The sequence below is a fragment of the Spea bombifrons genome, chromosome 3 (assembly GCF_027358695.1).
Source record: "Spea bombifrons isolate aSpeBom1 chromosome 3, aSpeBom1.2.pri, whole genome shotgun sequence".
In the NCBI taxonomy this organism is placed as follows: Eukaryota; Metazoa; Chordata; class Amphibia; order Anura; family Pelobatidae; genus Spea; species Spea bombifrons.
The window spans coordinates 37,054,829-37,164,992 of record NC_071089.1 but is presented as its reverse complement, the minus strand read 5'-3'; the positions used below and the strand labels follow the sequence as shown (position 1 = coordinate 37,164,992).

Genomic DNA, 110,164 nt, shown 5'->3' with positions numbered 1-110,164 from the left:
TACTGTAAGAAGCTCTGCATGTTGGCATTATATAAATAAAATATAATTATTATATTTTAACTCAAAAACATTTGCGTTAAGGGCATGTGTGTTAGAAGTTGAATTTAAATTGTAGGGATAATGGACTCCTTCATCCTATATGTAGTGAGCATTCCTGCCCTCCCAAAGCACAAAAAATGGGGCAGGGTGAGCATCTTTGACCCATTATTATGTTTACCCCAACATTTATGGAATGGGGTGTGGGCCAGGTAAAAGGGCTATATATGAGAGCAGTACTGCGTTTGTGACCTGGGCACTCAAACGTTCAATAGATTGATGCAATTGTGTTGACTTCAGCCTATATATTGCAATGCAATGTAACTGTGACATTTGCAAAACTATTTCTAGCCACATAAAATATGCATTTAAATCAATTTTAACGGTTGTTGTCTTTGGTATATGTGTCATTGGTAAAATGACATTTCATGTATTTTTAACAAAGTTGTCCTTAGAACACATGCAACAAAAATATTTCTCTACAGCAGGTATCTTAATCTCTAGTCAGTCTAAACCAGAATATGCAAATCTTGGCATCTGGGCTGACAATGGAGGCCACGCTGCCAGGAGGAAAGCTGAAGACAGGATGGAAAATTCTTTGTGCATGGCTCACAGAAGAGAAAAGTTGGTGGACAACTTGTCAGTATAAAAGAAACTAATCTGTTCTTGTTCGAATGTCATAAAAGTCAAGTGACTATGGTTAGGGACTCTAAAGGGTGATTTAATCAATTCAAAACTATAACTAATTGGGTGTGGTGTAAAGACATTTGACATGGAAAAGTAAATACAAATACACAGAAATATTTTTCTTAGGTTACGCCATACAGTCTATTCTTCAAGAATAAATTAGATCCATGTTGCACCTAATATGTAAAAAAAAGATTAATTAATATTACCGTGATGATCACAATGATTATTCAGGGATTTAGATCCAATGCAGTCACCAGTAAATTGGCACCAGTAATTATTGCCAAATTTCTATTTAGCAGCAGGGCAGTAAATATTTACCGTAAGGTCAATAATAATGGTGTTGAAGCCATGATCTTTTTTTAATAAATGGATGGCAAACCTACTTGAAGTAGTGTTCTGTCCAATGGCAATTGCATCGTGAGCTGCCACACGGAAAGGATCTCATCAAGAATCAAAGAAAATGTGACCGCAATGGACAGTACATTCACATTGATCATAGCTGAATTCAAGTGCGATCAATTTAATAGACAAATCCTTCCAACAATTAATAGTCTGCTATTCTCACTGCCAACTGAGAGCCATTTGCTGGCATCTAAATGTTATAAATATTCTATGATTAGCAGTAACTGATGCCACTTTACAAATGTTCACATACACAGCTGATGGAGATCACCCTCCAGTTATCTGTTATTTAAATGATATATACACATATTATAATTCTGTATAAGGTAGATCTAGTTTCAGAAGATGAAAAGGAGTGAATTTGTCATATCTAGGACAGTCACAATCAATTGTGGGGCACAAGATAAGAAGCAACCAATCTGACAATCAGGTACTGTAGATAGAGAATTATGATTACTGCACTTGTAGGCATGCATTATAGTTACCATGGCAACATGTTCTCGCTCTTATAATCATTTGCCACTGTATCTCCCCACACACTGGTTTATGTGTATATGGCTCTTAAAACGTAACAATAACTACATGCATTTACTTCCGTCTATTGGTATAATAATTTTACATTCCTACTGTTACTCTCAGTATGACGATCTGTACATTTGAATACTATGTGCCCCTAAATCCATTTTAGAGGTGATTAGGTTCATATCCTATGAAATGAACTAAAAACTCTTTAATGATAGAACATGTCATGACACTGTAAAATCGCTTTATTTTATATTTGTCACTTGGTTTGCATTTCACGTAAAATGTACTATTAACATCAATTACTATTTTTGTAGGCATTGTAGTTGACCTTAAGCTTCTGAAAAGCAGAGCTTTAGTCACAATACTTGGTAATAGGTAATAAAGGGATATCTGTAGGCACAACCGGTGTTTTACTAGAAACATGTTAAAAATGTATTTAACTTGAATATTTTATCACTGACATAAATGTGTTATAATGACATTTTTCAGTGGGGTCAGAAAATAGGCATATTACACAAAACACAGAGTTATATGTAAGTTTTGCTCTTATCATAGATAAATAGTTGATAGATAAATAGAAAGATATGATTAAAGCCCCCCCCACACCCCAAACCCCTGGGTGAGGTCAGTACTCATCTTAAGTTACTTAATTGCAGACTACAACACAATGAATGAAGTGTGGACAGGACTAATGCTGAGCCACATCAGTGTCCACTTATTGGAAATCCAGCATTGCCAATAAGATACTGACAATTATGGGCCCCCTTCACAGATAATTCCCTGATGATTTCTCATGACACCAAACCACATGAATCATGCCTTCTGGCAGGTATCCATTTTATTCATCAGTGATATCAGAGAGATTACAGCGATGAGGGAGTGATTTTGGACCCAATGCTGCAATGAGTCCATCATACTGAATTTTCTGGCTTTGTTTAAATAAATACCCAGTTGTGGAGCGTCATTAACCATGGCAACTGCAGAGGCAGAAGGGGGTAGAATGCTGGAACCAGAAAAGGGACAGACAGACGATCTAGGAAGGGTGAAAACATTTTAGTGACAGGGACAACTCCTCTGTCCTACTGAAGTGGTGTAAAGAGGAAATGTCAGCTCTTAATTTAAGCTAATTTAATAAAAATGATTAAGATATTATTAAAGACACCATAATGAATCGTATAAGTAAATCATTGTTACTTTTCAAATGAAACAGAGGCCCCAGTTAGAGGCATTGACAGGTTTTTCATAGAGCCAGCCATGTTGGAGATCCCCTTCCATCTTTCTGATTGCAGAGATCTGTGCAGCTCTTGGTCAGATTTCAGAGAGGACATATGAGACTCCAGATCCTCTATCCGTGAAGAAATGTGAAGCAGCTCAGCATCCTTGCTCATGATCTGCAACGAAAACATACTGTGCTGTATTTAAATTTTCACATCTAGATATGTATATACTGCGATGTTACTTGAATGAACAGCAGTGAAGATATGCTTCTGCCAGAGATGTCTCATTAGATTTTGAAATTATTACATTTTCAAGATGTTTTTTAATTAACTTAACATGATTACACAGTACAATATCTAGCAGACAGCCTACAGGCTCAAAGCACTAAATTGTTACTCACTAGTCAGGAATCAACTCCCAGGGCACGCAGTAGTCACGTATCCTGACAAGGAACACTATTTCACCAATATCTGCTTGTCTAAGGTGATCAAAAAAACTAGTTCTTATCAAAGTAATTGGACAGCACAGTTCAGTTAAGCTAAACTAGTCATAAAAATGGGTCCAGATCCCCTTGATAAAAACTGAAATCATATAAGACAAATAAAACCTTTAAGTATACAATTAAAATCTAACATTAAAAAGCCAACATATTTCTACCAATATTATCTGTTCTGTATTTGTGAGTTGTAATTAAATATATCCGTCTTGTACTATGCGGTGAATCATCAAATTGTGAAATTAAAAAATATTCTAACATTTCAAAAGGGGGTTTTGAAAATAACCCTTGGAATTCTGCCACCTTCTTTTGTAGTGGATTATGACAATTAAAAAAGCAATTTAAATGTATTTTTGTGTTAATGCCCCCTTTTTGTTATGCAGGAGGCCTTCCTTGTAGTTTTTAATATAATAATTAATATTAGGAATTATGAAAACAAAACAAAAATATATATATATATATTGACTATATAAACTGCACCATTCCGTATTGCATTGCATATTTTTTAACTGGCAATGAAAGGGTTTGTGATACTGTGTATGTCCGCTCCTCTGTGCCTATGCTGATTGTTAGGTCGCATTTTTAACAAGTGCGTTGAATTTATACCATGTATTATTTTAACATGCGCTCATTTTTCACTTACTCCATTGATTCGCTTTCATTGCAGGATTTTTTAGTTGTCTAGATGCTACTCTTGATTGATCTCTGAAGATAATTCTTTGATTTTAGATAGGCTATTGAATTGCAATCCATGTGTAATTCACCTTCATTAAAAGGTTTGGATGGGCCATTAAAGGCCCTTTCGTCTTATAAATGTCACTCTGTTGAAGTGTCTCTGAGAACCCTCGATATAAAAATTTGTGAATGGAATTTTTATCTCCAAGATTTCAGAGGGAATGGAATCTTCCCAATGTCCCTTACTGTCAAGCAACAACAAAACATTACGATTTGCAGATAACTGCCAAAGCCAGAACTTTTACTGACAAATGATTCTCGCTGGTATTACCATTCATGTTGCAATAAATTAAAGGTATTGGTTATAAAATTCACAGGAAATGGCTAGAACAATAAAGCAGGTCACATTAGCAAATGATTCCAGAGTACTGTTTACTACCACTACATCTACATTACTTACTGTATTTCTTCTTCAAGGTATTGATAGTAATTATTTTATATGACATAATCATACCTGGGAACTTCAGGGCTCCGGCTATCCGGAGCCTTCCCTTGTGGGACGCGGCCAGGACTGCACACTGATGTCAGCGGGCGGTGGGCGGTCCCGCTGACGTTAATGGGAGTTCCCGTGACATCGGGGGAGTTCCAGCTGACGTCAGGGGCCTTCCCGTTGACAGCAGCAGGAAACACCCCCATTTAAAGGAAAAGTGGGCGGGTAACGGGGCGTGTCAAGACCCCGCTCCCGCAACCTGGAGGATTCGGGTCTTGAACCGGAGGAGCAGCGCTCACCTGGCAATCTCCAGGTCAAGCCCGGAGAGTTCCGAGGTATGGACATAATGCTGCAGCATCCTCTACCCCAATTGTACTCCTTCTCAAATGATAAACTTTGCATTTATATGTTGCATCGTTTGACCTTCCAAACTCTTTTTTTCCAGGATATATATATATACAGTAGCAAGAAAAAGAAAAATGAACCCTTTGGAATTACATGGTTTTCTGCATTAATCGTTCATAAAATGTGTCATCTGATCTACGTCTAAGTCACAAGTATAGACAAACACACAAACAATCATAATATTTCATGTCTGAACACACACATTAAACACTTACAGTGCTGGTGCTAAAAATAAATGAACCCTTGTATTTAATAACAGGTCAAGCGTTTCTGGTAGCTGCGGATCAGACCTGCACAACTTTCAGGAATTTTAGACCATTCTTCCTTACATGACTGCTTAAGCTCAGACATATTCTTTGGATGTCTGGTGTTAGTGGTACTCTTGAGGTCATTCCACAGCATCTCCAATGGGTTAAGGTCTGGGCTCTGACTGGGCCACACCAAAAATCACATTCTTTTTCTAAGCCATTCTGTAGCAGATTTACTTCAATGTTTAGGGTCATTGTCCTACTGAGCTTCAGCTGGCGGACAGCCACCCTGACATTATCCTGTACAATATCTTGATAAACGGCAAAGCAGTCCCAAGTCATGACGCTCCATGATGTTCACTGTACTTCACCGTTGGGGTGATGTTTTTATGTTGGTATTCGGTGACCTTTTTTACACCATACGTAGTGCTGTGTGTTCTTCCCGATCAATTCAACATTAGTTTCGTCAGTAGTGTTGTGTCAAGGTGCCCTTTGGCAGTATTGCACAATCTCTGATTCTGAACCATATATGTCTTCTTGTACTTTTGTGTATGATTCACCAAATGCTTTACACTGTATTTTGCAATAAATAGAGAATTGATTAAAAAAAAGGTGCTCTTTGGCAAACTTTAGGCGTTCATCATTGTTTTTTTTTTTGGAGAGCAGTGGCTTCCTCTGTGGTGTCCAGCTTTGGACTCCATGCCTGTTCATTGTTTTGCATATGACTCATGAACAGAGAGTTACAATGATTCCTTCAAGCCTTTAGCTGATATTCAAGATATTTTGTGAGTCATGGTTCACATCAGCAGATGCTTCTTGTGAATAGCAAACTCTTAATGTTTGAGTGTTTTTTTGTGTCAAGGTAGCTCTAAAACACACCTCCAATTGTGTTTCATTGATTAGACTCCATGATTGCCAACTCCTGACTTCAATTAGCTTTTGTTCAAGTCATTAGCCTACTGGTTCACGTATGTGGGGTATAAAACTATTACCCATAACACGTGTTTAATTTTCTACAACCAGGGCCATCTTTAGCATGGGGCAAAAGGGGTAGCTACCCTGGGCCCAGTCATTCCAGGGGGGGCATAGCACCTTTCCTTTGAGCCTGCAAGTACTACAGTCACAGGGGTCGGAACTGCGACCTGGCCCGCCACTGTAGGGGGCCCAGGTGACCCTTAAGACTACTTCTGCAGAGGCCCTCAGCTTACCTCTGTGTTGCTTGCACACTGTGCCACAGAGAAATTTGCAGGTGAGGTAAGGGGGTGCATGAGGGAGTATGAATGAGCATGTGTGAATAAGTATATATTTATATATCTATAAGTGTGTCATAGCATGGATGTGGATGTGTAAGTGGGGGGCAAATATTTTGGAGGCAGAGATGCCACCAGCAGGCTGTTTGGGGGAAAGATGACATAAGCAGGCTGTTTGGGGCCTTAGATGGCACATACAGACTGCTTGAGGGCAAATATAGCACTTACAGGCTGTTTGGGGCACTGGCAAGCTGTTTTGGGACAACAATGGCACAGGCACGCTGCTTGAGGACAAAGATGACAGAGACATGCTGTTTGGGGAAAAATATGGCAAATCATATGCATCCGAGTTGGATTCTGGGCCAGTCCTATGCGTGCAATTTGGTTGCCAGGGCTAGGGTTTGGGGGGGTGTGACCTGTGATCTATGTCTGCAATTTAGGGTTTCCATGCATTATTCATTTGAGCTATACCTTAAATGCTGAGTTTGCCTGTGATTTTTCAATTCATCTATACCTGCAATGCTATGTTTTCTTGTGTTATTTATTTACTCTATACCTGCAAAATACAGGGTTTGTATGTCTTATTCAGTTGATCTATACCTGAAATGCTGTGTTTCCATGTGTTTTTATTTAATCTATATCTGAACTACATGAGGGAGGAAGAGAGAGGTGTAAAACAGTAAAGGAGGCTTCTCCTGATCAGCAGAGTCAGTGTGGCAAGTTCTTTTGGTTTTTTTTTGTGTGCTTATTTTGTTGTTGTTGGGATAGAGGGCTCTGTATACAACCCACATTCTGCAGCACAGCATTTTACCTCTGCTGATCAATAACATGTGAAAATGTATATGTGTCCTGGGGAAAAATGTCCACTATCGTCACCCTAATTACATCATTATAAAAACAGCAAAGATTTAGTGCATCTCTGCTACATCATTGTTCCTATAGCTAATAAAGATTTAATAATGGCAGTGCATAATAGAGATTGCACATTAAAATAATCTAACACATTCTAATTGTCCTTTGATTCCTTTGATTCCTTCTATTAATAGACACACAATTATTAGTTTTTAAATAGCTTTTAAATAGCTTGTAAATAGCTTTTAAACTATTTATTTATTTATAGTTGAGCCAAATACAGCATGAAATTGGGCATTTTGAATAACATTGGCAAATTGAGCATTGTGAATCCTAACAAAAGAAAAACTTAGATAAAGATGAAGTTAATTTGAAAGTCACAAAATTATAAGCAAGAAGACAGTTTCCTTTAAAGGGTAAATTGGACATTTATGCAGATATAGGTAAATACTAATACTAGGGGATGAACTAATAAAGGGATCTTATGCCCTCATAGCTTTTTGCATTGTTAAATTCATTTGTTAACACTAGCAATGACACTGGAATTTTTCCTATCAGTACAGTTGTTTTGAAAATATTTCAGTTAAAAGCACAGGAATAAAAGTTCATGTGATTGGGTTATTTTTACCACAAAAACAAAAATGGCTACTTCAATTAAGATAATTTAACTTTCCTCTTTCCATTGAGTAACTGAATGGTGAATGATTATGGTTATTGGTGTAGGACGTAGCCCTGCTTCTTTAAGATGTGTCTGTTCCTTCAAAGGAACAAAAAGAACCAGAATTTTTACCATCCCTGGCTCTGTAGCATAAGCCTAATATCAGGGTTACTGAAAAATTAAAGCATAGAAATCTCACTGCCTTCCAAAGATTACATAAACTAATTAATGTCAGTTTTATATTCTTGGCACAGATACTGTTTTCTCCAAAAGACAAATTTCTCAAATTGTGAACATTGTGTCTGACAAACAAGTAAGGTTAGATAACAAGTAAGTAGATATTGTAATATGTCTCACCAATAAGATCAAAAACATATGATGATTTATCCATATATCATATTAACATGGGGATGGGTGCTCCAAATGCTAGAGGAGCAGTAAAAAGAAAAGTGACCGCTAACAAGACAAAAAAAACATTTAGTAAAATACTTAATTCCCAGCTTGGTATGCTACATATAACACATGTTGATGAAGTGAAATTGAAAATTGTTGACAATGACAAGATGGCAGGAGACCAAGGGAACACGGTTTGGCAACCAACAACAGTTTTTCCTCTCAGAATTCTGCCCAAAAAGCAAATCTTTTATTTATCCCTGTCTAATAATTTTGAATGTCAACCCTGTTCTTAAAAATGTTCCTTACATTTTGTCTCATTTAGACACAAGATGAGGTCATTGATAGGTTGAAAGATGGTTTCAACAGAAGTTGTGTTGCTTCAAGTGTTTAGGGCTTCTAAGACATTATACATTATAATACATTATAGATCTTATTATATTCCTTTGCTAGGGATGGGTAATTCACCCATCCCTAGCAAAGGAATATAATAAGATCCCCACCCAGAGGTGGGGTAGACCAGACCCTTGGCCCAGATTGCTGTGCAGTGCACAAGATAAACTAGACTCTAGCAATACCTTCTGGGCAGACATTTATGGAGACCTAAAGGCTCAGGCCTACTCAGGCTCACACTTCCCTAAAGAACACTCTATTCAGGTTTTTCTAGGTTAAACATCACCCAAAACATCTTGTTTCTCTTCTTCATCATGTAATTACCATATGAAAATAGCAGATATAAAGGTAATGGCTTTGGTAATAGATTGAACTTATTCTATTTGAGATATATCCATACAATTAAATTAGCTTGTCACAGAAGATACTTCATAGACTTAGAAGGGTATTTCCTTTGTTAGTCAAGTAATTTATCCAAATTGTTGCTTAGCATATTGCAAAACGACAGAGAGCAAATACAGTTTTGATATATTAAGTTTAACTTGCATACTGATGACATGCTGTAAGTCTGCCATCAAGTGGTGGTAGATGTTTTTCCAGAAATGGCTAAAATTTACAATTTTATGGCTAAATATTTTGACTATTGTGCTGTTAGGACCAGCTGTTACATTGTTATGATACATGAGTGATTGTATTGTTGTATGGACCATTAAAAAGGAGACCTGTAATCCATGATGCTTTTGTTAAAAAGTGGTAAGAATGGATTATTCATATTTCCTAACATAACAGCCTCCGAGAACCCCCAACCAGGGCAGTAAAGTGACAATGATGCCATTGTCAAAATACCCACTACTTGCAAAATGTGAGAAGAAAATGCTTGTTTCCACTTAGTGCCCCTGAAATTATACTTTTGTGTAATATACAGTATATAGCTGGAAATATGAGTCTATATAAAACTAAGTAGGTTTTGTTGGGTAATGTAATCAACAGCTATTAGACCCATGGTATGAAATGTATGGCTCCTGTGAAGAATATCACCCATGTTTGCTATTATTTTGGTTGACCGATTACCTGATTTTGCAAATTAGTTACGTGGTCAACCAGTAAATGCTTGTCTCTACGGAGCTCCGTGTTGATTTGTTGTTCTTTGGCCAATACAGCTTGCAGCTCATCGATACAACTTCTGATAGTAGCTGTATTCAGATCCTGAAGCTTGTTTCCACTCTGCAAATGGCCAATCTACAGACAAGAAAAGTGATTTTTTGATCATGCAAGTGTACATAGAATACTCGTGCAGTATCACCCTTGCTGAAATTCTCAAACTAATGCCACAAAATAAATGTTTTGCAAATATCAGAGATCATAGGATGTTTCAGCTTTTGTAAATGTGTTACAAAAGGAAAAAAGAGAGCTCTGCCTACACCTTCTCCAACATGCATTTATTTCTAGGTTTGTCATCTACCAAACATCGCTGATGTAACCAACTGGCTTATGTCAGGGAAAGATGTTCAATAGCACATTCTGCGCTGGCAGAATACCCTCCAAATGCATTTGCCATTTCCCCCAGCTATTTTCTATGCAGGAGATGTAGCTGGCCAAAAAAGGCAACACAAGGATCAGGATATCATGTACTAAATGCCGATTTACAATTTGATTCTATGATGCATTCAGAATGTTAATAAAGGAATGCATTCTTTTATTTTAGGTAGAGCTCTTTTGTATAATATTTAAATATCCCCCTTGTCACTGATTCATTGAGCAGCAACTCACCAGGGAGTCTGGTCACCTGTGCAATCTGCCCTAGTTTTGTGGCAGATGGGCTACCAACCACAAGTACCTGCCTCTCTTGACCAGAATATGCAGCTGATAAAAAATAACTTGCATGGGTTATAGGTTTAAATATGTTGCATACTCTTCAAGTTTAACTCTTGACATTATCATTTAATATAACACCGATGGATTTAGTGATTATGAAAATGAATGGGAGGACTGCTACATGAATATGTGAGAACCAAAGGTCCTGATTTTCACTAAGACAGTGATGTCTCCTGAAACTGTAGCTTGTCAAATAATCAGCATAGGTTTCTTCTGCATAATTAAAAATATTAGCACAAGGAATTTTTTCATTTTAATGTAATTTTCCTCCTCCCCCTAGTTGCATGAAACCAGGAAGGATACCTACGTAGGCTTCCCACACATGCTCTGTGTTGTTGCTGCCAATCATATGTATGGTAACTGCACATAAATGTTCAGCTAGAATATACTGCATGTGATTAGCCGCTACAACGCCCATTGATTTTAAGCACTACTAAGCATGTGTTCTGGGTGATAAAGCGCAAGCGTATGATGCTTGCTTAAATGTTTTTGCCTACTTACATTTCCTGCTCTTAGAAGAGGCAGCTAGGGTGAGGAGAAAAAGTAGGGAATAGCTAATGAATGCATGGACAGATTTACATGCAGCAAAATGCTAATGGACTCACATAAAAATTAGGGTGACTGTCCCTTTAAAGTATATCGCCATATCTTTACACAAACCTTTTCCACCAGTCTCATTTTCTCTGGACATATTTAGTTCTATACCATTATGCACAATCGCCCATTCCGCATTTACCTGTTTCATCAAGTCCTTGAAACGGATCTTCTCGAGCTCCAGGAGTTCTTGTTGCTGTTTGACCTGTTTGTTCAAATGTTCATCTCGGTCCTTAACACTGAGAAGCTGGGCAAAGCTAGAAGAATCAAGTGGATAATTGTCTTCTTTAAGCGCCCTCTGCTGGAAAATACAAAGAAGAACTGTGAATTCCCAAAATTCACAGTGAAAAACTTAACAAATCACACTTACTTTCAACAGAGTCCTAAATAAAGTGTGTATCTTTTTGTTTCAAATCAATATCTACATAAAAAAAGATAAAAATTTCTTTGCAATATGTGATTCATGCAACAACAACCTTTATAGCAAAGTCTTTGGCAACACATCAAATCAATGCATTTATCATAAAAATGCTCTAAAAGGGGATTTATGCTTATACATGCATTTCTAAATTTCCTTATGTAGCCCCATTTAAGAGTCCTTTAGAGGGAGCTATTCAATGAGCCTATGAATTCATAGTTCTTTATTTCTACTTTTCAGGTGGAGCTTTTAAACAGTAAACCTTTATTCGGCCCAGTTTAATGCTGTATATAAACTAATCTCATTAGTATACCCTTCACAGTATGATATTCATGCTTCTAGTTTTAGCGTAGTGTGATTACCAAGTCATGCCTTATTTTAGTAATCAGTCTGACTTCCTAGCAAAATCTGGAACAAATTCACACTGCCTGTACTTGAGACTCACTTGGCTACCACCAAGTTGAGTAACTAAAATGAAGGGTGCATTACTGACTAAACACGAGTTAGCCTTACACATGACCTGGAAAATTGTCTACATGGATATCTGGGTGCACCCAAGTTTAATTACTTAATCAAGTATCTGCAACAGGTGACCAAGGCCAGATAATAAACATATCTTACTATCTCCAACTGTTTGTTTAGCTCCAAAATCCTGGTGTGCAATGCATTATTTTCACTGGTCAATGACACACAATCGGCCATGATCTTGCTTCTCAGAACACGATCCTGCTCAGATTGAAGGTCCGTTTCCCGTAACTGTTGATGGAGAAAACTAATTTCGTTTCTGCAAGTGGATATAAATAAGACCTGGTAGTTATTTAATACTAATTTCTCAAAGTACATTATTTGTGTACATTCCAATTAACAAAGCTGTTTTGCTTTTTATAACAATTATAGTATTATTACCATCCATTATGTATGTAGTTCCAACAGATTCTGCAGTGCATTAATGAGAAAAAAAAGCTTACAGTCTCAAGGGGAAATGGGCAACAGAGGAGTCCCTAGTGGTGTGAAACCAGATCATTGGGACGCAAGAAAAGTGCTGGAAAATCCACATGTTTCTCACAGCTGTACGGAGCCTATGATCACCTGACCACTTTCTTTTATGGACAGGATTCTCTAAAAAACTAAAATTAACAGATGATGCATTTTTTCATTGGATAATGCAAATTGGTGGCTATTTTATGCCATTAAAAATCAGTTAAGATCACAAATACCTATATTTACCTGAGATCAAGTGCGATGTGATCTTGTACGGCTGCAGTGTGTTTATGAAGTTTCTCCTCCATTTCCTGCTTGGCTGAATTCACCTTCAGAAGATCCATTCTCTTATCTGACAACTGGCTTTCTATTGACTTCTGTTGTTCCAATCTCTGCTTTATCTGAAAACCAACTTAACATGTAACTGAAACGAACTAAACAAAACCTTTATTATTATTATTTTACCATACCACCTGTCTCTGTATATATTTTTATTTAGAGAGCATTCTGTGTCAAGCAGCAAATGACCACTGTTGCTACAGACTTAGTAAATCTACATAGTAAATCTACTTTCTTGAGTAGTAAGTTTCTGATACATTGTTTCTATAGGTATTGTGCAATAGCATTTTACGCATTAATGCTGTAGAGCCAGTGGGAAGGTCCTATAAGGCAAACTAGACGCTATTGTTGAGCATCAAGTGAGCATCTCTCTTTCTCTCCCTCTCTCTGAGGGAGATCTCTGATCTTTATGTTTAGAAGAAAAAGCAGGTTGGGAAATGTGTCATCAAGGGCCACTACCAATTGTATTCAACAGATGGCTTACTAGGATCTAGCTAACTACATATACACAATAGTATACCTGTGATTGCAGAGAGTATATTTTCTGCTCACTGCTAGTTAAAGAGACAAGTTCTCTCTCAAGCTCCTGTTTGCTCTTCAAAATCTCCATTTCCCTTTGAGATACTTGCAGATCTGCTAAGTCCTTCATTTTCTTAAGATTCACAATCTCCTCTACCAACGTTTGCTTCTCTTTAGAATGGGCCTCTGCAGAGAAAAAACCTTAATGTACGTAGAAAACCAAAACGTAACAAACATATCAGAAGCCGCCTTAGCTCCCAGGAAAGCAGTTACAGACTAGAGGCAAACCTTCTGTAGTTTGGATTTCCCCTCTGAGATTATCACGATCTCTTTGCAACATAAGTAAGTTTGCATCTGTTCTTTTAACTTCCAGTTGGAGACCACTATACTGAGAACGGAGGCCCTGGATAAAATGAAACATGGATGTTTGTGAGGACCCTGTAATCTGTAATAAAACATTACTTCTATATACACACACTCAATGACAACAATGTACCTGAAAATATTTAGTGCGTTAAATGTTTTTACAAAAGAACAATGACAGGGTACTGAGAGGGTGCTAGATAAGTGGAAAATGCTTCAAGCTGAAGTAAAAAGGGCAGTAAAATTCTGTCTAGATGAGCTGAAGTATAGATCCTAATTTAACTTTTCAAAAACAAACTCTTTACCTTGTGTATCAAATCTTGAATAATTATCTTACTGTCCACAGATCTCACCTCCTTGTTTCTCAATCCTTTACAAGACATATCGGTTTTACCAGATTTGTGGAAATAATTAATAGAGAGAAAATACTTGCTAATTCTATTGCTATTACACCATAATAATGATTATAATGATTTAATATTAGACATCAATTTACCTGCAGCTTCTTCAATATATGATCTGCTTCAGAGTTTAGTCTGGGTTGAAGACTTTTGGCCTTCTTAGTTTGTTCGCGAGTAAACCCATGATGTTAAGGAGCATGATGTTGTGAAAGAACAAATGCTATAAACTAGTTGCAGTTTGACAATAATTTGATGGAAAAAGTGTGGCGATATATATATATTGCACAGATAGTTGGTAAAAAGCCTAAAGGCAAATAATTTCTTGCACTTCGTGTTTCTGACAATTGTGCACTGCATAGTATTCATATAGGTGGGATGTGTAGAGACACCAAGAAATAGAGTTGTATCATATCAGTCATTGATCTCATCTTTCCAAAAATACTCTACAGGGAAACCACTCCACCTTGAGTTTAGCATCTGATCCACTCTAGATCTTTTTGTCTTCTTTTGGCTAATTCCCTTTATTAGAAGGTACAGCCATGAGCAGATCTTCTGAGATTACCTTCTGTGACAGAATGACCTGTCATACAGGGCCCGAAGGTAGTCAGAGATGGCTCCAGCCTGGCTGTCAAACCAAGATAGCACAGGTAGGAACTCCATTGTTTAATTAATCCCATCAATAGGATTGCTGCCAGGGGAATTAAAGATTGGGTTGTATACATGTACCTGTTAATTTATGTTAATGCAGTTCTGTGGATATATGAGTCTATGTTTTACAACAATAAACTGTTCATTCCTGCTGTACTCAATTCAAGGTAGTTGTATCTACTTATTGGGTACACATAGCAGGGTTCCAAGGTGTGCATGCTAACTGGTGCTGGAAGTTATTTCGGGGACAAAAGGAGCATACCACTGGGAGTTACTACAGCTCTCTTGGTGTACCCGTTACACCTTCTTCTCACAATATCCATCAATCTTAACCATAAACTGAAGACTCCTCTGTGTGACACCCTCTAATACCCACCAAACATTTAAGAAAGCTACAAAGGCTTTCCCGCAGGCTTGTCATGATCAATATCAATATCAACTCTACTTCTCCAAAATCAATTTTTTTCTTGTGTCTCCAGTGATAATGTCTGTGCACCAGACATTGTGTGGCTCTTTTTCTGTAAAATGGTTGTAGGATCCTAATCTACTCAGTCTCACAGTTTTTTCTCTAAACTTCTGTTCTGGATTTTTTTAGTGAAAACATTTCAGTTGCAATGACGTATATATATACCTTTAAGATGTCATGCTTAAAGACTAAAAAAGAATAGGCTACCTCTCATGCTACATTGCAGTCAGGTACATGTTGCCTTTGTACGAAAGTAAGGTATAGCTGTAAACGTTGGTACCTATACCGCTGTCTAGCCACACAATCATCCATTAGGACCTATTTGCAGACACTTCCATATCGTAAATATGGATGAGGACAGATGGAAATAAAAAAAGTGTACACAAAGATGATAATGAGAGGTAGTAGAAACCCATATATATATATATATATATATATATATATATATATCTAATTAACAAAAACATAGAATGTAGGTAGATCTGTCAAGATGTGAGAACTATTACAATAAAACATCAGATGGACAGACATTTCCTTAGTATAGACTACAGAGTCAGAGTCTATAGAGTCAGCAGTAACCATTTAATTATGAAAATGCAGAAATGTAATGTCCAGAGTATAACCATTCACACCCACATTCTAGAGTCCCAACCACATGCCGATTTCTCTTACAGGTGCTACAAAACATACGCCTCTAAATCCCCTTACAATTACAGGAAAAGGATATAGGAAACTGGCCTCCAGTTCGAGGAAGTAGATTTGCTGTTGTAGATTCTTGATATATTCTACCTCCACTGTGGATATGGTGGATTCCATGTCCTCTTCCTAAAGCAAACAATTATTATAAGGGGCATCCTGTTTGTTTTGTAACACAACAACTATCGCCTTATCCACTGAGACTCAATATGAGAAACAGCAGCCAAATCAGCAATCTAGGTAGTTTCTTATTAATATATATATATATCAAAATGAGTAAAACAATTTACCTAAATTCATTAATTCTTAATATGTACTGCCTCGGTTTTTGAAAAGTCTTATCGTCTTAAACATTAGACATTCCTTCAGTAGATCATCTCAGAACATTTCATCTTCTACTTGAGGGTCACACATTTTGTTTATTGAACTTACTACTTTTATTGGAAAAAAAACATCAAGCAAAAATGTTGTATGTAGTTGGTGCACATGAGCCTCACATACAAAACAAAAATACAGAATTTCATTATATACAGCTTATTATAATACTCCCTGTTTATATACATTATAATGTTCCAGGCGGCGATAGTCAATACCTACTGTTGCTACCTACGTGGTTTTAATGGAAAGCCTTAAAACATAAGTGTGACCGTGCTACACAGTATTTCTTTCAAAATAGGGGGAACCCAATCTCTAGCCATGGAGTTAAATAAAAAATATTTTGTACCAATACAATTTTTTTTTAATTCAACCCCCAAGTAAAGCACCCCCAATCCCAAATTTTAAACAAATGCTTTTTCTATATTGATATAAGACAGAATGCATACACTTCCTGAGAGACTGCAGCAAACGGGCTGCAATTGAGGAGAAGTAGAATGTTCTTTGTGGATACTTCCGGGAATCAACATCATTTATAAACACAAAATATACAACATACTTTATTAACTGTCATTAGTATTTATTATCGCTTGAATAGCACCAACACGTTCTGCAGAACAGTACTACCAAGGAAATACCCTTCAGCACAAATGGCATTTCTTAAACATTCTTAATAGAGGTTTCTTTTATGAAATACTGACATATTCTAGAATATATTTAATATTTCTATAGGTATCAGGCTATATAAGGTATCAAAACATTATACTGTACTAGAGTGCTTTGGTAATGCTAATGCGTATATATATATATATATATATATATATATACTTACAAATAAATGTATGACTATATGCTGGGGTGTGGTATAAACTATATGTAGGCAGCAACTTGACAGTCTGATCCTCTTCCCTCCTCAGTGTAAAAATAAAATTTCCTTGTTAGGACGCTATCTGGTTGCCCTTGGTTGCAGTTACTTCCTGCAACCAAGGGCAACCAGATAGCGTCCTAAGCCCTCTGAGGCTTCTGCGGCCATACAGATTGCTGGCACTGCCGTTACTCGTTTTTTGGATTGATTTTAACAAAAAACAAAATGAATGAAATATTTTTAGAGCATAGCAAGGTCTACTGTGTGTTTTATGTTATCTTAAAATATATCAAGTACATTTTTATATATTAAGTAAAGCACATTTCAAAATGTGAAAGAGGGAAACTTTTTTTTTTTTTATAAATATCACGGAATCAATACAAGCAATTGTACTTTACAATGTCGCACTCGCATTGCCACTTAAAACACGCTTCATTTTTGTCAGCACAGTCATGCATATTAAAAATAACCAACACATTGAATTGAATTCCCATAAGGCTCAGCCAGACTTCCATGATGCTTCCTCAGTGTCATGGGAAGTGCAGCAACCATAAAGCTGCAGATGCTAGCTGTGAACTAAAATTCCCTATGATTCTCAGCCAGCCAGGTGTCCACCATAATGGTGGCTGAGCATCATTGGAAGAGTAGTCCACAGCAGCAGCAGAGATTTTTATTTAAAAAGGCTAATGTTAGCCTCCCTCCCAGGACTCATACACACTGCCTTTACACACAACTGCCCATAAACACACACAGAGCCGGCCTTAGGTGTTCTGGCGCCCTGTGCGGACTACTCCTCTGGCGCCCCCCCATCCCAAAAAAAGAAAGGAATAAAAACTTGTAACAAAACCCCAATCACTATATACTACACCAAACATTGATGTGGTGTAGGCCTACCACTTCATTGTCTGGCTTAGTGGTAGGGATGCACCGAAACGAATTCTGGACTGAAACCGAAAGTGCAGCATTTACCTGGCCAAAACCGAATATGACCTCCCCCACACCATAAAGAAATCTAACACTTTTATTTAAAGTAAGTAACACACCAAAATATTACAAAACAATTAAATAACAATATTATATATATATATATATATATATATATATATATATATATATATATATATATATATATATATATAATTAATTAACAGCAATCACATTCCTATCATGCCCAGGCATACCCAGATTCCAGGATGTACTCGCAGACTTGGCATGATAGGAGTATGATTGCCCTATCTACCCCTTCTCACTCCCTTCTGCCCTATCTACCCCTTCTCACTCCCTTCTCCCTATCTACCCCCTTTCCCCTGCCTCACTCCCTTCTCCCTATCTACCCCCTCCTAACTATCTACCCTTTCCCTCTTTGAAGTTCACTTACCTTTCAGGAGTCCTGCGGTGGGGGTGCAAGGCCTCTGCCTCCCAGCTCTGCCATTGTATGGAACAGTATAGAGTGATGGGAGTTATGATGTACTTTTAGAGCATAATTAGATCATGAAAAAGACATAGGAAATGGTACAGCATAACACCCATCACTCTCACACACTTACCAATCCACACATATACTAATCCACACATACAACAATCCACACGTATACCAATCCACATGTATACCAATCCACACACATACCAATCCACACGTATACCAATCCACACGTATACCAATCCACACGTATACCAATCCACACACATACCAATCCACACATATACACTAATCCACACATATATACCAATCCACACATATACACTAATCCACACATACTAATCCACACATACTAACCCACACATATTAATCCACACATACCAATCAACACGTACACTAATCCACACATATACCAATCCACACATATACAAATCCACACATATATACCAATCCACACACATATATACCAATCCACACACATATATACCAATCCACACATATATACCAATCCACACATATACACCAATCCACACATACTAATCCACACATACCAATCCACTCTCACTCTCACTGAATGCTTTCCTACCTTTCCTCTTTTCTCCTTACAGCTTCTTTTCCTCCTCTATGCTCCTCTTCTTCAGTTCTTCTGTCCTCTCTGTCTTCTTCCGGGTCAGAGGGCACGGACAGCGGTGGGCGCGGCTTCAGTGCTGCGCGTCGGGATCTGACAACAAACCCCGGCGCACAGCAGCTGTTGCCGCGCGGATCACAAGGGAGCGATATCGGAGGTCTTTAACAGACCTCCGGCTCCCTTGAGCGATTTTAAGCCGGGTTCAAGGGAGATCCTTGAACCGGCTTAAAATCACTCAAGGGAGCCGGAGGTCTGATAAAGACCTCCGATACCGCTCCCTTGCGAGCCTGCTCCTCCAGCGGCGGACATTACTGTCCGTCTCTGGAGGGGTGCCGGGTGCTCCCCTGATGAGCGGCACCCGGTGCGGACCGCCCCCCCCCCGCTAGGTACGCTACTGGCGGCAGCGGCGGACCCCCCGGCGGCGCCCCCTGGAGTGTGGCGCCCTGTGCGGTCGCACAGGTCGCACACCCCAAAGGCCGGCCCTGAACACGCATATACACACACCTGCCCATAAACACACATATACACACATATATACACACATATATATACAAGTACACTGCCCTTAAAGAAAAATATAGACACATACACTGCCCTTACACACACACACATACATACATGTCCACTGCCCTTTGATTTTGGAATCAAAACCTTTTTGATGTTTAGATTAAAAAGTTCCATTTTATTCAGTGGAACAAAATCACCTTATTCTTCACGATATTCTTGTAAGAAACGTTTATTTCTTTATTAATTCATGTAAACTATTTTTTCATATATAATAAAAGCTTTGATTGAGAAATGTTTGTTTTCTTTTATTTGCCAACCTGCCCCCCCCCACTTATGCACATCTGCCCCCAGGCTTGCCACTCTGCCCCCAGAAATGCGTTATACCCCCCCTATATGCCACTCTGCCCCATGATCAGTGTTCCCTCTAAGCTGTGCGCTTGTGCGCGCGCACATAACTTTTCGAGGGAGCACACACGTCCTAAAATTGTGCACACGGTGACGCTGGTACTCCTCCAGAGACGGACAGTAATGTCCGCCACTGGAGGAGCAAGCTCGGTTGGGGAGATCAAAAATCTCACCCCAACCGACTTAAAATCAATCAAGGGAGCGGGAGGTCTGCTAATGCAGACCTCTGATCCTGCTCCCTTGCGATGCGCACGGCAACTGATGCTGTGCGTCGGGATTTGATGACAGATCCTGGCGCACAGCACTGAAGCCACGCCCACCGTCTTTACTGCACCGGAAGGACAGGACACAGAAGAAGAAGAGGCAAGAGGAGAAGGAAAACATTAAGTGAGAGTGGATTAGTAAGTGTGTGAGAGTGATGGGTGTTATGCTGTAGTTTATGCTGAATGTTTGTGAATGAGTGTGTGTGTGATAGCATGGATGTGTAAGTGGGGGGGTAGCATGGCATAGGGAGGCTGTAATCACATTAGTATGATGCCCAGGTTCCAGCATGTACTAGCTGCCTGGGCATGATAGGAGTGTGATTGCTGTTAGCAATTTATATATATATATATATATATATATATATATTATTGTGGTTGTTTTTTTTGTCCAATTTTGGTGTGTTATTTTTAATAAAGTGGGTTGTTTTTTTTCAAAGGGGGGGTCATTTTCAGTTTCAGTCAAGTGAATGCTGAATTTTCAGTCCAGAATTTTCATTTCGGTGCATCCCTATATACTAAGCCAGACACTGAAGCGGTAGGTCTACACCACATCAATGTTTGGCTTAATATATAGTGATAGGAGTTATGCTACATTATTGGCAATGTCTGGCTCAATGTATAGTGATAGGTGTTATGCTGTACCACCATCAATGTTTGCCTCAGTATATAATGATAGCAGTTATGCTGCAACGCCGTCAATGTGTGCCTCAGTATATAGTGATAGGTGTTATGCTGTACCCCAGTCAATGTGTGCCTCAGTATATAGTGATAGGTGTTATGCTGTACCCCTGTCAATGGTTGCCTAACGACAGAAGCTATGCAGTTTTTCCCAATAAGAAAAATAATTATGTATATAGATATATATATATATATACACATACATATATATATTGATCCTTTATGCAGCCCGGAGCCCCCGCTCGTGATTCGCTCATAATTAACTTTTGCAGTGAGAATTTCACCTTTAAAATAGACCATGGACTCAAAAGGGTTGGAAATATATAGCTCCACCCCCCCTTGCAAGTGTTGTTTCTGCGCACACCACCCAAGAAAAATTAGAGGGAACATTGCCCATGATATGCCTTTTAACCCCCTATATGCCACTCTGCCACCAGAAATGCCTTATCCCATAATGCCATAATGTATTTTCTTTTTCTATATCAACAACTGTATACCATGCATGTAAAATTATTTTTAAGCTTGGTCCTCTGGACATACTTGAAAAGGAGAGAAATCTCAATGAATTCCTCCTGCTAAAATGCTTCTAAATATCTGTATAACCGCAACAACAAGTAAATTACTCATCCCAACTTCCAGAATGGGATCAAGACCAGGGCCGGCCTTAGGGGTGTGCGACCTGTGCGACCGCACAGGGCGCCACGGTTGCAGGGGCGCCTGACCGGGACTTAGATTAAAGCATCGTTTTTTTTTTTTTAAACTTTATTTAACATCAATGATGTTAAATAAAGTTTAAAAAAAAAACAAAAAAAAAACCGATGCTTTAATCTAAGTCCCGCTCAGGGGCGCCGAGCGGTTGCTCGTGAAGTTCTCGGCAACCGCTCGGCGCCCCTTACTCTCCGTGACTCCGTCGCGGTGCCAGCATCTCATGTTGAGCGCCGGACTATACCGGCGCTCAACATGAAATGCCGGCAGAGCGAGAAGACGGATGCCTCCCGCTCTTACCGCAGGACTCCGGCAACAAGGTAAGTGGGGGGGGGGGGTAGTTTGAAGGGGCAGGGGGGGTAGTTTGAAGGGGCAGGGGGGGGGTAGTTTGAAGGGGCAGGGGGGGGTAGTTTGAAGGGGCAGGGGGGGGTAGTTTGAAGGGGCAGGGGGGGTAGTTTGAAGGGGCAGGGGGGGTAGTTTGAAGGGGCGGGGGGGGTAGTTTGAAGGGGCAGGGGGGGTAGTTTGAAGGGGCAGGGGGGGTAGTTTGAAGGGGCAGAGGGGGGGGTAGTTTGAATTGGCAGAGGGGGGGGTAGTTTGAAGGGGCAGAGGGGGGGGTAGTTTGAAGGGGCAGAGGGGAGGGGTAGTTTGAGGGGGGGTAGTTTAAAGGGGCAGAGAGGGCGGGTAGTTTGAAGGGGCAGAGAGGGGGGTAGTGAGGGGGGGCACCAGAGGAGTAGTCCGCACAGGGCGCCACAACGCCTAAGGCCGGCTCTGATCAAGACTCTGGAGAAGTAACCAGTTGTGCATGTCAAAGTCAGGCAGGCATAAGTGCATATGCCCATAGGAACCAGATGTAATAGTGCAGTTACTGCTGCATTTATGTGCACACATTATATGCTTACCTGGGAACTCTCTAGGTTTGACCTGGAGATCTCTGGGTGAAGCACCGCTTCCCCGGCTTCAATACCCAATTCCTCCGGGTCGCGGGATCAGTGTCTTGACACGCCCCGCTCCCCACCCATTTTCCCTTTTGATGGGACTGACGTCGGTGGGGGGGGTCCCGCTGATACATCAGCCGGACCTCCCCACAGATGTCAGTGGGCAGTCCTGGCTGCATTCCGCAAGGGAAGGCTCCGGGTAGCCGAATGAAGAAGTTCCCAGGTATGATTATATGTTGATTCAAAGTTCCTATTGCTTAAGATAGATAGTCCTATAACATTGATTATTGTGGACAGCTGGACCAAAATGACCTTGAACAAAAAAGAAAACAAAAAAACATTTAACCATGTACCCTTAAGGCCATGTCTTTAAGCATACCTATCAGTCACCATCGTCTGATCCCACATGCTTGAAGGCTCGAGGTATTGTGTGTTCAGAGATGATAGACATCAAGTTGGCTTACCTGCCATCAAATTCCATGCTTCTATGATGCTCTGCAAACAATTTAGTTGAGTACATATGCCCTTTCTTAAAGCTTGAATCTAGCCATTCTCTTCTGATTGCACTCACTAACATCATTATATTGTTACAGTTCCACTGTTATACTTAATATCATCGTTATGACTTACTGCCTTATCACAGATAAGGCCTCAGTGTATAATATGACGACCTCCTGGACGTATATGTGTATATAATGTGGCCCACCTAGTCTACCGGAGCCAGTATTCCATCTTTATTTTCTTGTGAGATCAGAAATCTGACATTCACAACTATCCCTAGTAGAGTAATCCTTTCCTCTTTAGATCCATTGTTGATGTATGTTCCCAATTCACCCCCAATGATTTATCTCCTAACAGGCTTAAAAAGTTTTGTTGCGCAGCTTTCAACTGTAGAGTACACTACAGGGTTATTTTTTCATTGAATTGTACATTCATCCAGTATTGCATATGAGAGTTTGGCCCTCACATGGATTCTGAAAAAAGTACCGTATATACCATATATATTTTTGTCCTCTTAAGTGCAGTTTTAGACCTGCATAACCAATAAACAATAGCTCATCTATTTCTTAGTGATATTTCCTATCAGATATTCTATATAAATAAAAAAGATAATAATATTAGCGTTTCGGAATTCGATAAAGTGTGTCTTCCCAATACCATCAATTTAAAGGGTTTTGTTTAAAATATCATTCCTGTTCAGACTGATTCGTGATCTTACTATTAACAACCAATCCGTCAAGTTCCTTCTGTTTAGTTTGTTTCCATGGTGATAGCTGCCAAATTTTCTCAGCAAATGCAAAACTGGAGGATTCTGAACTGTACATTGACCATATCAGGTATTCATTGTAATCATACTATGGAATTTTCCTGGAGCTTACCTTCTTAATAGGTAACAAAAAGGTAGGGCTATGGAACCGGGGTATGGCTAACTGTAAACAGAAGTGAGGCAAGCCCCAATTGAACTTGGGAGTGGGCAGAACATGGTCACACATGGGTTGACAATGGGTGCGATCAAACAACGAAAATATTGAGGACACTCACCTGGAGCCTCAGAAAAGCAAGAAAAAAAGAAATTAAAACCAGATCTCACACAACAGTATAAAAAAGAAGTTTATTTTTCAAGGTTACCCTGTCAGTTTTCATAGTCATACAAGTCACTTTATTCTGTTTAGCACTTAAACACAAATCTTAATTGTATAATACAATGGCATGTCCATTTTAATCTAAAACAAACTAGTATTGTAACTAATTACTGTAAATTGCAAAAATAAACAGAGAAATAAAAATGAACTTGTTGGGCACTGTCAAAAAACTAACAAGGGAAACAACTGATTTGGATAAGGCACTAAAAGTATATTTAAAGAAGTACGCAATGATATTTTGTATGCATACACCTAAGGCATACACATACCTTGACAAAGCATCTAATGGAAGTTTAACCAATGTTCATCTTCAGCTAGAAGCCAAGTTTCAGTTATGTGCAATTGAAAATGTTTTATTAAAGTGCAGCTTGTATATTAACGTAATTAAATAAGTTATGTTACAATGACCATGTGTGATGCCAAACATAAATAGCATTATATAACAATATAGAAAATATATGCTATACAGTCTGATTCCTGAACAATAACCAAGAAAACAATATGTCAATTGTACCAAATTGGACATTAAGGGAGATGATGACCATACCTGAAAACCCCTTGATATACCCCTGATGCTTCATTGATCATAGCCGATTGCAAGGCCTCTTGTCAGACTTAGGATCACAAGAAAGACAGAGGTTTAACCCCATTCACTTCCACCTTAATAGCATAACTAGCCATGACCTCTCTGACATGGCTCCATATCATTATACTACAAATATGGAAATGTTGGGGGATACCTTCAGGCCAGCATACCTGGGTACAGCCATGGCACAGTATCTTTATTGGCATAAAAAGAGCTGAATGAGTAACTAGAAAGATAAAACATTGAAGGGCATTGTGGTATAGTAAATAAAAAAGAATAATAAAGATTTAATAAACATGCATATTCCAGAGGGTCAAACTATACAGAGTATAGAGTACTCTATAGAGTATGGCCATGTTGTGGTGATTCTTTTTTTTTTCAACGGAATGGCAACTGACAACTACGAATGTGGTAGTTAGCTTAACAAAACAACAATGCTTGCAACAGGACGTTGTTGACAAACACGTATATATTACCTTTATAGACAAAAAAGAAACAGACACTTATCTGTAGAGATCAAATTTACATTTGACACCAGTAATATCAGAATCGGAGTCAATATATATATCTGGTTCTATGTTATTATGCAGTGAACTACTTGTGATATGTTTTAACAAAGATTTTCTTGTTGCATTCAGCTATAAGGTAACTTGTAACATGAATTTTGGGTTTTCTACTTGACACATTGGCACTAACTTTTATTACAAATGTCATTCGGTAAAATATTCTTTTTTTACCGGGGGTGCGGGGTTTAAGCATACAAACTTATTGATTTTTATGTTAAACATGTACAAACCATTTTAAGACAATTTTTATTTACACTTGACATCATCCTGACATTTATAAAATGTGCCCAATTACATGATCTCAATCATCCGCTGATATATTGTACAAGGAATATATGGCTTCCAATTTGTATTGTAACTGAAAAAAATGATGCATTACAATAACCTGAAGTCCTTAAAGGCAACAATTAATAATATACATACATTTCTCACATTTTGGCAAAATTAAATGGCAACTTTTACTCTGGAAGCTGTAGATTTCCTCCCCGGGAAGAAATAGTATTATGGGTGTAAATAATTTGTTACGTCACCGTATGACTGTAGTCATGAGGTTACTGCATTCAATATCCTATGAATAAAGTGTCTCTGCTATTGAAACGGTTAATATCAGTTAAGGAACATCAAACTACATAATGAGAGCTTACAAAAACAATATCTCAGATCATCCTCTATCTAAACCATTCCAAGTATTAAATAAAATGCTAAATAGCACGTACAGATATATACAGCTCTAATCTATAGACAAAATAAACAAAAAGTCATAGCTAGTTGTTTAATGATATGTTGTGGCAGAGTAAAGGTAAATTCATTCAACCAAAAGACAGATGCCTGAGTGCAGGACTTTAAATTCAATCAATTAAAACAACCCAACTTTAATTTATATTGGAAAACACGTTATATCCCCCCACGCTGTTACAATGCCCACCGTAAAAATTAAGCTCAACATTAATCTAATGGACTAACATTGATTTGGGCATTAATACAGTATATCTATTGGACCAGCTTTACCAACGATCAATAACGGAGGCCAATACTTCTTGTTATTTTCACCTGCCAAGTCCACTAGACTTTTCTATTTTCAAGGACACAAATTATTCTTTATATACCAAAAGTTCAGCCCCTGCTCAAATTCTTCGTTATATGTAAATTAAGATAAAATATGATCTTTGAGGTTTTAAAAGGCTTGTAAGAGTACTTAAACATTAGAACCTGGAAGACATGTATCTTACATGCTGATGTCTTAATTGATCATGTGTTTTGCCTAGTGAGTTTTTATTTTTTACTGATGTATTTTGCCCAAAAAGGATCTAGGTATAGTTCAAGCCTAAGGTGTTTAATTAACTATGAGTTTGTGGACAAGTTGACATTCAGCTATTCTGAGGGGCCAGCCCAAGTGAGCTTTGCTTACAAGAAGGGATGAGTAAGTCCTACATGACCTGTAGTTTAATTTTGCATATTTCCTGAACGTTTCAACTATTTAACTATTATGCTGTGTAAACTATGCCTTCTGGCTTTAAACATTCTCTAGGTTGGTCTTTCATAACGCAAAGTCAGTGAGTTGACATGTTTCAGTCTCCCAGTTTACAAAATAAACACCTAAAACCTTACTGGACAAAACATGTCATGAAGCCAACTTTGCATTGATGTTTGTGGTGGTTTTTTAGAACCTCAACATAGGTTGCTTAATGTCATTGTTTATTTTCACTGTCCTTTATTGTAATAGCACCATGGAATCTGTTGGTGCTGCATAAATAAATGTAATGTAGCCGGATGTATGTTCTAAATATTGCGGTGCGAATGCATCTAGTAGAATACAAATCGCAATGGACTTCTGGAAAATGGCAGTCATGCTGGTTTTATGCCCAGGTCAGCCCCAACGTGTAGTAAAGTGAGGTATTTCGGTCTAAGACAATTGGACCTAGGCCTAGAGCGGCAGGTCTGAGGGAGCAGTAGGCCACTGATACTTTAACAGAGACAGATTGCCTTACATTGAGCCACTGCCCAATTGGTTGGTTGGGGAGATCTCTTGTAACTTGTTCATTTAGACTACAGAGCTTCCACAGAATCTTTTTCACTAATGCTGAGCAACCTTCTGAGGTGGAGAGCCAGAATGGATATAACAATGTGCCAGCAACACAGAGAATGGGCAATGAGAGAAATTAAATTAAACATTAAAACAACCCAGCTTTAATTTAGATTTGAAAATACTTTATGAACACCCAGAAAGGATATAAAAGAATAAAAAAAGAGTCCCTGCTTAGGTTAGGCCATGGGGGTTTTGGGGATGCTAACTTGGGACCTTTTTAGGTTGTGTGGTTTCCTGTGATACAACTGAATTGTTAGAAGGCTCTTCAATTTCAAGGGAACCTGCCCTTGTCCTGTGTGAAATGAAGCACTCGAGGAAATGTCATTTTGCGTTTGTACCTTTGAGAACAATGCTATGGACCTGACATGGAAGCAGTTCGTGTTTTTTTTTTTTTTAGTGTCACAACAGAGGGTACCTGGGCTAGAACATTAAGATAACCCTGCCTCACCTCCTTTATTTTTTGTAATATTAGTATAACACAAAGGACATTGTGTTGTAAGCAGAAACTAAAAGGAAGACACATTAAAACAATATGAAAATATACTTAAAAAGGCAAATGCTATCCTCCTGTGATCTGGTCAAATATGGTTACTAACCAAAGCCAGGCTAGATAAGACCGTTGGTTGGAATAACATGGTGTGGTAAATGAAACAGACGGCCACAGGTTTAATAATTGGTAGAGCTCTGTATGAACATATGCAAAATTAAATCCCTGCCTGAGCAATCTATTATCAGTGCAAAACTTATGTTTCAATCTCTCATCACTGGCCTTACTGCCATATGTACAGCAGTCGTGGCAGTAGTGGACATTGAGCACAGAATTCTTTGTGGCTGCTGAACAGTTTGTACTGTTACATCCCACTTGGACTGGACACCTGTTTCTTGGCTAAAATGAATTTGCCAAACATAATCTTAATAAATAAAAAAGTATTTTGTGCCATAGGCATTGCCTAGGCTAGTCTTATAACCACAGGTGTACGAAAAAAATGGCTGTCCAATCTTCAAGTTCTGATCAGGTTTCTTATTTTGATTGTCTAAGAATCCGCAGCCTAAACTTACATTGACACATCTATTAAGGGAATGGTAATTAAATCAAAGGTCCGAAATAAAAACATTATACAAATTAAAAAAGCAGCAATTCTGGGCATGTCCATCCAGGAGTGCACCAGGAATAGGTGGCATTGTGGTCTGTCATAGGGAGCTGTATGGAGCATTGAAGGTCTTTCGGAATTCCAGCTTCAACAAAATAATGTTTTCTGCTGCACAGTTTAGTATAGCCCCTGGGACTGTTTCAAGCTTCACAGGGTCCCCTAATCTTACCATGACATACCATTGGACCGCGTCCTTTTTCGTCGCTTTTTACAAAGGACATAGACAGGCAATACAAATATTCCTAAGGACAAAAAAATAAATATGTTAGAAACACATACTTTATACTGTAATGACAATGGCTGTCAAGTTTATTGGCGGAGAGGGGAGTCTACAGTGCCATCATGTATGAGATATGTGGTTGCCATCATGAGACCACTTTGCCAACTACGTATCACAGAATATTACTCAATTGTTCATCATACTCTACATATACAGTGTCAAGACAAAAATTCTGCATTACTTGTTTGACCCCTTCTATTAGAATTACTTGTTCATAAAATGTGATCTGATCTACACAAGCATAGACAAACACAATGTGTTTCAGCTAATAACACACAAACAATGATTGAACACACCCATTAAACATACACAGCGCTGGTGGAACAAGTAAGCAAACTTTTGGCTTTAATAACTGGTCAAACTTCCATTAAGCAATAACCTCAAACAAGTGCTTCTGGTAGCTGCAGATCATACATGCACAACCTTCTAGAGGAAGTGTAGACCATTCTTTCTTACAGAACTGCTTAAGCTCAGCCATATTCTTAGGTTGTCTGGTGTGAACAGGTCATTCCACAGCATCTGTAATGGTGTAAGGTCTGCATTCTGACTGGGCCGCTCCAAAAGGCTGATTTTCTTTTTTTAACCCATTCTGTAGTAGATTTACTTCTCGATTTAGAGTCACTGTCCTGCTGCATCATCCAACTTCAACTTTTTACTGAGCTTCAGCTGGTGGACAGTCATCTTGACATTATCCTGTGTGACACCTTGATAAATTGGTATTGATGTTCCTTTTGACAATGGCATGCTGTCCAGGCCCTGAGGCAGCAAAGTAGCCTCAAATCATGACGCTCTGTACTTCACTGATGGGATGGGTTTTCATGTTGGTATGCATTTCCCTTTTTATGCCATACGTAGTGCTTCATATTCTTCCCGAACCTTCATTAGTCCACAAAACCTTTTCCCAGTAGCAAGATGGTCTTTTTGGCAAATGTCAATGTTTTAAAGCAGTTGCATCCTTCGTGGTGTCCTGCCATGGACTCCATGCCTGTTCAATGCTTTGAGTGTGGTAGACTAACGTACAGAGTTTCAGTTCCAGTGTTTTCTTCAAACCTTGAGCTGTTACTCTAGGGTTCTTTTTCACTGCATTAAGTATTCTGTGTGTGCCCTTGGAATCATCTTTGCTGGAGGCCCACTTCTAGAGATAGTAGCCACAGTACTAAATAGTCTCCATTCATAAACAATTTGTCTAATAGTGGACTGATAAATCTTTACGATTACTTCGTAACTCTTTTTAGCTTTTCTGTCAGCAGATGCTTCTTGAGAACAGCAAACTCAAAATGATTGAGTGTTCTTTTTTGTTGAAGTGATTAGCCTAGGGGTTAACATACATTTTGCAATCCACACTGTGAATGGTGAATATGGACAAGAATACAATAATTTGTGTGTTACTAGTTAAAACAGAATGTGTTTGTTCATTATAGTAACTTAGTTGAAGATCATATCATGTTTTAAAGGCAATTTCATACATAAATGCTGGTAATTCCAAAGGGCTCACTTACTTTTCTTGACACTATATTTATTGTTTTACTTTGTCACTAGTTTTTTTCTGATTTTAAGTTTCTCTATTTACACAGCCTTTGGTCATTCCTTCTGCCTCCTGGTAAATCCTTTATCGTCATCAGTACACCACACAAGTTGATTCTAATGTTCTTACCGATTACAACTGCAATGGCTCCAAGTACCAAACCTAGAACTATTAGCAGGGGTGCAATGAGTAGTTTACCAGCTGAAAAACAGAAGTAAAGAAACCGTGTCAGATTCCATTGTGATGTTTAGTAAAAATTTAATTTGAAAAACACTCAGTACATCATACTTATTGTAATTTGACAAAATTAGTGCAGCCTGTTTGGATCTCTTTTTACATAACGGTCAACGCAATAATGAGGAAGGGAAACGGGGAAAATAAAATCTTTGAGCATCAACCGTGGGAGGGCTGCCAAGTGGGGCAGAGTAGCAAATTGTCCTCTGGGCTTTTGTTTTTCTCTTCTATATGTATTTATGCAGTCCCACTGGAGTAAATTGTTTTGGACAGGACTGGATAGGCTATATTGAGTGAATTGTCTGCCAAAGGCATTTTGGGCTACTTTATTGCTAGGTACCTTTTGTTAGTTTTTGCCCCCTTAGGCTGAATATTGCCCTCCCCAGGTATTAACTACATCTTACACAGTATGATTGATTAAAATAAATGTTTGCACCTGACTCCCTCTTTGCGACGGACAGGTCACAGAACTAGACATGTGCTGTAACATTGAAAAGAAGTGCTTACCCAGCATGCACTGTACTTCCTGTTTATGAATAGCAGCTCATTTTGAGTCTTTGTAATATGTAGAGACATGCCAACATATGGCAAAATCATGTGCATTAAAAAATAAATTTTTAATGGTTCTATAGTTTTAAACAATTTAGTTTAAAACTATAGAACCATTAAAAAAAGTTTTTTTAATGCACATGGACAGTTTGTCTGGTCTATTTTTTAAAAAAAATAATTATTTCCAACATGAGTAGTTAGATGTAGTGGTGTCAGTTATAGCATACATCCTCTTTGTGTTGGTAATGTGGAGCCTGCCACATTTTGTGTTTCTTCCCACAAAATTGTCTTGCTTTAAGAAGCAGCAAGTGACTTATCAACAGAGATTGGAGCAAGTTAGTAAAAAAAAAGCTTGGCGAAAGCAGTACATTCTTGGGAGCCATGGCTTGCAGACTCTCATGCCTGCTTTTTTTAAATGCCAATAGGTCAGTCAAACATTAATCAAAGTAACCATGCAGGTTTCCTGCCTTGCATGCTACACACTCACCACAAACAGAGCCTCGCACTAATCTCCTTACGTGCGGTCTCTCTGGGAGGTAGCGGTATTTGCATCCAAATATACTGAGGTTTGATGTGTGATCACCAAAGAAGCGTAGCTGGCGGTATCTCTCTCCACAGCGGTAGCAGAAATTAGTGTTACATTGAGAACAGGTCATGTGATCGCATCCTTCTGTTCTCTGAATGTGGACCTGGAAATCAAGAAACCCACAGAGTGTTAAGCAATAACAATGAAAAAAAGAAATTGAATTTAATGATAATTACAGGATGATTGATCTGTGCGGCCGTGTGAAATCAGCCACTGAAAGACAAGAGCTTAATGAAGGTAGGTCAGAGGTGCTATTGGGTTTGCCAGACCTGATTTGCAGAACCAAAACAAAAAATAAAATAACCCAAAACTATTTCCAACAGCATCAAATGAAGCTTAAGCGTAATAATTCATCATCATTCTATAGTGTAATATGCTATATCACAGATGTACCAGTAGAGGGAGATCAAGCTTCTTCTCAACATATAACGCACGGTTTCTTGCGAACATAAACACCATGATTATTGATAGACACACATTGCTGAGCATATCCGCGCCAGTTCTAACAGCTTCCAAGTGGAGCACAGACGTTGATAGTTTGACTCAATAACCTGTCAAGCACACATTACAGTGCAGTGTGCCAGAAATTTTATGCCAAAACCTCTCCACTTTCATACCAGACATACTAATAGGAAACAGAGCATCCATAAAACAAAACAAGATCTTCAGGTTGGCATGGATGCAGTTATGCCTTATCTGCAGTCCATTGCTATGAGAAATTGTATTTATATGAAGATGGCCAATAAAAACGAAATACAAAATGTGAGCAGCTAAATAATGATTCCAGATCTAGACTACTTCTTTTTTAATAAAGGCCTCTTCAATCAAATTAAAGGGTTAACTTTAAGTAAAAAGCCACTGATACAAATGTAAGGCCTTCCAGTGCTGCTATCTAAATACATCACATGGGTCAGAATACATCTAAGCCGACTTAAAGAGGAACCCCCACCACTTTTTATTACTAATATGACATTAAAATGAGTCTTCAAAAATATTGCGTTGCTTTCATTTATAAAATAGATCAAGTTTTTGTATAATTTTCTCAGATGGTTGCATATGTATTTGTATTGCATTTGTATGCGTTTTAGCTCTGTTATCAATGACTGCTTTGCGGTAAACAAAAGAATAACTCAGTCTTAATCACCCAAACAGACACTCTAACCAATAAAGGTCTACGGATTTCTTTGGAAAGGATTTTATTGGACAAGCAGGCCTCTTTTAGCATTGTCATGAATAGTCAGCTCAGTGTTGTGTTTGCGAAGGTAGAGCCACCCATAGTATCACATGCCTACAATGACAAACTCTAAGCATGCAGAGAAAGGACGTTTATTGGAACAAGATTAAATTGAACCAGTTTTTCTTCATTACTGTATGCAGCAGTGTTTAAATAATGTTTTTCCCCCATAACGTTTTGTGCAGGGTCGGTAGCCCGAGATACATTTTTTTATACATACACATAAAGCACCCACTCACATGCTAGCCCTTGTATACAGGCTGTTACAGTGTAAAAAGGATATGTAGGTAATAGGTACCTTATTAAAAGTTTCAAAAAAGTGCAATTTAAATATTGAAGCAAGTATTTTATATGCATTAGCAGTCTTTTTGTCATATCTATACTTTACCTTTTCCTACTGTGGTTCTTTTTACGTTGAAATTAATCATTTAAAGAGATGGCGCTGAGGTTGTTGACCAAATCAGTGTTGACTGTAGAAACAAACGATATGAGATATCTGCATGTTCTACTCTAACTGCTTACAAACACTGTCAATAGTACCGTATTTGCTTGATTATAAGACGACCCTGATTATAAGACGACCCCCCAAAATCTGATTATTAACTAAGGAAAAAAAGAAAAAGCCTGAATATAAGACGACCCCAAAGGAAAAAAGTTTTACCAGTAAATGTTAATTCATGTAAACTATTTTTTTTAATAAAAGCTATGATTGAGAAAAATATTTTTTTTGTTTTTATTTCTTGTATTTTCCAACCTGTCCCCCAGTTACGCACATCTGCCCCCAGGCTTGCTACTCCAATATGGGACTGTGGCCCATGATATGCCTTTTAACCCTCTATATGCCACTGTGCCCCATGGTATGCCTTTTGACCCCCTATGTGCCACTCTGCCTCCAGAAATGCCTTATACCCCTATATCCCATTCTGGCATTTAGGGGGTTAAAATGGATATTATGGGGCAGAGTGGCATATAGGGAGGTATAAGGCATTTCAGGAGGCAGAGTGGCATTAAGGGAGTTAAAAGGCATTGTATAGAGCACTCTGCCTCCAGAAATGCCTTATACCCCTATATGCCACTCTGGCATTTAGGGGGTTAAAAGGCATATTATGGGGCAGAGTGGCATATAGGGAGGTATAAGGCATTTCAGGAGGCAGAATGCTCTATTAAATGCCCCCTTAACGCCACTCCAGAAATGCCCTATGCCTCCATTTAACACACACACACCCTATACCCCCATTTAACACACACACACACTCTCTCCCTCCCCCCTCTCTCACCCCCCTTCCCCCTCTCAGCCCTCTCTTACCGGTGCGTCCAGCCGGGGCAGCGGGTTGACGTTGCCTTCCGCTGCAGCCGGAAGGAGGTGGAGTTGGCAGCGGGGGTTTGTATGCGTCCGTTGCGTATACTTTCCCCGGCTGTCAGAGATCAGAGTTCCCCGCATATTTACCTTTTGCATTTGTTCTGAAAAAACCTCGTCTTATAATCGAGCAAATACGGTATTCTCTGGTTGAATAAAATGCATATTTGCACATCACAATAGGTTTCTCAGAACGTGAAAGATAATATATTAATATAAACTCATAATAATAATTCAGCTTCTTTTATTACCTAAATTTCTTTGGAAACCTTAGAATGTATACAGGGTAATGAACCTACTTTTAAGCGACAGCTTTCATCGCCTCTGTGCTATATACAGTTTACAGGCTTTATAAAACAAACAATATTGTTGTAATGTAACCTTGTATCTCTTCTACAATGCTGGGTATTCTATCCTGCTGTCCAACTGCTCATCTCACCCACTGTGATAATCCTACATCTAATCTGGATTACAAATCTGAAGGTGACAGGGAAATGTTCATGACACAAAATCAAACATTCCATGTATACTGTAGTATTATATGCTCTTCAGCCAAGGAGGATTACTGGTCAGATTTGCAATCACTTCTAAAAAGTGAGATTATTTGGAGTACCAAACTGATTAAAAAACGTAGGCCCTACTTTACATTCTAGTGCCCACGGAATTGACAGAAAATAGAATTCAATGTTTTTTAAAACAAATAAATCTTACTTCATATATAGAAGACAGAACCCAAACCTGCATGTGCCAATACTCAGACTCCACAACCCAGCGCTGAAATGTTTATTATAACATAGCAACACTTAACCAAAGCTGATCAGAACCGCACAAGACTGGCTACTGGCCAGTGAGTGGTCTGGCTTCAGGCAAGGTAGGATAGTAAACATATTTACCTTTTTTCCTTATCTCAAGCTGTTGTGTAAGAAAGCAATGCCCTGGCAGTTGCCCATCAAGTCCTACAACATACACCCACCACATGATGCAGTAAAGAGAAAACAAACTTACTCGGATTCATGCCAACAAATTCCCTTTCTAGATGTCCTTGTGATTTCTATTTAAATGGCCATCAGTGTAAAGCAGCGTCCATTAGAAGCCTATGCCTAACATTACTCTGTTAAGCATCAAAGAGCTTTACTTTTTTATGAGATGGTTGCACTCAAATATACACTGGTTAGAAAACAGGTTTTGGCTGTAATGAGATGTCAATTATTAATGTATTAACATCTAATTGAGATTCCTGTACATGCAGTTCCAAACCAATAATTTCAGACAATACGGAATCCAGAAAGATGTTCACCTTTACCCGGTCGCACAACTACAATAAGTGGCTTGACAATAAATATGCCATAAAAAGAGAAACAGTAACTGTCTATCCTTTTCAAGTTCATATGATTATGAATTTTAATATTTATGTAAGGTCTCAAATACTGTAAGCATTTATAGTCATGCTGTGAATTTAAACTAACCTTTGCTACTAAATAAAAAGCAAAATTAAGACCAGACATTCAAACTTCACAACTCCACACATTTCATGTTACCATAAGTTTCTTTTTGGAAGTCAATTACGGCATCTACTCTGTTCACATCAGGGGTAGTTTTAAAACAAGCGATTACAGACAGAAGTATTTCAGCTTTAATTCACTATATCAGAATTCCAGTGGGCCAAGGTTTACATACACTGTTAGTATTAGGTGGCACTGCCTTTTAATTGCTTATCTTGAATCAAAAGCTTGGGGTAGCCTTGCATAAGCTTCTCAGAATACTTAGCCGGAAAGGAACCGGACTTGCGTGAATTGCTTGGATTTTCCCATGGTATTAAGGGCAAAAAGGCCCTGGCTCCACAGGTTGGCCCTTAACTAGAGCCACAGCTGCCAATTAACTCCTAATTATGACAACTGGCCAATCAAAAGATCCCAAAAAGTCATTTAGTGGAACCTTCAATACTGTTTAAAGACACAGTCAACTTGGTGTATGTAAACTCAACCCATTGTACTTTTGATATACTGAATAAAAGCTGAAAAATTTCTCTCTGTAATTGATTACCTCTGATGTGAACAGAGTAGATGCCTTAAGAAACGTACAATAACGTGTAGTTGTGAAAACTTGAGTTTGAACATCTTCAGTTTAGGTGTTTGTAAACTTTCTGCCTCAATTGTAGCTTCACTGAACCTTGAATGAAGAAAATAAAACATTTAAAAAGTTATTGTTTATTAAAAAAAAATAAGCCTATCAGACACTCCATAATATGATGAAACATGTTTCTATGTGTTTCTTATGCAATTAGATAAATAAATTGCAATATGTTTTATAATTACAGCCAACAGAACTCATTACGGGTAAATTAAGTGTTTAGGTTTCAGCTGACACCAGGCCTGGATTGAGGATTAAAATCTTCCATGACACTTTATGGCCAGTAGTCAATAAAATGACATATGGGTTACACATTTGTAGCACGCGGCAAAAGGTGAATCTCTAGTGGCTCAACGCTAAAGGGACATGTGCAAGAAGCGCAAAAGGGCACCACCCCACCAGTCATTTGCCTGGTTTGGCCTGATGGCCAGACCTGGTTGACACATGAGCATAAAAAAATATCCAGGTGTAAAACAATGTTTTCACAATGTTTTGTTTAGGAGACTATATTACTGAAGATTAACATTCAAGAGCAATTAACACTGAACACTTCGGGACATCTAGATAACCTAACAATTTGACATTCATTTGATGGTATTCATTTGCCAAGAATACCATCAAGGTAGGACCCTAGTGTTAAACCTGTTTTTTAAGGATGATGGTTACACTAGACAACAGTTTACGCCCTAGTAGTGTCTTTTTAAATTAATTAGAAATGTAGGCCAAGTTCACCCTTCATACACACAAGGCTACTTCAAGACAAATGCATATTAAATAAAATAATACATTAATTTGGTGAAAGAACTCCAAGCTTAATATGATAGCTACCTACCTTGCATTTTGGACATTTCTGGGCATTTCTTTGCCCATGTTCAATTTCACCAGCCCAGTGACGCAACAGCTTGTCTCCTTTCTTGTACTCTCTACAGTTTACACCTTCATGCCAGGGAGAATGGCACTTAAAACACCATATAAATTGGCAAGATGGGCACTGAATCTACAAATAGGAAAACAAGAGCGAAAAAAAGACACGGAGGTAAGAAAAAAAAATGCATGCCAGTTAATACATTATAATGATATATCTTTAGCCCCAAAAAATATTTAACCAAAATACTTAAACGGATGCAGGCCCCAGCCAAGAAGTTGTAAGGCCAGCAACTTCAATTGCAGCATATCATATTCAATTGTGTTTTACAGAATGAACTGGTGTGAATTCCAAATTAAAATCATAATTTTGATCAGTTCTATTTTTTTTTTTTTTTTTTTTTTTTACTTTTAATCTTTTCTGAAGTAGAAAAAAATATCAGTATGTCATACACATCAACTATAAAAACCAGGACTTATAAATGTTGAATGTTTTATCAGTAGCAAAGTGATTTAAAAAAGCTATGTAAACTTAGGTCAAAAGGTACATCAGCTGTTGGTTATGCTCAGGAGGTTTTTAACAGCCCTTTCTATTACCCAATGAGTTAATTGGATTGTAAATCCAGTGTCTCCATTTTCAAGCATGTTTTTAACCATTCCATCTTTATTCTGTATTGAGGGGGCTGCTTGGCCAGGTCCCTTATGTTAAGGATGACATGGAAGCAGCGGAGAAGGTAGAGATACATAGAGACAGAGAGAGAGAGACAGACAGAGAGACAGACAGAGAGAGAGAGAGAGAGAGCGCATGAGCGATTGTGAGAGAGTGAGTGAGAGTGTGAGAGTATGAGTGAGTAAGTGAAAGAGTGAGGTATGCCCCAGCATCCTGGTATGTCTAATATGCGTTTACGTTATTGTTAAGTACATAGTATCCACATTTCTTTAAAGAAAATACTCTAGGCCCAAAGATGACGTAAAAACAATGTATGATATACTTTTAATGTTTCATAATATTTTTGTCATATTTTTTTTTCTTTATGTTCTTGTCCCTGCGCATCCTGTGCATGATCTCAGAACTATACAGTATGTCCCAACACAAAGTAGAAAGTAAACTGAAAAATATTGCCCGCAGCATGCTTAGGAACTTTTACTTATAAATATTCCTGAATCATAAGAAATGTGGCTTTATATATAGTTTTCCTATAGTTGTCCTTAATTGTTGATTAAATAGCCGACTGTGCAATTAATTTAAACACATGTATTAGACTCAGACGGCCATATGTGTGACCACATACTTCAGGAATGCAAAGTTTAATGAAGCAGTGTACCAGAAATGTATATTGTATAGAAAAGGGAAAACATGAGAAACTTATCATCTTCTATGCATTTACATTTACAAGAAACCAAATCTGAAGTCTGGTCCTTCCTATTAAATACAGGAGATAACCTACAATAACTTGTATAGTACACAACAAAAAAAACACTAATGGTTAAAACTATGGCTTCTCAGCAACTACCGGCAGATTGCTATTTAGAGCAGGGGTTCTGATCTCAACATTTAAAGGTGTTCTCCTTCCAGACATCTTCTACTGCCTAAATGTTCTTGGGTTAGTAGTACCCACTCTCCACAGCACTACTTACACATTAATTGATTATACAGATATTTTAAGAAGGTAAATAAAAGTTCCCCTGAACATATTAATGTAAACATCGTGCATATTCTAGGATAAGTAAGAGAGCCGTCACTTTAACATGTAAATTTTCGTTAACATTCGGTATCACCTGAAGTTTTAATTATTCTCAGTTATTTAATTGAGTTACATAATTGTCCTAATTTTCTCTAAACCTTTCAACATAACACAGTCAATGGATTGGAATGCTGTTACAAATGTGATTTCCCACACTCAGTAATCTTTAAAAGAATGTGGTCTACTCATGTGTATACTAGTATAAAAATGTGTCTATTAATTATAGTAATGTATGTATACAGTATTCTGAACGGGGTCCCTGCCTATGATAGATGATTGTATGTTGCATTGCATCCATGGGGTGCCTGCTCCCTTGTTCTGTGTTTACACAATTAATTGCGTTGTTGTACAATAACTATTAATTGCAAACTACTAAAACAGCTATGGTCAAATGTCACCCCTCTCCACTAGGGCTTTAGGGGTGACTATAATAGCTGTTCTCCAGCGGATTCCATGTTTTTTAATGGTTCAATGAGCAATGAGAATGGAGTTTTTCTCCACTGGATGAGTATAAAGTTAGGTGGAGGAGATACCTCTGAGGTCCAAAAAATGTATCTGATTTTACATAATTTTCTATGTTAGCCCAATAAAAGGTACCTACTTGGACTTAAGATGTCATCGTATATTGGAATGATCTGGCTATATACACTTTTGGATTTGCACTGTTCAAGGGGACATGTGTTTAGCCTAAATTGAAACAGAGTGAAGCTATAAGCCTTTTGACTGTGGACTGATGTAGCATCACCTGCTGCCACAAAATCCCCTTTAATCTCCTGATGTCATGGACAATAAATCCATGACCAGACATGCATTCTCCAATTCAGCTAGCATAACCTCCAGGAACAAAATATTATGGCAGATGTTATCCATACATGATCTAAATATTTTTTACAATAATTAAACATTTAATCTAATTTCATAGGCAATGACTGTGGTATTAAGACCCTTAATTCCACTATAACCCATGTCCTACTTTCGGAATCATTAATTTATTTGATATTGGCTAGATATGCTCACTTTGAACTTGATCTCGGATTTGCTTAGGTTTGGAACGTGGGCTTTCCTCTTAAATGTTGTGAAGTGCTTGCACTGGGGGCAGGGCTTGGTGCTGGAGTCCATGCGACTGAGTTCCAGGAAGTACTTGTATTTGAGGATTTCATCACGTGGCAGATTGTACACAATGGTGGATTCGTCCAGGTGTTTATTGCACTCAGTAATGGGACATTTTATTTCCACTTGTCCTATATGGACCTGCAAACAAAGAGAAAGAACAATAAGCATAAATACCTCAATGACAGGGTATTTGATAACATGTTTTCTTGTAGTGTAACGGTAACTCTACAATTGTCTAACATGTGAAGCAACAAATCAAATTAAGTCATAGGTCTTAATTGGGATATTTAAACTGCAAACTATGCAGTCTGTGAGCATTCCCCCTAATTCGGATACCCTAATTTGGACATCTGAAATGCGGCAACAGACACACAAAAGTGGAGTCAACAATGGAGGTGGCTATGGCTCCTGCTGGAAGTGGGCAGCGCTGGAGGTATGTACACTGTCCACCTTATCCGAAGAACCACATAATGGAGCTCAGCTTCAGATAATTGTGAGGTAGCTACATGGCAGCTGCATGGAGGTCATTGCTGCAACAGTGAAGAACTTGATTGATTCTACAGCTCCCTGGGCTAGGTAGGGGAGATCAGAGGATTTTCCTAACTGGCCCCTGATCCTCACTGCCCACAAGAGTACAGTAGTGGGGCAGCTACCCAGGACAGTAGGAAGGTACCTGAAAATAGGCCTTGGTCATGTCATAACAACCCTTGACTTGATAGATTATTTAGAAAAATATAAAGTTGACCTAGTTATCATGTCAGCTAATTTTGAAGGTGGTAATACTAGGAATTCCCCTTTTTGCCAGTTAGCAATAAAAGTAGTATAAACAAACACAGCCACAAGGCATGGTACAATATTTTCACAATCAACTTCCTGGATTTTTGAACTAAGGATATTATGTTCTTAAAAATACAGGTAACATGTTTCATTGTAAAAAAATCAGTTTATCAATAATCATGATATGCAGTGTACAGTATGTCTCACTTTCCCCTCAGCCCATTAATAGACAATAAGATCATCATAACCATATTCTCCTTTTGTATGCCTTAACCTGTGTTAATGTTATTGTCAGTTTTAACACTTTTAACAGTTCAATTTTCACTTTCGTCTTTTGTGTAAAATAGCAAACCAAATAAACATCACAGAAACAAGCTAAAACTTCACTTAAGAAGCAAGTATTGGAGAGATCCTGGCATACGCTGGGTCTGTTAATTTCCAGCAGGAGGACCACGCCTGAACCACACGAAGGAAACAAAACTACGGAGCCCAGAAGTGTCAATCCAATGCTTGTAAAAGCAAAACACACCACAGCAGAACAGTCGCTTGACGCGATTCGCAGTTACGTGCTTAGGCATGGGTTGTTTCCTTCTTGTTGCTAAAGATTCACTTATCTCTGAAAAATGGAAATATCTTACCCTTTATTATACCGGTAACTGGGCTGCACATGTAGTGTCACTACATACATGCCAACATTTAAGCATGGGCTTGTCAAAAGGTCCTACTTAGATTATAGGAAATTTACTTTATTCCCCCATTACAAAATGAGAGTTATCAGTTCCCTTAAATATGTTAGTGTGAATAAAGTTAAATGTGTTTCTTTTATATGGATATGCATGGCTTTGGAAACAAAACTGAAGTATTGTATATTTTGTTGGAATTTTGTATGAAAACTTAAACTTGAAGAGGCTACTAAATCATCTGGACATACTACACAACATACAGTGAAGGAAAAAATGATTTCATTCCCTGCTGATTTTGTACGTTTGCCCACTGACAAAGACATGATCAGTCTATAATTTTAACGGTAGGTTTATTTGAACAGTGAGGGACAAAATAACGCATTTCATATAAGTTATAAATTGATTAAGTATTTGACCCCTTTGCAAAACATAACTTAGTACTTGGTGGCAAAACCTGTGTTGGCAATCACAGAGGTCAGACGTTTCTTGTAGTGGGCCACCAGGTTTGCACACATTTCCGGAGGGATTTTGTCCCACTCCTCTTTGCAGATCCTCTCCAAGTCATTAAGGTTTCGAGGCTGACGCTAGGCAACTCAAACATTCAGCTCCCTCCACAGATTTTCTTTGGGATTAAGGTCTGGAGACTGGCTAGGCCACTCCAGGATCTTAATGTGCTTCTTCTTGAGCCACTCCTTTGTTGCCTTGGCCATCTGTTTTGAGTCATTGTCATGCTGGAATACCCATCCATGACCCATTTTCAATGCCCTGGCTGAGGGAAGGAGGTTCTCACCCAAGATTTGACGGTACATTGTCCCATCCATCGTCTCTTTGATGCGGTGAAGCCGTCCTGTCCCCTTAGCAGAAATGTTTGACGGTGGGGATGGTGTTCTTGGGGTCATAGGCAGCATTCCTCCTCCTCCAAACACGGCAAGTTGAGTTGATGGCAAATAGCTTGATTTTGGTCTCATCTGACCACAAAACTTCCACCCAGTTCTCCTCTGAATCATTCAGATGTTCATTGGCAAACTTCAGACGGGCCTGTACATGTGCTTTCTTGAGCAGGGGGACCTTGCGGGCGCTGCAGGATTTCAGTCCTTCACAGCATAGTGTTTTACCAATTGTTTTCTTGGTGACTATGGTCCCAGTTGCCTTGAGATCCTCCCTTTAAGAGAGTGCTCCTAATCTCAGCTTGTTACCTGTATAAAAGACACCTGGGAGCCAGACATCTTGCAGATTGGTAGGGGATCAAATGCTTATTTCACTAAAATGCAAATCAATTTATAACTTATTTGAAATTATTCTGGATTGTTTTGTTGTTATTCTGTCTCTCACTGTTCAAATAAAGCATTAAAAATGATAGACTGATCATGTCTTTGTCAGAGGGCAAACGTACAAAATCAGCAGAGGATCAAATATTTTTTTCCTTCACTATAACTTGTGGCATGACCGTTCATTTATTTGTTCAATCCGTTTAGCTGTTGTATCACAACCTGACACAGAGCAGCTTTGCCATTCTTAATTACAAGAGATGCTGAAAAGATTAGGAGCTACTATAATACTACACACACACAAATTTGTGCTACACAGAAAAAAATCTGAAATGGTCTGGGAGTAAGACAATCAGGAACAGACTCCTTCATACTATACTCTTTTTTCATATTGTGAGTGTCCCAAATGATGCTTTTATCACTGTTGTATCAGAGTTTAAAATCCCTGTTTGCAGGGCCGGCCCTACAATGGAGCCGACTGGGGCAATTGCCCCAGGCGGCACTTTAGAAGGGGCGGCACTTTGCCGCCCCAAGCGTTTTTTTTGTTGTTGTTTGTTTTGAAGCGGAGGAGAGAGAGAGGGGCGCCGAGTGGTTTTCGCTTACCCCTCGGCGCCCCTCTCTCCTCTGCGGCGAGTCTCCCTGCTCGGTGCGGGCTTGTAATGATGAGCGCCGGAAGTGGCGTCAATTTCCGGCGCTCAGCATTACAAACCGGCACCGTGGCAGAGCAGGGAGACTCGCCGCAGGACTCTTTAAAGGTAAGTACCGGGGGGGGGTAAATAATGGCGTCAGCGAAGTTTAAAATGCCGCTCCCCCCCCGGCATTTTAAACTTCGCCCCAGGCGGCGTTAAGTCTTCGGCCGGCCCCGCCTGTTTGAACACAGGTACCAAAAACCATAACATTTACCTCCTGATCAGTCATCTATTTACCATGCTGCCCCCTTGGCGCCGTTGTCCTTACTACTGGGTGTCTTGGTATAAGTCATATCCAAGCACGGAAGGAAACTATAGAAGACTGTGCCAACTTGGCACACCTTTCCATAGTGTTAATGGGTCGGTTGGAGAGATCAATGATCTCCCTTAAAGCCTGCACATTGAATAGTGAGGCATAGGGAACCCTGGAACTCTCCAGGTTTCACCTCTCTGGGTCTCCGGGTCACTAAGGAGTAACTAAGGCCTCACCACACGCCTCATTCCCTGCCCACTTCCCTTCCAAGCATGGATCGTTTTCCTGCGTTTAGGGCTAGCCCAGCACGCAATATCAGCGAGACCGCTCACCAATGTCAGTGGGACCTCTACCCGCATACCGAAAAACAGAGGGCTCTGGGTATTTAGAGCCTGGTTGTTTCTAGGTATGCAGATTTCCCAATAGGGGATTGGCCATTATAGGAAGCCTGATTACCCCTGACATCCCACCCTAGGACTAGTTGGCCTAGGCCAGAACACCCCACTGCTCCTGACAAGTACCGTATATTCCGGCGTATAAGACGACTGGGCGTATAAGACGACCCCCAACTTTTACAGTCCAAATATAGAGTTTGGACTATACTCGCCGTATAAGACTACCCCTCTACCCAGCGTACAACAACCAGCCAATCACGGCAAGCGATGTACCTTACCGGTGATTTGCTGGTTGATTTGCTGACATATACATACATGCACTGCCCTTACACACACACACACACATATATAATATATATATATCTATATATATATCTACACATATGCCTGTCCATACATACACATTTATACACTGCCCTCACCACACACATGTATATGTATATATGTATATATGTATATATGTATATATACACACACACGTATGTATATATATATATATACACACACACGTGTGTGTATGTGTGTGTATATATATATATATATATATATATATATATACACACACGTGTGTGTGTGTGTGTGTGTGTGTGTGTGTGTGTGTATATTATATATATTTCTCCCCCCTTTGTCCCTTTCTCCCCATCTCTTACCTTATCTTCTGTCTTCTTTCTTCCATCCAGTTGTGGGAGCCCGAGGTCTGGCACTTCAGACCTCGGCTTCCCTGCTCTCTAATCACTCTCTAATCACTACGCGCCGGCTATTGATGCCGGGCGCCGGGGCATGACGTCATCCCTGCGCTCGGCATCAATAGCCGGCGCCTAGTGATTAGAGAGCAGGGAAGCCGAGGTCTCAAGTGCCAGACCTCGGGCTTCCCTGCTCCCTCATCACTACGCGCCGGCAATTGATGCCGGGCGCCGGGACATGACGGCATCAATAGCCGGCGCGTAATGATTAGAGAGATTGGTGGCCTCGTGGGAACCTCCGGCTTGGTAAGTACCCGGCGTATAAGACGACCCCCCACTTTTAAGAAGATTTTTTGGGGTTAAAAAGTCGTCTTATACGCCGGAATATACGGTAATACATTTCATATGGAGTGGTTTTATCTGGTTGGTATTGTTAGCGAGTCACGGTTATAGAATCTGTGATGGGCCATTCAATGGTTAACATTTTAAGAGAATACCTGTCTATTTACTACATTCCTGCCTACAGACATTGGTTTTTGTTGGTCACAACATGAATGATGTAAGCAAGGAGTATGTTAAAGTTAGGTTAAAGGGAATGTTTTTATCAGGTTAAAGTTGTATCCTAAAATTATATTATTTTGCTAAGGAAGTGATATATTCATTATTTTACCTAGGATTGTTTGTTTATTCCTTCAAGCTACTGGTCTATATTTTTCAGTCAACTAACATGACACCTAAAGGAAAACTCCGTTATCACACACAGCCAATCAGTGGTCAAAACTGTTGGACCACAGAGGAGGTGGGTAGCTGCAACTTGTAGCTGCAACTTCTACCTGAAGTGCATTTAAAAAAAAAATACACAATACTTAATAACTTTTTAACTTGTGTTTTGTATGGTCATTAAGATAAAATCTTCGCAAATTATCAAAGATATATCTCATGATGTAATGTAAATGCTGCCATTTAGAGTGCATTGGAATACATAGAAAGTTCTAAGTGACTATGCAGGTGTCATGAAATAATAATTAAGGGTTTTTTGTTACTGTTTGTAAGTTCAATATGTTCCTGGAGGTAACTAAAAACCACAGCTGAAGACAAGCCATTACAAGCAGTTAATCCCTTTAAATACAGCACTGACAGCCAGTCGTGTGTAGTCAGGTGGGTATAAATGTTACCCACGTTAATTACAGCTACGAGGTGTACTAGAAGTAGCGCATTATGTGACAGCTACAAAGCTTCTTCTGGTTCTGTAGAACAATCAGGTTTGTGTATCACGGAGAGTCCGTGGAGCAAAATGCAGATTGTACTTCATCAAAAGAGCTTATGAACTAGAAGGATGTCAAACTATGTGTCATTTCTCAGCAAGCACCGCAATCACGGTGATCACGACATAAGAAGTGGGAGAAAAAAACATGGGAAATCAACAAAGCATTAGGAAGGGGCGACTCAAACCTTCTCGCAAGAGATGTCTACTGGGGCTAGTCATTCATAAGATATATTTTTATTGGAGAGTTGAAAACTCCTAGTTTGGTAAATAAACATCACAGAAAGGCAATGGCTGAAGACAGGGCTTGACAAATTTGTTGTGAATCTAGGCGCCAGGTAAAAAAGTTAGGAGCCAGGATTTTTTTAAACTAACAGTTGGTCAGGAGTGATCTGATCATCACCGGCCCACTTACTAAACTCACAGCGTTTGACCTGGAAGCACCCTGGACTTTCAGGTCAGTGCTGTTTGTTTTGTTCTGTTTTTTTAACTCTTTCGATGCTGATGTTCCATTGGAGCACAGCATTGAATGATATTTAGTCCCCACAAGTTTGTGGGGACAAATGTTAACCCCTGCAATGCCACGAATGTGTCGTACACAATTGTGGCATTGAAGGGGTTAACACTGCACTGTCGCTCTCAGGGAGCGATCAGACAGCAGGGGGGGTGTTGGGGCTGGTCTCCACACTCATGGGGAGACCAAAGAACCCTCTCCCCTGTCCCTGAAGCTGCCTCTGGCAGCTGGGACTCAATTGCTGGTCTATAGAGCAGCCATTGCAGGGGGGAGTCTCTTTGATGACTGCTGTAGGCTTCCATGCCTACAGGAATCATCAAAGGGCTTGTGGGGGCTCGTTTTTGCTGTTGCTGGTCTGCCTGGGCTGCCAGGAAGACCACCAGCAGCAGAGCCCCATACAAAACGGGAATTAACCCCTAAATGCCGCGATCGCGGCATTGAAGGGGTTAACGCTGCACTGTCGCTCTCATGGAGCGATCAGGCAGCAGGGAGGTGTTGTGTCAGGTCCCCACACTTGTGTGGGGACCCAATCAACACACAACCCCCTTCCCTGAAGCTGCCTGTGGCAGCTGAAAACACGATTGCTGGTTTTGCAGCAACCGCGTTTTCAGCCTACAGGATCACTCCGTGGGAGTGATCTCAGGCTCGGGGGCGGGCTCTGAGTGGCTGTGCTGTCTGCCCAGACTCCTGGGCAGACAGCAGCGCCCCCGTGTGGTGACTCAGCCTCTTACATCCACACTTTTTTCTGGATGTAAGAGGCTGACAAAACCTAGGCGCCAGGACAAAATTCTGTGTCGCCATGGCGACCTGGCGCCTGGGATTTGTCGAGCCCTGGCTGAAGAGCAGACTACATGAAACTGCTAATTAGTTTAACAGATAACAGATGTTATAAAGAATCATAAAAATCATATTCAGGATTTGTGCTAATACATTGGTAGAAGTGTTCTATATTACCATACATAAAAATATTGTATTTTTGTCCCATACGCTATATAAGCATATGTTTCCTTTTAGTAACGGGAGGAAAAATTTTGAACACCTATGTTTCTTTTGGAGAAACAATAATAATACACCAGTCTTTCCCTGCAGAGTGTTTCTATGGCAAAAACCGTACACAGCCAAAGAAGTTTGCATGTCTAGCATATCCTTGTTCTATATGGATCCTACTAAGGTTCGGTAATGAACCTGTCCACAAGGTGAAAATGCACTGGGAGTGTGATATAGTTATTTTTAGTATAACTATGCTGTCTTTGTCTATGAAGTCTTAGTCTGTCAATTCTAGTTTTGTCATATCGTGTCATTTTGTTGAATTTATGTACTGTAAGAAGCATTGTGTAAACTCCAGAATTGTGGGAGTGAGAAGTTTAAGGTTGTAATAAAGCTATTTTTCTTTAACAAAACAATTAATTTGATTTTCAACTTCACAGTGAGAATCCGACAAGTGCAGTATGGACACAACTGGCTCCTGTTATGTAAGGTTTGCTTGATAGTTTTCGTAAATTTAAAATGAACTTTTTTAAGAAAGAACCATAACCCTTTCACATGTTAACCAATGACAGTCATCCCCACAGGAGTATGGGAAAGCTGTTTAAGTGTGGACCTTCAGAAGAAAACCAATAATCAGTATTACCAATTGCAAGGTACTATAGTCGCATTCTTTTTAACTTTTAATCTCAGTAACGTTTTCAAGAATTTTAGAAACATACAGCTTTTATAGAAGTTAGCTAACAAAGGATCTTATTTGAAAATGTAAGGAAAAGTTTTAATCAATTATCAATAAAAAAGGTGTTTAAAAAGATACCCTAGTTCACCAATTTACACACTCACATTACTTTTCTATTCTTTTTGATTTTTTTTACTCACATAAACAATTGCCAAGTTAGAGGAGATATCTAAAAAAAAAAAAAGCAATAGAAAAGTCCCCAACAGCTGCAAAGCAGCATTATGACCTTGGCTTACCTTTTTTTTTTCTCACCCCTTAATCATGAGTGGTCTTTTGTCAACACAGTTCCCTAATTAACATAGCACTCTATAGATCCCTTGGCAAAAGGCTTAAGTAAACATTGCCATAAAAAACCTGGTCCTCAGGAGGCCTTTAAGACCTGGGGTCAGGTTTAGTATGAGCTGAAAATTTAAAAAGCTAACCTTCTAAGATATCCTATAGAGCCAATTTATCAAATTGACATTGAGCCTCAGTAGTAAAACACTATGTTCACCTCTATCGCCCTGAAACAACAGTATAGGTTTCACACAACGATCCTGTCTGGCAACCATGGTATGTTTATGAAAAAGGTAAAAGCAACCCAAGCATATGTTTCTCAGGATAATGCAGCACTCTGGCATACCTCTACTCTCTCTGGCTTTCCCCATGCCTTAAACTAGGCATGTATGTCATCCTGCACAAATGCTACTGTTACTGTTACTGAGCTGTTGCACCTTTAGGACTTACAGATCAGTAAATATTAAATCACCTGTTGCAATCAATATATGTTACTTAGTTAAAAGGTATAGTCATGGCCAATTTGTATTTTGCTAGGGATCGGAAAAAGAAGCTATATATTTTCTTCAAAGCACTCACGTTTCAGTGAAATCCAAGATAAGTTTCGATGGTGGTGATGACTGCTTATTGACCATACTGGGTCAGTCAACAAACTCAATATGCTTCCAGTGCATCTCTCTACTGCAGCCAAGTTTATAAGGGAACCAGCGGCCATAAACACCTAGGCCAGAATGCTGGTGTTAAGAAGAATGAAGGTTTTCTCCAACAAACTATATACAGCACTTTTAGATAGGATGACTTCAGTGGGTTGAGCTAGAACAACAAATATGGGTGACAGTTCCTTTAAGGTTCTCAGCAGAGCCCTACATAAACTTGGCAGAGCTTTGAGTCTGAGTTGTATATTGAAACAACTTATACAAGAAGTAGATGGCCTGCAGAGCAGATGAGCGTGGGTTTGAGTGCCTTCCTAGTACCGTGCAAACACATTCTTTACTACGCGCACCATGGCTGACAAATCCCTAGAGTGAGCCATAGAATAAGTTGTTCATGTTTATTGTACAATAGTATGGTCTGTTTTATAAATCAGACAAAATACACGAAGCACAAAGACTTTATAAGAAGCATAAAGCAGGTTTATACCAGAGAGAGTTGTGTGTTTCTTGAACTCCACTTACATTAACAGTGGAAAATCTCTTTTTGTAAATGTCAAATCTCAGCGCTGGTTCACAGAAAAGCTAATGGACAATTAACATTAGTGTCAATTTTAGAAAAAGGCTTCAAGCATTAAGCTTAGGACACAAAAAAAAACACCATACAAAGCAGTGATCAGAGTTATTGAAAGCAACTTGATGCATAAGAAGCAAGATAAAGAGCTGACAGATATGTTTAATCTTTAATTATTGTTCTATAATCGTCAACACACGATCAGATGAGAGGAATACATATGCCAATGTTTAAAACACAACACTGCTTCTGGCAGCTGCAAGAAAGACTTGATGAACAACCTAAGGTATTTTGTATCTGAGAAAGGGATCTAATAATGAATTGTGGATGTCCATAAATAGAAGAGACAAGGAATTCTGTTGGCATCATTAACCTAGAACTGATCTAGATTCACAGATATGACAGTACAGTACCTCCTTTAAATGGATAAAAACAATCATTGCTGCCCCACCCAAAGCACACAAAGGATTGCACGTCTTAGAATACCAGATTTAGGGTTAAGAGAGTACATTTTCTTCTTACCATTAGTCGTTGTCTATTTACAAAAGCGATTAGTGAAACAATCTGTGTGTGCTTCATTACCTCAGCCATGTTTTAACGTGAAATGCTCCTTATTTACTGAAGATGGTGGTGAGTGCTCACTCAGATATAAGTGCTTAGCCCCAACCCCACATACAGCTTGCCCTCCTCCTCAACACAGCCACACCCCCAGGAAACTTCATATAGGCCACCTAGGTGGCTGTTGGGCAGAACTCCTGCTAGGTTCTCTTCTATTTTAGTAGGCAACTTTATAAGGCGCTACAAGATCTAGGACCAGTCCTAATGTAGTCGCCAGCACTGAACTCAGTGGCTTCCTGAACATGAGTACCGAACAGTGGTATAATATTAATTGGATAGACACCTTGAAGGCATACGTGAACAAACTGCTAAGTTACTACTATACTATCTATTATGTGATGCATCTTCATCACACAAAGTTAACATGTATGAAGATTTACCGTATTAACATAAATTAATATTAAGTATTTATAGAAGTAAAAAATACGTGTAAATCGGTGTGTGATATTGCAATGTATAGTTCTGATATCTAGTGGAAAGTTGGACTGGATATAAGTAAAGTCAAAGTTTAAAGAAAACAAAGTTGTCTCTAAGTACCGTGTTTCCCCGAAAGTAAGACAGTGTCTTACTTTCTTTTTATCCCTAAAAGCCCCACTATGTCTTACTTTCGGGGTATGTCTTATATTGGGAAAAAATTGAGAGTGATGGGAGTTATGATGTACTTTTAGAGCATAATTAGATCATGAAAAAGACATTGGAAATGGTACAGCATAACACCCATCACTCTCACACACTTACCAATCAACACACCTACCAATCCACACGTATACCAATCCACACACATATACACCAATCCACACGTATACACAAATCCACACACATATACACTAATCCACACACATATACCAATCCACACACATATACACCAATCCACACACATATACACCAATCCACACACATATACACCAATCCACACACACATATACACCAATCCACACACACATATACACCAATCCACACACACATATACACCAATCCACACACACATATACACCAATCCACACACACATATACACCAATCCACACACACATATACACCAATCCACACACACATATACACCAATCCACACACACATATACACCAATCCACACACATATACACCAATCCACTCTCACTTAATGCTTTCCTACCTTTCCTTTCTTCTTTCAGCTTCTTTTCCTCCTCTTCGCTCCTCTTCTTCAGTTCTTGTCTCCTTCCGGGTCAGAGGGCACGGACAGCGGTGGGCGCGGCTTCAGTGTTGTGCGCCGGGATCTGACAAGAAACCCCGGCGCACAACAGCTGTTGCCGCGCAGATCACAAGGGAGCAGTATCGGAGGTCATTAACAGACCTCCGGCTCCCTTGAGTGATTTTAAGCCGGGTTGAACCCGGCTTAAAATCACTCAAGGGAGCCGGAGGTCTGTTAAAGACCTCCGATACCGCTCCCTTGCGAGCCTGCTCCTCCAGCGGCGGACATTACTGTCCGTCTCTGGAGGGGTGCCGGGTGCCGCAGGTTGGCCCCTGCTCTAAGGGGCCGGCCTTAGGGGTCTGCGGCCGCACAGGGTTTAAATAAAAACATCGGGGTTTTTTTTCAACTTTATTTAACATCCTCCATGTTAAATAAAGTTAAAAAAACTTTATTTAACATCCTCCATGTTAAATAAAGTTTTTTTTAACTTTATTTAACATGGAGGATGTTAAATAAAGTTAAAAAAAACCCCCGATGTTTTAATTTAAATCCTGTGCGGCCGCAGACACGTAAGGCCGGCCTTGGTGGGGACTTCCCGGCCCCTTAGAGTGGCGGACCCGGCAAATCCCCCGTGTTTCCCCGAAAGTAAGACATATGTCTTACTTTCGGGGTACGGCTTATATTAGCCGACCCCTCTGAAACTCCCGATACGTCTTACAATCGGGGGTGTCTTACTATCGGGGAAACACGGTAGGAAGACATTTGCAATCACTGAATTTATTCACTGTCCAGAGCACACTAAGCCTTGAAGCAATGTTTTGCAAATCATGCATTTTTTCCCAGGGATGATTAAGGCAGACACTGTCCCTGTTTAAGTGAGAACTGGGCAGCATTTCAACGTGAAATGATGCACACATTCAAAAGTCCTGGGTATTCGCCAGCGTTTTAACATGCCTTAATTAAAGGTATACAATTACCCCTTTTGTGTCGCTAACCGATAAGCTACTTTGTACCCTGAAAACCCATGGTGTATTCTGACCATTTCAGAGTATTCTAAAAATGATGTTACAACTTAAATATCACAAAACCACCCATTCCCTAATGCTATTCCCAGTGACAACTTGTTTAAATAAGGGTTAAATTAAAGCAATGCCACACAGTATCAAAACAGCAAGAAGACAAGAAAAAAGTTGGCTTCTCTTTTACAATGGAATGTCGTATGTGCCTTGCAAGTCATTGCTCAGCCCTCAGCTACTGATAGGGTTCATTTTAAAGTAAAACTAAACAGTTTTGAGTGCAGACTTATTAATATGTTCATAAATAATAGAAAACAAAAGCATATAGTGCCATATCCTGCAGCACTGTAGAACAGGCGAACAGGCCACAGCAAGTAGCACATCACACAGCAATTTGAACTGAAAGAAATCAAAACTGACATGGACCCTGCTCAAATGAGCGTACAATCTAAATGCATTTTTATATTAACCTTGGAAATATTTCCAAGTAGCCAGGGGAAGCCATGAACGGTTAATAATAAGTCAACAGGTCATGCTTTATTAACTAATAACGGGTCTCACCGCCAGGCTAGTGCACGGAACTGCTCTATGATGCAGAAGGTCTTAACTACACCGCTGACGTTAATTGCCAATAGTGACGATCACATGCTTGAATCTGAGTCATCATCTAGTTCCCATCTTCTGAGTCATGCACGCAAGATCACACAGAAAATTATATTTAACAGAACAAATTCAGAGAACCGGGGTAGCATCCATGACAATTTGGATTTGTGCAAGATTCAACATCTTTTCTTTTTTAATATTACGGTATTCTTTTTTATCGATGGGGGTGTCTGATTTTATTTTTCATTACTTATTTCACAGTCGGAGATACGTTCATTTAAAATACTTTGTTCCTTATTTTGCGTTTGTTTGTCTTAGCATGTAAAACTGACTCCAGCTTCATGCTGGGCTTTGCCTTCTAGCTGGGAGACAGACTTCCTTCTCAGATTCCTCCACACCATCCCCACTGATGTCATGCTTCCTTCGGCCCACCACTGCTTTGTAGTGATGGGAAGTTCGGATCATTAAAGTGAATCGGATCATTTCGATTCGTTCACTGAAATGATCCGATTCATGATCCGGATCTTCGGATCACTCAGTGTGTCTGCACGGAGTTACTGTTTTCCAGTAACTCCGTGCAGGCACACTAACGATTGGCCCCGCCCCTTTCATTATGAATCCTCCCCCCTGCCTCCAGTGATGTCAATGAAGGCAGAGAGTCGTTCAAAGATTCGGATCTTACAGGGATCCGAATCTTACAGTGATCCGGATCACTGTAAGATCCGGATCATTGTAAGATCCGGATCATTGTAAGATCCGGATCATTGTAAGATCCGGATCTTTGAACGACTCTCTGCCTTCATTGGCATTCTAATCATTAAGAGAATGTCACCATACTGTTATAAATAAATACATTAATAATCACTGCCCCCAGGATTTACATTCCCCTTTACCTGCAACTGCACCTTAAGCTAACTTTATTAAATTAATTAAATTAACCCTCACCATTAAATTAACCCTAAACACCCCATCAACCATGACTGCCCTAAAATTAACCCTTAACACCCCATCAACCATGACTGCCCCTAAAATTAACCCTTAACACCCCATTAAGCATAACTGCCCCCAAATTAACCCTAAACACCCCATTAAGCATAACTGTCCCTAAATTAACCCTAAACACCCCGTTAAGCATAACTGCCCCCAAATTAACCCTAAACACCCCATTAAGCATAACTGCCCCAAATTAACCCTAAACACCCCATTAAGCATAACTGCCCCCAAATTAACCCTAAACACCCCATTAAGCATAACTGCCCCCAAATTAACACTAAAGACCCCATTAAGCATAACTGCCCCCAAATTAACCCTAAACACCCCATTAAGCATAACTGCCCCAAATTAACCCTAAACACCTCATTAAGCATAAATGCCCCTAAATTAACACTAAAGACCCCATTAAGCATAACTGCCCCCCAATTAACCCTAAACACCTCATTAAGCATAACTGCCCCTAAATTAACACTAAAGACCCATTAAGCATAACTGCCCCCAAATTAACCCTAAACACCTCATTAAGCATAACTGCCCCTAAATTAACACTAAAGACCCCATTAAGCATAACTGCCCCTAAATTATCCTTAAACACCCCATTAAGCATAACTGCCCCCAAATTAACACTAAAGACCCCATCAACCATACCAATTTATTAGGTAATTTATCTGGAGTACATGCAATTAATTTAGGGGCAGTTATGGTTAATGGAGTATTTAGGGTTAATTTCAGGGGCCGTTATGGTTAATGGGGTCTTTAGGGTTAATTTCAGGGGCCGTTATGGTTAATGGGATCTTTACGGTTAATTTCAGGAGCAGTTATGGTTGATGGGGTATAAGGGTTAATTTTATGCTGATGACTGAGGGTTAATTTAATTAATTTAATAAAGTTAACTGTAGGTGCAGTTATAGGTAAAGGGGGGCAAACTCAGGGGAATCTAAATCCTGGGGGCAGTGTGAACATTATTAATGTATTTATTTATAAAAGTATGGTATCAGTGATATTCTCTGAATGATTCGAATCTCTGTAAGATTCGGATCCTTGTAAGATCCGGATCCCTGTAAGATTCGAATCATTCGACTCTTCGGTTCATTCGACTCTTCGGTTCATTCGACTCTTCGGTTCATTCGACTCTTCGGTTCATTCGACTCTTCGGTTCATTCGACTCTTCGGATCATTCGACTCTTTGAACGACTCTCTGACTCTATGAGTCATCGTTCCTGTGAGAATTAATGAGCTGTAACCTGACCCCAGAGTGCTCTGCAGATGACTCACAGCTCTAGGATCAGGTTACAGCTGCATGATGATTCACAGACTGAACCGCTACAAACGAATCGTTCAGTCTAGTGAACCGACTCATCCGGATCACTAAAAAGAACCGGATCAAATGAACGATTCGTTCATGATCCGGACATCACTACTGCTTTGTGCCAACGTGTCAATGAAAAGGAACATGCAGGGCCGTAGAGGTGAAGATCCATGCACTGGTCAAAATATATTATGAAAATTAAACAGACACACACATTGTACCATTAGTTGTCTAGGAAATATAGATCTCCTCAGTCAATGGCAAGTTTTATTTTACCAAGAAGTAGATAAGTAGATAAGTAGAACAGTCTCCCAGCATAAAGGGTTTTAGTTAATACTGCAAGGGAATTTAAGCTTGCATGGAAAAGGCATTACGTTATCCTGAATACAAGACAAGACCAAAAGTTGATTAAGTTTTGCATCTTCATAGCAGACTAGATGGGCCCAGTCGTTCCTATGTGTCTATCATGTAAGTAAAGGCCATGGCTGTTGTGATCCTTTTCTCTTGAAGATCTACAGAAAAGTAAGGAAATGTGCTTTAGCTACAATGGCTCTCTTCACCTTCTCACCATGCATTGTTACGTCCATTTTGGTGGCATAACAGCACATTCTGTTCCTATGTAGTGATAAGCTGCATGGGGAGCAGCGAACCTAGAACCACAAATCCCTCTTCTTCACAATACATCACCAGGGACTAAACTGTTTCAACATCAGGTAAGAGCTGTATTTACTTACTTATTTACTTTTTAAAGAATGCATATAAAGCGGTCACAGAGCACCTTAATAAGCTGTCAGTGAAAATTACTATTCCATGTCCCTGTAATTCATGGGGTATAGAATAAAACTCTGCAGACTTTTTAACTTTTCCCAATCACATGGTTTTACAAATAGGATTAAGGAAGCCTAAGGTTGCTAAACTAAATGTAGCAAACTATCAAGTATGTGTGAAGTTATGACCTTCCATTGAAGAACAAAAGCCTCCTCACTCAAATGACCAAGTAAAACCATCTCTTAGCAGAAGTAGTAAACTTGTTAGAAAGGTAAATATTAGCAATGTACTTGCTATCATAAGACTGTGGAAATCATGTGTTTATTTGGAGGATACTTACCCAGCGCCCAGATTGGGCACACAAAATTGCCCAGCACCCATAGGACTGGCCCAGCACCCACATTGCACACATAGGACTTACCCCAACAGCCAGATCTCCTCTGATCTCTCCCCTTTCCCCCTCTCTTTATTTCTCCCTCTTCTTTGATCCCTTCTCAATTTACCTCCCCTTTATCTCTCCCCATCTTTCTCCTCCTCTCTATCTCACCTTTTTCCCTATCCCTCACCTTTCGGTTTATTGCTTCTCTTTCTGTTTATCTCTCCTGTTCATTCTCTATCTCTTCCCCATCTCTCTATTTTCTCCATAGCTCCTCCCTATCTTTTTATCTCTCCCACTTTTCTTTGATCCCCTCTTTCTCGTTAGCTCTCTTTTTTTATCTCATCTCTCCCATTTCTATTCATCTCTCTCCCTTCTTATTAACCCATTCTATCTATTTCTTATTATCTCATCTCTCCCTTTTCTCTTTATCTCTCCTTTATCTCCTTTCACTTTTCCTCTCCCCTTTCTTGTTTTCTCTGCAACTTTCTTACCATCTCTCCTCTTTCTCATTATCTCCACCTTGTTTCCATCTTTTTTTTCATCATTATCTCTCCCTTATAGCTTTCTCTTTGTCTCTCCAATCTCTTCCCTTTCTCACTATAGTTCTCCCCATCATTTACCCTGCTGGGGTCCTGTGGTGGGAGTGTGGTACTTGATACACACACACTATTCACACTTATTAAAACAGTGTAATGACTGAAGTAACCAATATATGTGCATCATGAGCCTACCATATGTATACTATGGGAACAGCCGTTTTAACTTTCTGTTTTTAGGATGTGTATGGTAATTATTCCTAATAAATCAATCTGTAACCTTTGGTTGAGTCTGAACTTCTTCTGGAAGCACACCAAGCATGTATTGGAAAAGGAAAGAGAGATCGTTAAGGGGAATCTACTGCTATTTATAATAAATGGCTTTAAAGAGAAATCTGATTTTATTCACAAATACATCTTTTCTGTAACAAATGTGATGCCAAATGTGACAAAGTATATTCAGACAAGAGATATCTTCCAGCGACACCTGTCTTTTGTTCTGTCATCAGAAGGCTCATGTTACTGATCCCTTTAGACACTTGTGGTTTGCTTAATGGGACCAAAGACACACCAGGTGTGTTTAGTAGTGATTGAAATCATCTAAAAAGTCGCTTGCTTTTTTGCTTTGTAAGACTTTGTGACCTTGCAGGTTGTGCTGAAAGAGCAACCCTATCCTTACAAGGAGCAAATGTCACAGTATGCCACCTGTCAAGTAGAGATCTTGGACTGACCCATTTATAAATTAAAAACAACAATAAAGGTTATTTAATCCAACCTTTCAAAATCCTGAACCAAGTGTCTTGCTCAAGGGGGAGGATTATCATATTACAAAAAATAAAAAAATATTATACATAATACCAAGCGCTATATAAATATATGTATAGAATTTTGGTGTTCCTTTTTTCTGAGCTACAGAAACAATGACCACGCTAACGCCTCCAAGGCAGTACGCACGGATCTAATCCATCGACCTAAGTGCGTGGGAGGAAGTAGACCAGGGGTTGACAAATTTGGTCTGGATCTAGGAGCAAGTCAAAAAAAGTTAGGAGCCAGCTTTTTTTCTTCCCCAAGAATGTATTTTCCTGGAGTCTAGGGATTGTCAAGCCTTTTCATAAACTAACATACATTTACTCAGTCTAACACCATACAGTTACAGACAGACACTAACATCTTATGCTCACAAACACTAACACCATACACTTAGACACACGCTAACATTCTACGCTCATGTACACAAATGCTAACACCATACACTAATACACACACTAACACTATATGCTGACACACACACACTCATGCTAATACCATTATTAGCTAATACTGTAACTCTACTGTAATACAGTAGACACACTGACTCTGGTGCTATACATTTACACACTGATACTACAATATACACATACAGAATCATGAACTATACTATACAATACATATCTAACTACCTCTGACACTACAGTATACACATACACAAACTGATTCCAGCACTATACATATACATACTGACTCTGACACTATAGTGTACACACACTCACAAACACTACTCTCCTCGCTCCCCCTCTTACCTCGTGGAGATCAGAGGGCTGTCTATCTTCTGTCATTGTGAATCCGGTACCCTGTGATTTCCTGCAGAGCTAGGGTGACGCAAGTGCAGTGAGGAACTCAGCCATGTAATGTGCATTACATGACCCCCCCTGGGAGCATCATGGCACCCTTTACACCATGCCCCCGCAGGAATGATGAATTAATGATGGCAGCCCACCATAGCCCTGGGTGCCAGGAAGCGGTTTCTAGTCACCATGGCAATCTGCCGCCCTGAAGTAGACTACTCAAAGTCTAGTGTTTGGTACATAGACATCAGAAGGTCAGACAACCCATAGTCAGGAAACCAGTAGTTCAGGAACAATATAGGCAAGTCACGAAACAGTCAGATATGCAGAAGCACTGGGACCAAGGAACACCAGAACACCATAGCATAGGTACAGAAGAACCAAATTAACTCAGATTCCGAGAATACTGGAACCGGTAGTGCAAGATCATCATTATCAGGAGCTTAATTATATGCAAAAGGGGATGTGGGAAAGTAGAGGCTTTGAAAGTAAGATAATCAGCTTGTTGTGCGATAATAGCTGTCATGTGTGGATGCCCAATAAGAGCCCGAGGCCTAATAATCCAGCGATTGCAGGAAGGCTCTGCCAGCTGGTCACTGGTCAGCCCTGAGGTAATAGAGCCATCATGAGTACATGGGTGCACTAGAGATCCTACTACAACTACAGTCTCACAAACCTTGCCATTAAGAAGCTTCAACAATGCACACTCAGTGTTATTTTTCAGATATGCACAGATGGCTCTTTACTTACCATATATCTGAAAGACATACCCTGCGGGATCCACCTGTTCTCTTCTGATGGGATCCTAAAATATGCCCCATTACAGGTTCTTAATGAGGTTAGTCTCATATTCCATCATCAAAGTGTCCCTAAATTCAATAAGCCTTTAATTGTTATTGTTTATTCATTTATACAATGCAATTAGAGATTTATCTGGCGGAGGATAGGTTAAACCATAAATCTGGTTGTTTTTAGTATTTTTCACCTGCTTACTTGTTAGAGATGAAAGCAAGAAATAGTCCTGAGTAAAAAAACAAAAGTCCATAACACATTATTTATGGATGGCAGTGAGATCCAAACATCTCCAAGCATCATTTCATCCATTATATGGAATTAGTTGTGGCTAGATTGACATATCATTACAAACTTACATTTTTGACAACTTTTGTAAGATAAGAATTCCCATGCCATTTATAACCGAGGTCATAAAAATAAAAAACATTCTTCATATTACACTTCAGCTCCCGTCCCATTAATAAATGGCACGTTCAGCAACGTTTAATCAAGAGGACCACAAAAGACCACTGGTTTATACGTGGCCTTATCAGAAGACCCAAGCTAACTACAGGATGATAATATGAACTAATGTTTCAGCAAGACAGCTATAATAAGTAAAATGAGCTGACAATGCATTTTAGAATAACAACATTCGCTGAGCCAATCTTGATTCAGGAAGCTGAGCTCATTGCCGGGACCCCTGCCTGTATGTATTATCACTTGGTTATATGATTATTACTTTCAATCATTTTGGTACGTGTACTGGCAGCCCCCTGCCATAAAGTTTGCAAAGTAATGGCAGAAGAGTTGGAGTCTGACACAAACACAGAACCACAAGCAGCCTGGATAGATTTCTATCAGTTCTTGCTTCAAAACAAGTTCTACTGCAGAATGCTTCTTGTTTGGGTACAAACTAGCCTGGGACCGACCATGAGTAAATACCCAGTGTTGTTATAAAATATATACCGGTATATATTTTTTTTTACACACAATTATGCTATTACTAAAAAGTTGATCCGTAAACACTCACTCTACTACGTATGTGTTATTTATTATGTCACGAGTCCGCATGGCATACGCACAAGTGCTCTGTATGTAGGGTTACAGTATTGGCCATTTGTTTCAGGCTCACATATACTATACATTTCACATGTTGCTGACAAGCACATGTAAACCACTGCCCTGCAATATGTAGAATGTATATCTGAGTAACTGATTCACTTCTTTTGTTACGCGTTTATGATAAGTGTTGTAAGACTTCTATTTGTCTAAGGAATGCTTAATGTAATAAAGTGATCTGTAAAATATAAAAAAAATCAGAATCCAGAAGTGTGGGTTGCTTACAAGTTGTCTTAAAATAAGAGTTTTCAAATATCCAACTCGCTAATTCATTTAAGCCAAGTTGCATTACCACTCATTAACCAAGTTCATTAACTTGCGTTAGAATCGCTTCCCTTGCCTTGCGGTCAGGTCTGGTCAAGGATGTTTAACTCTTATGACGACTGATCACACAAACTTATTAGTGAATAGACCCAAAAGTCCAGTTGTTTCTCAAGAGCAATCTCAAACAAAATCGGACTTTTTTTGAAACTGGAGCATCTTTAACAAGCTGTCTTACTGTAGAGATTTTTTTTACTATGAAAAAAGTGAAATATTGAGCTTGCACTATTTATAATGGAAGAAGCTTTTAATTAGCTTAACTAAATGTGTATACCTTTAACTGACTGGTGCTACTGTAAAGTGGATGACCTAGTGTCAGACTGATTAAATCTCACACCTAGGTGAACAAATACAGGATTTATTAGCATTTAAGAATACTAAAGCCAGAAAGACAAACAAGCACTATCGAGAAAGGATGTTATTGTGCTAATCTGCTCTTTTACCTAGTGGTACACAGATACAGGTTTGGTACAAAGACTACACTATTGATTCAAAGCCAGCCAACCCCTGGTCAAAGCAATGGCAGAAAATTGGAGTATGAATAGTTAAGTAGCGTACGGAGACATTTTAAGGGACTGTAAATTGTCTCAGCAATAGATTTTCCAAGCCATGGCTACCTGACTCTTGGGAGCACATTTTTATATTTATATTTTATACCCCACATAAGGTTGGCTAAATGAGAACCATCCATGGCGAAAAAGGGATTTCCATCCCAGGTGTCCTAAGACAAAAGGGCTACCAGCAAGGCTGCAACCCACAACCTAAACCTAACAAAAAATTATCAAAAGGGGATGTGATAGAAACGTCGAAATACTTGATTCAAAGGGGCAGAAATCTTAAAATCAAAAGGTCATAATCTAAAACTAGAGGGTCAGAGGCAATGCGAGGGTGGTAGGTAAGTGGATCAGCCCCTTGGCAGAAGTGGTAGAGGCTAAAACAGTGAAATTAAACATGCATGGGATAGGTGTTAAGCTATTCTGAATCTAAGATGAGACCAAAGACTGATAAAGGTCTGTACATCAGTTGAAGCGAGAAGACTACACAGAGCAAATTTCTCTTCCGTCAAATTCTAGCTAGCTGAAATTCTAGCTTTTCCTCATAATTGAGGTTTTTTTAGGCAATTTAAGCAAATGGTCAAGATATTAAGCTAGTGAAAACAGGTATTCTTAATTCAATAACCAGCCTTTATATTTTAAAAAATATTTTACCTGTAAAACATTTAAAGTTTAACAGCATGAGTCATCATTCTAAAAGTCTAACCCTATTAGCAGATACTGCATAGAACTGCACCAGGTATATTGGCAATGATGGAAATTCACCAAACAAAATGGTTTTTCACGGTGTTGGGGTGATATCTTAGACATCACTTAACAAACCCACTCAACAAATGGATTGCACTTGTCACAATAACTTTTCTTTGATATTGTCTCTTAGACAAGACCAAAATCAAATCCCAGATCAAAGGCTGTTTTGTGAAGACCAACTTGATAGAGTGGAGTACTTGTGGGAATAAAAGCCCTTGTCTACCGCCTGATGCAAGCGTATATCTGTTCTTGATGAGTCACTACAGTCTATAAAGTAAAAACCATACGCAAACACTATGTCATCGAGCAATGTAAACACCATGCAATCTCCAAAGGCCACTGACATTATACAAATGTAATCTGACACGGGAGAGAAGGTAAGCAAGGTTAAAATAATAAAGTCCACTGTCTCACGTACAATACCATTACTAGTATGAGGAAGCAAATAGTTCTTCGTATTGTGCTGGGTCTAATTCTTCCCTTTAACATACTTTTATGTATGTACTGTGTACTTCTGCCCTGGGCTATTGTGAATAGTATTACCACTAATACCAAGTATCCACTGGTCACCAAAACATTATTTGCTCATAATTTTCAGTTTTCCAGAATCCTACACTAAATACATATATAAATGTTTTTTCAGAAGTGATGTACGTTGTATGTACTTGAAAACCAGACAATGTATATAGTACTGAACTGTCCCAGTATGTGATTTTTCCTATTCATTAGGTTACTGCTACACTTTGGTGTAAACAGATTGGCTCTCACTGCTTTGTTAAAAAAAAGAAATTCAAGGCAGGAATGTAAATAGCTAATACAGCAAATGGTGTATTACTTTCAAACCAAATAGCCCCAAAATGATTACAGTGAAAAACACAAGGCATTGGTAGTTTAATTGGATTTAGTTAAGTTTAAAGTTGACAATTCGCCTTTATTTTCAAAATTACTGATGAACTACAACTAACATACACACATATATATATATATATATATATATATATATATATATATATATATATCAGTATCGCATACCCACAAACGGGATATTAACAATAAAGGTTTAGTACTGACAAAATCACAGCACGCAAATAGTACATGCATCAATACGTATTCAATGCATTATGAGAGCACGAACATGGCTCTTTGAGTGACCATAAAGGTTCTTAATCCCCATACCCTTCCATACAGAAAAGTCGTTTCTAGGGGAACTACAATATTATATGACCCACTCTTTTTTTCAATTGGCTCAGGTTGCACAAAGAGAGAGAGTTGTTGGGCAGGAGGGGGCAGTGCAGCCGTTCAGCCCACCTAGTCTACCCATTTTTTCATGTTGTAGAGACTCGAATCTTGACCAGTCTTTGGTCTTTTTTTAGACTCAGGATGACCATACACCTATCCCATGCATATTTAAATTCCCATTTCTATTTAGAGGCTGATCCACTTGTCTACCATCCTCTCCATAAAGTAATCTTCCTTACATTACCTCTAGGCCTCTTTTCAGAAGCTGCCATAACCTTCAGAATGTTTCTAAGTAAAACCTTGCTTATTTTACTAAAACAAAGCCATTGGTGAAGCAAAGACTGCCCCAATTCTGCATCGGAAATGTTAAACTTTGACTCATATTAATAATATTAATGACTGCACAACACAACGATCATATACAGTTGAAAAAGAAAGTACACTCTTTGAATTCTATGGTTTCATCATCTGTTCCTTATCAGGTCTAAAACTTAGGTAAACACAACCTCAGATGAACAACAACACATTACATATTACAGCATCATGATTTATTCAACAAAAATAAAGCCAAAATGGAGAAGCAATGCATGAAAAACTAAGTACACCTTATGATAGCTTGTAGAACCACATTTACCAGCAATAACTTGAAGTCGTTTTCTATTCCCTTCATTTTCACACTACTGTACATGTCGTTCCTTGTTGAAATTAGTCTAAGTAAGAACTTGTCTAAGTTAATACCAAAGAGCCTTAAATGTTTATGTTTGTATAATGAGCCAGTGTAAATTTTCCTTGCGGTAGCATTCTAAGATACACTAACTAGCCTATTATACAGATTCCAGTCTTTTATTACAGATAATTACAGGGTGGAAATACCCGTAGTTGTTCACTTACAATCTTATTATTTAAACTGCTGCCTTGACTCAGTGTTTATTTCTTTTTAACATTGAAGCTTTAACAGCTGTAGCTGTAATAGCATCACCTGTCCTCTGCGTCAAAACAATCCGCAGTACTGTTTTTTTTTTTGTCATGATTACCTTAAATATGAGGATACTTTGAAAAATATTAGATAAAACAACAAAAAATACTTTAAAATAGGACAGGTATGAACATAGCACAAATTAATGTGGGCTTATGTTAAAACAATCCAATAGATGTTATATAATCTAGCGTTTATCCTTTCCATAGAACAATATTTGTTGTAGAACATATTTTTTATAAAAGTCTGTACAAGCCTCATGACCCAATAATTAACCGCTCATCCATACTCAATGTGTAAGAGCCCTATACCCAGGAGTCAATCAATTAGGTAGCTATTTATAAAAATAAAAACTTTCCTTGTTTTTTTCGTCAGTTATGTTAGGATAAACACCTAAGGATCAGGAAAACACCTTGTTCCATACAATGAAAGAATAATAATACTTGTGACCCCAGAGTTGGGTTTTTATCATACTTTACAAAAAGTTAAGTACTATGTGAGTACTTTAATACGCATTCTGCCAAAAGAAAAATAATATAAAAATAAAGCACTTATCTGGCCTAGAAATAGTGGCCCTACTGCTGCAATTTACCTCCTCCTCCATGACCTGACATGTCTTGAAGCAGTCAGTCAGTGACAGGAAAGGACTTTCCATGCATGTGCACAGGGGTCTGCAGAGACCCCCCGACAGCAGTGTTCCCAGAGGCAGTGCTGGAACTGACAGGTAGTGATCGGAGGCTTGGAGGGGCAAATGGGTAAATGCGTACAGTAAGGGGGGATTCTGCAGAATGCACCAATGCATTTGTCAAACAGGCAACAGGGAAATTGTTTTTCATGATTTGTGCTGCCACAAAGGAATCATCTGGGGAACCAAATAATACACCCATTAGTAACTCACACCGAGATTACACTTGTTATTTTTTTTTGTTATTATTATTATTACTACATTGCATTTGTCAATCATATAATGGGTACAATGTCAATATGTTAGGCTGCTAAGGAACATAACCTGATTATCTATAAACCTTTGATTTAATCTGCACACTATCATCAAATGTCACAGACAAAATGTGGAATAAAAATCAGACAATTGTAACAAACAAAAGATAGTAGATGTGTTTAATGCCAGCCTAAACTATATTCCATACAATGCGCAATTTATTGCTACCAGTCTCCCGTGCTTTTTATAAGCAGAAGTGTGATCAGTCCTGTGACGTCTAAGAGGTTGGAGATACATTAGGAAATGGTGGTGATAAGTGGTACAAGTGGGGCGGACTAATGATAAACCAAACATCCCAACCATTTGACCCTACAACAAAAAAAGGAGAAGTGTAAAGACCGTTCTTACTTTTCGGGGTATATAAATGTGGGCAATACATTTTTCTTATCATGGCTTTTTATTACAAAAAGGTTGATACGTTTTTGAAACATAACAGTAAACATATTACCGGTATTTGAGGAAGCCCAAGACTGGTTCTAGACCAAAAGGTAACCCAGGCAATAGTATTCTTTGATGTCCCCTATTTATTTCATTTTAGACAGCATTATATTTTTTACACAATTATTGTGTGGTTAAAGCCCCCAGAGCTGCTCGGGATGCCTGGTGGTGCTAAGACCAACCTTGATGGAACCCCGACATCAAGGCTTTTAAACACAAGTCTATAGTAAAAGATCTGATTTAATATACTCACCTACATTAAAAAAACTAGGTATTCACAATCCTTTAAGGGAATCTGCTTTAGATTTCACCAATAGGGTGTATATTAATAAGTTATTTGGTGCAAAGTCTGAAAACTGGTCTTATCACCATAGCAACAAATTGACTCTTCCTGCTGACTAGACGATTTTACTGGTTGCTATGGTAATAGGGACGACAATTCAAAGTATGCCTTTTATACATAACCCTCCAATGTGTTTTCTGATCTCTGCCATCTCAGAGACACAAGCCAGACCTGTTCTGCTAGAACCTTTCAATGACAAAGTGCTTAGCAGGGCGGCATTGTGCTGTACTTAGGTAAAAAGGGCCTGTGGAAATTCTGGCAGAACAAGCTCAGGTAATAACCCCATAAAAGTCAGAACAACAGCTGTCTACCCCTGAGATTTGTACTTAAAGGTTCATGGAGCTCCACAGGTCCCTAGCAACGCTATTTGCATCACAGATTACTCTCTCCAGGTAGGGACTGTTTAAAAAAAAAACACCTCACTTTCAGAACCAGAGGGTTAATAAGGACCCGCTCTATGTGGTATTCATAAGGTTCAACTTCTCAAAGTAGTTAACAGATGGGTTTTCACAGCTAGAATGATCTGAAAATCCCTGGGCTTTTTTTAACCAAGTCTAAATATACTTCAACAGGGACAATATAATTAGTTCAGAAGAAAAAAAAAACACATCAAACTTGTTTATATTTAGAATGTGTAAGTAAAAGGCGGCGTCGCCCTAAAAAGTATGAACGGATGAGATTTAGAGGCTATTGTACATACATCACCCTGGGCTCTGGGACAATTAGCAAATTATATTGCACAAATGCAAGATATTAAAACCAACATGCTGATGTAAAAATAATAATTATTACAACTGCCCTAATTTAAAGTATAGCACGTATTTAAGGCCTAGGTGACAAACGAGCCGTGAAAACCAAACATGGTATAATTTAAATTTTGGACACAGCTCAGGTTTCTTTGGCTTACGCCCAAGGCTGGCACCATCGAATAGAGTAAACAAAAGACTGTAATGACTGGATCAGTTGGGACAAAAGGTGGCATTGGCGATCCATGATTTATGTATTCCAGGCAGGTCAATGATATACAATGCCTGAAGATGGTCTGAATACCAGGCATTATATACAATATCTGATACATAGGTAAGGTCTATTTTATCATAACATTTTCTAGTGGAAAATACTTCCAAAGAGATAAAATAATCTAGTTGTAATTAAAAAAAGGCTACATATCAATAATTTTTCTGAGAAAAAATAGCTTGAAATACTCTACATAGATCAAATCAACTTAATTCAAGCAGCATTTTTTCCCCATTTACGCACCTGTAGTAAAATTTTTTTTTTGGGTGGTCAGACAAAACAAGAGCTGCAAACAGGCCACAATCTCAACTTGCGCATTGGCGGCTCATCTACAAACTTGTTAAGATACTACTTTTTTACTACGTAGGATACACATGATTTCTGGCCTGTTTGCAGGCCTGGAGGACTGGAGTCATGTAACCCTGGTTTGTCTCAATGCTGACAATTTGTTCAAGTAGTCTAGCCTATGAAAATAGCTATTAAACGAATTATCTGTGGCTCCCATAGAAGTCCTCAAGGACAACCAGCAATCCTCAGCTGTTAATGGGTTTGAAAAATCAATGCAAATATCCACACCTGGGAATTCTCCAGGTTTGACCTAGAGTCTCCAGTTGATACCCTGCTTCTCCTAGTCTCTGGGTCAGTTTCTTCCTTCTCCAGACAGGGAAGTCACATTTGGACACGCACACTTTCTACCCTCCTGGTCCACTTTTAACCCAGAGGATGTATGTGGCTAGCCCTGCACTAATCCCACCCCTATGCACACCCTCATGCCGCTTCACAAAGCCACACAGAAGAATGACAGCTCTTGATAGCCTATGCTGGGAAGTTCCCAGGTGCGCATATATCACTTGGATAAACATAGAAAAGTATGGGTGAACTATGTGGGACAAAAAGTCAATCTCTAAACGACTGAACACATTATGCCAGAATCTCTGAACTTTGGTCCTCAAATATGGCTAACAGTGCAGACTAAACAGGTGGCTGTTTGATTAACACAGGTCTGACAGAAACACTTACTGCACATTTTAAGAGATCCCAAAAAGATGCGCTGTACTAACGATGAGACAAAATCATTTGTGACAGTCTTTTTACTACATAAAATGACACTGTAGTTCCCTGGCCACCATGGGAGGCCCGGAGAGATAGGAAAAAGGATTGAGTGGGCAACTATCACTTGGCTTTTTTGATTCAAAGCTTATGAGACTATAGGGTATTTTTGTCTAGAACAATGACTCCAGGCAACATTTATCCCAACGCTGGATTCTTTGTTCAGCTGTGGATATGTTAAGTGCTTTCTGTGCTGTTCTATTTTCAAATTCATTCTAGAAAGAACTGAATAGTAGACAAGATCTGTTTTGAAGTGCTACATTACTGGGCCACTTGGTAAATGTTGTAAATCGTCCATGTATAGAAGCCATAGTCTACAAAAGCTAGAACACCAATGTTTGTCTCACCATGTGCTGAATACATGTGGATAGTCCATATAATTCTTCCACATTTGTTTGATATCATGCATAAAGAGTACAGCCAACCCAATCCTTTCTCCACCTTCAATAATCATTAACAGGCTGGATCACCAATTTCCATACTAGAATCTTTATTTTTGTCCAACACCCTCCCCATACAGTCTGACATGTTTTGTGCATTGCATACCATGCTCCAAAGAGTGAATAAGTGATAAATCGATGAATAGGAGAGTTGAATTGTGGAACTTTAGAGTTCCCATTTTTTTGTATATAATAAAACAAGCTTATTATTTATTGTTTTATATAGCGCCATCAAATTCCGTAGCGCTGTACAATGAATAGACAGGGCATAACAAGTAGTATGTAACATAACAATTTGACTTACAGAAACAACAGGTAAGGAGGGCCCTGCTCAAATGAGCTTACAATCTAGGAGGATCACTTCACCTATCAGTGGTCATAATGTTACGGCTGATCGGCGTATATAATATTATATGTGCTTTCAAAAGACAATGTGTAATTTGAGTGGTTAAACTAAATGGGGGGTGAATTATGGGTGAATGGGATTTGTTGGGGGGTTTGTATCATTTGATTTACACAGTATGTGTCACTTTAAAGATGCAAATGTTTTTTTTATTGTGAAACAAACAAGAAATAGGACAAAAAAAAGCAGAAAACGTAAGTGTGCATAGCTATTCACCCCCCAAAGTCAATAATTTGTAGAGCCATCCCATTGGGGTATATATCTATAAGCTTGGCACATCTAGCCACTGATCCCCCCCCATTCTTCAAGGCAAAACTGCTCCAGCTCCTTGAAGTTGGATGGACTTTATTTAACTAATTATGTAACTTCTGAAGGTAATTGGTTGTACACGATCTTATTTAGGGGCTTCATAGCAAAGAGGGTAAATAAACATGCATGTGCCACTTTTCCAGGGTTTTTTTTTGGAGGGGGGTTAGCTAAAGCCCCCCTACAAATGTTCGTGCAAAATGTGGTCTTTATTAATGCACAGAATTCTGTGAAAGAATAATTGTACATATGATTTCCCACCAGCCATACGTAAACATCCCAAGGTACTTTGATAAAGGTCACGCAAGTTCAAAGGCAAAGCCCTTCACGGTGGGTAAGGCTGTAACTTGACAAATTACTCTTGGAAACCAACATGAAGAGGGTGATATAGGTCACCACGTCCGCTTACAAGAAAAAACCTCAAGACTCAAAACAAAAAAATGTCAAAGCACTACACTAGTTTTTATCTTTAAATCGATCTATAGTTTTATGTAGGTAATAACTGTACATGCAAATCTCATCTAGACCTAATGAACAGTATGAAAAGGTCCCAAAGAACTAGGATAGAGGTTACACCAGGGAGATTGGGTTATGAGAAGTGACAGTTTCCAAGAAAAACCTCAAACAAGACATACAAAGTACATTAATAGTATAGCGTTTTAATCTCTATGTTGAACAGTTAATGTATGTGCAACTTTTAAAGTACATTAAAAAAAATAATATATATTAATTTATCAACACCATTTAATTTGCACTTTTATAGTATTTGGTTAAAAAAAAAAAAACAAAAAAAAAAAAACACACATAACCAGCACTAAATGAAGGACTTTATTAGCCAGTGATGCCACTTTTGAAGCACAAAGGCTATTACAAGCCAGATCAGTACTCTGGGTAACCAATTGAACAAACAGGGCTAGTGTACAGGCCAAGGACCAAACTAGTTACATCTGTCAAACCTAAGTTTCCAATTAAGACTTGACCTTTAGTATGATTTAAGGTGCTGTTCCACTCAGACAAACCATTAATTGTGCCCCACAGTATTAATTAGTAGATCTGTCATCATATTCTTTCCTCTGAAGGTTTAATAACATAAGCACAACCAAAAAAGTTTTAAGCTTTCGCAGTACCTATGGCAACAACCCATCAATGCCTGCTTTGTTGTCTCATGACAATTAAGTGTTCCCTGCACAAATGATGACAGAGAAAGAAAGTTACATTATTAAGACATTTCTGAGAAGGGTTTGTGCTTTTAGCGGTGCTACAAATTACATTTCTAGTACTGAATTTAGTTAAATTCAGCAGAGTAGTAATTCATGTCTGACGGACAGAATCTATAGGAGCTTATCTTGAAGACTGCAGTGTAGACTTCTTTTTAAAATTAGCTACATGCTTATTTTGGCAGCCAAAGATAATATATCACAATGCTATCTGTAGTTAATATCCCGATCTAATGTTTGGGTTAACCAGCTCATCACCATAGCCAGGAACTTCACCATTCCAATCTGTACCTTCCTTTTTTATATTTGCGACTCAAGGACACAAACCGATGAGACGTGAATTTTTTTTTTTATTTGTATGTCCATGGAAATCATACAATGTAAGTACAGGTATAAAAACATATGATGGTTATCAAAATGTCTAACTGGAGAAATGGATCATAGGCCTTCTAGATCCAAGAGGGACTATTGGTGGTGATTGGTACAACAGTAAATAAAAACAGATGTCAGCCTAAGCTGGAGCATCTGTGTCTTTCTGTCCTTGAGGGTCTTAATCCTTAGATATAGGATTTTTCAAATTTACAGTAATAAAATGAAATTCCAATTAAATGGTCTCAATAACCATTATCTTGAAAACTTGGTTAGTCTGGGGACCTAGAGAACAGCTGGTGGCAAATGTCTCTTAAATTATGAAGGTTGTCAAGGCCTGTTCTAAAGTAGTTTTTGAAATACAACTCACATCATATTATTGATGCATAGTATTTCAAGGTAAGGAAATAGGGGATTAACTGAGGAGCGTGTTAACCCCCCCCCAAAAAAAAACAGGAAGTTGGCCCTGGCATTATATTCAAATTTCCTCAACGTACTTGCTACAAAGCGCGATAAATTCTCCTTTCCTGACAAGAAGACAAAAAGGAAATCTGAGAGCTTTGCTTATGGACTGGACAGCGCTCGGTTTTTGCTGTTATTCTTTGTCTCAAACACAATTGGTGTACTTTTATTGTTACACAAGCACAGGTTATGGATCTTTCCTAATTGGAACATGTAAAGTAAAAGTCCAGAGAAGAATGCTGCATCCATGCAAACACAGACCAACTACCATAGCAGTTCAGCTTCACCTAGACTGTTACTAGTGTCTGCTCCTGGAGCGGTGTCTTAAAAGGAACCAGGTTGCCAAAAGCCAAGTCTATTTGTATGTTACTAATCAAATTTTGCCAGGTTATAGGATTATATATTCAGACACAAATATGTTGGGAACTGGTTGGCTGATGATCCTGAGAGATGATGTTAAAAACAAAAGAAAAACCCTATAGATCTACCTGTTGATTTACTGTTGCCTACAGTTTCAAATGTGTTATATCTGTAGCAAAACCTTAGCAACTGGTTTTTCATAGTAAAAAAATAAAAGTAAAATCTCTCTACTTATATAATTAAAACCCCTTTGAGGCCAGAATTTACTGGATTGTTGCATTTTGAACAAACACTGGTGATTTATTCTTCTTTCTAAAAAATAACTAATGTTTTAAATTGAGAAAAAACAACAAAATAAACGCTGGGTTGGTTCTTCCTTACATAGGACTGATATAATCCTAATGTAATTTTTATTGGCTTGAAATAACTCTATGTGATACTTATATTATGAAATCATGAAGGCCTGTAGAAGGGTAAGCCAACAAGCATGTACAATCCTCATCCAGAATTGTTGAAGTTGTTGTTTTAGCCACAGATGGAGAAATACCCCTAACCTACTTTAACAAAGTCCTTTGTATTCCTAAAACCAAGTATGATAATAGAAAATGAAATGGTGAAAAAACACCAACTGACTTGAATGGTTATGGCATAATGTTAGAAAACACATAAGTCTGCCACTTTGCCTGGGAGTGTTTACAGTAGATCTGGTTTGTCATCAATGTATCAGTGCCAAGAAGATCAGATTCAGGCTTTCTAGCAAAGTAGTTTGCAGGCTGCTTGTTGGATGTGGGTAGTTGTTAAAAACAACTCCCCACATCCTCATTGCCTTCATCACAAAACATGCTCTGTGTCTGGGACAGGTTGTTTTCAAAGCAGAAGAACATGCATTTAAACCAGTCACACAGGAAGTGACTATATCACAAAAGCCAGCTATTGACACAAGGGAAGTGGATGTTCTGAGCTATTCTCTTAAACCCACTGTAATATACAAGATCTGACCAACAAGGCTTATGGAACTCGCAACATTATTATTTTTTAAATTATTATTATGGGAGACACCTGATACATTATTTTGATGTTGATTCTAACATGATATCAACTGATGGTAGCTGAAAACAACATCTTATTTTGACTTGTATATTTTTTGTTTGTCTTTTTGTTGATATTTGCTGGAGAGGGTGATCAAAATACCACAAAGTAATGCTATGATCTCCTGGCCATCCACCTACCACTGAAATGGTTAAGTAGGATAATCTTCCCAAATTAATAAATGGACGGTTGGTTGAAATTGAGTTTTTATTTTTTTATTCAATGCATTTCTACTTGTTCATCTTGGCACTTTAATAATCATAGTAACACCAGCTGTAGGTTGGTCACATTCCATGTCCAGCACATCGTGTCCTTGCAATGACTTTGCACTAACTCCTAGAAATATCAAAATAATGATCACATTTGTGGTAGGTGGCAAGCATGCTGCTTAGCAGTGATAAGATACCAAAAAGATCAAGGAAGTATAACTCTCAACCACAACCTCTGAAGTGGCTGGGCAGACCTGGACAGTGTGATAAGCTGTAAGTGTTAAGAGTGTTAGCTTCCTGGACAAGGCACATCATATCTTACAGAGATCTACAGTAGTTTGACATAGCAGAAAAAAACAAATGTTACCTGGGAGCTCAAGTATCTCTTCAGACATTCCTCACAAACAGGTTTCTTGCAGCAAACAAGGGGTTTGATGGACCTGTCCTCCAAACACACCCGACAGTTCATCAGCACCTTGTTCCCTGGGTCTGCCAAGCTGCTGATCAAGTAAGGTGACAAATCCAGGTCCAGGCTGGTCGGGGAAAGGGGCAGCTCGTAAGATACCCTCTCGGAGCTCCTTGTAGGGACATCTGGCAGATTACTCTGATCAGCAGAGTACACAGGGGGAGGCTCTCCCGACAGTTCACTCTCCACACAGTAAACGGTGCAAAGAACGCTACATCTCCTCTTGGTCTTCGGGGCCCCTGAGCTACCAGTGATACCCTTGGTTCTTGCAAACCTCTCAGATGTGGGCTCATATTCCATGATGTCCGTCTCCTGAGAGGTTACCTCCTGTAACTCTAGTGCATCACCTCTATCAACGTCTCCAGTAGAACCAATCGCCACAAAATCCTGGTCATCCGAGTTGACCTCAGCTTGTGGGTCACCTGGTGACCCCAAAACACGTACATTTTGCAGTATCAAAGGGTCTGCAAACACCTCGTCTGCTTTACCTCCATCCTCTTCCTCCTCCTCTCCCCCTTCGTCACTGCTGGCAGTGTGGGCGTCCCGTGTGCCCCTCTGATGCAGCTCTTCATGCTGATCCCCCATCCTTAGTGTTCTCCTGCCCATGCAGCAGTATCTGCGGAGACTTATTACACTTCAATTTTGCTTCCGGGTTCCTCCAGGAACCTCTGCCCCTCTGTGATTTGCTTGGGGCAAGGCACCGGTCGTTGTGTGAGTATGTGCTACGCACCGAATACACCTGGGCAGAGGCCCCATACACAGCCCTTATCTGCTTACCCCAGAGCTGCACTCTTCCTGCACTTCTCTGTACAGAACAGAGAGGCACTGGGATTGCATGGCACTCCGGAGCATGCACCAGGGGGGGCGGAGACAGCCTACATCTTTCCTGCTCTGCCACACCGCTTCAGCTGTTACCGTATTCACTTCACTAGACCTGACCTGGCTCATTGTCGGAGCCTCGACTGTTGTCACAGTATCAAAAACACTGAACGTCACATGGCATCAGCTGTTACCGTATTCCCAAGAATACGTGTGACCTTGGTTACAAACAGCTATAGTAGGTATGGTAGTTACAATAAACTTCACGCAGAGCAGACCACTGCAATGAGCCCATTGTATATGAGGTCCCTAACAAATACATACCTCCCAAGTGTCTCCTTATGGGACCCAAATCCCCCTGTCCCTCCTTCCTCACCCAAAGAGACACTTTTCTAGTTCTTAATATTTGATGAGCATCACAGACCCAAAATTCATAATAATATGTGTATAACTAGCAGAAATCAGGCTTATAAATTAAATCGATCATTGTTATTAATGCTTTTTCCCCAATTACATGGATAGGTCACAGCATCACAATTTCTTTCCCCCCAAAGCTACTACCCCTAAAATAGTGTCCCTCTTATACCGTTTTGCTTGATACACAAATAAAATGCCCGTGGCTAAAAGTAAAATTGCCAACCCTTACCTTATCTAATAAGTCACCAGCCTTGTGTTCCCGTTACATGACACCGCATCATCAAACTAGGTTAGTAGCATCATGTTATGTCGTATTCTGCACACCATATATGTTGGGCATCACTTCATCAGATTATGCCCTGATCATGTAGTAACCTGGGTTACATATGTGCCATTGCTTGTTTCACCATAAAACAGGCACTGGTGTGTTAATGTTTCCAATACTACCATAATCAGTAAAGACAGCTGATGAGGGGACATTGTACCCTTCTGTTGGAGCTGTTTGACCAGTTTTGGAAATATTGTCAGCTGTCCCACATCAATCAGTCCCATAAACTAGGGTGACTAGTTGGATCCTTTAACACTATTCTTACGGCTCGTTTATCAGAGGATGCTTATGGAAAATGTTTCAAGCAGGCCTGCAGTGATTTTAACGTAGACCTGTAGTATATATTTTATAAGTATCCCCAGTTAAGTGAGCTGTCTGGTCTCTCATCCCAAATCTTCCTTGATGTAGGTCCCTAGACTCCCTACAGAGCCTGTTCATTAACCTGGGAGTTTGTAGCTATGTCGAACATTTCAAGTCTGCTATATCTGCTATAAATTCTGCCATGGGGTCAACTCCATTCAGCCTTTCCTGTAGGAAGGGCAAAATTGTCCCTTTATAACATATAGTGATGTGTCGTGATCAAACCTCCTAGGTTTATTAGGCAACATTTTACATGTCAGAGTAAACGTGATATCATTTATTACAATTATAAAGTTGCTTATAATTACATAAATTAAATAAAAATAACACTGCAACCCGTGTGAGTTTTTAGTGTGTTGTCTGGTTATCATATTAATTTTAAATGACCAATAAAAGATACGTTTCAATGTGTTCTCCAAACTATTTATTTATTTGTTGCAATAGGAATGAGATTAATGTCGATGGTTAAGGTAGCCTCTGTAATGGTGAGTGAGAAGAACTTCTATGAGTTGATGAGATAATTATGGCCCTGGTTTCCATGAATGACAGATTTCCAGTTCTGAACTACACAGTTTGGTGCGTGGATCACTCTATTTCTATAGATACCAACATCCCACACTGTAGCTTGATTCACAGCATGCACATCCTCTTGACCTTTGTCTCTTAGTTTCATCTTTGCTGGATACCACACATAAAGAGTCCTTTCTGACAGAACTCCTATCCAGGACCAGCTTAATTAACCTTTTAGTTCACCTTCTGTAGGATTGATGTAGCTATATAAATAACCCTTTTAAACTTGAGAAATAAAGGAGGAGCATATTTTAAAGAGAATAGCTTACATCACTGAACTTCCCTTCATTAGTAGAGACACGTTGGGATTTGTCTTGAAAAAAAAAAAGCTTTGCATACAATGTGCATGCCATTTGCTGCTGAATTTAAAGGTTTGCAGCTTACATTTTTGCACAGGTATAAACTATAGATATGCCACCTGGTGCACAGAAAACATATTTTGCATATGGCCCAAATTTGCTCTGCTTTACCAAACCTTCCAATTGCAGGCATTACAATCTAGGATGTCAGAAAGCATTGTGAGTAGACAAGTGCACCTGAAGCTCTCCTGAAGGCCAGCCAAGAAATGTTTAAACAAGTCATACACTATATGCACAGGTAAATTATTGTATTTATGTGTTATGTTTCAGCCACGTCCATTGCTAACAGATGTATACAATCAATCACATAGGCATAAACAATAAACACATAAACAAACATTGGCAATAGAATGGGTTGTACTGAAGAGCTCAATGACTTTAAACATGGCATTGTCAGAGGATGCCACCTTTGCCACAAGTCAGTTTGTGAATTTTTTGCCCAACTAGATCTGCCCCAGTCCAATGTAAGTGCTATTATTGTGGAGTGGAAGTGTCTAGGAGTAATAACGGCACAAAGTGGTAGACCATGCACACTCGCATAGCGGGACCACCAAGGGCTGAAGCATGTAGCACGTAAAATTTACCTGTCCTCTGTACTCACTCACTACAGGGTTCTATACTGAGCTTCATGAAACGGGTGTCCATTGCCAAGCAGCTGCACTATAGACAATGCCAATTATCAGCTGGAGTGACGTTTAAGCAGTCTGCCACTAGACTCTGAAGCTGTGGAAACTTGTACTCGGGAATCTTGCACAAATCTGGGTTTGGCAGATGCCAGGAGAACTCTATCAACCGCAATGCATAGATTGGCGGAGGAGGGATAATGGTCTGGGGTGGTTTATCAAGGTTTGGGCTAGGACCTTTAGTTCCAGTGAAGAGTGATGTTAATACTACAGCATACAAAGCCTTTTTAGACAATAGTATGCTTCCAACATTGTGGCACCAGTATGGTGAAGGCTCTTTCCTGTTCCAGCATGACTATGCCTCTGTGCACAAGGCATGGTCCATATGTACATGGTTTGATGAGTCTAGTGTGGAGGAACTCAAGTTGCCTACACAGAGTACTGACTTCAACCCCATTGAACACTTTTTGGATGAAATGGAATGCGATTTCTCATCCAACATCAGCGCCTGACCTTACAAATGCTCTTTTGGTTGAATGGGCACAAATACTCTCCAAATTCTTCTGGAAAGCCTTCCTACAAAATTGAATGCTGGCCACAAAAGGAGAGCCAACTCCATATTAATGTCCATGGTTTTGGAATGGGATGTCCAACAAGCTCATATAGTTGTGATGGTCAGGTGTCCGCATACTTTTGGTCTTATAGCGTATTTGTGCCCCTACTAGTGCTGGCACAATTTATGGAACAATGTTTCTATTTTATGTTAAACTAACACTTGCAAACACATACCTGTGGAGAACTCTTCTGTTTTATCTCAGCCAAGACAAATTTGATTTAATTGATTATTTACATGACTTACAGCACATGATTATATGTGAAAGTATTTTTCTAATTTAGTTATTATTAAAACATTGTTGCTGTTAGCAAGCAGTGTGTCAACTAATAACATTTAGGAACTGCAAAACTTTGATGACGGTATTTATTAACTAGACTAAGCTCTGGGTAATTAGAAATATTAATCTAAATAGCCCTCTGTGAAATATTGGAGATAATTTACCAGCCATTTCTTAAGCAGAATAAGAACGTCAGAATGTGCAATACCTTTATCCATTGTTATCTCTCAGGCAAACTAGGGCTTTAGTCAATTTTCCTCATTATTTTTTTTCATTACAAATCTCTGTAGATGGGTTAGCTGCTGTTGGCGCTACCTCCACATTCATCTCAGCCTGGGTTGCCAGAAGAAGAGGATAACAAGCTGCATAAGAGACAGCTAAAATCTGATCCTCATGCCTGTCAGTATGGATACATGAGTTCTTCCTATATCCTGGAGGAGAGTCTCGGATGGGCTTGTGCCATACCGGGGCCAGCTCACCCATGTACAGGGCCGGCCCAAGACAAAATGCCGCCTCGGGCGAATTTTAAAATACCGCCCCCCCCTTATCTACCCTTCCTCTCCCTCCGTCCCTGCCGCCCCCCCATTATCTACTCTTCCTCTCCCTCCCTCCGTATTATCTACCCTTACCCCCCCTATTATCTACCCATACCCCCCCTATTATCTACCCATACCCCCCCCCCTGTACTTACCTTTCAGCAGTCCTGCGGCGAGTCTCCCTGTTCGGTCTCGGTGCCGGCTTGTAATGCTGAGCGCAGTAAATGAGGTAATCTTCCGGCACTCAGCATTACAAGCCGGCACCGAGACCGAACAGGGAGACTCGCCGCAGAGGAAAGAGAGAGGGGCGCCAAGCGGGTACTGACAGCTTGGTAAGCGAAAACCACTCGGCGCCCCTTTCTCTCTCTTTCGCTTTAAAAAAAAAAAGGGCTTGCCCCACTCGGCTCCATTGTCGGGCCGGCCCTGCCTATCTATACCCAGAATCCGCCCTGTCCTCACACAAGAAACCACCAAGTTACTAGTCCACTCCCTTGTGATATCCTGCCTGAATTATTGCAACTTTTTCTCTGCCACCGTTCCTCATCTGCTTCTCCACTATGCCAATCACTTCATTGGCTCCCCATACCCTCCAGAATCAAATGTAAACTTCAGACCCTGGTCTATAGAGCCCTCAACAACTCTGCACCCCCTTACATATCTATCCTCCTATCCAAATACACCCCTACCCGCCCCCTTCACTCCTCTCATGACCTGCGGCTATCTTCTGCTGTTGTTACCTCTTCCCACTCCCGTATTCAGGATTTCACCTGCGCCGCACCCCTCCTGTGGAATTCCCTTCCCCGTTCCATCAGACTTGCTGTCTCATACGCAACTTTCAAAACCTCTCTGAAAACCCACCTGTTCAGGGAAGCGTACAACATTCCTTCATGTGAAGAACCATGTCTGATCTTCACTGTTATGATTATTATTATATTTATGTGTACCCTGTTTGAATGTGGCTGCAGCTCCAGCCTTCAAAGAGACGATCCTATAATATGGCAAGCCGAATCGGCTATTAAATGAAAAAAAAATAGTATTAAAGCAGCGCCGGCCGGCGGCATCAGCACCCAGCGGCCGTACGCGATGGCCGCCAAGTGATGGGAGCAGCGTGAGGGGTGAAAGCTCCGCCCCTCGCACTCACCTTTCACCCCTCACGCTGCTCCCATCACTATGCAGCCATCAGACTGCTGGAAAACTAAACGGCCTCTGGGTGCTGATGCTGCCGGCGCTACTTTAATACTTTATTTATTTTTAATATGGCAAGCCGATCCGGCATATTAAATAAATAAAAAAAAGGATTAAAGTAGCTCCGGCCGGTGGCTTCAGCACCCAGCGGCCGTTTAGATAAGTTTTCCAGCAGTCTGATGGCCGCATAGTGATGGGAGCAGCGTGAGGGGTGAAAGGTGAGTGCGAGGGGGCGGAGCCACTTCACTTGACTTGCCCCCCAGGCCTTAGGCTGCCAGCCCTCCCCTGCTGGTCTGTGACTGATTTCTTCGGACAGCCACAGCGTGTCCGCTTACTGGGAGAGGGAAGGAGCTGACGGGCGGATGTGTCCAGTCTGGGGCACAGGACGATCCGTCACACTTCCCATTACTCCCAACCATCATCATAATCAAGCCATCTGAACAATCAACAGCTTCAACACATCATCGGAACCAGATCAACTCATCCCCATCCAAGCAGTCCTCTCCTATTGTCTCACTTCCCCCTCAACCACCGACTAGATCGTAAGCTCGCAAGAGCAGGACCCTCTTCTCCTTTGCACCAGTTTGTTATTGTATGTGTTTCTAAATTGTTCTAATGACTGTAACAGAGCAGCAGAATCTGCCTGCGCTTTAAAAATAAATGTAATGTACCCCTCTTTTACTATAGTAATATCTCATTACTTGCCTTTTCTTTGCTCTACAAATGCTTCTTATTTCCTTTTTTTTTATCCAGGACAATACATATTACATATGTGTTTCAACAGTCTTGGAGAGAACACCATGTTGTCAAATATTTAGGGCAGTCCCTGCTTTCTATTTATGTTTTAACCGACTCCCTGATAAACATTTAAGCGGGAGAGCTAGTTCTGCGAGTTCTACTGCGAGTTCCATCTAAGTGCAGCAGCAGACAAATTACTGACACTCACCGTGTTACAGACAGGTGCAAACGCAAGATAATTTCACCATTTGCAAGCAATATTAACCGGATATTTGTCCTTAAACGCATTACACAATAGAATATAGGACAGAAGTTAGAATAAAAAAATAATGAATGGCAAATCAGAAGAAATCCATAACGTTGGGCAACTTTGCGGATCACCAGAGAATTTAATATGTTGTCTGTTTGGTACATACAGTATGTGCAGGAAAAACAAGACTAGTGCCATAAATGGACCCCTTTTGGGTGGAGCTCCTGGGAGCATTTTAAAGCACCACTTGAGAGAGACATGCTCTAAGAAGATGGTGGTGCTCATTAAAAAATAAAAGAGATCCCATAGGGTTTGTCCAGACCCTCCTGAAAAATTCTTAGCTCCCCTTGCAGGTTGAGTACTGCAGACAATCATGCATGTCACTGAAGCCCAGCTCACTAAGCGCTATGTCATCAGTGCAATAAAATAAAAAAATATAAAAAAAATTAAATTAAAATAAAAAAGTAAAATTAGTTAAAAACTAAATAAAAAATGATTAATTAAAAAAGATCTCGGGGATTTCACCATCATAAAGGAAACCAGTTCAAAGAAAATATGTCAAATATGTCTTTTTTTTAAAAATGGAAAAAATATTTTTTTATGAGCAAATAATCTATAGTGCTTTTGGATTTTTACATCTGAAGTGCATTATTTTGCAGTAAAGCCACCTCCTTTGAAGACACAAGTGGTTCTCCATTTTGGGGGAGCACCGAGGACATCCAGCCCTCCTGCTGGCCTTTTGGACTCTAAAACACAACTAGGGACTTTGATATCCACTGTGGATCTTAGGGAGTTTGGTATGGTGACATCAACCCTTATTTCAATAGAGCACTGTATTACTGGTTTTAATAAAAAAGTAAAAATACTAAACAATATAACGTATGTCTCAAATGCAGGTTAAGTGTACTTTTCATTTTCATGTTATTGGAGTAGTTTTTGTGAGGAAATTAACTTGCATTTTAATTGAACTAAATAAACTTAATTGAAAAAAAAATATTTCTGGGTTGGTTGGTTCCCATATCCAATGTTATAAGAGGGACAGCTCAGTAAATTTGTAGATGAAAAAAGTTAATATAGCTGTACTGATAAAACTATTTTTTTTTTTTTTTTGAAAATTGTTTATTGGACATAAAACAGAGTCTAGATACATATGTACGAAAATCACATACATCCAATAAAGTACAAAACTGGTCAAAGATACAGCTTGCCTGGAATTGGTCACATAATAGGAACACATTGAACCTGTCCAAGGAGACAGCTTAGCACTGTCGTGAATACAAACAGAGTGAGTGAGCGAACGTACACCTGAAAGATGCATGAGTGTGTGTGGAGACGCCACCCTAAATACAAAAAAAAAACAAGAGAAGGAAGGTTTCCTAAGGGCCAGCTGTGAACCATAATAAGTAAACAACAATGCACAACAAAAATGTAACATTACGTTTACCATGTTTACCATGCAAGAATACGGTGTCATACGTAAAATGCAGGAGAAAATGCAGAAGAAAGAGGAAAAAAAAAAAAAAAACAACAAAAGAAGTGCCATATGCATGGAATGCAGCCATCGAGCCGAGGAGATCCAGAGCCCACCCATCCCCCCCCCATCTATCCAATTGGATGGCGGAATTTAGATACGGTAACGCCAAAAGGTGCCAAATTGTCCAAATCTTATTGTGTGCTTCTAAACGGTCAGATTTAGTATACGTCAAAGCCTCCATATGCTCAATAAAGGTAAGATCATCTCTGAGTTGGGACAAATTCGGTATGTTTGTGGATCTCCAATGTCTCGCTATCAAACGTTTTGTGGAAGTAAGGATGTGTAAGGCCAGAGGTCTATAACACGGGGCAATGCTTTTAGGTAGCATGTCTAGCAATCCAATTTGAACAGTAGGGAGTATCTTAGAGTCTAGAAAGGAGTTAAGGAGGGCAAAAATCTGCCTCCAAAATACTTGTATATTAGGACAATGCCACCAAATATGACTCATCGTGCCAGGAGCACTCCGGCATCTCCAGCAGAGGGTGGAACAAGATGGGAAAATCGTGGCCAGCCTAGTCGGTACCAAATACCATCGAAAAAGGACCTTCCTATTCGCTTCAAAGTGATTACTGCAACGGGAAATGCCTATAAACCTAGAAACCGCGGACGACCAATCCTGGTCAGAGAACTCCCTGTTGAGTTCCTTTTCCCAAGCTTTCATGTAAGGCAACTTGATTGGGCAAGAATGCGTAACAATAGCATCATAGCATATGGAAATGGCATGTCTGGTAGAGCCCGGGGAGCGCAGGAAAGCCAATAGTCCGCAGTTACCGGTAGAGTCTGGATGGGAGAACACCGGCCTTAGAATATTACCCAGGCGGAGAAACGTGTAATGTTCAGAGAGGGGGAGGCCAAATCTGGTTCTAAGGTCCGCAAATGACAACAAGCCAGAAGTTGTCATGAGTTGACCAATGTTGCGGATACCCAAAGATATCCAAGAGTGAAAGCTGAGATCTTTAGAGAAGTGAGAGAGCATTGATAAAGGGGCATAGGGAAGAGCAGTCGGGAAGGGTAAAAGTTTGGATATAATCTCTCTCCAGACGCGCAGAGACCACCGAGTGCTGGGAAGAGCCGAGGCAAGCCTCGGGAACAAAGAAGTTGGGAACCATAGCAGTTCTGTAATTTGATAAGGCGACGTAAAGGTAGATTCCAGTTCCAACCATTTAGGTCGCTCAGGCGCTTTGAAAGCTGCAAACATCTGGGCTATCAGTGTAGCTTTATAATAAGAACGGAGGTCTGGAATCCCAAGTCCACCCCTACGCTTTGGAAGTTTGAGAGTGGACATGGCCAATCTCGGTCTTTTATTACCCCAAATGAATGTAGAGAACGAGGTTTGGTAAAGTTGCAAGGTGTTGGAAGGAAGTGGTATAGGGAGCGTACGAAAAAGGTACATTAATTTAGGTAGAGCAGCCATTTTGGCAGCAGCTATGCGTCCCAACCAGGAGATCTCAAATTTGGTCCATGTTTGAAGATCATTTCTAATAGTTGGCCAGGATTTAACATAATTAGCGTGGAATAAAGACGAAAAGCTTTTTGTTAGCCTGATACCCAGGTAGCACAAAAAATCATTCCTCCAATCAAAAGAATATAGGCGTTGTAATATAGACAAATCATAAGCAGATATGTTAAGTGGGAGTGCTTGCGTTTTGCTTGAATTGTTTTTATAGTAGGAAATCTTGCCATATTCCTCTAAAAGCTGGATCAGAGGGGGGGGGGGTGACATAAGGGGTTGTGATAAAACCAAAAGTATGTCATCCGCAAATAGGCTAATTTTATGAGTTTGCGATTTGAATGAGAAACCCTGAATAGAGGGATGATTCCTGATCGCGATTGCCAATGGTTCTAAAGCTAATACAAATATGAGTGGAGAGAGAGGGCATCCCTGACGAGTGCCATTGGTAATATTAAAGCTGTCAGAATAGAAACCGGAGTAAAAAACCCTTGCTGATGGTGAATCATACAATGCTGTGATTGCAGTGATAAACGAATCAGGAAGATGAAAAGATTTAAGAGTCTGCGTCATATAACCCCAATGAAGGCGATCAAATGCCTTTTCGGCATCGAGCGAAAGGAGCAATAATTCTTGTTTAGTATGTTCAGAGTCTGCAATGATATCTATAAGAAGTCTAGTGTTGTCCGGGGCCTGTCGACCCGGGACAAAGCCGACTTGATCTTTATTAATTAGAGTAGGAAGGTAGATATTTAACCGGTTGGCTAGGACTTTTGCGTACAGTTTGATATCCGTATTTAATAATGAAATAGGGCGAAAGTTTGGGCAGGCAGTGGTAGGTTTACCTGGCTTTGGTAACGTGATTATCATAGCTTCAAGCAAACTATTTTTTTTTATTTGTTTATTGAAATTAATGCTGTGGGAATGCTACTGTATGATGTTAGAATGTGTGTTTGCTAGTGTAAGGTGTTAGTATGAGTGTGTGTCAGCATATGATATAATTGTATGATAGTAGCATGTTTGTTACTGTTAGCATTTGGTGTCAGTGTGTGTGGGTATTGGTGTGAGGGTAGAGCTTCAGGGGTAAGCCTGGGGTTGGTGGAGTAAGGGAGGAGAGGGAGTGTGTGTATTGTTGTCTAACTTTATGGTATTTGAGTGGGTGGGTATTAGAGAGAGTTTGCATGTTAGTATGTGGGTGTGTTTTAGTTACATGGTTGTGGTGGTGCAAAGAAATACCGCACCCATGAGCCACAAACCCTTCATGAATCTTCATCTTGAATAACCTACTTTCATCAATTCCCATTAGTTATTCATGTAATGTGTAATAATGACACAATATATTGAATGAGATCATTTGCTACCGGAATTCTGCACATTTTCTAAAAAATATATAGTATTTAAACAGTATCCTTTTCTTAAGGAATATTGCTCTGCCTCTGCTTTATGTATACTTTAAAGAAACCATTCTTTAAATGGATATATTGACTCTCATATTGAGCACTCTGTCAGCTGCTGAGTGGCAGTGCTTTCAGCAGAAATGCTGTCTGCTTAAGTTATATAACATGTTTTATGCCAACAGTATGCCAGTTTGCAAGAAAGCTTAATAAATCAGTCTGCACCCTGAGTGTGAACTGGCCAGCTGACAACAACTTGCAGTGTTCTCTATTCAAGAAACAACTTTCTTCCTCTTTAAACTTCCCCTGATAAAGTGTGTGCTGCCCTCGGATTTTCCTGGCCACTGACCTGGTTCTGCCACTTTCTCTTTATATGTATTTAAGAGAAAATCGCTTCACAGCTCAACAGGCCACATTTGTAATGCTTGTAGTGACAGTAACAAAGAGGGCTTGTTCTGCGTACGACAGATGAATGTTAATAGGACCAGAGTGAATATAAGTGTTTTTTTCCCCAAATTGTAAATTGTAAAAATGTAAATGATATATATAATCCCTCGGCTTTCGTTGTTAGTAATGTTTATGATGTATTTGATCCCCAACATAAATGTACCTTAATTACACTTGAGCATTTAGAAAAATGAGATCTTCTCTACAGGTGCGATTGGGTCCATTAGTACTGGATTGATACATAGATCTGCATTTTATCTTACCAACAGCAAGTGTACGCTCATGGATACCAGAGCTGCCCCTTACATAGGCCCCAGTGGTTACATGGGACCCAGGCAGCACTTTGACAGTGGGAAATTGCCCGCCCCAAGACATGCAGTTTACAGTTTCAAGGAGAAGGAGAAGCATGTCTGCTCCTCTCTTTCAACGTGACTTAATCTACGTGCACTTATGAAAAAAGGCAGACACAGGGACAGCCTCTTCCCTTTAAGTCACAAAAGAGTTACTTGCAGGACATTAAGTAGGTATTGCAAGCTCTGCCATGTTGTCAAGTTAGGGAAAAATGACGGCACTTTTGGCGATGTCCTCTCCCCTGATTGGAGAATCACCACAAGTGCCACCATTTTGGCTGAAGTTCCAGCCAGTTATTTCCACCAGTATTTAATCCAATGTGGCAAATATGGTATGTTGACCGTACTGCAAGGTAACTCAGATTGCATCAGAGAACATAATCATCCCTATTGGGCAAACATTTCTCCTTGTGTAATGGTGGACGTGTATCTCTAATTAGTTTTATAGGCATTGAACATGTTTCTTCCTACCCCCAAGGTGGTGATTTACTAGCACGCCTCAACCAATAGGAGGTATTCTAGATATTCAAACTAGGTACCAGAAAACCCATTGGTTTAAATTCCCAATATGATGTCACTTGTTTCCTTAATCAATAACGTCAGAGCGTATATTCTGTATATTTTTCACTTTAATAATGAATCAATTATAATATCACTTGTGTATATTTAGTTATACTCCCTCTCTTTGATACACAGATTTTCTTTTTTCACACATAGGTGATAAATGATCGTGCATCATTTGCCTATGATCTTTTCTCTCATAGATAGGTTTATCAATTGGGTATTTATTTGAGGTTTTCTTCTTAATGTATTAATGTTACAGTTAATGCTGTGCATTGTACCTCATTGCCCAGTGAAAACCCGCCTTTCTTTGTGGCTACATGTCCTGATAACTCATTTTGCTTTTTTCATTTTTGGAAAGGTCTTTTGACCTTCCTGTTATCCTTTATTTTTGTATGGGCTGACTATTTTGGGTGGTTGTAGCTGCATTGCATATGAAGCTGGTTTTGTTAGTGCTCAGGATAAATGCTCATTGCAATGTTATTTATTTATTCATGCTTTATTTGTATGTTATTCTATGCAATGTCCACCCGAAAAGAGTCACTATTTTGGGGTGATCCCGATGGAGCGGTGTTAATCCTGGGATAGCATTGGAGAGCTTTTTGTTATTATCCAAAAAGTGATGTGAACCAACATCGGGACCCTGAGCCACAGCGTCTTCGGAATAGTGTGCACGGTAGCCAGGCCAGAGTTCCATTGCCGCAGCTGGGTAAACCCCAGTCCAAAAGATTGGTAATGAAACCAGGGTTCACAAACAAGCTCCCTCTCCGCAAGGACCACCGAGTGTTGCCCACCACAAGCTTAATGTAACATCAAATGAGCGACGTGGTGGGGGAAAGGACATTCATAGCGACGATGTTCCAATTGTCAGGGGGCATTGTCACAGTTTCTAGCCACCGTACAGGTCCCGGTACAGGTCAGGGGCATCAAGCATTTCCTGGCTTGTAGAACCCCCCATAGCAGGCTAGTTCATGGGACTCTGCCTCCGATTCCTTCCTTTTTCAACATTTTTTTAATTGTTCTCTGCATTTTTCTAGCATGTGTGTCCTACTGCCTGTCTGTGCTCTTATCACAAAATATTTCCACCAGCAGTTTTACTTCTTTAAATAAAAAGGATGGAGTGTTACCAGCAATCCTTGTGCCTGAGATATATAGCTATATTTTTGGTACTGTATGTATGCATGTATAGTTTTACAGCTTTGCAATTTACAGTATGATGTACAATAAGTGCAATTATATAATAGAGTGAATCTACAGATATTTTGATTGGGATACATGGGTAGCAACACATTAGGAAAATATGTCTCTGCCCTGTATAGCTTGCCGTCTAGTTCAGTACAATTTACAGGAGTTTTGATAATACAGTCGCGGTCAAAAGTTTTAAGAATGACACAAGGATTGGTCTTCACAAAGTTTGCTGCTTCAGTGTTCTTAAATATTTTTGTCAGATTTTACTATGGTATACTAACTCAATTCTCTGTTTATTGAAAATTTAGTGACAAATACAATTACAGTGTGGAGCATGACAATTTGGCACAATGATTGTTACAAGCTTATATCAGCACACATCGGGTACAGAAAAAGCAACAGAATCCATACACTTTTACAAGGCATAGATGATGTATATCCTGACGCACAAATTTAATACATAGAATCCTAGGAGAGCAGGATCAGAAAACAAAATTTGTACCAGTATTCATGGTCTTGTAATACAAATCACATAGAAAAACAATACAAAACTAAAAAGTAAAGAAGGATGGATGGTATGCTGTCACGTATTTACCAAATGTACATGTGAAACAATATACCTTAGTATATACATAACAGAAAAGTGAAGCGTGTCGATTCATGTAATATCTCCAACTGCATGAGTGGATAGGAAGAAAATCCCATACTTGAATTCACAACCCAGGATCAGGAGGGTCTCCCTCGTAACCATCAAAAGACAGCAGAAAAGGAGGGGGAAATAAGGAACTCCTTTCATGACAACCACTTCAACCCATTCTTATACGCGAGAACCCTGCTGGCCATAACCAAATCCTCCATTTGACATATGAAATTAACTCTGTTAAACCAAGCTCATATAGGAGGAGATTTAGCCTGCTTACAGAACCTTGGGATCGTCGCTTTGGCGGCGTTAGTTAAATTAAATGTAAGAGATCTTCTATATGACCCCAAGCGAGAGCCAGCATGATGTAGTAACATGCCCTCCGGGGAGGTCCGAAATTCAGGGTCATCAATCTCCCTGATGACAGCCACCACAGCCTCTCAAAATGGCTTCACCATGGAACATACCCACCAAAGGTGCATGAAAGACCCCAAGGCAGAGCCACATCTCCAACATTGGGGAGGAATGTGGGATAGGAAATGATGGAGCTCGGTTGGCACCTTGTACCACCTAGTAAGCAGCTTATAAGCTAATTCCTGGATCTTGCTAGAGAGCGCCCCCTGAATAAGTAACAGAATTTTGTCCCATTCCTCAGACTCTTGGATCTGCCCAGGACCCGCTCCCATAAGCCCAAAAAGTATGGTTTAGCTGCCGTTTGTTGGGACAGTATTAATTTATGTTATCTCAAGAGGAGATGGGAGGTAGAAGTGTTATCCAGACACAAAGTTTCAAACAGTGTAAATGATCAAAGTCTGCAAGTTTTGAAAGAAACTTCACCAGAAAAGGGACCTGGTTCTTATTAGGGGCATATACAGTCGCTAGCATAACTTTATGCATACCAATAAAGCCCTTAAGAAATAAACCCCTTTTGTTTTGGATTTGGGGGAACTGGAAAAGTAAGCAGCCTGAATGTGTTAATTTGAACTCTTTAGTTTTAATAAAAAGACTGAAGGATATGGAGTAATTCTGACATTAAGAGATGTACAATTAATAAAAAAGAATATATAAGCAAGCATTATCCGGAGGATACCAGAGAGCACTGGTGGTGCACTAAACCATTCCAAAACATAAGTATTTTAACATAAGAAAACAAACTAAAACAGGGCAAATGGTAAGCCCAATGTACACACATCAAATATTGAGCCATTAGACCAAGCAAGTGGTCATAGACCTGAAATCCTGAACTAGAGGACAGGGTAGGTGGCCTCCAGTGGGGGTAGAAGCTCTGGTAGTGAACAATATACAATAGTGTATTGTAAGTAAGTTGTAGGAGTGAGTAGTTAAAGAAGGAGGCTTATGCACCCTCTCTGTGCGTAATGGTTAAACGCACGTGTTTGTGTGAGACGAAAATGCCTTAAAAGGGAATTATCAACAAAAATAATACCTCTCATTTTTGTTTCTTTTAAGAGAAAAACAAAAAAAGGTAGTTAGTGTAGTACTGAAGAGTGTCCTCAAAGTGAACGCCAATGTGAGTCATCCTGGTGAATATCCGAGATGTGGTGTGGGGAAAACGGGAGACATGACGGAAAGCAGGTCTTCCTAGAGGTTCCGAAGCAGCAGGAAATGAGCAGAAGCGTCCCTGCAGTCGTGTCCTTCCATGTGAAGAGGTGGTTATCTTGCTGAAATGCTCCAGTGGTGGTACTTGGAAAAGAGGTTCTTATGATCTGTGTATCCGTAAAGATGATAATCATGCAGTCTGCAAATGATGTCCCTCAAACTTAACCAGGGTGTCTGCCTGTCTCTGTAGGCTATCGTTAAAGATGGTTTGCAGCATTGAGATGATCTCCAGTTGCGAAACAGTCTCCGGGATTCCCCTTTCTCTCAGATTATTTCGTTTGCCTCGGTTATCTAGGTCTTCCAATCTTCTTGAAAGCAGTGGCATGGTATTAGCTTGGACAGCCACCTGAGCGGAGAGTATGTCCCCGTGTCTGTAATCTTGACATTGTCACCCTCAACGGCTGCCATGTGGTCTCCTAGTTGCCCTACGTCTGCCTTGATTTCAGATAAAGTGTCCCGGATCCCTTGAGTTGCTTTCTCAATTAAAGGGATCATCTCTTCTTTTGTAGGTAGAAGTTAAAGAACATCCTGCACTGCAGGATTGTCGCGGAGAGAGGGCTCAAGACATGCTTCTTCCAAGCATTCACTGCTCGTGCTGGCAGGAGAAGGAGCCATCTTGTGAAACAAGTCCCTGGAATCCTGGTCCTGAGTCCCATGGAAATAGGAACGAACCGAGGTAATTTAAGTTTTTTCCTTATTTCCTTGTGGTTTGGGAGTTCCAGGGATCTTGTTTGTCTTGCCCATGTTGAAAAATACACGCTTTATTCGATAAAGTAACAGGGAGGGTCTGCAGAGCACAAAGCTTAAGCAGCCATCTTCTTCAGCGGCTAACCACGCCCCCCCCCCACTATGGTATACTGAAGTATAATTACAAACATTTCATAAGTGCCAGAGGCTTTCATTGACAATTCCATTAAGTTTATGCAAATAATATTTTCAGTGTTGAACCCTCTTTTTCAAGACCTCTGCAATCTGCCCTGGCATGCTGTCGATTAACTTCTGGGCCGCATCCTGACTGATGGCAGCCCATTCTTGCATAATCAATGTTTGGAGTTTGTCAGAATTTGCTTGTCCACCTGCCTGTTGAGGATTGACCACAAGTTCTCAATGCGATTCTGGGTCTGGGGCGTTTCCTGGCCATGGACCCAAAATTTCGATGTTTTTTTCCCCGATGTTTTGTTCCCTTATCACTTTTGCCTTATGGCAAGGTCCTCCTCATGCTGGAAAATGTATTATTCGTCACAAAACTGTTCTTGGATGGTTGGGAGAAGTTGCTCTAGAAGGATGTGTTGGTACCATTCTTTATTAATGGCTGTGTTCTTAGTCAAAATTGTGAGCCCACTTGCTTGGCTGAGAAGCCACACATGAATGGACTCAGGATGCTTTAATGTTCACATGACACACGACTGATGGTAGCGCTCACCTTGTCTTCTCGGGATAAGCTTTTTTCCAGATGCCCCAAACAATAGGAAAGGGGATTCATCAGAGAAAATGACTTTACCCCAGTCCTCAGCAGTCCAATCCCTGTACTTTTTGCAGAATATCAGACTGTCCCTGATGTATTTCCTAGAGAGAAGTGGTTTCTTTGCTGCCCTTCCTGACACCAGGCTATCCCCCAAAGCTCCTCGCCTCACTGTGCGTGCTGATGCACTCACACCTGCTCGCTGCCATTCCTGAGCAAGCTCTGCATTGGTGATGCCCCGATCCCGCAGCTGAAACAACTTTAGGTGACAATCCTGGGGCTTGCTGGACATTCTTGGATGCCCTGACACATTCTTCACAACAATTGAACCTCTCTCCTTGAAGTTCTTGATGACCCAATAAATGGTTGATTTAGGTGTAATCTTACTAGCAGCAATATCCTTGCCTGTGAAGCCATTTTTGTGCACAGCAATGATGACAGCACATGTTTCCTTGCAGGTAACCATGGTTAACAGAGGAAGAAGAATGATTTCAAGCACCACCCTCCTTTTAAAACATCCAGTCTGTTATTCTAACTCAATCAGCATGTGATCTCCAGTCCACATCAACACTCACACCTGTGTTAAAGAGAGAATTACTGACATGATGTTAGCTGGTCCTTTTGAGTCAGGGCTGAAATGCAGTGGAAATGTTTTTTTTAAAATTAATTTCATTTTCATGGCAAAGAGGGACTTTACAATCGATTGCAATTCATCTGATCACTCTTCATAACATTCTGGAGTATATGCAAATTGCCATCATCTAAACTGAGACAGCAGACTTTGTGAAAATTAATATTTGTTTCATTCTCAAAATATTTGGCCACGACTTTACAATTTAAAGGTGTGCCTTTGGTTTGCTTTTGCTATGGTGAAAGGTCAAGTCTTCTGGCACACCAAGCAAATGAGTGTTGAAAAGCTTTGAAAGTAAGATGGAGGATTTTGAAGGTGATGTGCTGTTTTATAGTAAGCCTGGAGAAAACACCATGTATTCTGATCGAAGGAGCAACCCTAACTGTATAATAAATATATACCTTTTAATATATGATAATATATAGTGTACTTTTTGACAACTATGATTTTGTCTCCAATGAGGGTTTTGGGCCCTATGTTTAGCCCATCATTTGGCTGTGCTTCACATTTCTCAGGGTTAAAGGTCACAATTCTAACTTAGATATAAATATCTGTCAAGATAAATGTAGATCGAGTCAAATTTATTCCCAGTCCTAAGATTTAATGACTGACATATTTATTTTCTGTTGCCATCCCTTCCGTCACATCTGTGCGTCACAGTTCCCCAACTGACATGAACATACTGAAGTGTTTCCTTCTGACTGGAAGGAAGGCAGGCAAGCAAGATCCTAAAGCAAACAACAGTGTTTGTCACCTGGAGAAAAAAAGTGAGGGGGAAGAAAAAGCTTATGAGAATTCATCAGAAATAGCCTACCTGTAGGAGGTGGAAAATTGAAGAGGGAAGAAACACATGGCATATTTTTGACATTCATTTATATGTAGATATTTCTAAATGCCTCCATGAACACATTTTTCAGGTTTTTATTAAAGCTGAGATTTAGTAGTACTTAGCTTTGTGTTCGATTTTGAAAATATAAAATATACATTAGCATAAAATGCATTTGAAACAACAACAAAAAAATGAACACTGAAAATATGTTTAGCACACATTAGCAAAGCAAATTCATGTATGAGTGTCCAAGTTTTTTCTGCAGTGGGCCACTTCATCAGAAATGTACGTGTGCGTGGGCCGCACTCATTTTTCGCTGAGAGAAAATATGGCCTTTTAGCTTTATAATGCATATTAATACAGGGTTAATTTGGCGATAATGAAAAAGCAGTGGACAAACAGTTTTTTGATCAACTTTTATATGTCATTCTATCAATAGTAAATTACTTAAACAGTAAAACAAAGTCAGTCCACAAACCATTTAAAACAAGTTTAGCCATATAAAATTGAACAAGGCTGGAGCACACTGTGGGTACAAGCTGGATTTAAGCTGGTTGATGCCCACTGGAGGCAGGGCATCAAGAAAGCCCCAGGCGAGAGCATGGAGCAAGAAGGGCGCATGACTGAGGTGACGACAGGCAGCCCTCTCCCCCTCCCGTTTTCCTGTTTTTTAGTAAATCAGCTAGGGGGGCTGTTGGTCAATGTTGATTGACGGCCCTGAGCTGACAATTGATAGGTGTGCATCATCTTACTGTGCTTAGGGGTGGGGGTCGCTATATATATGGGAGCCCACCCCGTTTAGGTCACTTTTTCAATTGACCTGGAAAGCTTTCGTGCATTTCCTATTTCCATTCCCGTTTACCTGTTTAGACCACCTGGGAATAACAGGTGTTGTAGGCTTTTACATACTCTACTTACCTGTTTGTGCAATGGCTGTTCCCACCTGCGGTCCCTATCCGGGGGTTCCAGCGATGAGTGGCTCCGGGAGCGCCTCTCCGGTATCCTGGCTGAGGCTCCTGGTCGAGGTGATCCTGCTGCTGCTGCTGACCCTGCTGCTGCTGACCCGCCGGCTGGTGTCTCCTCGGCCCGTCCGCGTGTCTCCAGGCCGCCAGTCCCGAGCCTCCCGGCGAAGAGAAGGAACCTGGGGCCTTCGAGGTCTCGGCGTTCTGCGAGGCCGTGACACTCACCTGCTCGTCCGGATCCTTTGGAGCGGTCCAGGAGCTCCGTTTCCGATGACGACGGCGATCCAAGAGGTTCCGGTGCGGCTGCGGTGGTTCCGGAGCCGGTTGCTGAGCCTGCTGTTCGGCGCAGCGGGAGGAGAGGTCCGGCTGCTGTCCTTCTTCTGGAGGTGAGCGAGTCACGCCCCGGTGCGGGCGCCCCGGCGCCATCGTCGTCGTCGGGGTCTGCCGTCGCCGGGAGCGTGGTTTCCAGCTCCAGACAGGCACTTCCGTTCCTCGGTGCATCCTCCTTGACGCGCGCAGGGTCGTGTGAGCGCCATCTAGTGGCGGAACGCTCAACTTCTGTTCTGGGAGCTGAGGCTTTTGATGCTATGGGTACACCTGCCCTATTGCGACAGGGTTTTTCGCCTGCGCCCGTTGCTGAGGCTACGCCTGTTGCGCCTACCTTGCACGGCACTTCGGCCGCAGGTGAGCATGTTTCCCCTTCCCTTTTTCTTCTATTCCTAATTCTCTGCTATCTGTTGGGGGTGCTGGGGTTTCTTCTGGGGCTGCTGGGGGTGCTCCTGGCGGGTTTCAGGATTCGGCTCCAGTTTTGTTGCAGCTGTTAGCGGGCTTTGGGGAATTATTGGATAAGTGCAGGCGCCAGGTTTCTGAGGCTGCTCCTGTGGGGGCGTGGGGGTTGTATCAGCCCGCGGTCCCTGCTCCGGGTGGCCTGTCTCTATTCCCTGGGGCCCTGCCGGGTGGGCCCCCGCGGGCGGTTTCTGCTATTCCTACTGTCCCTGGTGCGCCGGTGGCTACTGGTTCCTCTGAGTCTCCGGTAGTTTCTACGGCGGTGGCTGCGCCTCCTTCGGCTGTTTCTGCTGAGGTTGATCCGGTACGTTTGGGGGATGCCGCTAGGGGCGAAGTTTATGTGTGCTTTGAGGCCCCTTTAGGTACTCACCTTAAGCAGGAGGTTCAGGAGAAGATCTGGAAAGGGGAATACGTAGAGATTTTCTCCCTTTGGAAAAGTTTAACTTGGATCGGTCCTCTAAAGGGGAAGTTACTAAAAAGGAGGATGAGGAGAAGAGGAGGTATCGGCTTATTCCCCGTACGTTTACTAATTGGCTTCAGGCGTATGCTATCCTGGCGAGGGTTATTGGTCAGAAGGCTCCTGAGTATTGTTCGGGTCTCTTTTATTATTTGGACAGTATTGGGGAGGCGTATCGTACTTTTGGGGGGCAGTCTTGGCTCCGTTATGACGAGCAGTTTCATCAGCGGATGGCTTGTCGGCCTGGGCTTCGGTGGGATCATAAGGACATTGCATTGTGGTTGCGCGTTATGGCTCCAGGTCGTCCTCATTCTCAGCCCTTTCCTGGCTCAGCCGGCACCTCAGCTGCCTCGGGGTTGTCGGCTGGGATGCAGAAAGGTTATTGTTGGAAGTATAACGAGGGGCAGTGCAAGTGGGGCTCCCTCTGCCGCTTCAAGCACAAGTGTTCCAATTGCAATGGGTCCCACCCGCTGTCTAAGTGTTCCAAGCGTCAAAAAGGGGGTAAGCCCGCTGGGGGTTCCAAGAGGGGAGACACCCATACGGCTGGAGATGATGCTGCCCTGGCTGACTAGGTATCCTGATAGGGCTGCTGCTGCTTTGCTGGCCGACGGTTTTCGTGAGGGTTTCCGTATTCCTTTTCGGGATGGGGATGCGGCGGTTTGTTCCCGGAACTTGAAGTCTGCCTTGGCTAATCCGCAGGTGGTTTCTGATAAGCTGGGTAGGGAGGTCAGCTTGGGATGTATGTCTGGCCCGTTTGAGGTTTCTCCCTTGCTGGGTTTGCAGATATCTCCTTTGGGGGTGGTTCCAAAAAAGGAACCTGGGAAGTTCCGTTTGATCCATCATTTGTCGTTTCCAAAGGGTCATTCGGTTAATGATGGGATTGATCCGCACATTTGTGCTGTGTCCTATACCTCCTTTGATAGGGCAGTTCATTGGGTACGATTGTTTGGAAAAGGGGCGCTGATGGCCAAGACCGATATTGAGTCGGCGTTCCGTTTGCTCCCGGTTCATCCTGACTGTGTTCACCTTTTGGGTTGTTCTTGGCAGGGTGGTATCTACGTTGACCGCTATCTCCCCATGGGCTGCTCGATTTCTTGCGCATATTTTGAAACTTTCAGCACATTCTTGGAATGGGTGGTGAAGGAGGTGTCGGGTCTCCCCTCTATCATTCACTACTTGGATGATTTTCTCTGCGTGGGTCCTCCGGATTCTGCGCAGTGTTTGCTTTTGTTGCGTTCTGTTCAGCAGGTGGCTGTGGATTTTGGGGTGCCTCTGGCCCCTGATAAAACGGAGGGCCCTTGTACTGTTTTGAGTTTCCTTGGTATTGAGTTGGACTCCGACCTGATGTTGTGTCGGCTGCCGGAAACCAAGATTGTGGAGTTACGCTTCTTGGTGGGGAGTTTTTTGGGTTTGGCTAAGGTTACTCTTCGCCAGGTTCAGTCTTTGTTGGGCAAGCTTAATTTTGCCTGTAGGGTCCTTCCTATGGGCAGGGTTTTTTAGCCGGTTGTCATTGGCCACGGCCGGTGTTCGTGCTCCTCATCATTTTATCCGGTTAACTTGTTGTTTGAAGGAGGACTTACGGGTGTGGGATTCGTTTTTGAGGGATTTCAATGGGAAATCTTTGTGGTTGGGGTCCCCGGTGGCTAACAAGGACTTGGAGCTTTGGACCGATGCGTCCGGGGCTGTGGGTTTCTGGGCGTATTTTCGGGGTCACTGGTGTGTGGGGTCCTGGCCGGACGGCTGGGTGTCCTCCGGTCTCACTAGGAGCCTGACCTTTTTGGAGCTCTTTCCTATTTTGGTGGTGGTGGAGGTTTGGGGGGACCTGTTGTCTAATCAGCAAGTCCGTTTTTGGTGTGATAATCTTTCTGTGGTTCAGGCGGTGAACTCCCTTACCTCCTCTTCTATTCCGGTGCTTCAGCTTTTGCGCCGCTTGGTCCTTCGTTGTTTGCAGCTTAACATGTGTTTCAGGGCTGTTCATGTTCCAGGGGTTGATAACAGTGTTGCCGATGCTCTTTCTCCTTTGCAGTGGGAGCGATTTTTTCGGCTGGCTCCGTAGGCAGACGAGGTGGGCGTCCAGTTTCCCTCGTGGATGTGGCGGCTGGGAGAGCCGGAGCTGGACAGCTCTTGTTGAGGTCGCTGGTTCCTTCTACTCGGGACTTCTATGATAAGGTCTGGGTTGACTGGGGGGAATTTTATAGTTTGGCAGGTTCTCCTTCGGGTCCCGTGGCCAAGAGTGAGGTTTTGTTGTGGTTCTTCGGGTGTTTCTGTTTCTGGTTTGGACCGCAGGATGGCGGCTTTAGCCTTTCATTTTAAGACGTCGGGGGAGCAGGATCTTACCAAGGGTTTCTTGGTGCGTCAGGAGTTGCGGGGTTTTCGTCGGGGGGTCTCGGGTTCGGGACTCTCGCCGGCCTATATCATATGTTCACTTGATAGACTTGGTCAGGGTTGCCGAGTCCGTTTGTCGGTCGGGGGACGAATTTTCTTTGTTCCACTTGGCCTTTTCGTTTGCCTTTTTTGGTGCTTTCCGTGTGGGTGAGCTTGTTAGTCCTAATCGGAGGGTCCATGGTGGTCTTCAGTTTTCGGACCTGTTGTTGGGAGAGGGCGTAGTTCGGGTTATGATTGGTCGTTCCAAGACGGACCAGTCGGGTAGGGGCCGTTTTGTCGTTCTTCAGGCTATTCCGGGTAGCCCTGTCTGTCCTGTTTTGGCGGCTTGGGCCTTTCTAGGGATCCACCCTGACGTCGAGGGTGCGCTCTTGGTGCGCCGATGGTTCCCCTCTGTCCAGGTACCAGTTTACAGCGGTGTTTCGTCGATGTTTGGCGGGTGTCGGTCTTTCGGTTCGGGACTATGGTACCCTGGTGCTGAGGATTTTGGGCCATTTTATGGAAATAAATAAAATACAATGTGTACTGGATAAAGATGACATCAGTGCTTGGCAAATAATTTAGGATAGAATCTTATGTGATGGGACTGGGAGTAATCAGTACACTAAAAAAGTTATCATACACGGGATTCCTGAAGTCACAATTTACTGCCATTAATCCTTTTTAATAAAATATGCAGATTGAAATAGAATAAATAACACAAAACCTTTACTTTTCCTCTCACTGATTTCTGGGCCAAGAAAGTTATGTCCTCTGAAGTGACTACAAATTCAGGAGGGCGTTTTATCTCTAGATGAGTTAAAATTACATAGTTCTATTTATGCCAGGAAACAGATGACCAAATACACACCAGGACAGGCTCTGCCACACCGACACCCAAACACACACACCAGGACAGGCTCTGCCACACCTATACCCAAACACACACACACCAGGACAGGCTCTGCCACATGACACACCAAACACAAACACCAGGACAGGCTCTGCCACACCGACCCCAAAACACACACCAGGACAGGCTCTGCCACACCGACACCCAAACACACACACATCAGGACAGGCTCTGACACCCAGACACACACACACACCAAGACAGGCTGTGCCACGCTGACACCCAAACACACACACACCAGGACAGGCTCTGCCCCACACCAGTTTGGGGAAGACCCTTTTCTATTCCAGTATTACTGTGCTCCAGTACACAAAGCAAGGTCAAGAAAGACATGTTTGGATGAGTTTGGTGTAGAAGAACTTGACTGGCCCACACACATTGGGCCAAGAAAGTTTTGTCCTCTGAAGTGACTACAAATTCAGGAGGGCGTTTTATCTCTAGATAAGTTAAAATTACATAGTTCTATTTATTCCTACAGAAAGTAAAGTGCCAGGAAACAGATGACCAAATACACACCAGGACAGGCTCTGCCACACCGACACCCAAACACACAAACCAGGACAGGCTCTGCCACACCTATACCCAAACACACACACACACACACCAGGACAGGCTCTGCCACATGACACGCCAAACACAAACACCAGGACAGGCTCTGCCACACCGACCCCAAAACACACAGACCAGGACAGGCTCTGTCACACAGATGCCCAAACACACACCAGGTCAGGCTCTGCTACACCGACACCCAAACACACACACATCAGGACAGGCTCTGACACCCAGACACACACACACACCAAGACAGGCTCTGCCACGCTGACACCCAAACACACACACACACACCAGGACAGGCTCTGCCCCACACCAGTTTGGGGAAGACCCTTTTCTATTCCAGTATTACTGTGCTCCAGTACACAAAGCAAGATCAAGAAAGACATGTTTGGATGAGTTTGGTGTAGAAGAACTTGACTGGCCCACACATATCTCTGACTTCAACCCCACTGAACACCTTTGGGATGAACTGGAATGGAGATTTCATGCCAGGTTTTTTTTTGTCCAACATCAGTGCCTGGCCTCACAAATGCTCTACTGATGAATGAGCAAAAATTCCTACAGAAACACTCCAAAATCTTGTTGCAAACCTGCAACAAGCTGTTATAGTTGCAAAAGGGGACCAACTACATATTAATATCTATGTATTTAGAATGCAATGTGATAAAACTCCCTGTTGGTGTAATGGTCAGATGTTCCAATACGTTTGTCCACATAGTGTGTTGGATAAGACTTCGTTTTTTTTAAAAAGTTTTAATCTAGCTGGGAGAGTGAACAAAACATGTGGGGTATAAATATTTCTTTACTTTTTAACATTTATAATATTTTTATTATAAGCAAGGGAAGCCTAGACTGGTTATAGTGGTAGGGTAATCTGTAGCTCTATTTGCAGCCATTTGCTGTCTCCCAGGTGCCCAGGATTGGCATATTGCAGACAGTGTGGAAAGGGGAGGGGCTGGAGAGGATTCAGCAGTCTTGGTGCATCAATGACAAAGTAAGTGGAAGATGGAGGGTCCTAATAGGGAGTAAGATTAGGAAATGGACTACCAACGTAGCATTCTCTGAGATGCTACTTGTTCCATGCTCTACACAAGACAGCGGAAGATTAAGGAGGTTAATGCATGGCTGATGAGAGCAGTGGGCTGATTTGGGGTAAATTTATCTAGTTCTTTAGTTGTGATGGATTGTACATGAATGCAAAGGGTCTAATGTGCTTGGGGAGATCATGGCTAGACCGCTCTAAAAGTCTCATGACCTCCCGATTAACAGGAGAGCGGGTGTGCTTGGAGGCCCGGAGTTTCTGAGCACAACCTCTTCGTCCTGTTCCTTCAACGAGGGGGAGAAAGTGTGCCCGGAAGCTCCTCCATTTTGGGGAAATTCACAGTAAGATTAGTTTGCGCAAAAGAGTACAGCCTCCGGGCACAATCACATAGCAGGTTATGTCCACTGAGAGGCAGACAAAGAAAGCAGGCATAAAAACAAGTAGATCAGGAAGATGCAAGAAAAAATAGAAGAAAGAAGCAGGAGAAGAAACAGAGCTGCATGACTTGGAGAAAGGGACATAGAAGGGCAGAGGGAGCTGATCGAAAGACAGATTACAGAGGGTGATTGTAAATGGCATGTTTTCCAGATGGACAAATTGAAGTGCCTCAGGGTTCTGTCCTTGGGCTGATTTATTTATGACTTGAAGGCACTGGAAGCAATGTCTCCCATTTTGCAAATGACAGTTACGTAAGATGATAAAGTCTGAGCAGGATGTCATTTCTCTGCATGGATTTAGACAGAATGGGAGAATACATACTAACAAAAACACATACAGTAACATACCTACACACCCACACTAACATACTTACACACGTATACTAGCATACATAAACATACTTAAACACATGTATACTAACATACACACATAGAGTAACATACGTGCATGCAACATATTATACTTACTCTAACATACTAACATATACAGATACGGTAACATACATAATATACTATATACTTACACATCCACAGTAACATACCTACACATCTATAGTAACATACCTACATGTTTATAGTAACATACATACACATACCATAACATTCTTACACATACATACATCTCAGGTGAGCAAACAGGGAGGCTCCCTGATGACAGCCCTACGTCTCACTAAAAGCAAACACTTTCTTAAAAGGACCCTTAAGTGTCCCGGGCAGGAGCTTCACTAGATAATACATTTGAAGGTACATTTTAAACAATTTAATATGCATTTACTAAAGTTAAAAATGGAAATAAATTACATCTTCAGGAGAAGCTCCAGCTCCAGATCTGCAGCACAGTGCCTACTATGTGGTCCCCCATTAGAGTCACTGGGAGTACTTTTTACACTTGCTTATAGTGGGGTCTTGTTAGACCCTCTCCAAATGGTTTCCAGAGCCAGCGCTAAAGCTACAGCTGACTGGAGGTAAGTACATCAAATGGCAGGAGATGTGCACTGAACATATCACCTACATATAAAACAGGACAGGAAAAGAGCCAAATGCATATGAGGAGATATTCAGATCACCCCATGAATTTGCAAAAGAACCACTCAGCTGCCATATGCATTAAATAAATAAATGAATTCATGAATAAATACTTGAAGTGAACTGTCACCATCACCGCATTTAACATTAATACACTCATTTATTAAAACTATTTACTTAATGCCCTGCCTTTAAATCACAGCTGGTTTGAAACCATATGATTGTTTGATTTCAGATTCAACCCAAAGTGGTAAGACTACCTAGTGTTTTTTAATGTTATATTAAATCTCCCTCTAGTGGCTGAAAGTAAATTAACAACTATTAAAAATTAACAACTACAAAAAAACATCCTTGATCTATTCAAAGGTTTCAGATAAGTTGTCTTCAGTGGCAGGGGTTGCCAGAGGAGCAGTCTTGTTACAGGGGCATGTTAAAGCTGGCGAGGCATCCCAGTAACAGAGGCGTCCAATGAGGTCATATATTGCATGGTATGTGACCATGTGACAGTAGGGTGGCGGCAGTATTCATCAGAGAGTGCAAGCTGCACTGAATCTAGGGCTACTCATAAGGTAAGAGAGAGGGGAAGGAGAGCTGTGCAAGCTGTACTGGTGATGGTGGGTGAAGAGAGTGTGTGTATATATGTTTGTGTGTGTGTGTGTGTGTGTGTGTGTGTGTGTGTGTATGTATGTGTATGTGTATGGTGTGAGTGAGTGGGTTAGTTTATGATGTTGAAGACTGTTACTGTATAGTGTTACCATTTATGTGAGTATATGGTGTTAGTATGAGTGGGTATTAACGTATGGTGTATGTGTGAGTGTGTCACCTTTAAATAAGACTCAATTTTCTCCTGTTTCCAGCAGAAACCCTTGGTGTGCTCTTTTACTTTCTTATGCGAGGGACATTTGAAAAGTTTCTGCACTTTTATTTTTTCAATTTTAAAATAAATAAAATGTATAAAATAAATAAATACATTTCAAAATTATTTTTTTATTTTTACATGAAGGGGGAAGGAGTAGTAATTGGCTGTATCTTAGCATGTCAGGCCGCCCTTGCAGGTTAGTATGAGTTTTCACCATTACGAGCCCGAATGCAAGCGGCAGAGTACACAGTGGAAGCATCCATCATGATGATGATGTGAAAGCAGCAGTGCATCAGTGGCTATACGTTTAACCAAACATGGCAGCAACACAATGCATTTATGCATGTAAAGGTGGTCAACTTGCTGAAGTTCAACCTGAGCATCAGAATGGCACTGAGTATTTTAGAAACTACCGATCTATTGGGATTTCACGCACAACCATCTCTTGGGTTTACAGAAAATGGTCAGAAAAAAAAGAAAATATCAAGCAGCAGTTGTGTGGACGAAAATTCCTTGCTGATGTCAGAGGTCAGAGGAGAAAGGTTTGACTTTTCAAACCTTGAAGCTGATGGGCTACAGCAGCAGCAGCAGATCTCACTGGGTGCCACTCCTGTCAGCTAAGAACAGGAAACTGAGGCTACAATTCGCACAGGCTCACCAAAATTGGACAATGAAAGACTGGAAGAAAGTTACCTGGTCTGATGAATCTCAATTTCAGGTGCGACATTCAGATGGTAGGGTCAGACTTTGGTGTAAACAACATGAAAGCATGGATCCATCCTGCCTTATATCAACGGTCATGGCTTCTGGTGGTGGTGTAATGGTGTGGGGGACATTTTCTTGGCACATTTTGGGCTCCTTAGTACCAATTGAGCATCGTTTAAACGCGACAGCCTATCTGAGTACTGTGGCTGACCATGTCCATCCCTTTATGACCACAGTGTACCCATCTTCTGATGGCTACTGATGTCTCTCCAGCAGGGCCGGCCGAAGACTTAACGCCGCCTGGGGAGCGAAATTTAAAATGCCGTACCCCCCCCGCCGACGGGGGGGGGCGGCATTTTAAACTTCGCCGACGCCATAATCTACACCCCCCCGGGTACTTACCTTTAAACAGTCCTGCGGCAAGTCTCCCTGCTCTGCCACGGTGCCGGCTTGTAATGCTGAGCGCCGGAAATTGACGTCACTTCCGGCGCTCTGCATTACAAACCGGCACCGAGACCGAACAGGGAGACTCGCCGCAGAGGAGAGAGAGAGAGGGGCGCCGAGCGGGTAAGCGAAAACCACTCGGTGCCCCTCTCTCTCTCTCCTCCGCTTCAAAAAAACAAACAAAAAAAAAGCGCTTGGGGCGGCAAAGTGCTGCCCCTTCTAAAGTGCCGCCTGGGGCAATTGTCCCAGTCGGCTCCATTGTAGGGCCAGCCCTGCTCTCCAGCATATCACAAAGCTCACATTATCTCAAACGGGTTTCTTGAACATGACAATGAGTTCACTATACTCCAATGGCCTCCACAGTCACAGATCTCAATCCAATAGAGCACCTTTGGGATGCGGTGGAACGGGAGATTCACATCATTGATGCGCAGCCGACAAATCTGCAACTGCGTGATGCCATCATGACCATATGGACCAAAATCTCTGAGGAACGTTTCCAGCACCTTGTAGAAAGTATGCCACGAAAAATGAAGGCAGTTCTGAAGGCAAAAGGGGGCCCAACCCGGAACTAGCAAGGTGTACCTAATAAAGTAGCCAGTGAATGTACATATATCAAATTTGCTCGATTATAAGATGGCCTTGGTTATAAGACAACCCCCAAAATGTGAATAATAATTTAGAAAAAAAGAAAAGCCCTGAATGAAAGACTACCCTATAGGAAAAAAGTTTTACTAGGAAATAATTCACATGTAAAGTATTGATTGAGAAAAATGCATTTCTTGTTTTTATTTCCTTTTATTTGCCAACCTGCCCCCCCAGTTATGCACATCTGCCCCCAGTTAAGCACACCTCCCTGCTTCAGACTCCCTGGTGTCTAGTTGGGGCAGCCGGTGAACATCTACACGATGCGCATAGACAACCTTGGCTGCTACTATGACTGAGCACCGGAAGGTCATGTCATGTCAGCGCTCTGCTATAGAAGCCCCAGCAGAGGAGTTGTTTGCTCGCATCGCACAGACGTCCGCCGGCTGCCAGAGAGGAGGATCAAGCTCCCTTGCAGAGCTGCAGGGATCTGGAGCTTAGTCTTATAGTCAGACCATTATCTGAGGACGCATTATAAGACAAACTCGAATATAAGACCTGCTAAGGAACAGATATTAGGTATTATGTCCTTATATGTAAAACCATGGAATTCAAAGAGGATGTACTTTCTTTTCCATAGAACTGTGTGTGTGTATATATATATATAAAAATAATATAATATACATATATATTATGTGACAGTGTGAACCCCAGGGAGATGATTAGCATGGCATCTGGGTACAGCTGCTATGCAGAGTATACGTATGGGTCCCTGGGGTGGAGCAATTGGAGAGCAGGGTGGGCCAATGCTCCATTTCCCCATTTTGTGGAAACTCCATGCCGGGTTTTCCATGAGGCAAGAAGTCCACAGGATCCGGTCCGGGATTTCTATGAGGCTGACATCAGGCACAGGTGCTGGACATTAAAAACCCCTGGAGCCTGATACTCAGGGAGACTTTTGGGGGAAGAGGAAGTGCTCCCAGGGCAAGGAGAGGCCCTGAAGAAGACCATCCCTGAGCCAAGTGAGGCAATACCTGCCTGGACATTTCGTGTGCTTTCTGGGGGAGGTTTTCCAGAGCCTGGCGTAGCTGGGTCTGGCTGGGAGGTTGAGTTAGTGGGTGATTAGGCTGGTCAGTCTGGACCAGCATAGTTCAGTTAGAGAGGGCTCCAATTGGGAGCTAGGTTTTCTTTTTATGATTTGGTTTTTGGGGTTTGAGCAGTTAAAAATAAAGCACTGTTTTGCTTCAAACTATTGTTCCTGACTCTGATTGCCCTAGAGGACTGTGCTTAGGACCCCTAAAAGTGACATGTATGGCCCTCATGCTATAGGGTTTGTCACAATATATATATACACATACATATACACACACAGTGGATATAAAATGTCTACACACCCCTGTTAAAATGCCAGGTTCTTGTGATTGTAAAGAATGAGACAAAGATAAATCATGTCACAACTTGTTCCACCTTTAATGTGACCTATAACGTGAACAATTCAATTGCAAAACAAGCTGAAATCTTTGAGGGGGTATGTGACAAACCCTGTAGCATGAGGGCCATACATGTCACATTTAGGGGTCCTAAGCACAGTTCTCTAGGGCAATCAGAGTCGGGAACACTAGCTTGTTGCAAAACAGCACTTTATTTTTAACCGCTTAAACCCCAAAAACCAAATCATAAAAAGAAAACCTAGCTCCCAATTGGAGCCCTCTCTAACTACACTATCTTGGCCCAGACTGACCAGCCTAATCACCCACTAACTCAACCTCCCAGCCAGACCCAGCAACACCAGGCTCTGGAAAACCTCCCCCAGACAGCACACACAGGTCCAGGCAGGTATTGTCTCACTTGGCCTCCCCTTGCCCTGGGAGCACAGGGAACTTCCTCTTCCCCCAACAGTCTCTCTGAGTATCAGGCTCCAAGGGTTTTTAATGCCCAGCACCTGTGCCTGACGCTGGCCCCATAGGAATCCCAGACCAGATCCTGCAGACTTCTAGCCTCCTGGAAAAGCCGGCATGGAATTTCCACAGAATGGGGGAACGGAGCATTGGCCCACCCTGCTCTCGAATTGCTCCACCCCAGGGACCCATATGTATAATCTGCATAGCAGCTGTACCCAGATGCCATGCCAATAAACTCCCTGGGGTCTCACATGGGGATAAGAAAAAAAACTCACAATAACCTGGTTGCATAAGTGCGCACACCCACTAATACTTTGTTGAAGCACCTTTTGATTTTATTACAGCAATCAGTCTTTTTGGGTAAGAGTCTATTAGCATGGCACATCTTGACATGGCCGACTCTTCTTTGCAAAAGCAGCATAAAAACATAGTGTGCAGCTGTCATCAGACAGCCACTGGCCTTAAAGTACAGGGCTGCCCTGACATCACCAGTCCAGCAGTTTCTCCCTTTCTCTTTTCTCCTCTTTCCTGTCTGTCTTCCTCTCTTTCTTCTCCTACTACCTTTCACCCTTCTCTTTTTTTTTAATTCTCTTACTCTCTTTCTTTATCCATCTCTTTCCCCTTTTTCTCTGCTCCTGTCTATTCTCCCAAACCCATCCTACCCACTGCACACATATGTTGTTGTTCATCCGTGGTTGTATTTACCTAATTTGTGGACCTGCTAAAGAACAGATAATAGTTACGACGTCCTGAAGAAAAAACATAGAATTCAAAGAGTGTACTTTCTTTTTCACATGACTGTACGTGTGCATCTCCCCTTAACCCCTTAAGGACCAGGCTGTGTTTTACCTTTTGTACCATTGGGACCGAGGCTGTTTTAACACTTTTGCGGTGTTCGTGTTTAGATGTAATTTTCTCTTCACTCATTTAGTGAACCCACACAAATTATATGTTGTTTTTTTCAGCACAAGAAGGGCTTTCTTCAGATACCATTGTTTTAATCATATTATCTAATTTCCCATAAAAAAAATAATAAAATATGATGAAAAATGTAAAAAAAAAACACATTTTCTGACTTTTACCCCAAAAATCTTTTACTCATCCAAAAAAGCTAATGAAAAAACCTACTAAATATATTCTACTATTTGTCCTGAGTTTAGAAATACCCAATGTTTTTATGTTTTTTTGCTTTTTTCTGCACGTTATGGAGCATTAAGTACAAGTAGCATTTTGCTATTTCAAAACCATTTTTTCCAAATCTGGTAATTCTTCCCCCCATGTACCATTTCGGGTATCTTTGAAGCCGGCCAATGCATTTTACCCCATCAAGTCATATATTTTTGAAAACTAGACACCCCAAGGTATTCCAAATGCTACAATTTTAACTCTTTCCATGCACTAATTCTACCATCAGCCTTTGTCAAACTTTTTGGTAGTAATTTATTTTGTGTTTTTTTATCGCTAAAATTGCTCTTCAGGTATGGATTTACAGCTCCTGGTATACATCACTTTCAAACAACACCCCAATATGTGTTCAGCAACATCTCCCGAGTACAGTCATACCCCTCATGCATGGGTTTGTTGGGTTGTTTGGGAGGTAAAACGCCACATTTAGGAAGTGCACATTTTTTAACTTGGAACTTTTACATCTGGTCATTCTGCCCCCATGTCCTAATAGGACCATCTTTGAAGCCGGCTAATTCAATTTACCCCATCAAACCATATATTTTTGAAAACTAGACACCCCGAGGTATTTCAAATGCTAGTATTTTAACCCTTTCCATGCATGAGATTCTACCACCAGCCTTTGCCACACTTTGTGTTAGTATTTTTTTGGTATTTTTTTTTACACAAATTGTACTTTGGGTATACATTTATAGCTCCAGGTATACGTCACTATCAAACAACACCCTAATATGTGTTCAACAACATCTCTCGAGTACAGTGATACCACCCATGCATGGGTTTGACTGCTGTTTGGGGTTAAAAGGCCACATTTGGGAAGTGCGCTTTTTTTCCCCTATTTTGGTCAGTCTGTGCCTATGCCCTATCTTTGAGCCTGGCCACTACAATTTACCTCATAAAACCATATATTTTTGAAAACTAGACACCCCAAGGTACTTAAAATGGTAGTATTTAACCCTTTCCATGCATCAGATTCTACCACCAGCCTTTGCCACACTTTGTGGTAGTATTTTGTTTTGTATTTTTTTCACACAAATTATACTTTGGGTATAAATTTATAGCTCCAGGTATACGTCACTATCAAACAACACCCTAATATGTATTCAGGAACATCTCCCGAGTTCAGTCATACCCCACATGTATGGGTTTGTCTGGTGTTTGGGGTTAAAATGCCACATTTTGTAAGTGCGCTTTTTTTTCCCCCCATTTCGGTCAGTCTGTGCCTATGCCCTATCTTTGAGCCCGGCCACTCCAATTTACCCCATCAAACCATTCATTTTTTTAAATTAGACACCCCTTGGGTATTTGAAATGCTTTTATTTAAATTTTTCCATGTCAGTGCTAATTTTAGCACTTGCTCATAATAATAAACTTTATTTTTTTATTTTATTTATTTTACTCTTTTTGGACTTTTTTTTTTACATTTTGCTGGAACTGGATAGTTCCTCTAAAGCATAATAATTTTTAAATGTTACCATGTTTTTTTTAAGCTTTTTCTTTTTTTCCTTTTTTTTTTTTTTAATATTTTTTTTTTTTTTTTTTAATATTTTCCTAATCACATAGTGATTCGAAAGCTGGGCTCCATTGAGTATGGTTGAATGCAGTACCTGTATTCAACCTGCAAGTGGAGCCAGAGTTCACTAGAGGGTCTGGAGACCGTCTAGCCAACTTTTAAAACTTTATAATTCTTTTTCCCGGGCCGCCGCCATCTTGCGGATGGCGAAGACAACGTGCAGCTGCGGCTGTGACCGCTCTCCGGAGCGGTCACAGCCCACCCAGAGGTAAGTGTTTGGTGTCGCTGGATGCCTCCTGAACGAGGCATTCCAGCGACACCATTGACGTTTAGGAGGTGATCGTTGATCGCCTCCTAAACGCTTTTAAAACGGGCGTCCGCCGCCATACAATGTATGGCGGCTGTTGACGCCCCGGGGAGGGGCCAGACATGGCCCATCATGCCGATCTCGGTGTTGCTGAATGCCTCGACATCGAGGCATTACAGCAACACCGTTTAAGCTTAGAAAGTGATCGTTGATCACTTTCTAAGCTTGTTTAAGTCTCATGACGTGTCAGGTACGTCATAGGTCGTTAAGTGACCGTTTTGCATGACGTGCCTGACCCGGCAATGGACGTTAAGGGGTTAAGGGCAGAGCTGTTTTTTGTTTTTAAATTATTTGTACCCTTTGTGACAATGTCTGTTTTAACATTTCTGCTGTGCTCACGTTTAGCTGTAATCCTCTCTCATTTACTGAACCCACACAAGTATTATTAGAAGGGCTTTATTTAGATTTCATTATCATTTCATATAATTTACTATACAAAATATAAAAAAAATGAAAAAAGGACGTTTTCTGACTTGTATTTGAAAAATCTTTTACTCATCTACAAAATGAAATAAAACATCTGCAAAATTTTAATATTTGTCCCATGTTTAGAGATACAGAACATATTTTTTCTGCACGTTATAGGGCAATAAGTAGCATATTACTATTTCAAATCCATTTTTTTAATTTTCCAAACCAGTCATAATACCCCCATCACCTATTTGAATACCCCATCTTTGAAGTCAGTCAATTCAATTTACACCCACAAGCCACATG

The 110,164-nt window shown here is 40.5% G+C and overlaps 2 protein-coding genes across 3 annotated transcripts; both read right to left on the bottom strand.

Moving 5' to 3' along the window:
• Positions 1 to 2,473: 2,473 nt before the first annotated feature.
• LOC128483592 (golgin subfamily B member 1-like) lies at positions 2,474 to 14,389 on the bottom strand. Its single transcript, XM_053459829.1, has 8 exons — positions 14,317 to 14,389; positions 13,746 to 13,860; positions 13,459 to 13,643; positions 12,846 to 13,000; positions 12,240 to 12,402; positions 11,343 to 11,501; positions 9,803 to 9,970; positions 2,474 to 3,044 (listed from the first exon to the last, which is right to left on the bottom strand). Exons 2-8 carry the CDS (start codon positions 13,795 to 13,797, stop codon positions 2,844 to 2,846), a joined length of 1,083 nt encoding a protein of 360 aa, XP_053315804.1. The 5' UTR covers positions 13,798 to 13,860; positions 14,317 to 14,389; the 3' UTR covers positions 2,474 to 2,843.
• A 13,628-nt stretch (positions 14,390 to 28,017) lies between these two features.
• On the bottom strand, positions 28,018 to 75,062 carry RNF217 (ring finger protein 217). Of its 2 annotated transcripts, XM_053460792.1 has the most exons (6): positions 74,070 to 75,062; positions 40,366 to 40,599; positions 37,572 to 37,736; positions 31,920 to 32,121; positions 30,779 to 30,850; positions 28,018 to 29,086 (listed from the first exon to the last, which is right to left on the bottom strand). In XM_053460792.1, the coding sequence occupies exons 1-6, from the start codon at positions 74,772 to 74,774 to the stop codon at positions 29,010 to 29,012; spliced, it is 1,455 nt and encodes a 484-aa protein (XP_053316767.1). In that variant the 5' UTR covers positions 74,775 to 75,062; the 3' UTR covers positions 28,018 to 29,009. The 2 variants fall into 2 exon arrangements, with proteins under 2 accessions (XP_053316767.1, XP_053316766.1); XM_053460791.1 differs by lacking the exon at positions 28,018 to 29,086 and having other exon boundaries at positions 30,424 to 30,850.
• Between the last annotated feature and the right edge of the window lie 35,102 nt (positions 75,063 to 110,164).

What these genes read in the sequence shown, in the direction of transcription:
- LOC128483592 (XM_053459829.1), bottom strand. Translation starts at nt 13,797, where the DNA reads ATGTTGCAAAGAGATCGTGATAATCTCAGAGGGGAAATCCAAACTACA. An exon ending in TATACTCTCTGCAATCACAG is followed by an intron (nt 13,001 to 13,458) that starts GTATACTATTGT and finishes GTTGGTTTTCAG; the next exon opens with ATAAAGCAGAGATTGGAACA. An exon ending in TAACTAATTTGCAAAATCAG is followed by an intron (nt 3,045 to 9,802) that starts GTAATCGGTCAA and finishes TTTTCGTTGCAG; the next exon opens with ATCATGAGCAAGGATGCTGA.
- RNF217 (XM_053460791.1), bottom strand. Translation starts at nt 74,774, where the DNA reads ATGGGCAGGAGAACACTAAGGATGGGGGATCAGCATGAAGAGCTGCAT. An exon ending in AATCCGAGATCAAGTTCAAA is followed by an intron (nt 37,737 to 40,365) that starts GTGAGCATATCT and finishes TCCTATTTGTAG; the next exon opens with ATTCAGTGCCCATCTTGCCA. An exon ending in AGAAATGTCCAAAATGCAAG is followed by an intron (nt 32,122 to 37,571) that starts GTAGGTAGCTAT and finishes CTTGATTTCCAG; the next exon opens with GTCCACATTCAGAGAACAGA.